Source organism: Thamnophis sirtalis, unplaced genomic scaffold (assembly GCF_051295495.1).
Source record: "Thamnophis sirtalis isolate CommonGarterSnake01/CBP01778 unplaced genomic scaffold, rThaSir2_p1.2 scaffold_2, whole genome shotgun sequence".
NCBI classification, from domain to species: Eukaryota; Metazoa; Chordata; class Lepidosauria; order Squamata; family Natricidae; genus Thamnophis; species Thamnophis sirtalis.
In genome coordinates this window covers 142,545,625-142,689,803 of record NW_028261382.1, presented here as the reverse complement: position 1 = coordinate 142,689,803, position 144,179 = coordinate 142,545,625, and the positions used below count along the sequence as shown (strand labels likewise).

The 144,179-nt window shown below is 41.1% G+C and overlaps 1 long non-coding RNA gene across 2 annotated transcripts; it reads left to right on the top strand.

Moving 5' to 3' along the window:
• The first annotated feature begins 57,397 nt into the window (after window positions 1-57,397).
• Window positions 57,398-121,487, top strand: LOC106545331 (uncharacterized). 2 transcript variants are annotated; one of them, XR_015695648.1, is made up of 6 exons: window positions 57,398-57,492; window positions 79,826-79,903; window positions 85,320-85,448; window positions 112,625-112,810; window positions 113,732-113,793; window positions 120,532-121,487. It is a non-coding gene; the product is annotated as an uncharacterized LOC106545331 (long non-coding RNA). The 2 variants fall into 2 exon arrangements; XR_015695649.1 differs by lacking the exon at window positions 79,826-79,903 and having other exon boundaries at window positions 57,409-57,492.
• Window positions 121,488-144,179: the final 22,692 nt, after the last annotated feature.

Below are 144,179 nucleotides of genomic sequence, written 5' to 3'. Positions count from 1 at the left end.
CAACGTGAATAGCTTAAAGCCATTACCCTCTCATGATTTTATATTATAGATGTAATAATTAGCTTAGTTTCCCCATCTACTTTGTATTATTCTCACTTTGATTACTAGTTGTCTGCCTCTACAGGGACCTATAGACAGTCCACATTTACAAGGGCCGCAGAGCATTCCTTTGACTTTTAATGAGTAAAACATTTTCAAGCAAGTTTGCAAATGTTATTAAGGAGCTCCATGCTCCTCAATTTTCTGTACCGCTTCTCCTGGCCCTCTTCCCCCCTCCCAGCCTCTGATTTTTCTCTTACTGGTTCTTTCCCATTCCCTCCTCCTTCACCAGTTAGCAGCACAAATTTCTGTTTGTGCCAGTGGGGTGGCCTGGCGAGACCGCAATTGCTCTACTTCACAGATTGACGAGCCCTCAGATGCCGATTTACTGTATATGGCAGCCACTCTGGAGCCGAGGCACATCTGGAGTGGAGTAAACTTACTGAGAAACAGGGGCCAGCTTTAACTGGAGCCAGTGGAACTGAGAGCAGTCGATGAAAAGCAGCTTTCCCGTCTTCTCCTTTCCCTTATCCCCGGGTAGATTTCCTAATGTAAACAGAACCGAAGGGGGGGGGGGGGGAGAGAACACAGTAACTCTTTGCAGAATGTTTGTTGTTTAATGTTTTTTATCTACTTGAGGTCAGAATAGAGCCTTAGAAAAACAGAAGAACTGCTTTTCATCTAAATAACTAAAACCCTGCATATTACGGTAGATTTTTCTTTTAAAATATCAAATAAAATGGAAAAGAGTGACACTTTAGTGTTTATTTGTTCTCTTTTGTTATTATTTAGTGGCTAATTTCATCATCTTCTGGAGCTAAATTAGAAACAAACCTTTTGTGTTTTTTTAAATATATAGGAGAATACTTTAAACCACAAACAGCATGCAATTTCTTTTTCCTTATAGCTCTATTGTGTTAATGGGGTGGTACATGCACGAATCCACCACAGAATATAAAACTGAGGGGGGGGGAAATAAATGCTTCATTTAACCAATTAACAAACAGCTTATATATTCTTGTGGCAAAAGAAGCTGATTGATTCTTTTTCCACGAATATGCTATTTACCAACAAATTGTGGTTTAAAAAAACAAAACAAAACAAAACAAGACTTAATGTAGAATGAGAAATTAAGTCTTGTTTTATATGTAAAGTTAGTTAAAATATGGGCGTTATGGACAGAAAAAAAGCAATTATAATATACTTTCATATTTCAGAATTACTATAATTACCTGGATGGAATTTTTGAAATACTGCATTTTTCAGTTTCAATGCTAATCCACCAAAGATAATATGAAAACATGCATAGTCAGAATATGCACTCCAGATTTTTGGATTTCAGCTCTTGTTAGTTTATGGCAGGTAATTATAGAATTGTAGTCTAAAACATCTGGAAGATGCATTACATTGACTGTATTAAGAAGGCTACAAAGTACATGAATATCCTCACCAGCATTTAAGAATTTATTTTCTCTGTGGGCCAGTTGTCTGTATTGTCCTGTAGGAAGTTAGCACCCTCCCCCTCTCCTAGAAGAATGAAATATTCTAGGAAATATTTAAAAAGCAGAATATTATGTTTCCCTGGATGAGAAAAAGAGAAACACGTTTTAAAGACAATGCAACTTCCTGCAGCTCCCTGCTCCCCACTTCAGCTCCAGGGTGATGGATTAAGACATGGCCCTCAGGACATGATAGGATTAGCCGCCTCCCCATCTCACCACATGGCACCTGGGAAGATTACATTATCCAGTAAGGCTCAACCAAGCCTGGGACTGAGGGCAGCCTACAGAGTTGCCCCTGCATGGCCCCATGGGAGTCTGACAACCAATCAGAACACAAGCTCAAATTCAAAAACCCAGAGAGGGCATAAAACCAGCACATTCTCAACATCTCTTCCCCCTTTCCCCCAGGACCTCAAACCATGTGGTCCTGTCCACCATTAAAAACTATCTTTCCAAGCAGTTTCCATGTTTCCAGTGTCTTTCTCCCCACTTGGAACTGAACCCAGAAGGACATTTCTTCCAACAGTCCTACATTGAAAAAGTGTATAGTTAATTCAAGGATGTGAAGGTAGATCAAACTCAGAGATGTTCACATGTTTGAAAGAAGAGCAAACTCTAAGAGTTTGTACACTTGCTAGATATACGGTAGGTACTGGCAACATCACCCCAGTTAATGTAGTTATATAGTTTTCTCTCTAAATCACATTTAAAACAAAGCAGCTAAATAAATAACATTTTAAATGATTTTTTACTTACTTTACTTTCTTCCCTGCTAAGCAAAATGCTAGAAAACAACCATTAATAGAAATAGTTATGAGTTGAAAAAATTAAGAAATCTCTGTGGGCTTGTTGTCATTCTCAAATTTATTTATTTAATTTATATTGCCACCCATCTCAATGAGTGACTCTAAATGGTGTACATGAAAGAAACTTGATACAATTAAACAATGAGAATATATATGGTTGCTAAGTAAAACTATTGTAAAACATGTTAGTATAGCCAAGAAACAGGGGCTTTAACATATCTGTGGCTCCAAGCATATTACCAAGTCTTTACAATCTTAGGAAAAACATTAGAATCGAGGACATTCTGATCCATGAAGGAAGAATGCGCCAGAGAACGGGAAGTAGTATGGCAGGGAAGGCATATTTCCTAGTCCCTACAGCCATGTTGGTGAACTTATGGCATGCATGCCATAAATGGCACGCAGCACCCTCTCTGGGCATGCAAGCTATCACCACAGTTCAGCTCTGCCACACATGCGTGTGCACCTCCTGTCAGCCAGCTGTCCTTTGGGTCTCTGCCATGCATACGCTGGGGCATGATGCATGGAGTGGGTGCGCATGTACAGGGGGGTGTACGTGCGAGGTGTGTGTGTGTGGGGGAAAGCCATGCAGCATGCCTGGGGCGGAGTGCATATGTGGGGGGCTGCACACACATTGCATTTTGGGGGTTCGGGCACATGTACATATGCTTTGGACACTCAGTTCAGAAAAGGTAAGCCATCAGTGCCCTACAGCCACCATTCCTTGGCAATAGGATCCATAACAAGCCTAACCTGTCTGACCGAATTGGAGCCCTAGAAACAGCTGGGAGAACACACTTATGTTTCTTATTTATATTTATATCATGTTATGTTGGGCTTATGCTTAGGTAAATTTAACATTTAATTTGGGAAAGTGTATATTAAATATTTATATGGCAAGATTCTTGGGAATGAAACATAGGATGCAGTTGTAAATAAATACAAACATTTATTAGACCAAATATTTCTCTAAGAACTCCTTTGTAATAATTTTATGTACTTGCTCCCTATAAATCCTTTTTTTTAGCTCTAAAAAGGAAATAACTGACATGTCTCCTGATTTAGAGGTTATGTGGAATTTGGCCAGATGAAGTATAGTACTGATTGATTAGTATCTAATGATCTAATTTTTTCTTCCTTTAGTTTATACTCTGAAAAAATCAGTTTAGGCTTCCCTCTAAAGCCCAGGCATTCCAGGGATTCTACATTGAGAAGAAATATTTTTGTTCATAAATTACAGTTCATTTATTTTATATATAATTAGATTAATTACCTACCTTCAAATCCAAACCATAGGTTTAGTCTGCTGCAGGCCTCCTTTTTTTATTTTGGCCAGAGGATTTCCTCCCTATGTGAATGATATTTCTGAACAATCTGGAGAATAGCCATTTTTACTCCTTTTCTTTGAGTAGGCAGTTCAGAAATGATATTTATGATCCATGTAACATAAAAAGTTGAACAGGAAAAATGTAAGACAAAAATAGTAGAGACAGGCAATCATGATTATTCCTCACAGATGAATATAGAACAGTTCTGAAAAGTTGTGTCAGCCATTCAGGAACAGATACTTAATTTCTCATCCAGACACATTATATGGAAGTCCTGTAACATCACAGACACTATGGAGCCATTGCTTTAGAAATGTATAAATCCGCTATCTGAATTTAGTGTAAAACTTCCAATCTGTGAAATGTTTTGAGTGTAGTTTTAACTCAGCAAAGGTACAATAGCAGAAGCAATAGCAATAGCAATAAAATAAAATAAAATAAAAATTACATTTGTATTCACATTAGTTTTAGGCTTAAAGCCAAGGAAATACTAAATTACTTTGTGAAACACATCTCCAATATTGCACTGAGCAGGTTTACTCTGGACTGAAAAGTTTTCAAAAAAAAAAATTTCAATGGCAAGGAATTATGTAAATGCAGATATCTATAAGAACAGATTATTTTTAAAAAGCACATATAAATATATCCAAAATTTAAGAGTAATACAAATAAAGTATTTGCTGTTCTATTGAAATATTGCATCAGGTTGGTGAGCCTCCTCAATTCATATTCACCAACTGGAGTGATAACTATTCATTGAAGATGGAACAGTGGGTCATCTATCATTCAGAATAGCAAGCTAGATCTAAAACAGGCCCAAAAGTGTAGAGAGTTTTTATCAATCAACACTCTATTTGAAATGAGTGCCCCACACTAATTCAGCTGTGTTTAATAAAAAGGATTCATGTTAGTAGCTATGATAAATTGTATCACAGGAAATCTTTCAAAGGGACATTCCCACAAGCATATCCCCAATTACAATGCATTCCTAAAACTCTTATGATGTGCATTTGTAACCATGGAGGGGCAACAGACTTCTTGGTGAGACCTATATAAGAAAACTATATAAGACTCATTTCTATCCTCTTAACAGTCATCTTGGTTATTATGGGGATTTTTCTTTCCCAGATATCCCTTTGCTTATGTGTAAGGGATTTGAGGACTTTTCTTCAGAAAAGTAGAAAACCCAGAGAACCTCAAAGGCATTGGTGGGATTCAAATAATTTAACAACCGGTTCTCTACCCTAATGACCAGCTGGGTAGGTGTGGCTTGGTGGCTATGTGACAGGGTGGGCGTGGCCAACTCAACATCACTCAGTCGATGGATGCTTCATCTTAGCTGTTACAATGTAATAAGGGTTAACTGGAGAGGCAGTTTCTGTAATCAGGGCAATAAAGATTAGGCTAGAAACAATACCAGAAGGTTTCCTTCCTGCCTTCCTTACAGGATTAGCCCTATAAAGTGGAAAAAACAAAATGAGATTTCTTCCAACAATCAGTTCTCCAAACTATTTAGAAAGTTAACAACCGGTTCTCCCGAATAGATGCGAACTGGCTGAATCCCACCACTGCTCAAAGGTCTCTATTTTTAAGTATAAATTTCAGTAATAGGCTGGGCAAGCAATTTTCTATAAAACTCTGCTAGTTTTACTGAACTTAGCTTCTGATTGACTCCAGCTAGAGTCAAAGATGTAAATATACTTCATGACAAGGATATTGGTCTCCATAAATATTCCCAGTCATTGATTTAATCCCATTTTGTCCTTAATGTTAATGAGCTGGCAGATTTAACCTCTAAATGACAAATATTTCCAATATAACTACGCTGTAATTTTATGTACACTTGTCAGTACATAAGTCAGAAAGACTTATTTCTGAGTAGACTTGCATAGGATTGATTTTTACAATTTAGTTTGTCAGCCTGTAAAATAAAATAAAAAATAGAATACATTTGTCAATTGTAAATAACATCTTAAAACAAAATAAACCAGACAAGTATTATTTTCCCAACAAAAATATATACTTATTGCATAAATTTTCAGAATATAATTCCATCTCAAGTATAAAATTATCCCAAAATAAACCACAGTACAGTTTAGGAATAAGCACAAACTAAACAAAATTGAGAGATCTACTAAAAAAAAGGCAGAAACATTAGGAAAGTAAACCACAAAAATGGGGAAAATGGCAAAGATTTAATAATCTGCTGAGTAAGCATAGTAGGCTGCAAAGTACAAAAAGATGAAAAGAAAGAATAAAAATACCACAAGTTAACTGTCCAATGTCAGATGTAATAATCCCTCTTATATGAGTCATACTCTATTTTCTTACGAACTAAATCAGACTTGGAATAATAAGAGTGAATCTGTGCTGGAATAAGACTATGATTCCTGGAAATTAATAGAGAAAAACTCCATAACTTTTATTGGGTGTGTTCTGTTTATAGTGCTGCATGTTTTTATCTATTTGGCCAGATTCTTCAACAAGAAATCTTTTCAATGGGTATGGCACACCTATATTAGATTTATATACATGTTTCATTAATTTGGGAAATAGTTACTTCTAAATAGAAAAGTATTTAATTAAAAGTATAAAGAATCATTCAAATAAGCAATGGAGATAATAATTCAAATTATAACATTCAAATGTTATGTTTATTTTAAACACAAACATATATTATGTTGGACAGTAATGATTCTGTGTTGTTCATGTAGATGTCTCCTGTATTCAATGTAATAACATTATTTTAGAGAAAGATAAAGAATGGGAATAAAACATTTTGCCAAATAGAAGTAAAAGGGGGTGTCACTGTGAAGCAACAGCTGTGCAAACTGGGAACGTTAAATGCCAAGCAAAAATAAGACCCAAAGGCAAAACTGATACATTTAGCAAGAAATAAAAATATATACGAGTAGATATGGTTCTGAGTGAACCATTGAGAACTATAAGAATAAACTTCAGGTATGTCCTCAGCTTTTGGATATAAATTTAAAGGAATCCAGTCACCTCAAATTTGTTTAGATCTAATCAATAATTTAGACTTTGTGGAGTAGACAAGGGCCAGAAAACAGCAGTGGCCGTAGATGTTGTGGTGCCAAATGTTGTGACAGCAACACAGTGGTGGGATTCAAATAATTTAACAATTGGTTCTCTGCCCTAATGACCAGCTGGGTAGGCGTGGCTCGGTGGTCATGTGACTGGGTGGGCTCATGTCTATGGGCACTTTGCCTTAGCTGTTACAATATAATAAGGGTTAACCAGAGAGCAGTTTCTGTAAGCAGGGCAATAAAGATTAGGCTAGAAACAACACCAGAATGTTTCCTTCCTGCCTTACTTATAAGTTTAGGCCTGTAAAGTGGGAAAAAACAAAATAAGATTTCTTCCAACAACCAGTTCTCCGAACTGCTTAGAAAGTTAATAACCGGTTCTCCCGAATAGGTGCAAACTGGCTGAATCCCCACCACTGCAGCAACATCAGGAAGAAGGAGTATGAGAAGCTGAAAACATACCCATTTAGAACCTAAAGGAGGAACTAGAAAAAATGTGGAAAGGGAAGCTGAAGTGGTCCCAATGGTGGTAGGAGCATTTGGGGTTATAAATGGCAATTTATTTTGCCAGGCAAAAATTGTGATACTTTCACAATAGCTTTTTCTTATCTTCTATTCATACCTCTTATATGAACTGAATAAATATAGTTGAATAAATTATGGAGGAATTTTGCTTTTTCTTCTATAACATTCTTTCTGATTCAAAAAAGAGTAAAAACTATGCTGTGAAACATGGAATGGATATTTACAAAGAAGATTATACCTAGAGTCCTATAAAATTCCAGAGGAGGTGTGCTTAATGTATGATAAAAGCTTTGTCTGGAAATCCTTAAAAATCCACAAATCTGTTGTAGTCTAACATTTTTCTGTTGTCTTCTTGTCTTATCTCAGATCTGATTTATGGCATAAATATATTCATATATATTTAAAATGTATTTCCATATAACAATGCCTCCAATGTGGCAAAAAAAACCCCAGACAATTTTTAAAGTTATTGTGTTCTTAATGGCTTTCTTTTGTGGCCTCATCTACTTAAAATTGTTTGTGCATCAATAATGGACCATTTATCAGAAAAAAGTACATTGTTTCCATCTGAACTGAAGCTGACTAGACTATAAGTTGCTTAACGATGTTCTCTGTTCTTATAAAAAGACGAGAATTGGAAAAATGGAGGGAATAGCTTCCTCATTTTACACAACTTTCCACTGGTTTTTACAATTTATAATATAATGCTGAATCAGGATGACAAAACTGTAAAAATGCTTTTTGTATCTCCTTCCTTCCCTCAATGCATGTCTGCTTGCAACTTCAAAGAACTACACAGATTCTGATTTCTCTTTGTATGGACCAACAACAAAATTCATGCGACCTGAAGACAGAAATTCACCTTAAGATCTATATTTTCCCTCTCAGTTTAAGACAAAGCGATACAACATTCTGACAGCACTTAGGGTCAGGTTTTCCAGACCCTAACAGAAAATCTTGAATTCTTAACTTCACACAGCTTAACTTGGCTGCTAGGCTTGGATTCAGTTGAAGTCTTACAGACTCAAGCATGATGCTACTAAAAATATTTACGGTGAACTAGAATGAAACCATATTAAAAGGAAGATTATCCTCTTTTAGTGTCAGTTTAAGGTAAAGGTAAAGGTTCCCCTTGCACAAGCGTGCTAGTCATTTCCGACTCTAGGGGGCAGTGCTCATCTCCATTTCAAAGCCGAAAAGCCACTGCTGTCCAAATATGTCTCCGTGGTCATGTGGCTGGCATGACTAAATGCCAAAGGCGCACAGAATGCTGTTACCTTCCCACCAAAGGTGGTTCTTATTTTTCTACTTGCATTTTTACGTGCTTTTGAACTGCTGGGTTGGCAGAAGCTGGGACAAGTAATAGGAGCTCACTCTGTTACGTGGCACTAGGGATTCAAACTGCCAAGCTGCCGACCTTTCTGATTGACAAGCTCAGCGCCTTAGCCATTGAGCCACCACATCAGAGTGTAGACACCAGTTGCTGGAGGAGGGGAGTATGAGTCTATTGTAAGAATGGACAAAGCACTAGACATCATCCACTCTAAGGGCTTTGGCCAGGAAACAGCAGTTTTGAATTTAAGCTGGAAAACATGGAGTGGAGTACATTTGTAATGGGTTGAGAGTAGGAGGATGATGTCATCCATTCTTGCACTCAGGAAGTGGTGAGGGGCCCATACTGGCAATGGGCCCAGCAAAAAGTGCAGATCATCTCCTGGAGCTGCTGCAGGTGTCTGATTGCCTGCTGGCTCCTCAGACTGATGGCCTGTCTGTTCTGCCTCCGACTCAACATTCAGGAGACCATTGGAGTATGCAAAAAAACCTCTATGCACATTACTTAAAGCTCCAACTTATCTACGTGGAAGAAATAACAGTGTTAATAAAATACTAGATTCCCATGCATAAAGATATTTCTGAGTAGAATATGTTAATGAATGGAAGGTGTTTGCTAAAGAAGCATCCAGGGATCTGAGTAAGTCATCAGATTTGTGTGCATGTGTGATGTGTTTCACATATTTGAAGTTAGGCTCACTCTTCACACATATAGCAAAACTGTTCTGTCAGCTTTAATAAAAAGCAGCAAGAAGTGATTTGTGGCAGTAAAATAAGTAAGACTTCATATCCATGTTCTTGTATTTTATTTTTTACATATGAAGTTGCTTGTTTTCCTTAAATGCTCCATTCCCTCTCCTCCCTAATATATATTTTAGCTTGTTGGTGAGGCTGGTAATCACTGCTGTGACTGTTGAATTGTGTCTGTGTGTAGGGGGGAGAGGAAGGAGACCCAAAAGAATAAAATAAGTGTTAAGGAATTCATTGTCTGTCCTCCACCTGTTGTTATTCTGGTCCCAATCAACCTGCTCGCCAGGCTGGAGCCAGTGGCCATCTGGAAACACTGCTCTGTTTATAAACTTGGCATGAAGCAGCACTCCCAGGCCCTGACCTCCCACACAAATCTGGAAACAATTACAGCAAGATGATAGGCAGGCAGGCAGGCAGGGAGAGCAGGAGCGGATTGAGAGGAGGCTGCAGGGGAGAGAAGAAGCATGAGAAGTTTCAGAGCATGAGAAGACGGTGGATGTTTCTGACAGAAATATTTATTCATAAACACGTTTGCCAAAAGGTTATCCCATGATTTCCAGATAATGATGGGCTGCAGGCCATTTTAATCTGGATTTTTCAGTAGGACGCTATTAGTTCTGAGATTTTTCACTCATACAAAAAAAAAAAAAAAAAAAAAGGGGGGGGGGAAGGAGGAACAGACCACCACAACCACAACTCAAAGTAATCTTACTGGGAGACAAACACCCCCCTCCCCCAGAACATATGATATTGTTCCTATTTATTTTTACCAGCAGTAAAATATGTCATCCGGGAAGCTCCTATTATTGTTCTTTCCATGGGGAAATGACTTCTCCAACCTAACTTCTGGGGTAGAGTGTCAGATCTTTTAGGGGATCTTATATCAAATTATATTTTATAGCAATACCTTGTCAAACTTTCACTCTGTATACTCTTTTAAAAAAAATAAGTCAATTAAACTGCCTGATGAAGAATCTTTAGCCATGTAAGCTGCTTGCTATGATTCTGATTCAGTAGAATCAAAACTTGAAAGACAGAAAGAGAAGGAGGGGAGAGGTCCTAAAAAACCAAATCAAACAATTCCTTTTCTAGAGTAAATTGTAAAATGGACCTTTGTTCTTCCTAAATCTGAGTAAGTTTGCCACAGCAAGTACAGATGCCAACATCTCTTCCTTCATTATTATTTTTTGCAACTTGTCAGTTTAGTAGAACCCAATTATTTTTTTAAAAAGATCTTAAGGTAGTTCTGATTTGCATGGTTAAAAGGAGGTTACCTTTAGCAATTGTCTGTCTATTGCATTATATTTAGAATTATTGCCTCTCTTTGAGTTTATTATACTATGCAGATAAGCAATCACAATGCCATTGAGACAAACTTCCTAGAAACAGTTGAAACTGAGCCATGGAGCCAGAGATATTTCCAGATGGCCCTGATGTGAGAAACAGGAAGAACTGTTTCACTTCTTAAATTAAGTACAAAAGAATGTAAAAAAGAGGTTTGCTGGATCAAACCAATTAGAATAGCACACTAAAAAAAAGGCTGCAGAAAACTATACATTACAAGGATTGAATATTAAATGACTATTCTACCCACCATGCCTGTGATATAGATACAGTGACGTGCATGCATATGCATGCAATGTTTCCAAAGTACATATTTAAATGAATTGAAAACTCTCAATACAGATGTTATTACTACTTTTTTTAAATCTAAGAGCATCTGGGAGAGGGGATCTAAACCCATCTTAGCCTCTTTGTGAAATGGTAGGTATCATTATTACAGAGAAAAGGAGGCTAAACATTTTAAATTTACAATTTGGTCAAATTATGAGAATGTTTCTAATCTCTCAAAGAAGCTCCTTTGTAGTACGAGTTTGGCTCAAAACATAGGTCATTCCAATTTGATAATATAGGAGGAAGCAAACTTGGCTGATTAATCTGGTTGTAGGAACTAATGTTGGGAACTTCCAAGCTGAATGGGTAAAATATTTGTTTTGAGGCTACATTGTCTGGATTATCTCAGGAGTTCATATTAGTTTACGTAGGGTTAACAAACTCTGTGGATCTTTTGTTTTAAATAACAAAGTGTTTAGGGATGATGTTGATGCAAGTGTCCTTGCTGTCAATCAAAAGGGCCACGTATGGCTGTGATTGATCAGTGGTTCCATTTCATTTCTGTAGAAATAGTCAACCTGCTAGGACGATTTGACTAAAAACAAATGTTTGTGTATGAGTCCTTGGAATGGTCTGTGCTTTGTTCCATCAATATTGGAAATTCAACTTCAAAATACTTCATTTTGAATTCCCCAGATACAACCATTCATTAAATGCTTTCCACCCAGACCAATGGTTTACCATGATTATTATTAGACTACACTTGTTCTTTTTTTTTCCAGCCTAACCCTAACATAATACAAGGCAAAGGCCAAGTGCTAATTCGTGGTCTGGCCAAAGGGCTCCTTGAATAGGTCTATGAGTTGATATTTTTGAAGCGATAGAAAGGAAGCACCAGGGCAGTGTCCTTCCTGACTTTGCCTGACTTCCTGTATGCTTTCTTGATGAAATATTAGTCAGAAAGCCTGTTACAATTCATACCTATTCGCTCATGTCATATTTGGATGACTCTGACATTCTGAATTTCTCTTTGAAGATGCATCCTCTCTACTTTCTGACTTCTACATAAAATTACAGTGGCAAAGAAAAAACTAAACCTTGATGTAAATTGTTAGCCAGAAATCAGGAGAATAACACACTTAATTCATCTACTTAATAATGCTGCAGTAAACACAGTTTAATTAATATTCAGCAATTTACAATCTACCAATAGTTATTTTTTATTTAATCCGTTTATTTAAAGCTCAGGAACCTATTATCTTGGTTGATTTGTTGCTAGAAATATTGCTCAATTTCTTAGGGAATCTTGACAAATTTGGAAAAATACATATTTTTAACACAATAAGAGAAAGCAACAAATACAAATAATGGTAAATTTCAAAATATAGTCACAAAGTTAGGCATCTGTACCTCATAGTAATTCTCACAACTCAGTGAGATTAAAGTAAGCATTTAAAAAAGCATTTCTTGTCTAACAGTTCATTTCCTGGTTCTCCATTTTAAAATATGCTTCTGCTAGAAACATTATTTAATGCAAACTTTGCAATATGTCAACCATATTGCAAATTTTGGTTTTTATTTTTTAAAAATAAGATACATGAAATGAGTCAGAATTGGGCCAAATACTAGAGATATTAGTAATTTTTTTGAATAAGCCCTTGTGACTGATGGTGACCGATATAGTGGGCTTAAATGCTTGATTCTAGATGATTACAGTTTCAGCATTGTCTACCAGTTTGACCAAAAGGATCACTACTGGACTATGACTTGTTCGGAACCAGGGCAACATGAGCAGTTGACTAACACATGAATGTGTGCCTGCAGCTCAACTTGCGTGAACAATGGGCTGACACATGCGCAGCTCAACTTGCAGGAGTATAGCCCAACGCATACGTGCATGTTGGCTCTCCACTTGCACAGGCTGGTTCTCCCCCACACACAATTGGGCCACCAAGCTGTAAATGTTGGGGACTGTTGCAGTAAGTAACTTCTGTAGGGTTATATCTTCTCCATCTTGTTTAGTTAGTATCATATATTTTAATATAGTCTATATAAGAAATTGGGTTGCTACTATACTTTTAATAGATTCTATATAACCACAAATATCTGTGGGCTATCAAATGTTGATATCTTAGTAGAGGGGTTAAGAGTAGAACATAAAATTTGTGATGAGATTTCTGAGAAGTGCAGTTATGCATCTAGTATATTCTTGATACATTCTATATCCTTGAAGTCACCAGGAATTGGATCATTTCCAAAACAAGCCTATTTGACTTGAACACAAATCATTCCTATTTTATTTTATTTATTTAAAGCAGAAATAATTGGCATGTTTGCTTTTTTTAATAGCTTATTCACTTTTGTTGATGGAGCGTCTCTCCAAAATTAAATCATATGTCCTGACTTTAATGACATACACCCTGCCTCCTGAACCCATATTTTGCGTTCCTGGAAATTGCTAAGAATATATACCATTTCCCCCCATTTCCATTACATAATGAAACATTTTAAGGAACTTTGTGTTGGGCTTCTTATATCGTTAAATGTGCTTTGTGTTATTTTCAAGACTATGTTGACCTGTTCTGTTTTAAAATGGTTTCAGATAATTGCTGAACTTCATAAATTTTGAAAGCTAAGTCAAATGTGTTCATTACTTATTAGTAAGTTATTAGTGTATGTTTTGCTCTAGTTTATGTAACAATTATCCAATTGTTTTTATTTTTTTATTTTTTTATTTTTTAAAGCCATGCCGCCTCGGCCCGCCATAGAGCAAAACATGTCCAATTGTTTGAATCATTACCCTTCTTATTATAGATTCACCTGCTGCAAAAAAAAAATTGACTCTTTTCTGCCATACCCCTTTCCAAACCAAAATAAACTTGTCCTAATGCAGCATATTATCCTGTCTTGAGTCTACACTTCAGGCTATTTGATTGCTAAGCTACTGCTATACTTTATTTTTAAAATGATTATTGTTTTGATTATTATTGAAGATGAGTTTAATTGTTCTGTTTTTATTGTATCCTGCTCAGAGTCATATTCATGAAATAGGGGGCTACATAAATTTAATGAAGAAATACATAGAACAGAATCATAGGCTGGAAAAGATCTTAACCCTAACCCTAGTCTAATTCCCCTATTGAAGTCAGGAGCTTTATATATCTCAGTCAAATGGTTGTTCAGTCTATTTTTGAAAATCTACAGTGATGAAGCACCCACAACTCTGGGAAGCAAACTATTACATTGATTAAATGTTCTCACTGTCAGAAAATTTACCCTTAATTCTAGGTTGGGTCTCTGTTTAACAAACTTTCACCCTTACTTCTTGTCCTGCCCTCTGGTGCCTTAGAGAATAAGTCAGTCTGTGATGGCCCGTCAAGCACTGAAAGACAGTTACCATGTTCCTCCAATCCTTCTCTTCATTAGGAGAATACCCATTTATAAAGATGTTGCTCAAAGGTTCATCTTGGCCAGAATGTTGCTTTACGTTTATGTCACTTTTTATGGCATCTCAGGATTCCTCCATTATACTGATCTTCACATGTCAAAGATACAATACAGAGGTGGTATTCAGCAGGTTCTTACCACTTCTGGAGAACTGATAGTGGAAATTTTGAGTAGTTCAGAGAACCAGTAAATACCACTTCTGACTGGCCCCACCCCCATCTATTCTCTGTTTCTTGAGTCCCAGCTGATCTGGAGGGAATGGGGATTTTGCAGTTATCTTCCCCTAGAGTGGGGTGGGAATGGAGATTTTACAGTATCGTTCCCCTGCCATGCCCACCAAGCCACGCCCACCATTACATGCCATACCATGCCACGCCACGGCCATTAAGCCATGCCTACAGAACCAGTAGTAAATTTTTTTGAATCCCACCACAGAAACAATAGACTTATCAACATCCTTGTTCTGATGGTGTACTCCCAATAGGACTGAGAAGATTGATAGGAAAATTTGGCACCGATTGTGCCTCTATTTCTTTGAACATTAAAAAACTCCTAAATTCAAAGTGTGTTTTTTGGAAAAAGATGGGCCAAATACATCTGGCAATTGGCTGGGGAGCCTAAAGAAGAAGCAGACTCATTCCCATATTTATGGGTATTTTTAATGAATACTTGAGCTGACCTCTTCAAAGTTCAATAAAGGCTACAACAAGCTCTAAAATGCTAACTAAATTACTCAGTTAAAACCACCCAAGCATGGTGAACTCAATTTTAAATGTCCACAAAGCAAAAATAGCACCGTATGGTGCAGAATTGTGAATCCTATCAGGTTGTTGAATTGGCTGACCAAGAATAAAATGTCTTTTCAAAGAAAAAAATACCAGCCAGTGGATCTGACTCAGTACCATGGGATAGCCTTTACGTTAGCAAGATTTCAGCTGCTGAATTCTATGCTTAAATATGGATAAATCCATCATATACCATATTATGGGAAAGTGTGTATTTTGTGAAGCACCAGAAATAGAAAACGTGCACATATTGCCCAGCAAGGGCTCAATATTTACAGTCACTACTTAACAGAATTACACTTTGGGACCGTAACAAAAAGATTACCTTATTTTCTTCAAGAGAGGCATGGTGGGTCAGATGCTGAAGAAGGTCTATATTTTGGGAGTTTGAGTCCTACCATCATGTCAGAGTGTGTCCCTATCACTTGCCTCAGGTCTTGCCAGTCTACCAGCTTGAAAGTATGCAAATGCAAGTAGATAAATAGGAACCACTTTGGTGGGAAGAAAACAGTGTTCCGTGTTTTGCTGTATGCTTTGTAGTGCAGCATGATGTCATGCTGACCACATGACCATGGAAAAATGCTGGCTCAATGACTTAAAGAAATTGAGATGAGCACCATCCCCTAAAATTGGCTATAATTAGCAGAGTAAAATCTGCAGGGACACCTTTATCTTTACCTTTTATTTCTTTCAAGACACAAACACCAGAGGTGGGTTTCTGCCAGTTCACCCTGGATTGGGTGAACCGGTAGTTGTGGCAGTGAGAGGCTCTGCCTACCTGCCCGGATGCTTCTGCGCATGCGCAGAAGCATTGCACATGCACGAGCGAACCAGTAGTAAAATAAATTGAAATCCACCACTGACAAACATATACTTTATATAATCATTAAAAGCTTAGACAGGATTATTCAAGCTGAGAACATATTTCATAGAACATGTCAGGGTTGCTTGTACTGCTTTGACCTGAACACATACTGTTTTGTATTGCATTGTTCCAGTATAGCAGCTTCTTTAATCTTCTTCTCCCAAAAAGCCCATTGATGAATGAGGGAAGTTTTGTAGTATCCCTTTATAATACATGGTTCATTAATATCATCAATCAATGTTGAGCTAGATGTAGTTTAGTTATAGTAATACTTTCTAGTTTCCATCAGCCCACCCTCAATGTGTATGTATTGTGAGGATGGGGAACAATATCATCATGTTCCATGGTTCTTTATCAAGAAAGAAGGGTCAACCAAGGAGGTTATTGGCATAAGTCAATATGTTCCTCCTTCATCTGGCTCATGAGATGTAGCTTCTGATTTTGGAGGTTTGGGAACTGAGGAAAAGCAAATAAGACATATTGCAGAACTTTTGCATTCTATAATTACTGTGGTTTTAATTTATTTTAATTATTTTGGCATAGGAAGCGAATGCTAAGAATCAGTTTTGTTCACCATAAGGTATAGACGTTATAAGGAGCTTGATTATTTTACTAATGAGTTATTTGTTCAAAGAAAATTGTATAGGTATATGCTGAATCTGACTCATCTTTTCTAAATAGATAAGGTAGAAATGTAGCAAAAATGTAACACAGATGATCTCATACCAGTTGGAAATTCATTACAGATCAATTACATCTATTAGAAACACTTATAAGAACATCAAAAACACTGGAAAAGGAGAACTATTTCAACTTTATGAATGAAATGTGTCTATGAATCCTAGTGTTTAGAACTCTGTGGCTTGCCTCTAGTCTGCTCTTTTATATCTGCTATTACTATAAAAATTGTAAGCTTCAATTACTTCCACATTGTTTGGATAAAGACCACTAATACTTTTCTTCCCTGGCCTCTTTCATTATTATCTTTTTCACATCTTATTGTCTCTAGAGTTTCAGATTTGGGAAGGAATATATGTTCTTCACCTCTCTCTTGATCAGGAGATGAACATTTGGATGTTCAAGAGGATTTTTAAAATTTGGAAACGTGTTGTAATTTGTTGCAACATATATTTGCTTTAGGGATTAAAATGTATAATCTTGTTTCCAAGAGCATATTTTCTTCAACTCTTTTATGGCATTATATGAATATTTGCCATGGGGAACTCAAAATATTATTTCAGTAAAAAAGATCATATGATCTCTCTTGTTGATCAATATTCCCTGATTAATTAGCTTGTATTTTTTTAAAAAAAAACATATGTATTAAAATTAGTATTTCCCAGAGATGTCAGTTTTAGATTCAAAATGAGGAGACCTTATTTGAAACTGTAGCTGAGTCTTGGATTAAATAATTCATGCCTCATTCAAATTTTGGAACAAGATAGTTCTGGTGAAATGTCCAAGACCAGTGTTGCTACATATATTGCAGAAAGGAAATAATAACTTTTTTAAGTGACTGAGATGAAGAGTATAAAGAACATTGCTAATAACTATATAGCAGTGATTAATAAAACATTGTTGATTACATTAAGATTAATAATTATTTTGGTTTTGTCAGATTGTTGTTATGGCTTCACATGATACAATTTCTGTTTTTTCAGCCTTGTACATACATATACATGTACATGTACATACACACACACACACAGACACACACACACACACACACACACACACACAAACATATATATAATGGAAGTTCACAGCTTCCATTCTCTGTCCATCGGCTCATCATAAGAGACCATCCAGACAGAAACCCAATATTTTTACTGTTGCCTTTGTTACATTTGTGTTGTATTTGTGCTGTCTCCCTTTATTTATTTATCAGCACAAATACAACATATATATATCAGGATCTTACTATTGGTGTAGCCATTGGATTTCTAGGGTTGAGAGTAGAAATCAGTGTTTGAAATTAGTAAAGGAAGACATGCTGAAGCTTAATTCATATGAGATAGAAGTATTGATAATAGGAGAAAGCAGTTCAGTATCTTCTGGATACTCCTACTAAAGAAAGAAATAGCAAGCTTTACTTCTGATAATGTCGAGGAAACAGAGCCAGCATTTCTAGTAGACTAATATGAACCATTTTGTTAAATATTGTTTGTCTTTTGATTATAAACTGATCACTTTACTGTGTTACTTTAATAAATAATACTTTATTGTTATACAAAGGTCTTTAATATTTATTTGGCATTGTAGTTACCTTAATCACAAAAGGCTTTGGTGCTTTAGTAATGCAGCATCATAACTTATTGATTGAAACTTAATTATCTAACCATATTTTCCAATAATTATATTAGTTGCAATACTACCAATCTGTTTCAGGGTCAAGACAGAATGTTGATTGATTGTTCTTATTTTTGGAATTGTTTCATCCTAAATGCTGCGGGCTTTATGATAATTGGAAGGGACCTCTTTACATACAGCTCCACTCTGTGAAGACAGTTTAAGATAACATGTTAAAATCAGTGGAGATTCATGGGTCATCAGATCTACATACCTCAGCTTGTTATATTTACATTTTGGACTGATGTTTCCAAATGCTGTGTTTTGTATTCCATGAAAATAGAAAATATCCACAAGAAGAAAATAATTGGGCTACAATCATTCTCTATCATTCTTTTTATCTTTGGACAAAACTTTTTTTAAAAAAACTGAGAAGCTATTCAAAAGGATCCTCCTTAACTTCTGGCTTGAAATGAAAATCCATTTTACTTCTGAGTCTGGTTTATATATATGTCATAGTAACATGACTTCTGGCATAAAAAAATGCTATTTTCTGTAAAGAATGCTATTTTCCCAGATGTGCTATTTAAAGTAATTCTTCTATGGGTATAGTTATGTAGATCAACAGGACAAACGACAGTAGTATAAATATATGATATATGTTACTATGATGAAGATAGAGTATTGTAACCACACAAAAAGGTAAATACTATCTGGGATCAATTATTCCCAAGGGAATTAATTTTGAAGAAGTTGTCACTGCATCAGTGCTACCAGCTGTTGCTGCACTGCTGCTGCATTCATGTGATCTTCATAGTCAATGTTATGTGACAGTTTCCAAGCCAGTATTGCAATCCCTTGTTCCATCCCCATCCAGCAGCAAGGAATTGACTCACCATGCATCTGTTAAAGAAGTAACAACTATAAGGTATATGAAGAAAGGCCTGGATATTTTAATTGTTTTGCAGTATGTAAAACTTATTTGTATCTTTAATAGTGAGAGATCTATGGTTTATATAAGGATGGTTGAGGGTGCTGAGTAGCAAAAGATTTAACAAAGATATAAGACATAACTGGGAAAACTGGGAGAAACAATGTGTTGTAAGCCTACACAGAAGGAGTTGTATTCTGGGATCTGTAGAAAAAAATAGAGATTTCATAGAAGAAATACAAAAGATCTACATTATTATGCATAAAAGAATACTTATATTTTTAGGTAGAAAATAATGAGTTAAAATGTCAAACAAAATGTTTTCTGCTTTTATAGTAAAGATACAACCTTTATTTAGGAAAACTGTAAATAGTATTCAGAACTATTTGACATGAAGAATGAAAGTTGTCTTAACGATTTCCAGTGACGTGCGGTCAGCTTTATGGCTGGTGAGGCACTTTTTAGACTTGTGGACTTCAACTCCCAGAACTCCACAGCCAGGCACGCTCAGTTCCGGGGAAGGAGGGTTCGCTACATTACAGAGATCCCTCCTTCCGGCCCTAGAAGTCCCACTCCAAGACCAGATGGCGCAAGTAGTCAGGACCCTGGTCTCAGGCTGTTGTCGCTAAATGCCAGGTCTGTTGTTCATAAAGCTCCTCTCGTCCGGGACTTAATTTTAGACGAGAGGGCAGACCTGGCATGTATTACTGAAACCTGGCTGGGCCCAGAGGGAGGAGTCCCCCTTGTAGAGCTGTGCCCAGAAGGATTTCAGGTGCTACATCAGCCGAGAGCCCAGGGAAGGGGTGGGGGTGTGGCCGCTGTTATCCGGGAGTCGTTAGTTCCTCGTAGGGTCCCTGCTCCGGAGATTGTCGGGTGTGAGTCTTTGCTGTTAAAGTTGGACCTCAAGGGTCAAGTGGGTTTGCTGCTAACGTACCTGCCTCCCAACAGCGTTGCAGCAGCCCTCCCCTCGCTCCTCGAGTCGGTAGCCGAGCTGGCAATTGAGTTCCCTAGGTTGATGGTCCTGGGGGACTTCAATTTGCCGTCGCTCGGTGAAAACTCTGATGGGGCGCAGGAGTTCATGGCCTCCATGACAGCCATGGGCTTGACCCAAGTAATTCGAGGCCCAACCCACTCAGCGGGACACATGCTTGACCTTGTATTTCTCTCGGAGCAGTGGATTTGTGATCTTGGTCTGAGGGGGAGCGACATCATACCCCTGTCGTGGTCAGACCACTGCCTACTGAGGCTCGACTTCCGGAGGCCAAACCCCCACTGTAGGGAGGAGGAACCGACCAGGTGGTTCCGCCCCAGGCGCCTTATGGAGCCGTCAAGGTTCCAGACAGAGCTTGGGGTTATTCCTGACACTCTCGCCCACAGTCCGGTGGAGACTCTGGCTGCTGCGTGGCACTCGGCGGCGTCGGAGGCCCTCGACCGGATTGCGCCACTGCGGCCCCTCCGAGGCAGCGGATCCCGGAGACCCCCTTGGTTTACCGAGGAACTCCGGGAGATGAAGCGCCGGAGGAGATGCCTAGAGCACCGTTGGAGGTCCGATAAGTCCGAATCGAACCGAGCAATGGTAACCACCTGCACCAGGGAATACACCAGAGCACTTAGGGCAGCAAAAAGATCGCACATAGCCACCCTGGTTGCATCCGCTGAGTCCCGTCCAGCCGCCCTGTTTAGGATAACCCGCTCCCTATTGAACAAAAGGGAGGCGGGGGAACCCTTGCAGGGCAGGGCTGAAGAGTATGCCCAATTCTTAGCGGACAAAATTGCTCGGTTTCGGTCGGACTTGGACTCCACCCCCGCAGTTCCAGCCGAGGCACAAGGGGACCAAGTAGAACAGCTCTGGGTTGAGTTTCAGGACGTTACCCCCGGGGATGTGGACAAGGCCATGAGAGCTGTAAGTACCTCCACCTGTGCTCTGGATCCGTGTCCCTCATGGCTGGTTACGAACTGCAGTGAGGTGACACGAGGCTGGATCCAGGCGGTTGTGACCGCCTCCCTTCGGGAGGGGAACTTCCCCGCTGCACTGAAAGCGGCGGTGGTGAGACCCCTCCTGAAGAAACCATCTTTGGATCCAGCTGTTCTTAATAGCTATCGTCCAGTCTCCAACCTTCCCTTCTTGGGGAAGGTTGTTGAGAAGGTGGTGGCCTTTCAGCTCCAACGGTCCTTGGAGGAAGCAAACTACCTAGACCCCTTCCAGTCAGGCTTCAGACCCGGTTACAGCACAGAAACCGCTTTGGTCGCATTGATTGATGATCTCTGGAGAGCCAGAGATGAAGGACATTCCTCCATCCTGGTCCTCCTTGACCTCTCAGCGGCTTTCGATACCATCGACCATGGTATCCTTCTGCGACGACTGCGGGGGGTGGGAGTGGGAGGCACCGTGCTACGGTGGTTCTCCTCCTACCTCTCGGACAGGTCGCAGTCGGTGTTAGTGGGGGGGCAGAGATCGTCCCCTAGGCCCCTAAATTATGGGGTGCCTCAGGGTTCGGTCTTATCCCCCCTGCTATTCAACATCTACATGAAACCGCTGGGAGAGATCATCCGCAGGCACGGGATTAGATACCATCAATATGCGGACGATACTCAATTGTATCTGTCCGCCCCGTGCCAACTCAATGAAGCGGCAGATGTGATGAGCCGGGGTCTTGAGGCCGTTATGGACTGGATGAGGGTTAACAAGCTTGTGCTCAACCCAGAAAAGACCGAGTGGCTGTTGTGTTTTCCTCCCAAAGATTTGATTAATATTCCAACACTCAGGCTGGGGGGTCAAATTTTGCACCCCTCAGAGAGGGTTCGCAACTTGGGAGTCCTCCTGGATCCACAGCTGTCATTTGACCACCATCTAGCGGCTGTGACCAGGGGGGCATTCGCCCAGGTTCGCCTGGTGCGCCAGTTGCGACCCTACCTGAATCGGGAGGCTCTCACAACAGTCACTCGGGCCCTTGTGATCTCTAGGCTGGAATACTGCAATGTGCTCTACATGGGGCTGCCCTTGAAGAGCATCCGGCGGCTTCAGCTAGTACAGAACGCGGCCGCGCGAGTGATTGCGGGTGCACCTCGATTCACCCGCATAACACCCATCCTCCGCGAGCTGCGCTGGCTGCCTGTCGATCTCCGGATGCGCTTCAAGGTGCTATTAATCACCCATAAAGCCCTACATGGCAGTGGATCTGGATACTTGAGAGACCGCCTTCTGCCAATTACCTCCCTGCGACCAATAAGATCCCATAGACTAGGCCTCCTCCGTATTCCATCAGCCAGCCAGTGTCGGCTGGCAACTACAAGGAGGAGGGCCTTCTCAGCAGCAGCCCCGGCCCTTTGGAACGAGCTCCCCGTGGAGATTCGTACCCTCTCCACCGTCCAAGCCTTCCGCATAGCCTTGAAGAACTGGCTCGCCCGTCAGGCCTGGGGATAAGGATAGTTACCCCCCCCGAATGATGAATGCATGTTGCCTACTATTTTATTATATGTCTTCTATCTTGTTGTTTATGTTCCCCCCTTCCCAGTTTTATGTGAGCCGCCCTGAGTCCCCTCAGGGAAAAGGGCGGCCTACAAATTCTAATAAAACTAGAAACTAAACTAAACTAGAAACTAGTTCCAATTTAAAGCGACAGCATTTTTCCCGCTTGCAAAATAAGTTTTCCCATTTTTTCTTCTCCCTCCCCCTCCTTCCTCCCTCTCTCCCTCCCTCCCCCCTCTCTCAAACAGACACACGCACACAGAGAAATTGGATCCCTCTCTCACTCACTCACTCTCAAACAAACACAAACACAGAAGTTGGATTGGATATATTTTCCAAAGGCTTGAAAGCAGCTCCTCTGCCATACCCCCCCTTCCCCTGCTGCCTTCTGATCAAACTTTTTGAATTCCTCCCCCCTCCCCACACACGGACCTTTTCCAGCTGTTTCAGAGACGATTTCTATTGAGTCCTGAGTAAGTCCTCGGACTTACGAATGAAAGCTCGGCAACAGCCAGGCGCACCTTAGCCAATCAGGCGCGACCTGCAAGTTGCCGGGCTGTCATACGCGCGGCTATTGGTTCTCCTGTCTGACAGCTCTATATAAAAAGCTGTCAGACAGAGGAAGGGTGCTGGTCTACTCCTGTTGTTTGTTCTTGCCTGTAATAAACGTGTTATACTTAGGGTTACCTCAGACGCCTCCCGCCTGGTTCTTTCCGAGAATCTAACACTGGCGACGAGCTGATGGGATTCCAGACTCTGAGTACGACCTACAGGGCAAGCAACAATTTTTTTAGGCGCCTTTTGACAGGACAATCTTCTGTGCCTCGCTTCACCTCAGCCGCTACTCGACATGGCCGGAATGCCCGCTTTCGCTCCTTTCGGAGCAGCCGGCGAATCGTGGGCCACATTTTTAGAGCGGTTCGAGTGTTTCTTAATTGCTAACAATCATCAGGGATACTCGCAAGCCAGAAAGTGCAGGTTCTTTTTGACCGCCTGCGGACCCGAAATGTTCGTGACGGCCCGCTCCTTCGCACCCCCTCAGGCTGTCTATGATCTGTCGTGGGACGAACTGATGGAGGGGCTCCAAGCCCATTACGCCCCAACGCCGTCCAAAATTACGCGCCAGTTTGCATACCGCCGGTGCGTTCAGAAGCCGACTGACTCAGTAAATCAGTTCCTCCAGGCTTTACGAGTCGCCGCCGCTCAGTGTGATTTCACTGACCTGGAGGACAATTTGACTGAGCAGTTCATCTGTGGTCTTAAGGACCTTTTTCTCAGACGGCGTCTTCTCGGCAAGACCAACAGCACGCTCACATATGCCATTGACAAGGCGAGGGCTGCAGAGCTTGCGGAGCTGTCCACCATGGAGATGGCCCGCTACCTGCCTCCCGCACCCACCTTGCCTGACGTGCCTGCCTTGCCTGCCCTACCGCTTCCTGCCTCTCTGCCTCCGCCGCCTTCTTCGCATATCACCAATCTCATCGATGAACTGGTTCCCCTGCTGGACCAGTTCTACGAGGCCCAGGTCGATCGACTGAGGGCCATCCCTCAGTGGCCTCAGCCACAACAGCCTTCCCTAGTTCGTGCTCCTACTGCTGCTGCCGCCTGTCTCGGCTGCGGAGGCTCTCATGCCCGGGCAGCCTGCCCTTTCAAGACGGTTGTCTGCCGCCGCTGTGGCAAGAAGGGCCACCTGGCGCAGGTCTGCCATGCCAACTTGCCACCTCTGCCTCAAGCCGACCAGCCTCCAGTCTACGGCCCCCCTGCACCGCCCAAGAACCGACCAGCCAGCCGTGATGACTGCTACGCCCTGGCGGATGATGTCCCTGCCACCCCTGCACTGTCGGTCAACCTCGCCTCGGCGGGTACGCAGAAGATCTCCATCAAAGTTTCTATTGAAGGTTCCCCCTGCCTAATGGAGGTCGACTCGGGCTCCTCCCGGTCACTCCTCTCCTGGGCCACCTTCACCCGACTGTGCCCGCGAGTCTCCAAGTCCCAGCTATCTCCCTCGGGCACTTTGTTAAAGGACTATCAGGGGACTAACATTCCGACCCTGGGCTGTTTTGGGGTGCAGGTTCAGTACGGGGGCAACTGTGCTGTTCTCCCTGTCCTAGTTGTTCAAAAGCCCCTCCCCTCTATTTTAGGCCTTGACTGGTTCACCCCTCTGGGCTTATCCCTGACTGGGGTGCATGCTGTGGCGGACACGCCCCCTGACATGGCGGCTGTCCTTCAGGACTACGCCGACGTTTTCAATGGGGAACTTTGGCAGTATAAGGGCACCCCTATCTCCCTTAAGTTGGACCCCCAGGTTGCCCCCATCCAGCTGAAGGCCCGCAGGGTGCCTTTTGCCTTGAGGCCTAAGGTTGACGCCGAACTCGATAAGCTGTTGGCGCAGGGCGTCCTGGAGCCCGTCGACCATTCATGCTGGGAGACCCCAATAGTGATCCCCATGAAGGCCGACGGGTCCATCAGGATCTGCGCCGACTACAAGTCGACGATCAACCTTGGCCTCCAGGCAAACCTCTATCCAGTCCCTGTCGTGCAGCACCTGCTCCACTCCTTGGGGCAGGGCTGCATTTTCTCCAAACTGGATATGGCGCAGGCCTACCAGCAGCTCCCGGTGGATGACAATGCGGCGGCTGCCCAGACCATCGTCACCCACCGCAGGGCCTTCCGCTGTCGCCGCCTCCAATTCGGTGTTTCCGTTGCCCTGGGGATCTTCCAGAGCCTCATGGAGCACTTGCTCCATGGGCTCCCCGGCATTGTCCCTTACTTCGATGATGTCCTGATTGCTGCAAACAGTCGCTCAGGACTCATCGAAGTTCTCCGGAAGGTCCTCGACTGTTTTAGGGGCGTGGGTCTCAAATTGAAGCGCAGCAAGTGCTCCTTTGCTGTGCCCCAAGTGGAGTTCCTGGGCTTCTTGATTGACGCCCAGGGAATCCACCCCACCCCCTCCAAAATTTCGGCCATCAGGAACGCTCCCACTCCTATTTCTAAGGCGCAGCTGCAAGCGTTCCTCGGCCTTTTAAAGTTTTACGCGGCATTTCTTCCTCCCAAGGCGTCACTAGCCGAGCTGCTGCATCGGTTGCTCGACCGATCCACGGCCTGGCAATGGGGCAGCTGCGAAGTGCATGCGTTCGCGGCTGTAAAATCCCTGCTGATGTCAGAGGCAGTCTTAGTCCAATATAGCGACAAGGTGCCCATGACTTTGGCGTGTGATGCCTCCCCCGTGGGTTTGGGGGCGGTTCTGAGCCATGTCCTGCCCAATGGCTCGGAGGCCTCCATAGCTTTTTACTCCTGGACACTTTCCTTGGCGAGAGGAACTACAGCCAGATCGACAAGGAGGCTCTGGCTGCGGTGTCCAGGGTTAAAAAGTTCCATGATTACCTGTACGGTCGGCACTTTACACTCTACACTGACCACAAGCCTCTCCTTGGGCTTCTGGCCGGTGATAGGCCAACCCCTCCCATCCTGTCACCCAGGATGACCCGCTGGACGGAGTTCCTAGCCGCATATTACTATGCGCTGTGCTACCGTCCGGGCAAGCACCTAGGGCACGCTGATGCCCTTAGCCGCTGCCCTCTCCCCTGCTCTGACCCCCAGCCGGTCCCCTGCCTTTCCATCCTCTCCATCGCAGAGCTGGACCTCCCCTTGACAGCCTCTGATGTGGCCGCCCACTCGCAAGCTGACCCTGTCCTATCCCAGATCATGGCATGGGTCCTGAGGGGCTGGCCTACAGGGGGCGTCCCTCCTGACTGCCGCCCTTTTAAAACGCATTCAGATGGAGCTGTCTCTCCACTGTGGTTGCCTTCTCTGGGGCGACTGCGTGGTCATCCCTTCGGGCCTCCGCTGCCTGGTCCTCCAGCGCTCCATGGCGATCACCCCGGGGTCGCGCGCATGAAGGCGCTGGCCCGGAGTTATGTATGGTGGCCCTGTCTTGACGCTGACATCGAGGCTTGGGTCGGCAGATGTGACCCATGCCAGGTGTCCCGCCCATCTCCCCCCTCCTCCTCCTCCTCCTCCCGGGAGTGGGAGATGCCCCGCGGGCCCTGGTCCCACCTTCACCTTGACTTCGTGGGTCCCTTCCACGGCCAGGTCTTCCTGGTAGCTGTGGATGCCTACTCACGCTGGATGGAGCTAGTCCTCATGCGCTCCACCACAGCGGAGAGTACGGTGTGGGCTCTGCGACGCTTGTTCGCTACCCATGGGTTGCCAGACACAGTGGTGTCCGACAACGGCCCGCAGTTCACATCCGCAGTCTTCCAGTCCTACCTGGCCGCCCAAGGAATCCGCCATGCCCAATCGCCCCTTACCATCCGGCCAGCAATGGCCGGGAGGAGAGGGCGGTCCGATTGGCCAAGGAGGCTTTGGGCCGCATGGACCGTGGCGACTGGCAGGCAAGGGTGGATGCTTACCTACTGGCACAGCACTCCACACCTTGCCCACTCATGCGGGAAAGCCCCGCGGTGCTGCTGATGGGTCGTCGCCTGCGGACCACCCTGGATAGACTACACCCCCTCTATTCAGGACTTCAGCCTACAACCAGCAGCGGCATCCCTCCCATTCCTTCTCTTCTGGGGACTTGGTCTGGGCTCATAATTACTCTGGGGACCCTCAGTGGGTGCCTGCCACCATCACTGATGTAACCAGACCTGTCTCCTACAGGGTCCACTATCCAATGGCAGCGAGTGGTGGTGCCACCTGGATCAACTAAGGCACCGCCACCCCCCCCCCGGAGGCTTCAGCTCAACCTGACACGCAGAGGCCGGCCACAGACGCCTCGCAGCCGGCCCTTGACCCACAACAGTTCCATCGCATCACGCCTCCACTGGCCTTCCCAGAGTCAGGTCATCCTGCCCGGGCTTCCGGGTCACATCCACCCCCGGAACAACCTCCTGCAGCCTCTCAATCCGACTTCGTTTCCCCCTCGTCAGCCCAGTTAGGCCTTCCGCTCTCAGGCCTTTCCCACCCCCTGGCCACCTACCGGCCTGTTCGAAACCCACCGCCACTTCCAGCTGCACCCCCTCCGCCCGGCCTACCTCCTCCTTGGGTACCGCCTCCTCCACTAGGCCACAGCGGTGACGTCACCCGGAGCTCCACTCCCCGCAGGGAGGAGCTCTCATGGGGACGTCCTTACCCTCCGGCACCACCTCTCCAACTGCGCCGTTCTGGGTGTGTCCGCCGTCCCCCCGCCTACCTGCACGACTACGCATGCGCCATTACTGACGCATGCGCCCTCGCTGGGGGGAAGGAGTGTTGAGTCCTGAGTAAGTCCTCGGACTTAAGAATGACAGCTCGGCAACAGCCAGGCGCGCCTTAGCCAATCAGGCACGACCTGCAAGTTGCTGGGCTGTCATACGCGCGGCTATTGGTTCTCCTGTCTGACAGCTCTATATAAAAAGCTGTCAGACAGAGGAAGGGTGCCGGTCTACTCCTGTTGTTTGTTCTTGCCTGTAATAAATGTGTTATACTTACGGTTACCTCAGACGCCTCCCGCCTGTTTTTTTCTGAGAATCTAACAATTTCAACTCTGCTTCTGCCTGCCCTGCCCTCATGAAAGGCCAGAGCTCTGAGTCAGACTGAGCTAGTTGCTCCCAGACAACTCTAAAAAGCCTCTAAAAATGCCCTCTACAGGAGGCGAGAGAACACGTGCCTCATTTGCATACAAATTTTTTTGCTTGTTAACCCTTGCTTAACTCTTAAAAGGCGAAAAATTGCTTATGCACAGGAGGCCCCTATTTCTCTGGCCTCCTCCTATAGTTAACACTAAGCACTGTTCCAAGTCACTGTGAATCTGGTAGCAACTACCTTGGCTTTAATTGTTTTTTAAAAATTCTTTAAAATTCTTTCCTTTTCCTCATGACTGGTGAGGCCACGCCTCCCCTGCCTCTAGTGACTGCACATCCCTGACAATTTCCCATTTGCAGATATAGAATAGTAAAGCTTGAGGGATTTGGGATTCTTCTGAGGCCTGCTAAATCCAATTTGACCACAGTTTTAGCAAAAACAAAATTTCTTTAATGTGTGGTTTAGTTTGAGCCTTCTTATAATTTTCAATCCTATATACACTAACTAGAAATAAAGCCTGTAGAGCTATCATTTGAGTACACATACATAGAACTGTTTCATTGTTAGCTCCTCTCTACCAAATTAGAAAGTGCTTGAAATGGATCAGATCTGGGAGGAACTCAGCCAGGATAAATTTTAACTGGAAATTTACCAAATACTAACAACTAGGAATGTATTTACTGAGAACCAGATGTAGTGTGAAATATTCTCAACTTGCAATTCACTCACTCCAGGTTCAGGTTCAGATTTAAAGGGTGGGGGGTGGGGATTTTGCTAGACAAACATTGTATACCATTTTTAGAAGTCCCTGGGGCAACAGTGTTAATAGAATTTAGTTGTGCTACTTCCAATTTTATTTGCTCTGCATTTTACTAACCTTCCTTTAATACTGAATCAATCTCCACTTATAAACAATAGACATTTATAACTGATATTCTTGAGGGCCTGGTGAAATGTGCATAGAACAATAAGTATAAGACAAAATTCAAGAGCAAGCATTTTTTCTAGATATAAATGCTTTAAAAGCACTATTAAAAATGTTGTCACACATTATTTTATCAGGGGAATATTGCTATCCCAAGATCGCATTAAATGTTCCAGTATGTCAATTTGAAATCTCAACATTATCTCTCAGACCTCCCAAATTGTTCAGATCAGCCAAGGAGACTAATAATACAAAACATCATCTTCCAACTTCCAAATTCTCTAAAAATCAATCCAATTCCCTGTTAATAAATAAAAATACATCTTACTTGTCCCCCATATTCTAAGACTGGAAGATAGTAATCCATTTTAGTTATAGTAGGTGTGATTTCTTCCTTTATGTATAAATTATTCTTGATTGCTGAATCTAAAGCCATGAATAAAGAAGCACATCACATTATTTCATCTTGTAGTTTTGATGCCAACTTCTAAAAGATGGGATTACATATACGCAGTCTTTTCTATTGTTATCAATGTTTTATATATGTATGTGAAATTTAAAAGAAGCAAGAGAAATCTTTATAAGAGAAATCTTGTAACATATGCCTAATCTAGCTTCCAGGTCTGACAGCTAATCAATCTCTCATAATTATGCACTTCCAAAGCTCTCCCCTTGCACAGTTGGGAAAATATTAGTTATTTCAACAAATTTGGTAAACTATGACTATTATCTATTATTCCTCTCTAACAAACCCATAGCTTCCCTGAGGTTTCTGATTATCAGGAAATAGCTGCACATGAGAACCTCATTTGAGAATAATCTATATTACTATTTTATCCAAATGGTGGGATATCTGTGTTGTTCATATGGCACAGAATATACTCCCCAATCCTTTCTCCCGTATATTTTCTCCTTTTCTATTGATTTTCCTGCTATAAATGACTTCTATCAGTCTTCTTCAGTAAATGTGATTTATTGTTCTACCACATTCTGAGGGCTTTCCCTTGCAATTCATGGAGAATGACCTTTCTTGTCTACAACTACCTCTCATCTTTTAATAGATATGTCACTGAGCTAAATAGTCATCCAATGTGCTGCTCCCAGGCATGATACAACTAGGTAACTTTAAACCCTAAATTTAATGGTGTGACAGAGGTCTTGATTTAATCAGTTAGTCTCATTGTAATTACCTCAAGAAATGTCACACATTTCCACAGTGATATCTGTTTTCCTTCACCTCCAACCCCCACTTCCATATTTGATAACTATTTCTTTGTTACTGGTATGAGCCAAGGTGGTGCAGTGGTTAAATGCAGCACTGCAGGCTACTGCTAGATCAGCAGGTCAGCGGTTCAAATCTCACCGGCTCAGGGTTGACTCAGCCTTCCATCCTTCCGAGGTGGGTAAAATGAGGACCCAGATTGTTGGGGGCAATATGCTGACTCTCTGTAAACCGCTTAGAGAGGCCTGAAAGGCCTATGAAGCGGTATATAAGTCCACTGCTATTGCTATTGCTATTGCTATTGCTATGAAGGATAACAAAAATTGCATACTGTTTTTATAATTATTGTATTATAATTGTACACTTATTAGAACCCCATTGAGGTAAAAGTTTACTATAAATTTTATATCTACCTAGGTCAAAGCAAGCAAAAAACTCTGTTTGTTAAGATTGATATTAAGGTTCTGAATATGTGCATTTTAAACTTTCATTAATTATTATTGTAATTTATAGTTAAAAGAAGGAAATGGAATTTTGTTTATCTTGAGAAGATTTTTTAGACACAGCATATAGAAAAAGACTACATGTTTAAGTTAAAAAAAGGCAAATGAATCTGGCTGCATTCCCCCATTTATCTATATATTGCTAAAACTTTTGCTCTGGTAATTTTTAACTAGTGAAATGCTGTATCATAGAGTAACAATTTTTGATTCTCATATGATGGGTTTATGGAATGTGTCCAAACTCCAGAACTCACAGCTCTCATAGAATTGAAATTTAGCAAATCTTATAAAACATTTTATGATATAAGAATAATCATAAAATTATTTATGACATAATACAAAATGTTGTAAAACATTTTCTCTGGTGATATTTGATTATTCTATATAGTTCAACATGAGCTATTTTTAAGGCAGATGCATCTCTGAATGAATCCCAGCTTTTCCAGAGAAGACAGTATATCAGAAGGTCTTATTTTTTAAAGAACATTTAAGAACTTTTCTATTACATTGTGTGAAGGCATTGAGGAATCTATAAGGAAATGTCTCTTAAATGGACCTGATAGATCATGGGTTTTTATAGTAACTTTAAAAAAAAATGATGCAATGGTGGTTATTACTATTGTTGCAATTATCAGTGATATTGGCATGTGCTGCTGGCCCTTGGAGTTGTTTGCCTTTGTCCCATTATATGCTTCTTCGGAATTTGGTGATTCTCTGGAAGTCTAAATTCAGAAGCGAGGCCAGCACAAGTTCTATAACTGAGTGTAAGGAAGTTAAACCTTGTGGAAACTGAAACACTGGAACAGTTTTAAAGATGCTGATTATGTATTTTATAATTATCTTGAGGCTGAATGGGAAAAGCACAGTTAATTTGTAAAGGTTAGAAAGTTAGGAACAATATGTTTCAGCTTTTGCTACATATAGGCAAATTATTTGAAACTGTGACTTTTACTATCAATTTTAGGAAGCAAGAAAATCTAAGATTCCCAAATATTACTTCGGTAATGCAACATATTAAGATGATATTTCTCTCAAAGTGAAAATGAGCACTGATTTGATTCAGCTGTCAATAGGGTTAGTTTTTAGCCTTTTTCTTTTTTAGCTTTTTTTCTTTGGGGGAGGGTGATGGGAGTAAGGGCTGATTTTTGATAAGAAAAATTCAAAGATTACTAGAATTTGATACTAATTTGTGCCATTGCAAAATCAGTGGTAACAGAATACCCAGATAGGCTTCCAGCAGTATTCACAACAAAATTCTATTACTACATGGTGTTAGCTTTTTGCACTTTCATTGAATTAGAACAAACCTGTAAATAACTGGGAATAGAAATTCATATCTTAAAATCATTATCAAAACATCGGCCTAAAATTATTGGAGTCTCTCTTGTTCTAAATGAAATATTTAACCAGTGTTATATATTCAGCACATTCTTTTTTTGTTTTAAAAAAGACATAGGCAAAAAACTAGAGCGCACAATGCCAGCTGCAGACCAAATCCCCCAAGGAATACCAAACAGGTGGTTTGAATTCTATTGACAGGTGTTGCTAGTTCCTGTGTCAAGGACAGCTGGTATGCTACCTCTTGCACTGATTCTAGAAGTGAAATTTCTTGTTTGGAAACATCATTCTAAAGCCAAAGAAGTGTATTTCTGACACTATGTGCTTCTTGGTCTCATCAGATGGTCATCATGGCCGTAATGACACTATTTCTTCTTTCTAAATAGTTAGCAACTCACATCCTACTTGTGGACTAATTAGATTTGTTTTGGCTTCCTTGCATTTGCTTGCTCAAAAGTCCAAATGTTTGTATTAAGTGTTTGAACTTTAAGTTCAAACATTTATCAGTTAGAGTCACAAGGTAAGGACATGTGGAAAATTTACATTTATGTGATATTTATGAGGCTGCAATTAAAGTATGTTGTTAAAATAACCTTGGCAGAAATAGAAAGAGCTTTGAAAAAAGAGGTATAATAAATTATAAAAGTATACTGTGCTTTCTGGAAAAAAATATGGGCCATTGAATGCAGTTTTTTTTATAAAGTTTATATAAAATGGATGGGTAACACTATTATACAAGAACATTTGTGAAAGCTGCTATCTTGTATTTTCTTGATCCATTCTTCTGCTGCTCTCTGTTGGCCACTAAACCTTTTCCTTATTGATTGTTACCAGGGAGATATCACTGCTATCTTAGTTGTCATCACCTTCCTTTCTTAGATAGAAATAAAGCAAAATTACATCTATCCATGCTATGGTATCCCTCTCTCTTCTTTGACCATAGATAAGGACAAGAAAAGGTTCAGGTAGTGATGCCACAAATGAAGGATATTTTTCTACATATTAGAGAAGAGAAAGAGGGAGAAGAGAAGAGCATCAGACCCTCTACAGATCCCTCAAATCCTGGACATAAATTCTTTCAACTTCTACCCTCAAAACAACGCTAGGGCACTGCACACCAGAACAACTGGAAACAAGGACAGCTTTTTCCCGAATGCCATCACTCTGCTAAACAACTAATCCTGCAACACTGTCAAATTATCTACTAAGACTGTACCACCGTGTCTTTCCAAAAATAAGACAGGGTCTTATTTTCTTTTGACCCCCGAAATAAGCATTTGGCCTTATTTTTGGGGAGGTCTTATTATTTTTGAGGTACAGGAGGCGGCGAGCGGGGTCACCTCATGGCTGATGCTGTGTAGCAATATTTTCAGGGCAGAGCTTATTTTGGGGGGAGGGCTTATTTAGCGCATGCGCTCAAAAGCCTGATTGGGCTTATTATCCGAGGAGATCTTATTTTCGGGGAAATGGTACTATTCTTCTCTTCCTTTCTAGTACCTATCTTTTTCCTAGTACCTATCTCTTTCCACTTATGACTATAACCATGTTGCTTGTATCCTTAAAATTTATATTGTTTCACTTGTTTCCTAGTATAATTTATTTGCTTATTAGTAACCTATGACTATCACTGTGTTGTATCTTATGATTCTTGATGAATGCATTCTATTTTATTTTTCTTTATGTACACTTAGAGTATATCCACCAAAGAAAAATTCCTTGTGTGTCCAATCACACTTGGCCAATACAGAATTGTATTCTATTCTATCTCTAAATTTCTCCTTGTGTATAACATGCTTTTAAGAAAATAACTAAGAATTAAAACAATGCACTTTTACTGATGATAGCTGTTATATATGCAAATGTTAGAGGAGTGTTGAGTATGCAAATAACTGGGGGGAAGGAGTGTTATATATGCCAATGTTCCCTGTTACCAGCTCTCTGATTGGCTGGTCATTTGACAGTTGCTTTGGGCTCGAGTATAAATACCCTGACAGTTGCAGGGACGTTTTGAATCGCAGTCATCTCGCAATAAACATCTTACTCTCTGATTCCATGGCTCCTGCGTCTTTCCCTCACAACATATTTCTTCGAGCCTCTGTCATTCCTTGTGACGATCTAATAATAGCCAACATAGAATTAGGAGCCAGAAGATGTATTAAAAGAACAACTGTGCTACAAAATTTTGTTATCATACAACCACATCAATAAATTATGGTATTACCCTATGGTTTACCACAGTGAATAACATTTGATGTGAACTGATATATATTTTTAGCATATTATTAAAGACACAAACATGAAAAAATTCAACACAAATCAATTCAGTACTTACTAGGCATAAACAAGTAAGACATTAATTAATTAATTGGAAAGATTTGAGAATGTGTTGCCCGATTTGCACAATAATGCATTTTTTAAATTTAGGACTACAAAGTAGTAGTAAAGTAGTAAAAATTGCTATATATTTTATGTAAATTAAATTTTGGACTAATTATGATTTTTGGTTCTGGAAATCAGCCACTGTGAAATAGGACCAATGGCTCGAACTATCTTCAATAGCTTCCAGCTGGATAATTGTTGAAGTTCACAAATAGAATATTACTTAGTGTTTTGAATTTACTTTCTCTATAAATGTGGGTCAAAGATTTCTTATATTTTTTTAAACATGGTTTCATTCATATAAAATTATATAAACAGAAAAGAATTTGCTGGTCTGTAGTTTGCCAAGCAAGTTGAAAATGTGCCATTTATGTTGATGTTTACATTGAGAAACATGTCATACTTTTCAATTATACAAATTAAATTGTGCTCTCCATTTCTTCCTCCACATTTAATATATTATGTAAGTAATTCCTAGTTGCGTTTGTCTTTTCAAATGGCTGGCAGATTCAAAGATATTATCTTGAACTTTCCTCAGGGGACAATTTCCCAATATTATTTAACAACGGTGGAAATATGTGAAAATAATAAAATATGCCCAATATAAAATAAAATATTCCAAAACACATATTGTAACACAATTATACTAAATATTAATTAGAGTTCAAGTAAATAATATATATCGTAATGTCATACTCAGATTGTTTGTGTAATAATGAAATATATGAACATATGATGGCAGCTAAGGATGATTGCAAACATAGAGTTGTTCCATCAAATAATTTAGACAACAGTCTATATACAATTTCTATCAATTTATTATTAAAGGACTTTGTATTTATCAGAAGTTTGAAGCAAAGTTTTTCTCTGCCAATCAGTGCCCCTTTGAATTTGGATGCTTAATATTTTTACTTGTTTAATACTATCTTGTCATATCATAAATTTAGGGTGATGTGTATTATTTCTTAATTGCCTTACTTGGATACATGAGATGATATTTTGAGTTGCTCAGCTTAGTATGAAATTTGCTTTTTTCATGTCTTGCAAACATAGAGTAATGTGAATAACCACAGTGTAGAAAAAGAAAACAGCAAATGCATTACTTTTGTTTTCTTTTGTTTTATATGTTAAAAATGTTTATAGCTCCTTTTAGCATTTTATATGGAAACAGGGGTTCTAAACTGATTATATTAAGCCTAAAATGTGCCAGGGAAATTCCTGCGTGCCAATTTCTTAAAAGACTCAGAAGCATGGGAAATTCTGTTAAAAGTTATATTGTTGTCACGAAAAAATCAGCATAGTCCTACATGAGTTTAACTTATCCTAAAATCTCATAGAGGGTTCTGTGTGGGTGGATTAAAAAATAAGGCTTTGTCCTCCATATATTTAGTTTATATGGAATATTTGAAACAAAAATGGAAAATAATCATTGAAATATTATTTGTTACCTGTACTTACTTCTTCATGTAACTACTGACAGGGGGTATGATAGCTCAGCAGTTAAAGATGCTGAGCTTGTCAGCTGGAAAGCTGACAGCTTGAATTTGAGACCTTAGCACCGCAAGACGGGATGAGATCCCATTACTTGCACCAGCTCCTGCCAATCTAGCAGTTTGAAAGTATGCAAATATGGGTAGATAAATAGGTACCACTTTGGTGGGAAGGTGATAGCATTCCATGCGCCCAGCATATAGTCTTGCTGGCCACAGGACCATGGAAGTATCTTTAGGCAATGCTGGCTCTCTTGACTAAGAATTGAGTATGGCTGAACAGGAAAAACCTTTCCCTTTCCCTATAATTACTGTCATTTGCTACACATTTCTGCTAATGATGGTCTAGCTTCTTTAAGCTGACATGAAAAACTCCAAACTTTCTCTCTTCAATTAGGTCTTGTCACCCCTTTCCACTTCTTTATTTAAGTCACCTGGATGCCCCAAAGGAATTTCTGCAATTTTGGGAAAAGGTGGAAGTTGCATGGTCCCAAGTCTAGATTGCATGGCAGATGGGGTAAAATTCAACTTCACAATTCTCTCTTGGGTAGTTTGTGAACTTTGAGATCTAGTGTTATCATACTGCAGCAATATTTCTTTTGTACTTCTGAACTCTTTTAAAATTATCATAGTTTTACATAAGTGTTGTGACATAGTGATCTGTTTTGATAGTAGTGCTTGGTTCAATGAAATCAATGTGAAGAACACTATCTATTTCCCAAAATTGTAACCATGAGCTTTCCAGTTGAAACACAAAATTTGAATTTATTAAATTTTTGAATGTGAAGCTTTGTGATGATATTTCATGGACTGACGCTTCATTTCTGGGTCAAAATGATGAATCCATGTTGTCAGCTGTCACAATTCTTTAAAGAAATTTCTTGCCTTGGTTTCTGTAGCACAATTGTTATCTAATGCAATTTTGAAGTTTTCATCTGTGCTGTCAGTTTGACAGTAACTGGTGTTGAATAACCCTCTGATGCTATATAAAGTTTAATGTGACCTGCATGTTTCCATGAAACATCTACTCTGATGGCAGCATTCCCTTGAGTAATCTATTGATTGTTCTTGATCAGTTTATCAACCTTTCTCATTGGAAACTTGTTGCTTGCGGTCACAATTGATTAATTAATGTTTGGTTCACACACACAAATCAACTCTTTCTTATCTTTGTCTCTTTTGGCCTACTGACACATAGAACTCATGTCTATGCTATAAACATCATCAACCTGCATTTGATGATGATTTTTAATTGGAAGGATTTCTGGCAGTCAAAATTCAATGCTATACGTATTGCTTAAAGTGCACTTACTTGCTGCAAGCTTCCATTTTACAAACAGCACCACATATCCCAACAGTGATTTCTTACCCAAGAGTTGCAAACATCAGGACAATCACTTGACACAGTAGCAAATAGAATTTTTTCACTGCCATCTAGTGGTGGTCTGACTTTTGCAACTCAGATATAGTAGGTTTATTCCACTAATCAAGTTTGTTGAAGGAGGGGGCAAGACCTTCATATATTTATTCATTCAATTTATATAGATCATCTCTGATGCATGACTCTGGGTGGCTTACAACAATTAAAAGCTACAAAAAGAATAAAGTACAATCTTAAAACATATAAAAAAGCACATAAAACCAAACACAAACTAAATAATAGAATGAGCAGCCAAATCTAAAAAACAAACTGGATTCATTGTTGCTCCCTGATGTTTGCTTCCAGATAATTCATAAAACATCTGCAAGTAACCAGCCAAGCCCAGAAAGCACCACAGACTCCATAGTTCAATCCTGACCTACATCTAATCTCTTCTAAAAAATAATCTACATTCAACATTCCATGAAAAATAATATACATTCAATATAGCAGCAGTTAGACTTATATACCGCTTCATAGGGCTTTCAGCCCTCTCTAAGCGGTTTACAGAGTCAGCATATCGCCCCCAACAACAATCCGGGTCCTCATTTTACCCACCTCGGAAGGATGGAAGGCTGAGTCAACCCTGAGCCGGTGAGATTTGAACAGCCGAACTGCAGAACTGCAGTCAGCTGAAGTAGCCTGCAGTGCTGCATTTAACCACTGCGCCACCTCGGCTCTTATAATGATCGGTCCACTAATTGGAGAAAATGGCAAGGAGGTGACAGGCACCTGGGAGAAAATGGAACTGCTTAATTTCTTCTTTGTATCTGTCTTAACACAAAAAGAAAAAAAATAGTGCAACTTATCAATTGATTGTAGGAGTGCAAGTCAAAATAGCAAAAAAAAAAAAAGGTAGAAAAATACCTACATAACCGCTAATGGATGGAAGATTATCAAAGAGAGATCTAACATAGAATTAAGGAGAAATTTCCTGACAGCAAGAACAATTAATCAATGGAATGGCTCCAGACGTTGTAGGTGCTCTATCACTGGAAGTTTTCAAAAAAGATTGGACAGCTATTTATCAATATTGGATTAGGGTCTTCTGCTTGAGCAAGAAGTTGGCTAGAAGACCTCTAAGATACCTTTCACCTCTTATTCTAATTCTAAGCTATTGTATTGGTTCTACTGCATATCTAGATTCCCATGCTTGATCATGTACCTAGAGGCAATTCTGCAATCAACAGGTTTGTTTAATCAGTAACTACTTCAGAACAACAGAACAAAACATCACAGTTTGACAGCTATTTATATGGTAGCTGTCAAACTGGCAATCAATTTGAACCTTGCTTTTCTCCCGCCAGATATGCCTGCGCGCCTTAGCCAATGGTGGGCACCTCTGGTCATGATTGACACCTCATGGTTGCCATGGCACGGACACAACAATGTACCCATATTCCTAAGGCTTTATACAATGCCGGTAAGATTGGGTCTAATCTGATCTCTGGGGAATGATGTTCTCAGGGTGGGTGCCATGATAGAAAAGGTACTCTTCCTGAGCCCTGCCAGATGACATTCTCTAGCTGATAGGATCCAGAACATCTTTTTCCTGCTACATCTAATGGGGTAGATATGTGTAACCAAGGAAAGGCAGTTCTACAAATAGTCTACTGCCATGAAATACTTTATAGATGCTTACCAGTATCTTGAATTGAACCTGGAAGCATACTGCCAAGCAATGCAGCTCATGGATCAGAGCTCTAACACATGCCCTATACAGAACACCCATAACTGCCCGTGCAACTATATTCTGCACCAGTTGTAGCTTTTGAATGTTCTTCAAACTAACTGGCAAAAAAGCATTGCAATAGGCCATTCAGAAGGTTACCTTTGAGTGACTTTGAGAAGACCCTCCTGAATGGAAAGGGGATATCAAGTTTGAGTTTGATGAATGCCCTCTAGGGCAGCTCCCTTCCCTGCCTTCACTATATTTCCTCTACTGGTAAGAAAAAAAAATCCCATTCTGAATATATTCACTGCTTATAAAGGAGGCAAGAGTTACATAAGTTATTGTGAAACTGCATTGACGAATGCTTTGGTTACTAAAAGCTAATTCCATAGAATTCACTTCAGAATGATCAGATTAAACAGAGACTTAAATTACACTTGTTAAAATATTATATACCAAATATGTCTTTTAAACCTGTGTATGTTGATCAGGTAGAAATATGGATCCAATAATGTGTCTTTTTCCATGATTTCCCATTCTCCTATTTTAGGTCAATACATGCATGTTTTACCCATGGATAAAAAAAGCCATATTTTTTTTACTGTTTCTCTTAAAATAGTCATATTAAAGACTAAACTCATAGACATAAAGCTCTCTGTAGATAATGGTAACATTGACAGAATCTGACACAGAGCCTGGAAATTCAGAGCTACAGTTGGCATCTTTTTCTGAATTCAAACCACTCAGCTTTTTATTTTCCACAGGAACATTTTTTCCAGCTTTAAGTATGGATTTTTTAGTTGTTATTATATAAGTTATTTAATTGGTGGGCTTTTATTTTTACATTATTCATACTGTGTTTCCCTCGCTGAATTAGAAAATTAGTGTTTCCCTCTTACTTTAGAAAAAAAAAATCCCAGGAACATCTAGACAATATATTTCAATATTAGCTCTGGTAAAGCAATTTGCCTTGATAAGGAAGAACAACTATATATGTTCAGTCTACCCACACTGGAGATGAAGCAATGCAGTTTTTTCGGTCTAACTAAAGAGAAATTGGAAGTTTTAAATAATAGTAGGTAAAGATGTCTCAAATTGAGTTAGAATCCCGATGATCATGTGGACACATCCTGTCATTTTCTTGACAGCAACACAAAACTCATTTGCCATAACCTCCTTTTGAAGTGACTTAACGGTAAAGGCTCCCCTGCACATACGTGCTAGTCGTTTCCAGCTCTAGTGGCGGTGCTCATCTCCATTTCAAAGCCAAAGAACTAGCGCTGGCAGAAGACATCTTCATGGTCATGTGGACGACATGACTAAATGCCAAAGGCGCATGGAACACTGTTACCTTCCCACCAAAGATGGTTCCTGTTTTTCTTCTTGCATTTTTACATGCTTTCGAACTGCTAGGTTGGCAGAAGCGGGGCAAGTAAGGGGAGCTTACTGTATTACGTGGCGCTAGGGATTCGAACCACCAAACTGCCAACCTTTCTGACCGACAAGCTCAGCATCTTAGCCACTGAGCCACTGCGTCTCCATTGTGAATTTACAATTCCCCAAGAGCCTATGGACCTGGGTTTCCCTGGAGATCTCCTCTTCAAGTACTACCAAGACCTAACTCTTCTTAGATATTTTTAAGCACAGTCAACCTACCTCTTCTAGCTCCGGTCAACATCAAATTACAATTCTTAGCAAACAGATAAGGGAAACTCAGGGGCCTGGTTATGCAAATATAGCCTGAAAGCTCAGTTAGATTGCCAAGCTATGAATTCTTTTCTAACACGTCCAAGTTTTTGTTCTGAATTCTTGTTTCTACAATGACTAAAAAACAACCCTAAACTTCATTCCCAATGTAAATACTGTTAATTTTTGTCTGAAAAGAGCTCCTTTTAGCAATTAGCAGACAAAATCAAATGCTATTCACAAATAAAAGATCCATAATAGAAGTCTAGGGCACAATTCTAAGTACACATATTTAAATACATGAAACAAAACATAGTCAGGATTGAATTTATATTATTCTTTCAACTGTACTATATGTGGAGTCAGGCTTTGAGCAAATCATTCCTGTCATCAAGCTGTAAAGAATCGATATTGCAGACATGAGATCTTTCTTGGTCACTTCTTGAAATACCTGAATCTACCAGTGAATTTCCCTTCTTTTTTATTTATTCATGGGAACTTTTCTAGCATAACTCCAGAATTTGCAGAAGATGCATGAAAAAGAGATACCACTTTGTCACCAATTCTTTCAAATCATAATTAAAAATAAGAATAATATTCCTATACTAAGTAATCTCCGAATCCTAAGAAATGTTTGGCTTTCAAATGTAACTTTCAGTTTTCCACCTGGAGACAGTTTTACCTTTGAAATGAAAAACAATTGTGACATTTTTTAAAAAGCACTAAGCAATAATCAATTATTTCCAGCATTTCTATTCCATGCTTAAGATTCAGGATACCTCCCTGCAAAATTGTGCACATTTAGGTTGCTACTATGTTACAGAGTTACAAGTTCCATTTTTGTGAAACAAGGTATTCTCCAAGTGATTTCTGTGAACTTCGTGAATATATCTTATTAGTTTTCTTGAGAGCAATTCAGAAGCAGTCTGCCATTGCCTTCTTCCAATATGATTAATACAGTTTTTAAAAAAAACTTTTCCTCTAGGTTAGATGGAGTCCTTGTAGTTCCTAGAAATTCAGCCAACCCCAGTTTTGCTGAACTTTCAAGGCCAGATAATCAGCAAGGTGTAGGCAGCTGCTGAGCTCCATGTAAGAAGGGAGATAAATATCTTGTGTCAGAAGGCAATATCTATGTGAGGCTTTCCATTAGTCATCCTTTTCTATGTTCGGATGTGTCCTCGTCAGTGCGTATTGTGTCAAGTTCAATAATGTCTTCAGGTATGGACTCTTTTAATCTTATCTGATGACAACAAAATGTACTTTTGAGTTGGGAGAGAATAATGCATCCGTCTGGTGAAACTTTCTTCCTGTCTGTAGGAAGGCATTGCCTATCTCATGGGACAAGTTTTTTTGCCAGACAATGCAAAATGCCCTCTCATCTTTCCTTAAAACTAAAGAAAGGAAATAGGACAGTTGCGAGCCAAAGATGAAGAGGACAAAAAAAAATGCCATATCATTTAGGGCTAATAATTACCAGAAATTCTTGATAATTGCAACTTATTCTTAGCATTTGCCATTTTAATAGAAAACATTATCATAACTATCCCATGACAAGTTTTTAAATTTTGAAAACTATTGCTCATTATCTCAGATCAATACAAGCCTTATATTAGCAAATATAATTCATAATGCAAAGTAATAAATAAGGCAGGATAGCTATATTGAATTAACAACAGCAGAGAAATACTGAAAAGCAATTCAACTTTCATACAATCAGAGGTGGTATTCAGCAGGTTCTGGAGAACCGGTAGTGGAAAATTTGAGTAGTTTGGAGAACAGGTAAATGCGACCTCTGACTGGCCTCACCCCCATCTATTCTCTGCCTCCCGAGTCCCCGCTGATTGGGAGGAAATGGGGATTTTGCAGTTACCTTCCTCTAGAGTGCAGTGGGAATGGAGATTTTACAGTATCCTTCCCCTGCCACGCCCACCAAACCACACCCACCAAGCCATGCCACGCCCACCAAGCCATGCCCACAGAACCAGTAGTAAAGCATTTTGAATCCCACCACTGCGTACAATGTATATTTATGTTTGTTTGATAAATCACTCAAATATTGATACTTCTTACCAGGAAGTACTGGTGTAGTTTCAGACAAGTGACATCCTTTTCAATTTGGTTGGTTAATTTGTTGTAAGTTTTTGTTACACATGACAAATTTCAGCAATATCCATGATAGGAAGCAGTAATAAGAAGAGGAACCAAGATTTAGGCTATTTAATCCTGCATCAGAGATCAAGTTTGAAATATATAGAAATGAAGTTCAAGGTTAGAGAGATTAAAAAAATGAAAACCTGGAGAACAAGGTGCCTAAGGGAGATAATTCTTCTGAATGAAGAACATCCATCTGCTGCTTCAAAATTGACAGTATTCTATTACACTCACATCAGGGGTATCCTGATTCCCACCTGGCATTTATGTGCATTATGTTTTATGCACAATACACATAAAAACAAGCACAGCTTTGATTGCATCATATTGGCCACCATGTTAACTTTTATTTTATCGTTCCCTGTGGGCACCCCAAGTTCCCATAATCTTGTTTTGCTTGGGCAGACAAACTAATTTTATTTTTGGATTCAACTTCACCATAGCTTAAATTACAACATTTCTCTTTTATCATTTGTAGTATTTGCATCCCATGGAGCTGGGGGTGGACAAATTTTCCATTTTTCTCACCTTGTCTCCAGCTGCTCGAAATCAGAGCTCTCTAGTAAGACTTCCCAGGGAACCTTATCAATGAGTCTGATTTTAATCTTTCTAGCTTATTTCTAGGCAATTCCATGATTCTATTAAAAAAGGAACTGTCGAGCTCAATATTTTCTGCTTTTTATAAATACCATATATCAAACTCTTTCCTCATCTAATTTCCAGACTATGTGCTAAGCATCATTAGTTTCCCCCCATCCCCAACATACATAGACATTCTTCACTGAGCCAACAACAATGATTGGAATGATTGTATTTGGCCACAAAGCTACAGTATTCAGCCACTACAATTTTCAACTCATAAGCAGGAGAAAAGACAGATTAATAACCACCCAAATTTCCATGCATAACAACAGCTCAAACTGTATCAAGAACTCATGGAGAAAACGAGTATTTGGTACATTAGGAACTACTAGAAGAAGGAGTAAAGGACTGGCCCCCAGTCTCCCACTCCCAAGACTTTTATCTGTATAAAAAAATCTACAGAACTAGGATTTGTTTGGGAAAGCTAAAGTTTTGCTGAAACTTTCTCATTGGTTATTCTTAGTGCCAATAAAGCCTGGTAAATCCATATATCTAACTGTTTTCATGATTATGCAGAAATTCCATTTCATGACAGAAATAATACATTCCAGACAGTGAATTTCAGGGTGATAATTATACTTCTTGGGTGGTTAAAGTTACTCCACCTTAGCTGAGTGAGTAGATTTGGCTGTTGGCAAAGATGGTAAACTTTTTTGAGTTTTAGCTGACTTTTAAAGGAGAAAGGGAAAGAAAATTCAGTGTTGATTGTACATCATCATTATTGAATTAGTTATAAAAATAACTTATCATAGTTCTGTGCATAAAATCTACATATTAATGATAAAAGCTGATGAAACCTCAGTCTGCTTTTTACTTTTAAGAATTATAACTCCATCCTTTCACAGCAGAAGCTGTGATGCAATCCAAATAATGAGGTTATTCTTTGGATGCAATGAGGACCATACCGTGCTGGCTCTTGGCCTTACTATCCATATTGCTTCAACAGAAATAAAATAACATACATTTATATGTTAGACTTCAAACCAGAACTCAGCAGTAAATCTCATACACCTAACCCCTTATTCAACAATTGCTTCACTTGGCAGGAAGCGTTAGAGAAAACACGACTAGATTTTTTCTGTAGTGCAAAATCAAATCCTTAATATAGGTCTATGACCTAGAGTTTAAACTCTAGGCTTTTTCCTCCTGCCGTTCTGAATTGGCTGTTTTCCTGATAGCCTTGGGAGCCAGCTGAATAACATAACTTTTGTAGATCTGCTGGTTGCATTGTCAGATTTGCCCCTTCCATTAAACATGTCAAGTCCATTTTCTATCCCATAAATGATCTATTTATACTTCAAGAAAATTCATGAGTTTATCTGCTTTTTTACTAGGAGGACCACTTATGTTGCACATGTCCTTTTGTTGTCAAACCGAGAAACCTTTTTCTAGAAACTTGGTCCTTGCTTTTTGGATCATGAAGGCAAATTAAAGGAAAGTGACTGTTTCAAAGCTAATTTTCAATACAAACATGAAGCTAACACAGCATCATTTAAAAATATTTTTTATTAAAAGTTATGACTAGTACAATAAAAGATAGCACAGATAAAAGAGGAAAAATACAATAAATAAAACATGGAAAAAGAGAAAAACAAGAGTATAAATCACCCACCCCCCCAAATCAACTTTCCATACTGATCATGGCAAGCATAAGACAATTCCATAATCTTTTCATCTCCTCTTAGCCAACAAACATAAAACTCTGCATCCCACAATCCACCCATTAATTATAGGCAAATCAAATACAAGTTATAATCTATCACATTGGCCCTCGAAAATGGCTTCCCTGTACATTAGAAGACCCAAACATCTAATGTGCAATTGCTTGATTACTCAGATAAACAACCAGTAACAGCTAATAAAACATACACTTTTCAATATGAATGAAAATTTAGTATTACTGTTCATATATTGAAAATGAAGACAATTCAAAATCAAGGAAACTATAAAAAAATATAAACACTTTCAGTGAGCAATTTCAACTATGAGAAATCTTGTTAAGAAATAGAAGTTACAGTACATGGAACTAACACCCCATAGTCTGTGAGGAAACCAGAAATGAAAGGAGTTTGAATATTTCAGTAAGTCAACAACTTGAAACATACATTTCAATCAACAAAAGTATTTACTAGAGAGATAGCTACAAATTTTGTAATGGGTTTTAAAGTACCCAAAGCTGAATATTATTTAAAGTATATCAGGAGATCTCAATAATTGCAGATTTTGATGAGACCTAAGAATATTTTTTTAGAAGTGTAGAGAAAAATACTAAAGCAAGTTTTCTTATTTTGAATTTGTGGAGAACTACATATAACTATTAAGCAGAAGGAAACTGTGCTTAACTTTACACTCCGCAGAGGTGATATGTTTACACCTGTTCATTTTTCATGATTAACTGAAATGTGCAATTTGACTAAAGTGCCTAAACTTTTCCATGCAGTTGTATAAATTGTCTGTGGAATGTCTCTTGATTTTGAAAAGATTGAGCACATGAAGGGGCACAGGGATGCATTATTCTATTTTTTGGCTTGATTCCTTGCTGAATATCTTCCATCCATTGGCCATAGATGTATGCCATTCACAGAGCCCCCAAGGTATTTTGTTTATGAAAAGTATATGGCCATGATGGCGAACCTTTGGCAGGCGTGCCTGAAGTGGCATGCAGAGCCATGTCGCTTGGCATGTGCGGTGTCACCGGTTCCTCTTCTGGGTTTCTGGAGCGCATGCATGCATGACAATCTGCTGGCCTTTGTGTGTGCAGCAATGCCAGAAACTGGAAGAGCTGGTCTTCCATTTTTTGGTGGGAGCATGCAGGCCAGCCAGCTGATCATTGCGTGCACATGCACACCAGTAACAGAAGTCTAGCTGGCCGGCATGCATGTGCCCCATGGAAACCAGACTGCATTTTCCAGTGTGTGCATGCCCCCTGGGCAGCTCCTCTTCTGGGTCGTGTTCCAGACAAGCGCGCATGCAGGCTGCCTTTTCGGCACTCGGTGGTGAAAAGGTTCATCATTACTGGTATATGGTCTCAATCCAATTTTGATTCATGGATAAACATGATTTTGCATGGTATAACTTTTTACTATTTTTAAAATCCTAGTAAGTATAGAAACTTTATTTTGAGACTTAAATTCTGTCAGATTTTTTTCTTGCCATACAATTTTACCCCAACCTTTCAGTAATTGACTATCAATTTTTCTATAAGGGCAGTAACAATAGAGATATGACCTTGGACCAGAGGGAAATTGTCACCTTCTTCTTTTCTAAATTCAGATTTCAAACTCGATGTGCAGAAAATTGTAGAATATAGTTCTCATAGGTTCAGTAGACAACAGCCTGTAACCAGACTACTACATTACATAACCAAAGGATAGATGGAAAAATCCTGTCTGTCGAAGAAGTCTTTTGTAGTTTCAAACCTATAACACTGCATGGAGAAACAGGCATAAGAATTAAATCTCAAGTGAATTGTATTTAATACAGAAGTTATTGACATTGATTCATAATGGATTGCCATTTCTACAATATAATTGGTTATCAAGAGTGTTTATATTCTTGAATGCCTGTTGTGCTCATTTCTAGTCCAGTCTTTTGAGAAATACCAAGTGATGGTAGCTGGTAGTTTGATATTAGAGAAAACTACCTTTATTACACAAAAAATGCTCCTTTTCATGCATTTGAATAGAAAAGTAAAAAACTAGTCCTTTGTAATTCTTTTAATCAAGAGCTCAAAATATTCTTTGTCTCTGTCTTTCTTCACATTGGTTGTCTGAGATTTCTAAACACTGAATCTGAATAATAAGGACAAAGATTAGAAGCCTGAAGTTCAAGAGCAGCACTGTTTATTTGTGTAATAGAATTATTTTCAGGATTTCTCTCTGCCATTTGATATACATACTCATCCTGAAATATAATGGTACCATCAGTATTGTTTTGATAAAAATGCTTATAAACAGTGGTATAAACTCATGAATGTCCATTGTTATAAATAATCTCACTATAAACTATTCGCATAATCTTGGATTTATTAAGAAATGTATTTTGATAGAGATTTGTCTGGGTTAGAAAAATTAGTTTGAAGCCCCAGAAGAACCAATACTTTAAGGTATTTTATAATAATGAAGGCGAGATCTTCCTTAGATTTTCCACATTTTTCATGTGAGGTATGACTATACTTTTTATTCCATAAACTTTATGAAGTAGATAAACATAGACAGATGAGGTCTAGAAGTAAGTGATGAAAAATATCTTTGCCCCAAAGAGGTTTTACACCTTCCATGTTTATTTATTTTGTTCCTTTCATTTGTATAGCCATCTATCTCACAGATGTGATGTTGGACACTGTACAGCTATAAGAGCCATAAAAGTCATTCAAACACAATATAATCAAGATTATTAAAATGACTATAAAATAGAGCATCTTCAATGTTGCAAATAATGTGGTCATCTTATCAATTCTCCAGTTGCAACTGGAACTCCTAGAATTCCTTTCCTGGTAAAAAAAAAAAATATCAGAAGATTTACACCAAAGCAAGTAGTTTTGTTATAAAGCAGTTGACAAAAAGCTGATTTTCTCCTAATAAGAGATAAGAATTATTCCCAGGTACAACAACAACCTTAACAAAATCAGTGTTTCTTCCTTTCTTTGAGGCAAAAATGGGTAGCCCTCATACTTGTAGAGAGACCAGTATTTTTTCTGACTAGTGATCCATTGAAAATAAAAAAGAGTGAAGTGGTTTGTTCTCCCAAAAATAAACTGTAAAATTTTTAGATAGTATGCCACAGGAATGCTGACAAATCTAATACTGGTTGCAGATCTCAGGACCATTATGAGGTAGAACTAGTTCTATTTGATCTGGGACTACTAAAAACAAGGCTTGAGATGGAGGAATTTGAGTTAGAGGTTTCCTGAGTCATTTATATTTATGAATTGAACTTTATATTAGAGTGGACTGCCATTAAGTCACCAGTTAGAAGATCTAATCTACTTTCCTTCACTGCAAAATAGTTATAAATGAAATAAATTGAATTTGTTCATACCGGTATTCTCCAGATAATAGACTGTTTCCTCCACTGCTTTATGCACTGGATTGTTTTAATTAGGTCCATCCCTCTTTCCAAAGTAATACAAATCACAGTCAAGCGTTAGCTGGAAAACCTTATTTGGATGCTTCCAAATATAATTTCTAGATTGTTTTGTTTTTAAAGCCTGAATCAGTTTTCTTTTAATGGATTGGTTGCCAGCGTTCTTCAAATTACAGCATTCAGTGACAGTCCATATTCATATATCTACCAGACTAACAAAATATGCCTATATTAGATCTGTTTTGTCATAATGCAGGTGCCATGATGATTACACACTGGCTCATATGTTGAACAAAACAAGAGGCAGTTAATTCATTTCAAATGGGGGCTTTTTGATAAGGATTCATGCATTTGTGAGTCAGCTATATAAAAAGAAGCATTGTTACCATAAGTATGATTTTATTTTGTTATCCTATCTATATAAGACCTATTCTGACCTCACAGAATATTTTCTGTGGCTTGGCAGGACTGTATTTAGGAGAAGATGGAGTCTTGGATAAATGCAATATGTATAGTAGCATGGCTTTTTTTTTTTGGTCTAGTGTCTATTTTCATTTGAATAAATGGGCTTTGACTGACCCAGTTTCTTTCCAATTACTGCTATCTTTTGTCCAATCAGCATAAACAAATTCCCAAACTAACTAAATTTATTTCATAGATTTGGGGGTTCATGTTTGCGGGGTAATTTATATTTCTTAAATACATATGTTTAGTGTCTAGTGTGAAATAGTTATTTAACTATAACTATACTTTCTTAAAACAGAAATACATCTCATTATATGGAAGGTTATGATTAGATGAATACATGATGTCAGCCTCTGCTTTGCTGCTGCTTCAGCTGCCATTGAAACGGGGAGGAGGGGCATGGTATTTGGGAGGGGAATCATTGATGTGCTGGAGGAAGTTTCTAGACGCTGAACTGACCACCTTACTGCGCATGTGGAGGAGGGGTGTTTCCCGCCAAGGCCAACGGTCCAGCATTCCATCCTGGTGATGCCTTTCGAAGTTATCTCACACCTGACATTTGGGGGAAATATGATTGGACTGTGCACGGGGATGCCAAGGAGAGGGGAATGAATTATACATTATATTGTTAGCTTTTGTGCCTAATTAATCAGACTCAGCTTAGCTTTGCAACTGTTCATTTATAATTAGTAAAAGTACACTTGATTTCAATACAAATGGAGTCCAGTGGTTTTCTTTCCTGATTACTGAATGAAGTGATGCTGACAATAAGCTGAGTCTCATTTTTCACCCATCCCGGAGCTAAAACCTACCGAGGGGGGTGCCTCACAAGAAGAAAAGAAATGTCTTTGCATGTAAGTGACCAGGAGGAAGAGGAGGGGGCCACGGCGGGACCATCTTTAACTGAAAGACTGGCCGGACTAAGAGTGGAAGAGCCTGCCGTTTGTCCCAGATGGACTTTGGGTGTGGGACAAAAAGAGGAGCCTGAGGAATTGGATGCTGGAGTCATGAGAAGGAGACCAAAGAAAAAAATCAGCCAATTGGGCTGACTCTGGGGAAGAGGACTACAAGCTTTCCTACACCATGAGACTCCTCAAAGAAGCTTGGACAGAATGCAGAAGCGGTGAGAAAGCAGTGGAAAAGGAGCCGGCTGAAGAATTTGAGCAAAGGTACTCGATGCATAGTTTAAGGGAGGGTGAAGAAGCCGAGGGGGGTTGGGTGCAAGAAAACCCAGAACCAGCCTCCCCCCCTCCAGCTAGATTTGCTCAAAGAGCAGGGGGGGGGCCCAGGCGACGCCGAATGGCAAAAGTCCCTCCCTTAACCGTAAAATATGATGGAGACCCTAAAAGTCTTGGGCTTTTTATAATTCAGGTCTGGAATTATATGGAAATCTATGGGCCTGATTTAGAGACAGATGAAATGAAAGTGAGGATGGTGTTGATGTCCTTAGAGAAGAAGGCAGCCGAATGGATGGTTGGCCTACACAAATGCAATTCCCCTCTCCTGAGGAATTTTAATAACTTTATGGCAGCCATGAAAAGGAGGTTTGATGACCCATTGACCGAGAGACGCGGACACCTGAAATTTATGGCTCTGAAGCAGGGAAACAAATCTGTGCCAGATTATGTCCAAGAATTTCAAGAGTTGTCAGCTTTTATGAGGGGTTGGTCAGAAGAGGCTTTGCTGGATCAGTTTGCTGAGGGATTGAATGAAAAAATATACCAACAGTGTATAAACAGACGCCTTCCCCACCATGTAACTGCTTGGTATGAACACGCGGCAGACATTGAGTTGGATTTAGCCAGGCTTCAATGCAGGAAAGAAGGAGAGGTGGAGAAATCCCCCCCAGCAGCCCCAAAAAAAACCTCCGCCCCAGGAGTGCGGGAAAAGGGGGTTTCACAGGCAAAGCCAAGCCTTTCACTTACTTCCACTGTGGGAAGGAAGGCCATCTTGCCGTGAATTGCCACGTAAAATTGGCTCAGACCGCCCCACCCCCTCCACGGAAAGAGGGAAAAGCAATGAAGGCCCCGGGCAAGAAGAGGGAAGCTGCGTTCGCCGCTGAAAATGTTCCCCAGCATTTCCAGCGGAGGAGGAGGGAGGCATCAGCCCCAGCTCATCTGACGAATCGGATGAGGAGGAATCTCATCGCTGGGTAAGTTCCAGAAAGGGCCCCATGCTTATCCCAATTGAACTAAGATTGCCATCTTCTGGCGCAACTGAGAAACTTTTAGCTCTCCTTGATTCTGGCTGTTCTCACTGTATGATGGAGAAACTTGGCTTAAAATTGAGGACTTTGAAAACCCCTATTGTCTTTTGCCAGATTGATGGTTCTATTGCAGGAGGTGGCCCTGCTCATTTTTCTACTGAGCCCATAGAGATGAAAATGGGAACCCATCAGGAGTTAATAACACTTATTGTGGCACCTGGCATGGACCGGCCCCTTATTTTGGGACTCCCCTGGCTTCGTAAATGGAACCCTCGCATTAACTGGAGAAAGGGTTGGTTACGTATTCGCACAAGCATACCTCCTGAATGGGAGGTTGAGACTCCAGATTCTGCTGCTACTAGCCCCGCATTGGCAGCCAGGGGGCAGGAGAGAATTGAAGGGGAGGAGAAAATACCAAAGGAGTACTGGGATCTTAGAGGAGTGTTTAGTGAAAAATCTTCTGATAAACTACCCCCCCCCCCACAGGCCCACTGATTGCACCATTGATATTTTGCCTGGGGTGAAACTTCCAAAACCCCAAATATATTCAATGTCCCCTAGGGAGATGGAGGAAATGAGAAGATTCATCGATAAGAATTTGGAGAGGGGATTTATTGAACCAGCGAGACCCAAGGTAGCGGCTCCTGTGTTATTCAGGGAGAAGAAAGATGGCTCCCTTAGATTGTGTGTTAATTTTAAAAACCTGAACGGGATATCATCTCTATCCGTTGCCACTGATGAAGGACATGCTGGCCCAATTGGGGAAGGGCCGCATCTTCACTAAATTGGACTTAAGGGAAGCGTATTATAGAGTCCGTATTAAGGAGGGAGACAAGTGGAAAACGGCTTTCAACTGCCCCCTTGGCTGTTTCCAATTTTGTGTGATGCTGTTTGGCCTACAGGGGGCGCCTGCGGTCTTCATGCAGCTAATTAATGAAGTTTTACATGACCATCTTTACAAGGGCATTATTGTATATTTAGATGATATCCTTATTTACATGGAAACACGTGAAGAGCACATAAAACTGGTTCGTACCATGCTGAAGAAACTTCGGGCAGCTGAGCTTTACGCCAAATTGTCCAAGTGTGAATTCCATCAGGAGAAGGTTGACTACCTGGGCTACCGTATCTCCCACGCAGGTGTTGAGATGGACCCCGCTAAAGTAAAAGCAGTCACTGAGTGGGAGGCCCCTCGTACACGCAGGCAATTGCAAAATTTTTTGGGTTTTGCCAATTTCTATCGTCAGTTCATCCCCTCTTTTGCTAAGATAGCTCTTCCCATAACTAACATTCTGAAGTCCAAAGGTGGGGCGAAACCCAAGCCTAGCAAGCCGTTGGATTGGACCATGGAATGTCAAGCTGCCTTCGAGAAGTTAAAGCAGCTTTTTACAGAGGAACCGGTCCTCAAATACATGGACATGGATGCGCCTTTTGTGGTTCAAGCTGACACCAGTGACGTGGCTGTGGGGGCCGTATTGCTTCAAGCCAATAGTGAAGGTAACTTACAACCCTGCGCATATACCTCTCGCAAACTAACTGACACAGAGAGACGTTGGTCCATTTGGGAGAAAGAAGCGTTTGCTGTTCGTTGGGCTTTGGTCACTTGGCGCCATTTTCTGGAAGGCGCCAAACACCTGTTCGAGATGTGGACTGACCATAAGAATTTGGAAGCTTTGAGGACTCCCAGAAAACTTTCTCCTAAACAGATGCTCTGGGCTCAGCATTTCAATCAGTATAATTTCACCCTGAAATACATTCCAGGAGGGAAAATTTTTATGGCTGATGCTTTATCCAGGCTTCCTCAGTACAACTGCTCTAAACTCAGTGTGGTCCAGCCTGTCATTCCCATGACAAGCCTCACTGCTCCAGTTGTTAGTAGGAATCAAGCACGTTCTAAAGTAGAGATGTCTCAGGACTTTCTTTCCAACCTGAAGAAAGCCCTCCCTGATGATGATTGGTTCTGGCAGCACGTGAATGAATGCACTATGAGAGATGAATTGCCCTGGATTGGGGCAAAACTTTACGTTTCTGCGTCTCTTTGACTCATTGTTCTTCAGCGGGCTCATGATTCCTGAATGGCTGGGCATTTTGGTTTCATTAAAACGCTCCATCTCGTCAAGAGACAGTTTTGGTGGCTATCTTTGAAAAAAGACATTGAACAATATGTTGCCAGTTGTCCCATTTGTGCTGCTGCTAAGCGCCCGCCAGGAAAACCGCAGTGATTGCTCCAGGCTGTAGCGCGCCCTGTCGCCTCTTGGAAGGAGATCTCTATGGATTTCATTGTGGAATTTCCTGAGAGTCAAGGACACACTGTTATTTGGGTTGTTACCAACTTGTTCTCCAAGCAGGTCCATTTCATTCCTTGCTCCAAGATTCCTTCTGCTAAGACTCTTGCTAAGATGTTCATCTCCCACATTTACCACTTACATGGGGTGCCCGACCGCATCATTTCGGACAGAGGTGTGCAATTCACCTCTGTTTTCTGGAAGGAGTTTCTGAAGCAGATTGGCTCCGCCCAGGGATTAAGCTCCGCCCACCACCCTCAGACTAATGGGGCTTGTGAGAGGACTAATTCTGTACTTGAACAATATTTACGTTGTTTCATCAACTACCAGCAAGATGATTGAGTGGATTTGTTGCTGCACGCGGAGGTGGCTTATAATAATTCTGTGCATAGCAGCACTGGGTTCACCCCTTTCCGTGTGGTGTTTGGCCAGGATTTTGTACCTATTCCTGAAGTTCCTCATGAGCAGCCCCAAGTGTCGTTACTGTCTGAGTGGAGTGACCGCCTTCGGTGCATTTGGCCTTTAGCTCTCCAACTTTGGATGCTGCACATCGCGCTCATAAGAAACACGCTGATAAGAAGCGGACTAAGCCGTGTGATTACAAAGTTGGTGATCAAGTTTATTTGTCCACCAGATTTCTTCAAACTCCACAAAAGTCGAAGAAGTTGGGGCCTAAGTATGTTGGCCCATTTCCCATTATCAAGATCATCTACCCTGTTTCTGTCAGGCTGCAGCTGCCTAAACACCTCAACCGGGTTTACCTTGTTTTTCATGTTAACCTCCTGAAACCTGTCTGCACTTCGTCGTTGCATCCGCCTATTCCTCCTCCACCTGCTCCGCTTTTGATTGAGGGTGAGCAACATTTCGAAGTTTGTGAGATTTTGGACTCTCGTAAATGCCGGAACCGTGTCCAGTACCTGGTGGCTTGGAAACATTTTTGCCCCTCTCACACCGAATGGGTTGACAGGTCCCATGTTCGGGCCTCTTGTCTACTCCGCAAGTTCTATTCTACTTATCCTGACAAGCCCTGATTTGGCCATTCTCCTAAAAAAAAATTCTCTTTCTTCCTCTCCGCTTTCCCCCTTTCATGTCTTGTTGTTTGTCTGTTTGTTTGTGTTTTCTCGTTTCTGCAGGTCTGACCACACTTTTCTGGAGAAGGGCCGGATGTCAGCCTCTGCTTTGCTGCTGCTTCGGCTGCCATTGAAACGGAGAGGGGGGGCATGGTATTTTGGAGGGAATTATTGATGTGCTGGAGGAAGTTTCTAGATGCTGAACTGACCACCTTACTGCGCATGTGGAGGAGGGGTGTTTCCCGCCAAGGCCAACGGTCCAGCATTCCATCCTGATGATGCCTTTCGAAGTTATCTGACACCTGACATTTGGGGGAAATATGATTGGACTGTGCACGGGGATGTCAAGGGGAGGGGAATGAATTATACATTATATTGTTAGCTTTTGCGCCTAATTAATCAGACTCAGCTTAGCTTTGCAACTGTTCATTTATAATTAGTAAAAGTACACTTGATTTCAATACAAATGGAGTCCAGTGGTTTTCTTTCTTGATTACTGAATGAAGTGATGCTGACACACAATCTCTTACACTGGTGCTAACAGTAGTTTGGGCAGGTTCAAACTTTTTCGGTTACGGTTAATATTTATTTTGTGTCTTTAAGGGTTGTTGGTAAGGGTGGTGATTGGTTCTTTCTCACAAACCCTTTTTCAGGGTAGAGAGAAAGTTATTCAATTTGAATATATCCACATTTTGTGAAAGATGAAAACTCAGCCTTATATGAGCTATCAAAGTGCATGCTAGCCACATCTTTGGACAGAGTTCATTCAGTCAATAATCAGTACAAATAGCCATACATTTAAAAATTATGATCACAAATGAAAACAAATATTTGAGTGGTAAATATTTCAATTATTTGCCTCTACCTAATCCCAGTTATCAGCTGTGGACTATTTGAAATAGTGAGCGTTCATCTCTTGATATGCCAGCAAATAATAATTCCTGCCTCTCAAGCTGCCTTGGTGGAATTGTATCTCCAGTGTTTTCTATACTTGATTGCTTTGACTTTCTGATTCTAATGCAGGTCTCAACAGTTTCATTCATTATGATTAATATTTTAACCAGCTACATCACTGTGAACAATGCATCATATCATACAAACAGATTTAACAGCATATGTATATGCCTTGGTGTGGCATACACAAAACAATTAGCATCCTCTCCAATAGACAATAATAGTGCTGTCAGGAATATTTGTGACCATACATATCCTTATTTTAAGACTTCCGTGGAAGACTAGGAAATCCCTGTCATTACTCATCACAATTAAGCAATCACTTTCCTTGGGAACCTTCATTAGCAGGTTGACACAACTGTTCTTTTTAAGCATGCAATTCTTCTTTCTTTTGTTTATGGAGAATAATTTGTCATATCCTGTATAAGGCAGTTCTTAAGGAAGCCCTTAAGCTAAGGGCTGTCAAATTTGCTCTTTATAAAAAGTTATTTATTTTTCTAAAAGCTAGGGGCTACTTTTACAGGTAGTAAAAGTAAGTAGAAAAGATTTGCTAACATAAGAAAACAGCTCTTTGTGAATACAGAATGTCCGTTGAAAAGAAAAGAAGCAAAACTACCTAATATTCATGATAGTTTGGAATGAATAGCATATATTTAAAAGGGCATCATTTGCGTTCTGAATTTTGTCAACATTTCACTGGGAATTTTTACAGTCTTTATTTAATCTAATTTTAAATTGCAAAAAAAGAACTATTGCTGCAATTTGGCATGCATAAGAACACTGATTTTAGGTAAAGCTGTTCCCCTAACTTACAACACCATAACCATAGTATAGTTTGGTCAGAAACAGTACCAGCATCTCTGGTATTTTTATTAAAATCAAGGTATATTCAAAATATTTACTGAGCTGGCATGGTCATCTGTGAATGAAGGCAAGACAAGAAACAATGGATGGAAATTAAACAAGGAGAGAGGCAACCTAGAACTAAGGAGAAATGCCCGAACAGTGACAATTAACCAGTAGAGTGGTTTGGGTGGGTATGCCATCACTTAAGAAGAGACTGGACAGCCATTTGAGCAGAGCTGTCAAACTCCTGGCCCTGGGCCAGATGCATCACATGCTGGCCATGTCCAGGCCCAATTTAGCGAAGGGGAAAAAAGTCCTGATATGTCATATGATGCCGCAATGATGATGTGAGTTTGATACCCCTAGTATAGATAAGGTGACCAGATGGCCCACTTTTGGCAGGATAGTCACGCTTTTTCACAATTTTTCCTGCGTCCCGTTTTTTTAAAAAAAAACTCCCGATTTTTTTTAAAGTTACAAAAAAGCCTCCAGCCGCTGAGGCTCTCCTAGCAACTGGGAGCGTATATTCTTCTTCAAGACAAGCGCATTCCTGCCCGTGCGTCCCTGGGAGCTGTTGCCAATGGCTGAGGGAGGAGAAGACTTACTCCATGTGGAGACCGCAGACTTCCCTCGTGGATTTTTTCTTTTTCTGTTGCTTTGAGCAGCCCCTCCCTCCCCCTCTCTCTTCCTCTCTCACTCAGAGCTAGCTAGCAGCTGCCTCTGAGGCTGTCCAAGCTCAGCCCCTCCCCCTCCCCCTCCCCAGACTGCTGCTTCTCCGTGTTGTTGTTTGAGGAGGGGATTACTGATAGAACCATAGCTTGCGTCTCACGTGGCTGATAACCTGGTCTCTACAGAAGAGGTAATTTTAAAAACTTCGGAGCAAATCCAGAAAGAGGAGAGAAAGAGGCTGAAGGACTATGTGAGGAGGGGGGATTTCCTAAACCCCATTGAATCCAGAGGAGGGAAGAGAGAGAGAGAGAGGGAGAGAAAGAGGGAGTGTGTGAGGAGGGGGGATTTCCTAAACCCCATTGAATCCAGAGGAGGGAAGAGAGAGAGAGAGAGAGAGAGAGAGAGAGAAAGAGGGAGTGTGTGAGGAGGGGGGATTTCCTAAACCCCATTGAATCCAGAGGAGGGAAGAGAGAGAGAGAGAGAGAGAGAGAAAGAGGGAGTGTGTGAGGAGGGGGGATTTCCTAAACCCCATTGAATCCAGAGGAGGAAAGAGAGAGAGAGAGAGGGAGTTTGTGAGGAGGGGGGATTTCCTAAACCCCATTGAATCCAGAGGAGGGAAGAGAGAGAGAGAGAGAGAGGGAGTGTGTGAGGAGGGGGGATTTCCTAAACCCCATTGAATCCAGAAGAGGGAAGAGAGAGAGAGAGAGAGGGAGTGTGTGAGGAGGGGGAATTTCCTAAACCCCATTGAATCCAGAAGAGGGAAGAGAGAGAAAGAGGGAGTGTGTGAGGAGGGGGGAATTTCCTAAACCCCATTGAATCCAGAGGAGGGAAGAGAGAGAGAGAGAGAGAGGAAGTGTGCAAGGAGGGGGGATTTCCTAAACCCCATTGAATCCAGAGGAGGGAAGAGAGAGAGAGAAAGAGGGAGTGTGTGAGGAGGGGGCATTTCCTAAACCCCATTGAATCCAGAGGAGGGAAGAGAGAGAGAAAGAGGGAGTGTGTGAGGAGGGGGCATTTCCTAAACCCCATTGAATCCAGAGGAGGGAAGAGAGAGAGAAAGAGGGAGTGTGTGAGGAGGGGGCATTTCCTAAACCCCATTGAATCCAGAGGAGGGAAGAGAGAGAGAGAAAGAGGGAGTGTGTGGGGAGGGGGGATTTCCTAAACCCCATTGAATCCAGAGGAGGGAAGAGAGAGAGAAAGAGGGAGTGTGTGGGGAGAGGGGATTTCCTAAACCCTATTTTATCCAGAGGGGGGAAGAGAGAGAGGGAGTGTATGAGGAGGGGGGATTTCCTAAACCCCATTGAATCCAGAGGAGGGAAGAGAGAGAGAAAGAGGGAGTGTGTGAGGAGGGGGGATTTCCTAAACCCCATTGAATCCAGAGGAGGGAAGAGAGAGAGAGAAAGAGGGAGTGTGTGAGGAGGGGGCATTTCCTAAACCCCATTGAATCCAGAGGAGGGAAGAGAGAGAGAAAGAGGGAGTGTGTGAGGAGGGGGCATTTCCTAAACCCCATTGAATCCAGAGGAGGGAAGAGAGAGAGAAAGAGGGAGTGTGTGAGGAGGGGGCATTTCCTAAACCCCATTGAATCCAGAGGAGGGAAGAGAGAGAGAGAAAGAGGGAGTGTGTGGGGAGGGGGGATTTCCTAAACCCCATTGAATCCAGAGGAGGGAAGAGAGAGAGAAAGAGGGAGTGTGTGGGGAGAGGGGATTTCCTAAACCCTATTTTATCCAGAGGGGGGAAGAGAGAGAGGGAGTGTATGAGGAGGGGGGATTTCCTAAACCCCATTGAATCCAGAGGAGGGAAGAGAGAGAGAAAGAGGGAGTGTGTGAGGAGGGGGGATTTCCTAAACCCCATTGAATCCAGAGGAGGGAAGAGAGAGAGAAAGAGGGAGTGTGTGAGGAAGGGCGATTTCCTAAACCCCATTGAATCCAGAGGTGGGAAGAGAGAGAGAGAGAAAGAGGGAGTATGTGAGGAGGGGGGATTTCCTAAACCCCATTGAATCCAGGGGAGGGAAGAGAGAGAGAAAGAGGGAGTGTGTGATGAAGGGGGATTTCCTAAACCCCATTGAATCCAGAGGAGGGAAGAGAGAGAGAGAGAGAGAAAGAGGGAGTGTGTGAGGAGGGGGGATTTCCTAAACCCCATTGAATCCAGAGGAGGGAAGAGAGAGAGAGAAAGAGGGAGTGTGTGAGGAGAGGGGATTTCCTAAACCTCATTGAATCCAGAGGTGGGAAGAGAGAGAGAAAGAGGGAGTGTGTGAAGAGGATGGATCTCCTAAACCCCATTGAATCCAAAGGAGGGAAGAGAGAGAGAGAGAAAGAGGGAGTGTGTGAGGAAGGGGGATTTCCTAAACCCCATTGAATCCAGAGGTGGGAAGAGAGAGAGAAAGAGGGAGTGTGTGAGGAGGGGGGATTTCCTAAACCCCATTGAATCCAAAGGAGGGAAGAGAGAGAGAGAGAAAGAGGGAGTGTGTGAGGAGAGGGGATTTCCTAAACCTCATTGAATCCAGAGGTGGGAAGAGAGAGAGAAAGAGGGAGTGTGTGAGGAGGGGGGATTTCCTAAACCCCATTGAATCCAAAGGAGGGAAGAGAGAGAGAGAGAAAGAGGGAGTGTATGAGGAGGGGGGATTTCCTAAACCCCATTGAATCCAGAGGAGGGAAGAGAGAGAGAAAGAGGGAGTGTGTGAGGAGGGGGGATTTCCTAAACCCCATTGAATCCAGAGGAGGGAAGAGAGAGAGAAAGAGGGAGTGTGTGAGGAAGGGCGATTTCCTAAACCCCATTGAATCCAGAGGTGGGAAGAGAGAGAGAGAGAAAGAGGGAGTATGTGAGGAGGGGGGATTTCCTAAACCCCATTGAATCCAGGGGAGGGAAGAGAGAGAGAAAGAGGGAGTGTGTGATGAAGGGGGATTTCCTAAACCCCATTGAATCCAGAGGAGGGAAGAGAGAGAGAGAGAGAGAAAGAGGGAGTGTGTGAGGAGGGGGGATTTCCTAAACCCCATTGAATCCAGAGGAGGGAAGAGAGAGAGAAAGAGGGAGTGTGTGAGGAGAGGGGATTTCCTAAACCTCATTGAATCCAGAGGTGGGAAGAGAGAGAGAAAGAGGGAGTGTGTGAAGAGGATGGATCTCCTAAACCCCATTGAATCCAAAGGAGGGAAGAGAGAGAGAGAGAAAGAGGGAGTGTGTGAGGAAGGGGGATTTCCTAAACCCCATTGAATCCAGAGGTGGGAAGAGAGAGAGAAAGAGGGAGTGTGTGAGGAGGGGGGATTTCCTAAACCCCATTGAATCCAAAGGAGGGAAGAGAGAGAGAGAGAAAGAGGGAGTGTGTGAGGAGAGGGGATTTCCTAAACCTCATTGAATCCAGAGGTGGGAAGAGAGAGAGAAAGAGGGAGTGTGTGAGGAGGGGGGATTTCCTAAACCCCATTGAATCCAAAGGAGGGAAGAGAGAGAGAGAGAGAAAGAGGGAGTGTGTGAGGAGAGGGGATTTCCTAAACCCCATTGAATCCAGAAGAGGGAAGAGAGAGAGAAAGTGGGAGTGTGTGAGGAGGGGGGATTTCCTAAACCCCATTGAATCCAGAGGAGGAAAGAGAGAGAGAGAAAGAGGGAGTGTGTGAGGAGGGGGGATTTCCTAAACCCCATTGAATCCAGAGGAGGGAAAAGAGAGAGAGAAAGAGGGAGTGTGTGCACAGGAGGGGGGATTTTCTAAGAGTCCCATTGAATCTAGAGGAATGTGTGCGTGTGTGTGTTTGTGTGTGTGTGTGTGAGAGAGAGAGAGAGAGAGAGAGAGACTATCACTAAGTGCTGTAGCTTATGATTCTTGATGACTGTATTCCATTTTATTTTTTTTATGTACACCGAAGACAAATTGGCTAATAAACTACTCCTACTCCTACTCCTACTCCTACTCCTACTCTACTCTACTCTACTCTACTCTACTCTACTCTACTCTACTCTACTCATTTCTATTTCAATTATAATAAGTTTAGCTTCTCTCTCTTGAAAATGTAAGCTAGCATAATGCAAGCTAGCTTTAGCTTTCAAACAGTTCATTTAGTGACCAAAGTTACAATGGCATTGAAAAAAGTGACTGATGACCATTTTTCACACTTAGCGACCATTTTTCACACTTAACGACTGTTGAAGCATCCTCATGGTCAATTGATCAAAATTTTGATGTTTGCCAACAGATTCATATTTATGAATCTTTCAGTGTCCTGGGGTCATATAATTGCCTTTTGTTACTTTTTGACAAAATATAAAAATTTTAATCAAGTCCCCTCCCGCCCCCGGTCAATGGTGTCCCTCTTTACCAATCTGAAAATCTGGTCACCTTAAGCAGAGCACCTTAAGCACCTTGAGCAGGAGGTTGGACTAGAAGACCTCCAAGATTCCTTCCTGCTCCATTATTCCATGTTCTAAGGATTATTTTCCTTCCCACTATCACAGAGCTAAAAATATCTGGCAAACTAGAAGAGAAGTACTGAGAAAACAAATAATTTTTTAGAGAAGCAAAATTGGTGGATCGGTCTGAGAGCATATGGTTCCAATTCAATCTGTACCCAGTTTATTTAAGTATTTATTTAATTTATTTAACGAAGGCCCTTTTTGGAGCCCTATGCAGTCCAACACCCAGTTTCTCTATCAATCCTTCTTAATACCTGTCTTGTAAAACCTTTTTATCAGCATTTGCCTAAGTTTAAAGTTTGAGGAAGAAGATAGGTGATAACCTCTGACTTGGAATGGGTGTTGCTATTATGGAGATAAAAGATTTCTAGTCCTCACATCAGGTTAGAGGTTGAAGATCCAAAAAGGCTGGATTCTGTCTCAATCCTATAAGTAAAGGATGTCATTTGCTCATGTTAAGGGCAACACCCTACCATCTTTAGAACATTCCAGATATACAGGTAGTCCTCAACTTATGACCACAATTGGAACCAGTATCTACCAGATCCCCACGTAGATTGCCTCTATCCCTATGTAGGACAGACAGGGATGAACTAATTACCAGATTGCAAGAACATAAGCAAACAGTCAATCAAGGAGACCTGAACTCATTGATAGCCTCATATTACAGTAAACAAGGACAAACATTTAATTTTGCATTGCTAAGATTTTGGCTGAGCCAGGGTATTGATTGAAACCTGGGAAATGGGCCCCTTGTCAGTCAACAGAAATGTTGATTTACCAGTTTCTAAGGTACTTAGGAGTTGAGAACTTGGCAGCACAAGGAAACAACAGCCAACAACTGAATAATTGGCCATCAACACCTGTCAGGTGCTGCTTCATTTAATAATCAGGAAAGAAACCACTCAACTCCATTTGTTTGAAATTAAGTGTACTTTTACTAATTACAAACGAATAGTAGCAAAGCTAAGCTGAGTCTGGTTAATTAGGCGCGAAAGCAAAGAATATCATGTATAGGTCAATCCCCTCCCCTTGGCACCCCAGTCCATAGTCCAATTATAATTCACCCAACTGTCAGGTGGGAGATATCTTCAAAAAACATTATCAGGGTGGAATGCTGGACAGTTAACCTTGGCGGGAAACTCCCTTCCTCCACATGCGCAATGAGATGGTCAGGACAGCATCTAGAATATTCCTCCAGCACATAATTATTTCCCCTCCCAAATACCATGCCCCCCTCCCTGTTTCAATGGCAGCCGAAGCAGCAGCAAGGCAGAGTTATTGTGTCTTGGTGGGCACCCATCCACATCTCGATGGGTTCAGTAGAAAAATTAGCAGGACCGCCCCCCGTAATAGAGCCATCTATTTGGCAAACAGCAATAGGGATTTTTAAAGCTTTTAGTTTCAAGCCCAGCTTTTCAACCATTTCAGGGCTTATCATGCAACGGGAGTAACCAGAATCTAAAAGAGCCATAAGTTTTTCTTTTGTACCAGAAGAGGGCACTCTAAGCTCAACAGGAATAAGCATGGGGCCAGAGCGGGAACTTACCCAGCGATCACCATCTTCATAGTCACTATCGTCAGATGAACTGGGACTTCCTTTCCCCCCTCCTCCGGCTCAAAGCGTCGAGAAGTTTCTTCCCCAGCCAAGGCGGTTTCCTTTCTCTTGCTTGTAGTCTTCTCAGGTTTCCTCTCCCTCTGGGGGGGTGGAGCAGAGTGAGTCAGCTTGACCGGCAATTCACAGCACAATGCCCCTCCTTTCCACAGCGGAAACAAGCGGAGGGCTTGGGCTTGCCTGCAAAACCTCCCCTACCCCCTTTTTCACCTTTTTGGGAGGTGTTTTTTAGGGGTGGATTTCCCAACTTCTCCCTCTTCCATGCAACGAAGCCTGGTTAAATCAAGCTTGATATCTGCAGCATTCTCATACCAAGGATCCAAGCAGCGGGGAATGCGTCTGTTTATGCATTGCTGGTAAACATCTTTATTCAAGCCATCTGAGAATCGATCCATCTGCTTCTTCAGACCATCCCCTCATATAGGCCAACAACTCCTGGAATTCCTGCACATATTCAGACACAATTTTTTTTCCCTGTCTGAGATCGTAAATTTGAGCCTAGCTCGACACTCGGTGCGGGGGTTGTCAAACCTTCTCCTCATTGCTGCCATAAAGTCATCAAAATTCCTCAGGAGAGGGGAGTTACTATTATGTAATCCGACCATCCAGTCAGCTGCTTTCTTCTCTAGGGCCATTAACACTATTCTCACTTTAGATTCATCAGAGTCCAAATCAGGCCCATATATTTGCATATAATTCCAGACCTGAATAATAAACAACCCCAGACTGCTGGGTTCTCCATCATACTTTACGCTTAAGGGTGGGACCTTAGCCATCCAGCGTCGTCTGCCCCCCTGCTCTTGGAATGTCTCTAGCCGCAGGGGGAGAGGTCGGTGCTGGGTTTTCTTGTGCACACCCCCCTTCGGCCCCTCCAGTCTCCCTTAAGCTATGCAACGGGTACCTTTTTTCCAGTTCCTCTGCTGGTTCCCTTTCCACAGCACTCTCTCAAACCCGGCGTTCACTCCATGCCTCTTCGAGGAGTCTCATGGCTTGGGACATTTTGTAGTCTTCCTCCCTAGAGCCACTCCAGTCAGCAGCTGGTTTTCTTGGTCTCCTTCTCATGACTCCAGTTAGTAATTCCTCAGGTTCCTCTTTCTGTCCCACACCCCAAGTCCACCTGGGTCGAACAGCAGGTTCCTCCACTCTGAGGTCGGCCAGCATTTCTGTTAAAGATGGTGCTGCCGTTGCACCCATTTCTTCTTCCTGGTCGCTTTCATATAAAGACATTTTTCTTTTCCTTCTGTGAGGGCACCCCCCTCAGAAGTTGTTCGCTCCAGGTTGGGTGCAAGGTCAGACTCAGCTTATTCTCAGATGCTGCTTCATTTAATAATCAGGAAAGAAACCACTCAACTCCATTTGTTTGAAATTAAGTGTACTTTTACTAATTACAAACGAATAGTAGCAAAGCTAAGCTGAGTCTGGTTAATTAGGCGCGAAAGCAAAGAATATCATGTATAGGTCAATCCCCTCTCCTTGGCACCCAGTCTATAGTCCAATTATAATTCACCCAACTGTCAGGTGGGAGATATCTTCAAAAAACATCATCAGGATGGAATGCTGGACAGTTAACCTTGGCGGGAAACTCCCTTCCTCCATATGCACAATGAGATGGTCAGGACAGCGTCTAGAATATTCCTCCAGCACATAATGATTCCTTTCCCAAATACCATGCCCCCCTCCCCATTTCAATGGCAGCCGAAGCAGCAGCAAGGCAGAGGCTGACAACACCCCAATGAACAATTAAAAAGCCACACAAGCCCACATAAATACCATGCATAGACACATTCTGGTGAGAGAGAAGTGGATGGGCTCCAAAACAGTCCCAGGTCCCAGGTTGGAGCCTGCAGCATTATCCTGGGATACATATATTTGCCTTCATTCATGAGTATTATGTATGTTCATTACCATGAGTTATTTATAAAAGTAATAAAGATAGGACTAAAAACTATAAAAATATGCCAGATTAACAATAAATTACAAATCTAACTAGAACATATTTAGACATACAGTATATTACCTTTTCTAGATTATACTTGCATGATTTATCATTTGGAAGAAGGGCATATAAAAACTTTAATCTGCATAAATTAAGCTAACTTCTTTGTTAACAGACACAGGAAAAAGCTGTTCCTAATGTACTATATTTAGAATTGCAGCCTGCCTCTCAAAGGGAAGTGTTGAAATTTAGTTTTGATCTATAAGTGATTTTGTGCCATTGCATTTGGTTCCAAGTTTTTTGACTTAAATGGATTGTGAGTCAGTTGGTAAATCTAAGAGACATATGAACTAAAACATAGCTGGAAAGCTTTCAGCATGAATTGTGAAAAATCCTAAACCAGTTCTCCAGCCTGGAGCCTTCCTGATGTGCTGGATTATTCTGAAAAATTTATGTATTGGGAACTTTTTGTCTTTGTGCACACATATATGCACACAAAGATATCTCCATTTATATTTTAGGAAAAAAAATAGATGCATGGAATGCACAGTGCTACTTTGCCATCTTTTCTGATACATCATAGATAGTTTTGTACATTTAAGCTGTAGCAGATTCTGAGATATCTTTATCTTGGCCATTCTGGGAATGGAAAGCATCTGCAGGCTCACATATTCCCTGAAATATTGTTTGGCATAGTTCCTGCACCTTCCAAAGCAGGCAAAGTAGGCAAGAGGCATTAGAACAATCAGATAAAATCTGTGCCTCTTAGATTGCGTCTTAGATGACAGCAACAGTTTGGTTTCATGAGTTGGTTTTCTTTGTGTTTATGGTTTGTATCTTAGCATGTTTCTGACACACAAGTATTTCCAGATGAATGGTTGGTGTCCAAATATTTGCTTTATGGCAATTACCAATGAAAACAGAAAAGATATTCTCTCACAGTCAGTCTCCCTTAATCCATTGCACCAGAAAGTTGCAATGGTATTTGCCATCCAATACATTTAAAAGAACCAGAGAGCCAATGTGAGACAAAGAGAAATTCAAAATGTTACCTCTTCTGAAAATTTCTCAGGATAAGCTTTAGAACCCTTTTCATACAGTCGTTTCATGTATAGCTTTATTTGAAAAACTAAATATTTAAACTAAAAAGTCTCAGGTTAGAATTAAATTAAGTAAATATCATGTGGCTTAGAATATCACTTGATTATGAGCTAGTAGTGTGCTGAAGCTGCCAAAAAAAGCTAGTGCAGTTCTAGATTGCATCAGCAAAGAGATACTTTGAGGTCACATGAAATGATAATACCACTTTATACTGCACTGGTGAGACCACGCTTGGAGTACTATATCAAGTGCTTGTCACCATGACACACACATACATACAAAGATGTTGAGACCCTAGAAAAAGTGCAGAGAAGAGGAACAAAGATAATAAGGGGTCTGGAGGCTAAACCATATGATGACTGGTTGAGGGAATGATGGCAGTTTTGTCTAATTTAACAAAGAGGACTAGGGCTGTCAGTGGCTGTCACAGGGAAGAGGTTTTGACCTAGCCTGCAAAGCACCTGAAGGCAGGATAAGAAGTAAGGGGTGGAAGGTTATTAAAGAGATATCTAGCCTACAATTAAGAAGACATTTCCTGATAGTGAGAACAATTAATCAGTGGAATGGCTTACCTCTAAAAGTTGTGGGTGGAAGTTTTCAAGAAGACATTGGCAGCTATTTGTCTAAAATGGTATAGAGGCTCTTGCCTGAGTAGGGCATTGGACTAGAAGATCTCCAAGGTCCCTTCCAACTCTATTATTCTATGTTTTAATAGTAATGCCAAGTAAAGCAAAAGAATCAGTAATTAATAACCAACAGAAAAATTCACCAAAAGAATGTCTAAGAAATAACGCACAAAACCTACACCTGTTCAAAACAAAAGGATCTTCACCTTAAAGCTATTACAAGGGTTCATGTTACAAGATAACACTAGGAACATATTTATGGCCCTGTAACCATAAGACATGAATAAGTATCTCAGGGTAAAAAGGGAGAAACTTGATTCTTTGCTCCAGACCTCAAAATTCCATATATCCCCTACTGCTAATTAATAGGATATAAAGCAAAGATAATTCAAAGCTCGTGTTCTTCTGCAGGCACTACAAATCCACAAAATGGATCTGATATATAAAAAAATTTTCATTGCCTGCCAGTAAATGGTTATAAAAGATGGGGATGTGGGCTTGTTTATATCCCCTATTTGTTTGTACTTCTAAATCATATTTGAAGAAATTTGTACTTTCAAAAGTAGAGAAAAGATGAATGATTAATACCAACAGCACTGCATAATCTCAGTACCTGTATGTTTATTTTTAAGAGAAGGGCAGGACACAAATTACAAGATGCCAAGCTGTTGAAGTGATCTCTACTTGCTGTTTTTATGATGCAATACTGCAAGTTTCTCTGTTCTTGCTTTTGTTGATTAGTAATTCCTATTTGTGGAATAACAGAATAGAAGACTTGGAAGGGACCTTGGAGGTCTTCTAGTCCAAGCCCCTGCACAGGCATTGGACATATTTTTGCAAGATCTTAATCTCAGAAGCATGTATCTCTATATATCATTTTTATTGCAGTTTGAGCTGAAATATGGAATATTTTTTTCAAAGAGTGCTAAGACATTAATATTTTCTAATGTTTTCTAATCAAGCCTCTGTCTGAATGCTGTTTTTACCGAGTGAATATAAAGAGAGGATGTTGCAACATATTTAGTATGTAACACACACATATTAAAGTAATCAAAACAGATGGCCAAAAGTTGCAATAAAAATAAAATAAAATAAAATAGCTGCCTAAACAAATGGACCTTTCTGGGCAAGCATAAAAGAGGTCAGTTTATACAGACAAGCAATACTTCTTAATAATAACTATAAGATGAGCATCTAAAGGCTACTTGATGATGTTATTCCAAGTTTGGAAATTGCCCTTTGCTGTTTTCTATATTTAGTTTAATCTTTCTTTTTTTGTGTTGTGTAATGCCTGTGTCCAAATATATAATATTTGGATCAGTGGTCCTAATAAAGAATTTAATACAATTTGATTTGATCAAGTTGGAGTATAAAACCTTTGAGTCTGCTTGCTTGCTAGCTAGCAATTAACTAACTAACTAACTAACTAACTAACTAACTAACTAACTATTTACTTCATAGCATTGATGGTTGGGATATGCAATTGTTCTTCATAGCTGCTTCATAAAGCAATATAGCCTTTTTCCTTTTGAGGACCATGAAATGACCATGTATTTTTACTTCATGTTACTTGACTAGCACTTGAAATAGCTGGAGGAAACATGTTTTCAGTGTTGTTCTAGGTTGAGGAGTCAGGTTTTAAGGCACTACAGAAGACCAAAATGATGGGCGCAGATCTCACATCAAGGAGCACAATGTTCCTTCAAATTTCCATTTTGCTGAAGCAAAGCCATATTATTTTCAGAGATCTATGAAACACCTTTTATAAGCCACTAAGACACTTCAAAAAGGTAGCAATCTAGTAAATTAATAAATAAATAAACTGATAAAAAGCACCATGGGTCATGGCAAAAATTTCATCGAGTGCAAAATGGATTCTTCCATTGGCTATTAAACAACAGCTGTATATTCTTTAAGGATGAAAGTCTGCAATGTAGCAAAATTGAAATTTAAAGGAATGGTTTCCTTTTTTCTGAAATGACAGGAGAAGGAAAACGTATATTGTTTTATAGATAGGGTGGTATTAGACTGTGAGAACTGACACAATAAATGGCAAATTCAGTTATTTGATTAATACCTTGAAGTGCTGTATAAGATAAATGTTTGAAAGGAGCATAGTTGGGTCTCAAAATATAAAATTGAATTGGAAAATGATCATTTGAACAGTTTGAACTTCATTAACTAACAATATTGCAGCTGTTGAAAAGGGAAACAATAAAAGAAAGCTTCTATCAGCATATTTGGGTCTGGAAATAAGCATATAAAACCAAGCTGCATTTCTTCTTAAAGTATGGAATGCTGTTAAACAAAATCAATCCCACAACTCTACAAGTTAAGGAACAGTTTGTCCTCTATGCAATGTGTGTATTTTGCTTTTAGACCTTTGTGAATATCTTTGTGGAAATGCCAAATATTTAGGAAGTGGAGGAGTTGATTATATCCTGGAGTTGAAGATGAGTTTATCTCTGAAATATTGTGGAGAAATCGGGGTTGGGGGAGATGCTGGCTCAAATGAACATATGAAAACACCATTTTTGTGGCAGGTCATTATAGTTCTCATTGACCTTGGCATAGTTGCCAAGAGTCATATTTTAGATATATGAACTGTCCTTGAACAATTTCTCTACTGTCTTAGGTACAAGCCTTCTTTCTTCTACATGAGCTATGCTAAACTATTTTTTTAACCTCTCCATCCTTGCCAAGATAATCCAGATAATTATTCATGTCCTAGTCACTTGATCTTCATTCCTGATGATTTAGGAGAATGCAGAGATTAATTTTTTTTAAAAAAATCTTACTAAAGGGAAAAGCAAAACAAAAACAATTGTTTTATTTTGATATCTTCTGTCTGCATCCTTGATGAAGAAATTCAAAAAGGCATAAAAGACTTAATCTTTTTTTCAAACCACAACCACGTGATCCAATTTGAGTGAAGGAAGATGTCCAAGTCAAACAGTAAACTCTTCAAGGAAGTCAGAGTACATAAGGGTCTCTCCTAATTTTAAACATTCAGAACAACCCTATGGGAACAGGGGTGGGCTGCTGGGGGTTTGCAGCGGTTTGGGAGAACCTCTAACTAAGATTATGTGCAGTTTGGAGAACCCCCAAATCCCACTCCTGGTTGGCCCCTCCCACCCCTCCCCTCCCAGGAGTTCCCATGCACCCATTTTGGATGCAGGTATTTGCTAAAAGCTTTGAAGTCCACTCTTGGCATAGGGACTAGCCCCAAACCAACCTTGAAATGCTTGGTCAAATGGGTCTCCATGGTTTACATCTAATATTTTAAACCATCACACAATACTTCATGTGGATCTTTGAACATAGTACTAGCAGCACATTAAACCTCCCTTAGCATTATTGTAATATAACACAATATCTTTAATAGTTCAGCTGCTGCACTACTGATTTTGCTATCTGAAAGCCAGGAGAATTCCAATGCAATCTGAGGACTATTGATGTCTGATATTTCTGCATTCCCTATATGTTCAGACAGAGTGAGTATCCCCTAAGCTTCATATATTAAAAAAATCACCTATTAGGAAGTGTCACAGTGTTGCTCTCTGAAACAACATCACTAGAGATCCACAAAGCCCAGGCCTTGACAGTATTTTATAGTCTCTGTTTTGGTTATGTTGGTGGTGAGCTCTTTATAGGATTCTGCATGTTAGTTTGAATGCTTTTCTTTTGCAGGTGTATCATCATTATTCTTTTATTATTTTTATTATTGTTGATGTTAATGCTGTGTGTCACCCAATGTCTTTATGGAAGCTTTCTACATCTGATAAATAAAGCAAAGGCAAAGTTGGAAACTGATTTCTCTTAAGGTGTTTTCTTTAATGACTTTGCTGCTAACAGTATTGTTGATGCATATAGTATTACTAACATTATGCCTCTGAGGTGAATGTAGCAACTTAATGAATTTGGCAGAAGCCAGGAACTAGACTTTCATATTATTAGATACACAATCATTACAGCTAGCTGAACTTTGTCTGCAGCTATGGTTCTTAAAGGAGGCAATCGCTTTCAAAAGGGTTGGCAACCGTAAATATCAATGCATTTCTTGAACATAGAGCTTTGCATAAGATGCAACCTCAGCTGAATTTGAATTAAGAAGGAAAAGCCAATTAATTCAGGCATTGTTATTTTATACACGAACTCACACACCTCAAAGCTTCTTGAAAAACAATACTAACAGTAAATAAACCATCATGAATTCATCGCAGACCCTAAATCCATCCTTATAATAGCATTGTTAACTTTTTAGTCACAGTCACTGTGAAGAGCTTTGCTGCTTCGTTCCCATGCCTTTAGTAGGATTTCCAGCTTTACTTTAGAGTGATTCCAACAGCTTACTTTAATGATTTTGCATATATTGTACACTGAAGCTACCTTGCTGTGAAACCTGATACCTTTTGCAGATTCATGCACTTTTTGCCAGAAAAAAATGAGCAGAGCCACAGTGGGACACTCATATTAACAGATACTGCCAATAGCATATCTTTTCCAGGTATGTTGTTGATGGCACAGTCAATCATATGGCTCTCTAGGAAATTTAATCAATCAAAATTATTTGTCATTTTTTAAAATATTTTGATCAGAAGATGAAGCAGTACTTAGTTAAAAAGAAAGTCATCAGAAGATGGCTTTATCATTTGGTAAATCTATAGTAAATTTCTTTCTGGAATGTCCATCCTGCAGAGAATTGCTTTTTCAACCACTCATCTCAAACAGCAATGGCTGAATTGTTCTATGTGCCTGGCTATTGTGAAAATCTGATAAGTGCATAAAGTCTCAGTGACAATATTTTGCAAAAGCTTATCTGATTTGTGATTCCAAAGAAGTCTCTATTTGTAAGGGGTCATGGAAAAAATGTGTGATATGGAAATGAGATACAAACCATTGAATTTTCAAGTAATCAAAGATTTAGACAGATATTTATTCTTCAGTGATTCTCTCCTTTGTATTATATCTATATAAGTAAATGAAATAAGTAGGTAATACCATAAATGCATAAAGATATATCCTTCTGTCACAGTTTAAATGGTGCACAAGTCAAATCAGGTATTCTTTGGATTAAAAAACTTCATTCGAAGCAAGAGATTAATCTCACCAGATTATTTCTCCCATCTTAATATATCTTTTTAGCTTCACTCAATGTCTTAACACAGTTATTTTGAAATAACATACAATTCGTATTTGCATAGTGATACCTATATATACCTCAATGTTAAAACACATTTTTTCATCAATTCTGTTTGATCTTCTATTTCCATATTTTTGTTAACATCTTTTTCTTCTGTTTATTAATTTTTGGACCTGCTAATGCAACACATTTTTAATTTGTTCATTAATATTTCAATTCAACACCAAGCCATTTGCAAAAAGTCCTTAATTTATAAATTTCTTTTCCACCCATCTTGTCTTATACATTTATTCAATTTTCAAGAAACAAAATAAACAACAATGGGATAGTGGGCATCCCTGTCTTATTCCTTTTTGTATTTCACATAGTTTTGTTAGATCTCCACTAACAATTATTTGTGCTGACTGTGAACTGTACATTACTTCTGTACATCAATCATCTATTTGATAAAATTCTCATGAAAATTCTTATCTTCCAAACCTTGAACAAAAATGTCCAGTTCAACTTGTCAAAAACCTTCTCTGCATCTAAAAAGATTAATGTGGCTTGTTTTTCCATTATTTGCTCCAATTGTTCTAAAATATTCAACACTTTTTTAGTGCGTCCTTTGATTGTCTTTTAAGTAACAGCCCACATACCAAGAATAAATTCTTGAAAAATTATTTTCAGTCTATCAGCTAGAATAATTCTGAACAAGTTATTTAGTAATAATATCAGCCTACAATTTCTTGTTGAAGTCAAAATGTGATCCTCTTTGGGTATTAATGTTATATTGATCTCTTTCCAATTCTGGCATCTTACCTCTCTGTAGGATAGACTTCAGCATGTGTGGCAAATTTGTAAAAGTTTATTATTAAAACATTTATAATAAGAATCTTATAATCCATCCATGCATCTTTTCTAGTTTAAACTTTTTTTATGGCTTCAGAAAGTTTCCTTATTGTTATAGGTCTGTTCATAAAATGTCTCTGTTCCTCCTGTAATCCTCAGTACATTTTGTTTCTTTAGATATTCCTCTCTTTTTCTAAAGTGATGTCACTGCTTTTATACAAATAATTTATTTATTCACTCTTATAATGTGGGTGATACATAAACAATATCTTTCAATGACTAGTCGTCAGCCCTGATGCCACGCTGAAGCCAGGATCTTCTTAGGAACTGACAACTGAACACTACATAAAGATAATTTCAATTTTTAAAAAATGAAACTTCACCCGTCTTTGTTAGCATAGCCTAATGGAGGGCATCTGCTTTGTTTGTGCTAAGTTCTGGGTGTGGCAAGACTTGTGCCTGAGACCATGAGGTCAATATTGGGTTAGATAGATAAAGGCAATAACTAATGCAGATGTTAGCTTTTGAATTATATCTTATTGATGCAAACCCATGAGATGTTTTGGACCCATTAGCAAATAGTAATGGGCCAAACACAAATGCCTAACTTAGTCAAAGGGGTGGTTTTTCATTCAACTAGGAGCTGCCCTTAGCTTTTGAATGCTGTGCGGCTGGCTACACTCCAAAAAATAAAATAAAATGAGCTAGATAGAATAAAGTAGTATTGAGGCTGGCTCAAAACTAAGTTAAATGAAATCAAACTAATTGTGTACAGCTAATATTGTTAATCCCTAGGTATTGTATATTTTCTTCTTGCTGATTTTTTTTTTTTTAAAGGATAGAACTATCCTTTTAGGAGCAAATTTTACGGAGGCTCATGGGCCATTTCTAAAAGCTTTTGGGAGGGTTATTCTATCCTAGGGCTTCAGATTGTGATAGCAATGTAATCGTTGGAGGGTGTTTCTTGAGTAATTGTAAATACTGTATCTTGAATAATTGTAAGTACTATAATAGGCCTTCTAGAAAATTGTTCTGTTTTGTAATCTGGGCAATTCCTTGTTTGTCACGACCAAACTTGATACTTGTGGCCTATACCAAAAAGGAGTGCGGGCAATTTTTTAAAAAAATGATTTAATTTACATTTGATTTGAATAATTACATAATTTAAAAGTTGGAAGATTTTAACATTAAACATAGATAAATGAAATGTTTTCAATTACAAAACTAAATTGGCTGGAAGTCTTTTGTAGAATGTTGAAAGGAATTCAGGAGAGGATACATGGAATATCATATAACTTATGTACAGATTGGCTATGTCTTTTTTAGATTTAGTCAAAAATTGCTTATAGAGACCAGCTCAGTCATGTATAGCAGCTTTTGTCAACATCAGCCACTTTAAAATAGATGGACCTCAGCTCCTGGAATTCTCCCACCAGCATACTTAATGGGAATGTGGTTGAGAAACACTGAGGTATAGGATGGTCACACCAATGCTAGGAAATCTTAGGAAATAGGACAATCTTATATGTCCTATTGTATATATTTCAACTTTAGTAAAGGAATCTTAAGGTTGAGTGATGCTGTTGGAGAGCCCATTATTAATCTAATACGTAAATTAGATCTAGAAAGCAATCATACCTTCTCTTCCTCTTTTTATTAAAAAGGAAGATTTAGCTCCTCTGCTTTATAGAAGATGCAGATTTTTTATAAATCATCTGGGGTTATATTTGACATGTTGTGGTGTGCTGAACAATATCTTAGACTCTCTGGCAGTGCTGAAATGAATGAAATGAAAAAGAGTTACAAAAAAATTCTAACATATGCCTTATTTAAAATAATATAAATCCATAATTCATTGTTCCATAATTCTTGATGATCAATGATTGTATATATTCAATAATGAACTTAAACATTAGTTAGTGATAGATATTAATAATAGATGTCAAGGACCTCTTCGAACACGATGGATGAACATCATAAATATTAGTTATCATATTGATTTTTTTCTGATTACATTTAGAGTTCTTTTGCTTATATCATTGTTTCTCAATCTTGACAACCTTAAGATGTTTGGACTTCAGTTCTGATTGAGGAATTCTGGGAGTTGAAGTCCACACATTTTTTTTAAATATGATTTTTGTTAGATCCGCGGAAGAACCAGTCTGAGGCGTCTGAGGTAACCGTAAGTTAACAGCTTTATTACAGGCAAGAACGAAGAACATAAGTAGACCGGCACCCTTCCTCCATCTGACAGCTTTTTATATGGCGCTGTCAGACGGAAGAACCAATAGCCGCGTGTATGACAGCCCGGCAACTTGCAGGACGTGCCTAATTGGTTAAGGTGTGCCTGGCTGCTGCCAAGCTGTCATTCGTAAGTCCGAGGACTTACTCGGCTATAACACTCCTTCCCCCCCAGCGAGGCGCATGCGTCGGAGACGGCGCAGGCGTAGTCGCGCAAGTAGGAGGGGGGACAGTGGACACGGCCAGAACGCCGCAGTTGGAGAGGCGGCGCTGAAGAGTAAGGATGTCCCCGTGAGAGCTCCTCCCTGCAGGGAGTGGAGCTCTGGGTGACGTCACCGCAGCGGCCTAGCGGAGGAGGCGGCACCCCAGGAGGAGGTAGGCTGGGCGGAGGGGACGCGGTCGAGGATGGCGGCGAAGTAGGTGGCCTGGGGGTGGGCAAGGCCTGTGCGTAAGAGGCCTAACTGGGCGGAGAAGGGTAACGCGGGCTCGGGTTGAGAGGTGGAGAGAGGGCAGTCCGGGGGCGGAATCGACCCGGCAGCCCTGGCAGGTTGGCCTGGATCTGGGAAGGCCAGTGGAGGCGCAATGTGCAGCAACTGTTGCGGATCCGGGGCCAGTTGCGAGGCGTCGTTGGCCGGCCTCTGCGTGTCGCGTTGAGCTGGAACATCCGGGGGGTGGCGGCGCCTTAATTGATCCAGGTGGCGCCGCCACTCGCTGCCATCGGATAGGTGGACCCTGTAGGAGACGGGTCCGGTTACCTCAGTGATGGTGGCTGGCAGCCACCGAGGGTCCCCAGAGTAATTTCGAGCCCAGACCAAATCCCCGGGGAAGAAGGAACGGCATGGAGGCCCCAGGTTGCCAGGCTGAATTCCTGAATAGAGGGGGTGTAGTCTATCCAGGGTGGTCCGCAGGCGACGACCCATCAGCAGCTCCGTGGGGCTTTGCCATGTGAGTGGGCAAGGTGTGGAGTGCTGAGCCATTAGGTAAGCGTCCACCCTTGCCTGCCAGTTGCCGCGGTCCATGCGGCCCAAAGCCTCCTTGCCCGATCGGACCGCCCTCTCCGCCCGGCCATTGCTGGCCAGATGGTAAGGGGCGACTGGTGCGTGGCGGATGCCTTGGGTGGCCAGGTATGACTGGAAGACTGCGGATGCGAATTGCGGGCCATTGTTGGACACCACTGTGTCCGGCAACCCATGGGTAGCGAACAAATGTCACAGAGCCCGCACCATACTCTCAGCTGTTGTGGAGTGCATGAGGACAAGCTCCACCCAGCGGGAGTAGGCATCCACAGCCACCAGGAATACCTGGCCATGGAAGGGACCCGCAAAGTCAAGGTGAAGGCGGGACCAGGGCCCGCGGGGCATCTCCCACTCCCGGGAGGAGGAGGAGGGGGGAGATGGGTGGGACTCCTGGCATGGAACGCAATGGCCGACCCAAGCCTCGATCTCGGCGTCTAGGCAGGGCCACCAAACATAGCTCCGGGCCAGCGCCTTCATGCGCACGACCCCGGGGTGATCGGCATGGAGCCGCTGGAGGACCTGGTGGCGTAGGGCCGATGGGATGACCACGCGGTCGCCCCAGAGAAGGCAGCCGCAGTGGAGTGACAGCTCCAACTGAATGCGTTTTAAAAGGGCGGCAGTCTGGAGGGACGCCCCCTGTAGGCCAACAACTCAGGACCCATGCCATTATTTGGGAAAGGACAGGGTCAGCTTGAGAGTGGGAGGCCACATCAGTGGATGTCAAGGGAAGGTCCAGCTCAGCTATGGAGAGGAAAGAAAGGAAGGGGACTGGCTGGGGGTCAGAGCAGGGAAGAGGGCAGCGGCTAAGGGCATCAGCATGCCCTAGGTGCTTGCCCGGATGGTAGCACAGCGCGTAGGAATACGCGGCTAAGAACTCCGTCCAGCGGGTCATCCTGGGGGACAGGATGGGGGGGAGGGCCTATCACCGGCCAGAAGAACAAGGAGAGGCTTGTGGTCAGTGTAGAGTGTAAAGTGCCGACCGTATAGGTAGTCGTGGAACTTTTTAACCCCAGACACCGCAGCCAGAGCCTCCTTGTCTATCTGGCTGTAGTTCTTCTCGGCCGAGGAAAGTGTCCGGGAGTAAAAAGCTATGGGGGCTTCTGAGCCGTTGGGCAGGACATGCCTCAGGACCGCCCCCAAACCCACGGGTGAGGCATCACATGCCAAAGTCAGGGGCAGCTTGTCACTATACTGGACTAAGACTGCCTCTGACGTCAGCAGGGATTTGACAGCCGCAAACGCATGCGCTTCGCGGCTGCCCCATTGCCAGGCCATGGATCGGTCGAGCAACCGATGCAGTGGCTTGGCTAGTGACGCCTTGTGCGGGAGAAATAGCATGTAAAAATTTAAAAGGCTGAGGAACGCTTGTAGCTGCGCCTTTGAGGTAGGGGGGGGGAGCGTTCCTAATGGCTGCGATTTTGGAGGGGGTGGGGTGGATGCCCTGGGCATCAATCAAGAAGCCCAGGAATTCCACTTGGGGCACAGCAAAAGAGCACTTGCTGCGCTTCAATTTGAGATCCGCGCCCCTAAAACGGTCGAGGACCTTCCGGAGAACTTCGATGAGTCCTGAGCGGCTGTTTGCAGCGATCAGGACATCATCAAAGTAAGAGACAGCGCCAGGGAGCCCATGGAGCAAGCGCTCCATGAGGCTCTGGAAGATCCCCGGGGCAACGGAAACACCGAATTGGAGGCGGTGACAGCAGAAAGCCCCCCGGTGGGTGACGATGGTCTGGGCAGCCGCCGCATCGTCATCCACAGGGAGCTGCTGGTAGGCCTGTGCCATATCCAGTTTGGAGAAAATGCAGCCCTGCCCCAAGGAGTGGAGCAGGTGCTGCACGACAGGGACTGGATAGGGGTTTGCCTGGAGGCCAAGGTTGATCGTTGACTTGTAGTCGGCGCAGATCCTGATGGACCCGTCGGCCTTCACGGGGATCACTATGGGGGTCTCCCAGCGTGAATGGTCAACGGGCTCCAGGACGCCTTGTGCCAACAGTTTAGCGAGTTCGGCGTCAACCTTAGGACTCAAGACAAAAGGCACCCTGCGGGCCTTCAGCCAGATGGGGGCAACCTGGAGGTCCAAGTTAAGGGAGATAAGGGTGACCTTGTATTGGCCCAGTTCACCATTGAAAATGTCAGCATAGTCCCGAAGGGCAGCCGCCACATCAGGGGGCGTGTCCACCACGGAATGCACTCCTATCAGGGATAAACCCAGGGGAGTGAACCAATCCAGGCCTAAAATAGAAGGGAGGGGTTTCTGGACTACCAGGGCCTGGAAAACTGCACAGTGGCTCCCATAGCAAACCCGCACCCCATAGCATCCCAGGGTGGGAATGTTAGTCCCCTGGTAGTCTTTCAATAAGGTCTCTGAGGGAGAAAGCTGGGACTTCGAGACCCGGGGGCACAGTTTGGTGAAGGTTGCTCAGGAGAGGAGTGACCGGGAGGAGCCCGAGTCAACCTCCATTAGGCAGGGGGAACCTTCAATGGTCACTGTGATGGAGATCTTCTGCATACCCGCCGAGGCGAGGTTGACCGACACTGCAGGGGTGGCAGGGACATCATCCGTCAGAGCGTAGCAATCGTCGCATCTGGCTGGTTGGCTCTTGGCTGGTGTAGCAGGGCCATAGACTGGAGGCTGGTCAGCTTGTGACAGAGGTGGCAGGGTTGCCCGGCAGACCTGCGCCAAGTGGCCTTTCTTGCCGCAGCGGCGGCAGATGGCAGCCTTGAAGGGGCAGGCTGACCGGGCATGTGAGCCTCCGCAGCCGAGGTAGGCAACTGCAGCAGTAGGAGCGCGGAGCAGGGAAGGCTGCTGTGGCTGAGGCCGGCATGGGGTGGCCCTCAGTCGATCGACCTGGGCCTCATAGAACTGGTCCGGCAGGGGAACCAGTTCATCGATGAGGTTGGTGATGTATGATGATGGCAGCGGCGGTGTGGAGGCAGGACCCGGTAGAGCAGGCAAGGCAGGCATAGTGGCTGAGGCGGTTGCTTGAGGCAGGTAGCGGTCTATCTCTACTGAGAAGAGATCAGCAAGCTCAGTGGCCCTAGCTTCGTCGATGGCATACGTGAGGGTGACCTTGGACTTGCCGAGGAGCCACCGCCTGAGGAAGAGGTCCTTAAGACCACATACGAATTGGTCAGCTAAATTGTCCTCTAGGTCAGGGAAGTCACATTGAGCTGCGGCGGCTCGCAACGCCTGGAGGAACTGGTTAACTGACTCAGATGGCTTCTGAACTCGCCGGCGGTAGGCAAATCGGCGTGCAATTTGGGACGGAGTTGGGGGCATAATATGCTTGGAGCCCCTCCGTTAGTTCCTCCCAAGAGAGGTCGTAGACAGCCCGCGGGGCTGCGAAGGCGTGGGCCATCGCGAACATTTCGGGTCCGCAGGAAGTTAAAAAAAAACCACACTTCCTGGCTTGGGAGTAGCCCTGCCGGTTGTTGGCAATTAGGAAGCACTCGAACTGCTCTAAAAATGCGGCCCAGGACTCCCCGGCAGCCCCAAAAGGAGAGAAAGCGGGCATGCCGGCCATGTCGGTTCGCGGCTGAGGTGAAGCGGCTGAGGTGATTAGAGGCACGGAAAATTGTCCGGTCTAAAGCGCCTAAAATAAAATCGTTGCTTGCCCTGTAGGTCGTGCTCAGAGCCCATGGTCCCACCAGCTCGTCGCCAGTGTTAGATCCGCGGAAGAACCAGTCTGAGGTGTCTGAGGTAACCGTAAGTTAACAGCTTTATTACAGGTAAGAATGAAGAACATAAGTAGACCGGCACCCTTCCTCCGTCTGACAGCTTTTTATATGGAGCTGTCAGACGGAAGAACCAATAGCCGCGCGTATGACAGCCCGGCAACTTGCAGGACGCACCTGATTGGTTAAGGCGCACCTGGTTGCTGCCGAGCTGTTATTCGTAAGTCCGAGGACTTACTCGGCTATAACAATTTTATTGTTTTTTTAATATACAATGTTAACAGATAAAAAAGAGAAAATAACTAAAATTTAAAAAAAGAAAGATTAAAAGGGGAAAATAAAAGAACAAAAGAGAAAAAAGGAAAAATAGGAAAAATGACTTCTAACTTTCTTTAGTACAGATATAAGTAAAAAAACATTCCTCAACTCCTACTGTAGGGTTAATATTTGTCAAGATCATTTCCATAATCCTATATAATTTTAATCATCAAATCTCAAAATTAAATTTTCATTTTTTTTTCATTTGCTTGTAAAAAGTCCAGAAATGGTTTCCACATAGAAATAAAATGTCTTAAATTCTTTCATAAACACTGACAATTTCACTATCTCCACCCATTCTATTAACTTCACCAACCATTTGTCCATGATAAGTGTTTGTAAGTCTTTCTATGTTTGAGCATGTAAAAATCTTGCTACGCATCTTAAAGTTTCCAAGGCTGAGAAACATTGGCTTATAGAAGATTTGTAGTGGCTTACGTCAGTAACAATGATAGAATTAAAAGCCAGTATTCATAAAAGAGGCTTATCCAAAATTTTAGAATTATACTGTATTAAAAGAGTACTGAAAGGACATTATTAAAAACTTGTTAAGATTAAAAAAAAACATGGTTTGAATGAAGGTTTACAATATGTAATGGAAGTGCCAGCTGAATCTCAACCAGATTGATTTGCCTTCATCATCAAATGGCCTTATTTGTCATGCCCAATCAGCATGGCCTACAAGACTTGCGTAGGCATTTTTCTTTCTATATTAGCAGCACATTAAACCTCATTCCTGACATCTCAGCACTATTGTGATAAACACAATATCCTTAAAATAAATGGTAGCAATATTTTTTTAGCTCTTCAAAATCTTTTTTTATGGCCAAAGACTTCAGAGAATAGTGATGCCATGACATCAATGACTTTTTGCCATTCCTCTTTTGTTTTTTTTGTTTTTTGTTTTTTTGCTTTTGAGTACTTTAAAAAGTGCCAACTCTCTAATGGAGGCTTACCAAACCTATACAATTTGATTTTTTTCATCAACAAGATAGATGATGTGCTGCCTATATTTGGTAATTTGTTGTTTAATGGCAGCGCCTCCTATGGGTCTGAATAAAATAAAAAGTATTTGCTATACCACGTATGATTTTAAATCATAATTAGCTGTACCTGCTTTTCCTATTGCATTTTATTTATCCATCTGTTTTCATCCCAGAAAGGTAGAAGAAAATATAGTAAGAGACGTTCTGAAGCATCTTCATAATGTTATACTGCATACTAGTGCAATATTCTTTTGATAGGCAGATGTGGAGTAGCTTCCTACCCAGGAAGCATCAGTGCAGTGTGGCAAAGTCAGCTTCTCACCAACATCCATTCTGTTACATGCACATTTGAAAAAGCCTATCGTGTTTTGCTGTGATGCTTTAATTCCGAATCAAGACAATTTTGAAAAGAACACCTTCATATTGTCATTGTTAAATAACAAGATAGGCTGAAGTTTAAGATTCTCTTCAAGTTTTTTTTAAAAAAATGTTTTTTCAGCTTTATTACCACCACCACCACCCGCAAATGCATGTACATATTCCTGACTTCCTCAGAAATCACTTTGTCTGTGTCTGATTAGTGCAGGCAACCAGCAACACGACAGGACTTGCTTGTTTACATAGCTCTGAGGGTTATGACAACATATCAGAATATACAGGTGCCATGAACTGATGTAGGATCCAAGTATGATCACCAAAATGGACAGTTTAATAAAGAATTCCTGAGTGTTCAAATGTTCATAGCTTTCAATATGCTTCGAAAAATAATCTGCTTAGCTTCTTTTGTCTCTTTCAGTTGAAGTGTTTTAAAGTATTTTAAAAACAAATGCAAAACAGTTGTGTTAATTGAAAAAAAATCTTATAAAACATGTGGTTAAGTGCAATTTCCTCATAATTGCAGCAGATGTGCTGCCAAGTCCAAGACTATTGCAAAATACTTTTGTTATGCTTTGGCCCGTTCAAGGGTATTTCAGCCCATCCTTGTAATATCAGGAGATGGTCTGGAAGGTATTGTTCACAGTTAGAATAGATTGGAAGCCTGTGTTCTAAAGCTGTTTACAAAAACAATGCAGATTCCAAATGTATTGTCAATGGGACCAAATGTTTGGAAAACTAATCATTAAAAAAAGAGAAAGAAATAGTGGAAGAAAAGTAGAAAAATAGAAAACCAAAAGGGAACTTCTAGTTATAGCAAGAGCACTTAGACTTATATACATTTCACAGTGCTTTACAACCCTTTCTAAGCAGTTTACACAGTCAGCATATTGGCCCTTACAATCTGGCTTCTCATTTTACTGACCTCAGAAGGATGGAAGGCTAGTCAATCTTGAACCACTTAAAATTGAACTTCCAGAGTGAGCAGTGAGTTAGCCTGCAGTACTGCATTATACCCGATGGGACCAGTCTTTCCTCTTTTAGATATCAGGTGACAATAGCAAAAATAGCCGATTGAACATTTGTAGGAACAAAAGTAATGGTATGACACTGCTTTAGTTAAATAATCATGAACACTCAGACTTATTTGTGCTAAACACACAGAGAGAATCAGAAAAACACAGATTTCGTTGTCAGATTTCATTTCATTGACTAGCACTGATGATATTATCCACAGAAGTTTGGGTAATGAAAATCTGCAAGAAAACAACTGAGCTGAGGAGTCATAGTGACACAGTGGTTAGAGTGCAGTACTGCAGGCTACTTCTGCTGACTGCCAGCTGCCTGCAATCTGGCAGTTCAAATCTCACCAAGCTCAAGGTTGACTCCATTCTTCCTTAAGGGTAATTGGGTAAAATGAGGACCCAAATTTCATTTTATGTTCAGTCTTCTTCAGGCACTAAAAAGCACTCATTGAAAAGCCACACAAGCTGAAAAATTCAGGAAACAGGAACCATTAAGATTTCTAGAAATACCTTTATTGATTGAAATAGAATCTTGAAAACCTACCAAAGTCATTCTCTTACTTTGTATGATTAAGCCAGAGTTAAGCCTGAATCTCTTTCTCATACTTCCATAGCTTAATGGACTCAATAATATCTTTTCTAATGGTCATACTTTTGCTTTATAATAGGGAATAGGGAATATTTGATGGCAGCATATCCATTTCTGTCATTTTTGTCAAATGTTCAATCGGCTATTTGATGCCTGCATTTTTGCAGTCCATAACTGGAAGCTTAGAGGAGAAAGGTAGGGAAAGATCATTTCAGAAGCTAGAATGACCCAGATATCCAGTATGCAATAGTGGTTAAGCTGCTGGACTAGGCCCAGGGGGACCCACGTTCAAGATTCAAGATTACCAGCAATGGAGAGTCACTGAAGGTCAATCTTTATTCCTAATCCAACCTCACAAAAGGCTTGCATAGAAATCTTGAAGGAGGAAGTTGTACACTCACTGACTTAAACTTCTGAAAAGAAAAAATATACATTATATAAATAAAAGTTGCAGGTAAACTTTTCCCTCCTTTTGTCACATGACCATGCTGTTCAGTTACAGCAATTCTAGTAATCCTAGTTGCCTCCATTAAGCAAGGACTGCATGGATCATTAAGCAAGAACCTCACATGACTGTGACTTCTGATTCCCAACTTCCTATCAGCTTCCACATTGACTATGTTTGTAGTAAGTGGGCAGGGAAGGTTGCAAATTGCAATAATGTGACTGTGACGTTGCAATGTTGTAATTGTGACCAAAGCACCAAGATTGTAATTAAATGACCATTGGGATTTTGCAATGGCTGGAATTCCAGGGAACAGTCATAACTCCTCCTTGTTCAACACATTCACAAGTTTGAACAGTTGTTAAATGCATGGATATAAACCACGGACCACTTGTATATGTAAGAGCTGAAAAAACTTTAATAAATAATAAAGTATTTTCCTACCTTCTCGCTTCAGTTCAGTTATGGTTCCATTGCTTGATATTATATTTTTCATGAATTAGATGGGATCTCAGAAATAGTCACGTCAAACTACTATTGAGGCAAGAAATTAACTGTTCCAGCATCCCTGTTGGGTAGCAATCTAGCCTCTATTCAGAAGCCTCTAACAAAGATGTGTTTGTTTCTGAGGCATACTCTTCCTGGATGAAAATCATATCCCACCAGGGAAGATATGTATGTGAATATGTGGTTTCAATCAATTGTGAACAGCTGCTGGAATGATCTAAAATTATTCTAGAAAATGATGAGTGAATGTAGACATGAAATATGTTTTAGGCAGAACCAGTATTTTACTAAAGACTCTCTGCTCAGTGCTTGCATCACAGGCTCAGTGTTTGTGTCTCTCTCTCTGTGTATGTGTGTGTGAGAGAGAGAGAGACAGAGAAACAAAGAGAAGAAAAGACAGGTGCATTAATAAGAATGTCTAAAACTGCTAGCAAAAAAAATGCTAACACCTTGAGGGCACTTTATTACAGAGGAATATTGTAAGATGCTGTAATTAAGTTTTCCAATTTGCTTAGAGTTTTTGTGGGGCAATAGCATTCTAAACATTTATCAGTTTTCAGACAATAATGATTCAGCCACATTTTGAACCTTCAACTTTTTGCTTTACTGAAAAGATCTGTTTTCCTGTCTGTTGCTTCTGCTGGCAAGTGACTGAAAATATGTGTGCAGGTCAGTGCCTGCCTCAAGGTGCTCCTGAGCTTGAGCAATAATACATATCTCAAATTTAGTTACATGTTTTTTTCTTTTCTTTTTGTGAGATCGTAGAAAACATGTTTCTGGGTACATTTCATTGTTAAGTAAAAATAATTTGAGGATCCCCCCCCCTCTTTTCTATGCATCCCCTACGTCATAGAAATGCTGCATTATATAATCATTAGATAACTAACTTCTAATTTGTAAGGCACAAATTAACCAACATATTCATTGCAGTTATATTTTTAAAACTGCAAATAAAAAACTAAAAAAGCTGATAATTATTAGAGTTAAAGCTGATATGGAAAAGTTCTTTTTTCCTTGTTAATGAATTGATGCAAACTCGTCTGTTGAAGTCATTTTATTCTGAAACAAAAGCCCCATTGATGTCATAGGGAAAAGCCCTACCACTAACAATGATTTCAGCAGAACAATTTCCACAGTATTTCAGTGAGGGTAGGAGGAGGCATATTACAGTATCTAGCTAACTTATCTCTGTGTAGGCAAACTGGCAAATCTTCTTGAGAGGCACCACAGTGAGACCTGGCACTAATCCCTCATGCCTACTCCAGACAACACAAGCCCTATAACTCTTCAGTTTCTTGGAGGAAAGACAACGCTTATCCTGGGAGGTCAGTATGTGGCACCACCATTATGAGTAAACAAATTTACCTCATAGATCAGTATGGAAATGAAAGTGGGGAAAGACTGTAGCGAGTGCTCGGAAATGGGCAAAACAGAACAGTGAATGGATTGTTACCTAATATTTCAGAATAAAAGTGTATTGAGTGATTTAGGTCAGGAGTCTCCAATCTTGGAAACTTTAAGACTTGTGGACTTCAACTCCCTGATTTCCTCAGCCAGCCATTTTGGCTAGAGAATTCTGGGAGTTGAAGTCCATAAGTCTTAAAGTTGCCAGGGTTGGAGACCCCTGATTTAGGCAACATCTCTGGGTGGAAAGAAAAATATCTGTCTTCATACCAGTGGAGCCCTGGTACTTAACAACCTCTTACTCAATGTTTCTTGTATTCTAAAAAAGCAAAATGATTATTAAATACAAATGTGTAGAGGATTTTTTTTTTGTTTTTGTTAGAATGGTGACTATTTTAATATGATTCAGAAGAAGTGCTTTTGGCCTGGGCAAACAAAGCATCTCTTTGCTATTCATTGAAGCAGCAGCAGTATCTTTTTTCAAACTTGTTTAAAAGGGTGTGGCTGTTTTTAAGGAATAGTATAAAGGTACTGTGTTTGCAAAAGGGGTTCCACCACAAAACCGCGAAGCCCTTATCCGCGCTGACATAAGTGTGGAGGCAAATCCGCGGCATCCGAAGCGCTAAGAAAAACACGACCCTACCACCGCGACAACAGCGCGGTGACAGAAGGGCATTCTACATGCTTCGTTCTTTGCCAAGAAGAACGAAGGTAGCCCTCCTCCTCCAGCTGACAGCGGCAGCGGGCACAGGGCAAAGCGGGCTGCCCAGCAGCAGCAGCCCGCGGGAAAGGTCCAGCTCAGCCGCGGGGGGCAGCAGGAATCCCACAGGGGCCCAAGCGGGGCCACCGACGCCACCTGCCCTGCCTCTTCCTCCGGGGGAGGCGCCGACGGCAGAGGAGGACGCAGCAGAGGAGGACGCGGCAGAGGAGGACGTGGCAGCGGCGGCGGCTGAGGCTCTCCTGGGGCCGGCGAAGTGGGCGGGCGGCCGCCTCCCCCGGAGGAAGAGGCAGGGCGGGTGGCGTCAGCAGCCCCGCTTGGGCCCCCCGCAGGCTTCCTGCTGCCCCCCACGGCTGAGCTGGACCCTTCCCGCGGGCTGCTGCTGCTGGGCAGCCCGCTTTGCCCCGTGCCCGCTGCCACTGTCAGCTGGAGGAGGAGGGCTACCTTCGTTCTTCTTGGCAAAGAATGAAGCATGTAGAATGCCCTTCTGTCACCGCGCTGTTGTCGCGGCGGTGATGACGCGCGGTGATGATGTCGCGGCTTTAGCAACACGGTTTAATCACCGCTATTTTTGCAAGCGTGGATTTGTCGTGCCACGTGCGAAAGGCCCAAGGCACTTATTCTAGATCTACAGTTGTCCTTCTTGTGTGCTCTGAAGAATTAATATGATGCGCAACCAGTGCTGTCTCTTTTCCTGCTTTTGCTTCATTACTTCTTTATTATGAGACAAAGTTGGAACTACTGATCAGATATAGGACTTACCATATATATACTGCTTGGTTGTTTAATCACTAGATTGAGCAAGCAACTAAACAAAACAAAAAACAAGAGCCACCCCAAAACAGATATTTCCTTCAATGAATCTCCCACTCACTATCAAAGCTACTTGCAAGGCACATTTTTCTGCTATATTTCAGATATGGACATTTGTATATTATGTTCCCTAAGTGTTCCATTCCATTTGGGATAGCACAATCCTTCCATTCTCCAATTGAAGAAGCTTCTTGAATGGGAAGCTTAAACATCTTCAAGGAAAAAAAAGTCTAGTTGCCTTTTGAAAAAGCACCTTTGGAACAACCATGAACAAGATGACTGAAAATCTCCATAAGCACACTTTAGTTTGTCGCAAGTTAACCTAGAAGTGCACTGACTATTTCACAAAGACCATTTTACAAGAATTCCCCTTCAACTGAGTCAACACTTAACATGAACCCTTACTCCTTTTAGAGTTTACTTTACCATGATAACAATAACACTTTCTTTCTAAAGAGAAGGTTGCTGTTGCACACAGCAATAATGCCCCTTATTGACTATTTTTCTTTTAATTTTCCTTCCCCCGCCCCCCAGTTCTGTTCTTTTTAATGTCCAGTTATTTTATTTTTCCAGTTATCTGAGGAAGAAGGGTTTCATACTTCACCCAACTCCCTGTCTATTTGGGAGATGATACTGAATTGCTTCTTATATGACAAGGAAAAAAAATAGTAACAATGCGCTGTTCAGCTTATTATACCAACATCACCCCCCTCCAAGTAGACTAGATAGTGTAACTAAGTACACACACACACACACACACACACACACACACACACACACACACGAACACAAATTCTCATAAATACTCAAATATAAAGTTACATGTATAGGAAGAGCCTCCAAGGAATAAGAGAGATTGGTAATTGCTTTTCGAGAACAGAATGATAGAAGGGCAAAGCAGCTGGGGGAACTATTCAGTAGGAAGACATGGGAGTCTTCTGTCTTGCTAGCTATTGCCACTGTGCTTCAGTCTGGACAGGATTTTCTTAAACCAGCTTAGAGTAAGCTGATATGAGTACTGGAGAGGAGCAGCTTAAACAGTAAGTGTTGCTACATCTTAGATGACAGAAAAGGATTGGTAAGAGGAAGAATTGGCCCTATTGTTAGGATGAGGCAGATGTGTCAAGTGGCAGGTGCTGGAGGGCAAAGCCATGAAGGCTCCTCAGCCTCTGTGACTCATTCTCCTTTTTGATGGATGTGGATACTATCCCTTACTCAGAGTTGATACAAGATTCAAATATTAGCCCAATCAGATAGCATATAAAGAACAGGAGAGCCAGCCATTTCATTATTTATCTCAGGCAGAAGAATTTCAGACAGTCTTTTGTGGCAGGCATGAAGGGAGAGGTGGACAAAAGCAGCAGCCCAAGTACATGGGCACAAAAGAAATATGACAAAGTCTGTTGAAGAACTGAAAGCAGACTCAGCCCAAACATAAGAAGCATAACCAGCACAGAGGCTGGCTAAAATTAGACCTGCTTTTCTTCATTTGGATGATTTTCAGATATATTGACTCCCAGTTTTCTCCAGGAAGCAGCATGGCCATTGTTAGAATCCTGCAATCCCCCTACATTAGCTTGGATGTTGTTCACTACAGCATAAATTAGTATGGCAAGATTGGTCCAGGATAATTAGTGGCATCTCTGGATATGATGCTTCTAAAGAAACAAAATCCATGTCTGATATCTAAGAGTTCTTTGGAAGGGCATATTTATATACCACCAGTGCAAACCACGTATTGTTCACCATTGAATGTCATTGATTTAATACCTCAAGAAAAGGATTGCCCCCCCTTATTAGTTGTCCCTTTAGATTGGACATTTTCTCATTCCCTTACCAGGACTGAACAAGAGATTACTCCGAAATATCCAAGTAACTGTAAGATTAACCTTTAGAGCAAAGACAAACAACAGTTTGATGACATGGAACCCAAATGCTTATTAGATTTCTCTATGAATTTCTAGCATATTAGTGTGCTAACCAGTGGTGGGCCCAGCATCACCTACATGGATATGCGTGGTGTACGCGCACCCACACGTGGTGTGCGCATATGTCGTACCTGCCTGCAACACCTCTGCAAGCATCCACAACGCTCCAGCTGCTGAGCAGGGCATCACGTAGGCGCCATACATACCATGCTCATGCAGGGAAGCGCCAAAGGCTTAAAGGACAGGTAAGGACCTTGGGCGGCCGGGTAGGCCCTCTGGAGCACCATACCGCCTGCAACCCACCACTGGTGCTAACTGAAATTGCACTTGGAAGTGGTTATTAAGGAAAGGCTGAGCTGTGCCTATTCTCTTCCCTACCTTTATAGTATGCTGTGCAATTGCACAATGCCATTTTTCTAGGAAATCATGCCCACTTATGGAATGTGTAGACCAACCTTTAAGAAGTTAAGAGAAAACAATACTTGGGATATCAGAAGTGCTTAAGAAAATACGGATATTAAATTGTGAAGGTTTCCTGCCCTCCTCTAAACATCTTGCCTAAAGTTAACAGATGCAAGTATAGCTCCAAAGTTATAGAAGCTACTTTATGAAAACAGAACATGGACTAACATTTAAGATTTTCTAAAATTCTAACTTCACTTTGTTCTTTACCATTACCACCACTACTCAGATCCTTGTAAACCACAACTGTGCTTCCAGGCCAAAAAAAATAAGGCAAACCTGAAAGCATTTCTGGGAGAGGTAGGTGCAGGGAGAAGAGAGGCAAAGCAATGCATAATTGTTGAGAAGCTTAGAACGTGTCCCAACATCCATTGCAGGTTTTTTCTTTTCTTGAGGCAATCAGAGCACTGCCTGAATTTTGCACCTGCCATAGGCAAGTGTCTCTGACTGTCAGTGAAATCACTGGGTGAATGTGTTTCACGGCAGGCCCTGACCTGCTCCATATCCTGCTTTACCCAAATGATTATATCTTCTTTACTTCTGAATAGCCTTCTAAAAGAGAAACCGTCATTCCAATTTCTGCTATTCAATATTTGGCAATCCTATTAGGTAAAGCTGAAAAGAAAGCCCATCACCTTACTCCAATAACCCTTATTCTTAAACCCCGATCAGATTCAGTCAATCTTTATTTCAGTCAATGAGCAGCCTAAAACAGAGGCAGTTACACAAGCAACAAATAAAAGGAAACAACATGTTAGGCAACACCATCTCAGGTGACATCTCAGATTTAGTATTAATATGAAAGGTGCAATTCTAATGCTAAGATTATATTAGCATTTAAAATGAAAACATTGACCCTAGTCAATCTGAATGCTTTATATTATGGCTATTTAGTAGTATGATACTTCATTGATAACTTTATTTAGTTCCCTTATGGATAAAAATTTAATAAATATGATCACAATGTTAAGACTCACACTCACGTTGTAGCTTTAAAAAAAAATGAACAAACACCTGTGCATAGAAATATTGTTGCAATTGGAGCAGATTTTCAATGTAATATTACATCTTCAGATTCAGGATTTGAGATTTGAAAATTTACCTGGATGAAAATAGTTCAAAGCAAAGAGACATATATGTTGTGCTCTAAGAAGGAATCCAAATCAATCCGGTATATTTCCAAAATCAAAGACATGGGGGTGGATGGAAGGGCTATTTATGTTTTTTCTCCTTTTTCTTTGATGCTGCATTTTCGTAAAACCTAATGATTTTGGCTTGGAAAGCTCTTATTTCCACAATGGCTATATAAGCTTATTTTTGTAGCAAGTCATACAGTACATATATAATCTTAAGAATAGTTGAAAAGTTTGACTTAAGTAGCATTTATCAGAACTTTCAGAATCTCTAAGGAAGATATAAGCTTGTCTGTGCGGTCTGAAGCCACTTGTCAAAAACTTTAGAGTCATGGATGCACAAAAATGTAATAAATGTAATAAAATGTAATAAAAATACATTTCATTTAGTATTTCTTTTGCAGATAAAAAGAGTATCTTTAATGGACTTAGCAAGGACTGAACTAATTCCAACTTTCAAAATGATCTGGATAAATTATATATATCATTTCTAATTTAGTTCTGCTTCTTTTTATGTATTCGATTTATATAGTTGCCCATTTTACTACTACTTCACTCTAGGTAGCTAATTCTCCAAATCAATGACAAATCTCAAGTTTATGTTTGGGAATGAAATCAGATTTCACAATTCTGTTTTTGAACATGTTAATATATTGAATGTTTTGCATTTAGCACCATAATTAGAAAATATACCTACAGTAATGTCTACTCACAATAAGTAAAGATTACTGGTCCGCATTGTAGAACCATATTAAATTATTCTTCTACTTCCAGTGGTCCATATTTCCCAACAAGTATGGATAGAACTGCTCTTCTGTGTAGCTGCAGGCTTCCTTTAAAAAAAAAAAACATCCAAAAACTTGGCAGAAGCCCTTTAAGGACATATGGAGCATTTTTTTTTCATAGTTCACTGTCAGAACCTGTTTAGAGTTGGTGGTAAAAGTTTCATTTGGCCTCCCAAATAGTGGCCCAACCTACAATATAAAAACACTCCTAGTTCTATAATCTTGGCATTAATTATCCTAATCTTTTTTCTTTCTTTTTGGTAATGTTCAAGCTGTTAATTTAACCATGTTGTCTAAACTTGAATTGGAAGCAAAGCTGGATTTGTTTATTTTCAAGAGTAGGCAAAAATGAGCTGAAGGTTACTTATCAAAGGAGTATAAGATAAGAGGGGCATGACTGTAGAAAATTAGAAGCTATTTATGATGTATTTTCCCAAATTGTCAAAGGTCTGCTTTAAACTTAATTTTCAGGCAGGTGTAATTATTGCCCTGTTTTGTCTATCTTCACAACTAGAAGCACATTAAGTATTTTGATGTATGTCTACCTATATTTAAATACTGTTGTATAATGAAATTTAATAAAGATGCTCCAAACCAACTATGTCTCTATATTTTAATATGATTTTAAATAATATATCTAGAAAGAGTGAAATTATTATTTTTTAAATCTCCAAAAATCTAGCTGTTATTATGGATGTTTAAAAACAATTGTTTTAAAGCAAACATTGCTAGACAGAATTATCTTATTCCTATTTCTTGGTAGAAGAAAAAACCTTGCGGGATAGAAGCTTACTTAAACCAGAGCACACATATCTTCTGGTGTGGTTTTTCTTTAATACCAAAGGGTAAAACATATCATACCACACTTTTCAATGGCATTGCGGTTTATGATGACAGTCTTTCCATTTCTCCTCATTCTACTTTTACCAACTTGCACCAAAGTACTGGATTAATTGTGAAATGACACAAAATTACACAAACCTTTTAAGTAAGTGGAACTTATCTATACACTAAATAGATATTGCTTTATAACACATTCTAGTTCAATAAAGAACTCTGGAGAACTTGTTAAAAAGAGAGAGAAAGATGCAGGAACGTGAGGCAAGAATTCAGAAGTGGTGATAAAAAAAATTCCTGTCAGCATTTCCAAATGACTTAGTAGGTTTTACTAAATATCATCCATTTCTTTAGACAACTCTGTAGCTTGCATTTTTGTACCTGAGTGTTAACATGCTTTAGCAACATGGTGTCATATTAATTCCTATTGATTTTCAACTAGCATGTATCATTTTGCAGCACCAGATATGGGACCATTACAATCATATGATGTTTTGTGCCAAGGAATAAAGAAAAGTAAATAAAGAAAAGACCCAGGAAAATAAAAAAACCATTAAAACAAGACTGCTTGGTCAGGAAGACTGGCTATATAAATTCAAAAGTAATCCCTGGACTTCTGACCATATGCCTCTAGAACAGTTGAATGTATAGTTTAAATAGCTCAAACAAAAATGAATAATTTTAAGCATTTCTACAGATGCATCTGCAACAAGATGACTTTAGATATCTGGTCTGATGTCTACTGTACTTAGCTGTAAATTATTAGGAAAATAGTCCTGGAGTTATACTGTATTGTTAAACCGTATGAGTTGGATGAGTTAACCTATCAGACAAATAATTAGGAATACCTCTACCAACTGTAATGAAATTCTAGTGATCAGGAGTTAAATTGTTTTAAGGATTCATGCATGTTCTTATCCCTGTGCATAAATTGCAAGACATGTATTTGATTCAGCTTGAGCAATGCATTTAAATACTACAGAGAAAGGACTCTAGCATTCACCACTGGATCTGACTGGGTTATATTTAAAACTAGCAAATAAAGTAAATCAGATTCATCTATTCCCAAAACTGACTGTGTACACGAGGTTAGTCTTTTTCTTCTGAAGAATGCCCTTGGGCTAATTGGGACCTCGACTGACCACCTGTCAAGAAACTGTCAGCTTAGGAGCTATACAGAGCTATACTCTGATTTTGGGCAATGATTTTAAGCCATCATATCCTTTCACACATAAGGCTGTGTTTCTGCTCAAAGTGTTGCTGTTGGCTTCCTTTCCATCCGCCTGGAAAAGGAGGGAGTACAAATTAAAAAAGAATGCAGCTCTTAACGCCTACACCCAGAAGCTTTCAAAACAGGAGGCTGCTACACCTGTGGGGATAGAACAAGTGTATCAGTGTCTTGGGCTTTGCCTCAGCTCGTCTGCTTTTGTTAGCTGGAATGTGCCGATGAGACAATCAGGTGCAGCAGGCGCGTGGCATCCTGCTTCAAGACGGCTTCTTTGGAGACAGGGAGAGGTCTCTGACTCATGCACTGTATAAGCTCATGATAACCATTTTCAAATGCAGCAATTAGAGAATAATGAAAGTACAGTACCATTGCAAATACTTGTACGGTTCATTAGTTAGAGAAGCAGTCTGCATATGCTAAGGTATAAAAAAAATACTGGAAAAGCTAATTCCTATACAAAAGAGAAAAATGTACAAATAATTTGGCATATCACTTTGGTTACCCAACAACTGGACAACTTTGTTTTCAAATGTTCTGCTTCCTGAAAAACATTTGGTGATTATGGTAGACCCCTTCAAACTGAACATAGGTAAAATTTCAGAATAACTGCCTGCTGTAGGAGTCTGAGAAATATGAAATTAAATTTTAATGACTATGTATTTAATCACATAATGTTTCTGACAGGCTGTGTGAGTTCAACAGGGAGAAAAGTTTTGCTTGTACTCAGTATCTTATGTATCTCACTGCAGTGAAATTTCTTTGAAGAATTGGATTGAATAAAGATCCCCTGGGTAAAAAGATTCAGAAATTTGGACACATTACAGACGTTGGGACTTCAGCCTGACAGGGAGTTTGCGCATGTGCAGAATGGGAAATGGCTGCCCAAGCTAAACGCTTGGGCTTGCGAAGAACGAAAGGACGAACAAACTTGTGGATTAAGACCCCGGATACAGATGAAAAGGAGTCCTGGCAGGAGATTAATTGTTGGGCAAGCTGGAGAGGTGTCTACCTGAGGGGGGGGTCGCTTTCGGATGGCCTCTGGATGGTGTTCTGTGTTCCCATGCTTCCATACTGGCCTCGGCGGCATTGGCGACAGCGTGCGAGCGGTGAGCATTTTTCCGGCTGCGTGGCGCTGCGGGTGAGAGCCTGGGACCTGGACTTGTGCTAGACTTGTATTGGGTGGTGTGCTACACGTGGCGGTCTGCGCCTCGCCCTGAGGAAGGGGCGGCTGAGTTTCAACATCAATGTTGCTGGGACTTGGCGGCTGGTTTCTTGCCGCCGCCGCTGCAGTTCTCTCAGGCCTCCCCCCCTTTTCTCTGGTGCAGCCTCTTCTCTGTTCGCTGTTGCCGCTGCGGGCGGCGTGCAGATGACGGCGTTCTTTACTATCTTTTGGTGCCTGCAACATTCTTTGACTGTGCCTGCCCGGCTTGTTGAACCCCTGGGGACCTTTTTGGACTGCCACCACTCCAGAGGGGGAGAGAACGACCTGGGCGCCCATAGAGGTTGGGCGAATTGGGCAGCTGGCTACAATTGCTGCCGCTATGGCCCTTCCGGATGCCCCTTTCCCCCCTCTCTTTTTGGCTCAGCCTTAACGCTTAACGTTATATTAACGCTGCCTTCTTTCTCTCCTGCTTTTTGTTTGTTTGGACTTCTTCCCTTGGTGGATTTGGTGAGTTTCTCCCATAGCCCATCATCGCTATTGTGGAGCCTTTTTCTACTTCCCCTGCTTGTCATCTGGCCCTTTTCCATCTGGGCTTTTGAATATCAAGTTTTTCCTAACCATAATCCCAGGGCCTCTGGACGTGCTGCCTCAGCCCCAGTTGCTTTGATTACTACTAGCCGCAACTGCCCTGGGAATACCAATACCATCTTGGACAGCACTAGTTTAATTCCACCCATTACAGTGCCTTGGATTTTGGACAAGCGGGGATGTTCACTGTGTGTAGGAAGGCCTTCTGCTCCCCTCAACCACCTCAGACTCTTGGGACCTTCTCAGGCTTACCAGAGAGGGGGTAATGTGACTCTCCCCTGTATACCTTCTGTGGACTGTTGCTGGGTTTTTAACCACTTTAACCATCTTAATTGTTATAGGAAGGGAGAGGAGCGGAGTAGCTCTCCCTCCTTCTCCTCACTGTTGTTCCATCTTAAGACTGCGCAAACTTAGTTCTCCACAATTTTATGGATGAGGTGTGTATGGTGTGATTGTTGATGCTTGTACCCACTTTTATTATTTTTATTACCATTGTATTTTGTATTTTTAATTGACTTATGTGGGGACTGTATGGGTGAGTGGCTGTGTATGTATGAGGGGACTGGGATTACAGCCTGGTGCCTCCTTCACTGAATGCTATTGCAGAAGTGGTAGGGGGCCCAGGCCTACCTCTCGTCCTAGAATGAATGATATAAATGGCCTGCTGGAGAGAATGGAGGCTACGGGAGGGGAAATGGGGTCTACGGGTGCGGGGGTGGGCTGGAGCATTATGGTCATGACGGGGAGGGGCAGGTACGACAGGAATTTAGGGTGAGCCATTACCGGGGAAGGAGGGTCTGCTACTTCACAGCGATCCCTCCTTCCAGCCCTGCTAGCTCTACTCCAGGACCAGAAGGCGAGAGTTGTCAGGGCCCTGGTCTCAGGCTGTTGTTGCTAAATGCCTGGTCTGTGGTTTACAAAGCTCCCCTCATCTGGGACCTAATATTAGACATGGGGGCAGACCTGGCATGTATTACTGAAACCTGGCTGGGCCAGGAGGGAGGAGTCCACCTCACTGAAATGTGCCCAGAAGGGTTTCAGGTGCTCCATCAGCCGCAACTCCAAAGAAGGGGTGGGGGAGTGGCTGTCATCATCCAAAGGTCATTAGTTCCTCGTAGGATCCCTGCTCCGGAGCTTGTCGGGTGTGAGTCCCTGTTGGTGAAGTTGGACCTTGAGGGTCAAGTGGGCTTGTTGTTAATGTACCTACCTCCCAACAGTGTTACAACAGCCCTCCCTGTGCTCCTCGAGTCAGTAGCCGAACTGGCGGTAGAGTTCCCCAGGCTTATGGTGCTGGGGGATTTCAACCTGCCTTCGCTCGGCGAACGCTCTGATGGGGCGCAGGAGTTCATGGCTTCCATGACAGCCATGGACTTGACCCAAGTAATCCGGGGTCCGACTCACTCAACGGGTCACACGCTTGACCTCGTATTTTTCTTGGAGCAGTGGAGACGTGATCTAGATTTGAAGGACATTAAGACCTTGCCCTTGTCATGGTCTGATCACTTCCTACTGAGGCTTGACTTTCAGAAACCAATCCCCCACTGTAGGGAGGTGGAACCAATTAGGTGGTTCTGCCCCAGGCACCTGATGGACCCTATGGGATTTCAGACGGCACTTGGTGAAATACCTGATGCTCTCATCCACAGTCTGGCAGAGTCCTTAGTCGCTGCTTGGAATACAGTGGCAGCGGGGGCTCTAAACCGGATTGCGCCTTTACGGCCTCTCCGAGATAGTGGATCCAGGAGGGCTCCTTGGTTCACCTAGGAACTCCAGGAGATGAAGCACCAAAAGAGATGCCTAGAGCGCCGCTGGAGGGCTAGTAACTCTGAATCTGACCGAGCACTGATGAGAGCCTATATTAGGACCTATCTCGTGGCAATATGGGTGGCAAAATGTGCACATTTTTCCGCTCTTATCGCATCCGCAGAATCGCGCCCAGCCGCCTTGTTTAGAATAGCCCACTCCCTCTTGAAAGGGAGGGATGCGGACGACCCTTTACAGGGTAGAGCTGAGGAATTTGTCCAGTTTCTGTCGGATAAAGTCGCTCGGATTCGGACGGATCTGGACTCCAATTGCACGGTACCAGCCAAGGTACCGGGGGAAGATCTTGAGCGGATTTTATGGAGCGAGTTTCAACTTGTCGCTCCTGAGGAAGTGGACAAGGCCATGGGAGCGGTGAGTGCCTCCACCTGTATACTGGACCTGTGCCCCTCCTGGCTGGTCTCGACCAGTAGGGAGGTGACATGCGGCTGGCTCCAGACGATTATGAACTCTCCGGGAGGGATCCTTCCCGCACCTCCTAAAGGATGCGGTGGTGAGACCCCTCCTGAAGAAACCTTCTCTGGACCCAGCCGTTTTGAACAACTATCGTCCAGTCTCCAACCTCCCCTTCATAGGGAAGGTTGTTGAGAAGGTGGTGGCCTTTCAACTCTGACAGACCTTGGATGAAACTGATTATCTGGATCCCTTTCAGTCGGGTTTCAGGCCTGGTTACAGCACGGAAACTGCTTTGGTCGCGCTGATCGATGATCTCTGGCAAGCCAGGGATAGGGGTCATTCCTCTATCCTAGTGCTTCTTGACCTCTCAGCGGCCTTCGATACCATCGACCATGGTATCCTTCTGCGACGGTTGTGAGAGGTGGGAGTGGGAGGCACCATCTTACGGTGGTTCTCCTCTTACCTCTCGGACAGGTCGCAGTCAGTGTTGGTTGGAGGGCAGAGATTGACCCCTAGGGCCATCAATTATGGGGTGCCGCAGGGCTCGGTCCTGTCCCCCCTCCTATTTAACATCTACATGAAGCCGCTGGGTGAGATCATGCGTCGGCATGGGATTAAATACCACCAATACGCGGATGATACTCAATTGTATCTGTCCATCCCGTGCCAACTCAGCGAAGCGGTAGAAGTGATGTGCCAGTGCCTGGAGGCTGTCGGTCTGGATGGGAGCGAACAAGCTTGCACTCAATCCCAACAAGACTGAGTGGCTATTGATGCTCCCTCCCAAGGATGGTCCAGCTATTCCATCTCTTAGCCTGGGGGGTGAAACTATACGCCCCTCAGACAGGGTTCGCAATTTGGGAGTCCTCCTGGATCCGGAGCTGATGTTAGAACATTATTTGTCGGCTGTGGCCAGGGGGGCCTTTGCCCAGGTTCGCCTGGTGCACCAGTTGCGACCCTATCTGGAGCGGGAGGCCCTTCGGATGGTCACTCACGCCCTCGTCACCTCAAGACTGGATTACTGTAACGCGCTCTACATGGGGCTGCCCTTGAAGAGTGTTCGAAGACTTCAGTTAGTCCAGAATGCAGCCGCGCAAGCGATTGTGGGGGTAGCTAGGTACACCCACTTTACACCTATCCTCCATGAGCTGCACTGGGTTCCCATTGTCTCCAGACATGTTTCAAGGTGCTAGTTGTTACTTTTTTTTAAATAATAAATGTTTTTTTAATTTTAATTGAAACAAGTACAGCATCTTTCTTTACATCTGTAGAAAATGTATCAATCGATTACAGATCCTCCACGGTCAACAAACATAACTCATATTAACTTAAGCATTATTATATATCCATTTTCATTTGACTGTAATTATTATTTAAAAATATTAATACAAGTAATAATCTTGAACAATACCTGCCCACACCAGTGGGAAAAGAAAAAATCAAAAAGAAAAGGCCAAAAAAAAAAATAGAACAAAAAAAAAAAAAGACAAAAACGACAAAGGACAAGGCAGGAAAAAAGAACAAAACACAGGTATCTATTACAAAAAAGAAGAAGTATATCAACTGGTTACAACATGCTTTGGTGCTTCTCTTCCATTAACTCATATTAATTCAAATATCTTAACTCAAATGTTTACCATATTAGCATCATTATACCTCCAGTTTTAATTACCTATAGTTATTTGCACATCCTTCATCCTTAGCTATGCCAAAGAATTAATCCATAACACATGCTGACATTTCATTTACTTACTTATAAAGTCCTCTATTTACATCAAATCCTCATATCCTATTTTAGCTGAACATCCATAATATTTAGTTATATCATATATCATAACATTTTCCCAGTATTGATTAACATTTGATTGTATGTATTTTATTTAGTTTTTATAATAGTGATAATTATTGTAATTAATACTCTTTATGTATAATCCAAAAATGTTTTCTCATATCCAATTGTTATTTATCATGTCGACTCCACATTATATACATTACTATCAATATCAATTATTATTCAGCTATATCTGTTACAAAGAGAGCAATTAGGTTAGCTAGATTTCAATTGTATTCTTCAATCTATCAGCCAATTCCACATTATATACATTACCATCAATATCAATTATTATTCAGCTTTATCTTTTACAAATTAAAGTAATCAGATTTAGCTAATTTTAAGTTATATTCTTCCATCTGTCAGCCTGTGTCCCTCCAACAGCAAAATTTTCTCAATCCAATTGCCATTCGTTGAATAAATTTACCAAATGTTTTTATAAGCAAGTCCAGACAAAAATATCTTCGCACCTTTTGGCTCTGGATGTCAGTGATGAAATAATAATGTTGTCCCGGGCTTGTAAAGCTTTTCAAATTGACTTTAATTCTCCAGGGTGGAGTTTCCATTTCTCCTGCACTCTGTCTCTTTAAATGAATCTTCTTTATAGCTCCCCCCCTCCTTTCTTCCTCTGAGATAGACCAGATGCCATTTCTCACATTTTCCATTTGTATTTCAGGAACATTCAAACATTCAACGATCTCAGTTTTTCTTTCATATTTTAAAATCAGATGATCCAATTTTCTTTCCAATCTCTGAAAAGAGTCAAAAAGCTCTCGACATGCGGAAAAAAGAATCTGGAATGAGACCTTAGAAGTATTTTCAGACGCCATGATGTGTCGCAGTTAAAAATTGCAAATAAAGACACGCTGGAAACTGTGCAATCTTATCTGATCGTAAACACAGCCAAGTAATAAAAATGTCAGATCGTGAAGGGCTAATTAGTAGAAAGTTGACTTTACGATCCACTTAAAAAGAGTCAGTGAGGAGGGCTGCCGAAGTGTTCCTTGAAGCGTTTAAGAAATAAAGTAGCCACCAGCCATAAATCCATTAAAAAAAAGACCAATTCGCCGCTAGATTCTTCTATTTTTTGGTTTCAATTAGCTTAATCTTTTAGTGCGGACAGTCTCTCTTGAATAATAAAATCAGCTTACCAGATGACATCACTTCTGCCATTCTTAGGGGCAACCTGCAGTTTCAGTTAGCACGCAGCTAATCCAGAAAGAAATTGGCACGAGGAGTTAATACCCCCCCCCCCCGAGACTTTGCGAATGTCTCTGAGGTCCTGCCGTCTCCGGGACAGCTAGGGTCCAAAAAACCCGTCCAAAAATCCTTCGGAATAGAGGAATTTCAGGAATAGCCTGAAACTCCGTCTTCTCACTGCTAAGCCCCGCCTTCTCTCCTAGTTGTTACTTTTAAAGCCCTACATGGTTTAGGTCCTGGCTACCTGGGAGACTGCCTCCTGCCATTTACCTCCCAGAGACCTATGAGATCTCACAAATTAGGCCTCCTCTGGATTCCATCTGCTGGTCAATGTCGGCTGGCGACTCCCCAGGGGAGGGCCTTCTCTGTAGCAGCTCCGGCCCTATTAAACGATCTCCCTGTGGAGATCCGGACCGTTACTACTCTTCTGGCCTTCCGCAAAGCGATTAAGACCTGGCTGTTCCAGCAGGCCTGGGGCTGTTGACTTCATCCAGCCCCATCCTAAGCTACATGAATGTTGTGCAATTTTAATGTTTGTTCTTTTTTAATTTTTATATGTTCCCCCTCCCTGTTTATCTGTAAGCCGCCCTGAGTCTCTTGAGAGTGGGCAGCATACAAATCCTAATAAACACTAAACAGTAAACAGTGTCCAAAAATTGTCAGCAAGTTTATAGTTTATAGTTTATAGTTTATTTATTTGTATGCCGCCCTTTTCCCTGAGGGGACTCAGGGCGGCTCACAAGTTAGGGGAAGGGAAGGACAAAACAAGTTATGAACATAAAACAATACATTGTTAAAAGAGAACACAACAATCATACCATTCAGGTGGGGTTAGGGTCTTTAGCCCCAGGCCTGCTGGGACAGCCAGATTTTAAGGGCAGTGCGGAAGGTTTGGAGGGTGGTGAGGGTACGAATCTCCACGGGGAGTTCGTTCCAGAGGGTCGGAGCAGCCACCGAGAAGGCTCTCCTCCGGGTAGTTGCCAGATGACATTGGCTCGTTGATGGAATTCGGAGGAGGCCTAATCTATGCGATCTAATTTAGAGTGAAGGTAATTGGCAGTAAGCGGTCTCTCAAGTACCCAGACCCAATACCATGAAGGGCTTTGTAGGTGACAAGTAGCACCTTGAAGCGCACCTGGAGAGCAACAGGTAGCCAGTGCAGCTCGTGGAGGATAGGTGTTACGTGGGTGAAGCGAGGTGCACCCACGATCACTCACGTGGCCGCATTCTGGACCAGCTGAAGTCGCCGGATACTCTTCAAGGGCAGCCCCATGTAGAGCACATTGCAGTACTCCAGCCTAGAGGTCACAAGGGCACGAGTGACTGTTGTGAGGGCCTCCCGGTTCAGGTAGGGGCGCAACTGGCGCACCAGACGAATCTGGGCAAATGCCCCCCTGGTCACAGCTGACAAGTGATGCTCAAAAGTCAGCTGTGGATCCAGGAGGACTCCCAAGTTGCGGACCCTATCTGAGGAGCGTATAATTTGACCCCCCAGCCTGAGAGATGGAACACTGGGCCAATTAGTGGGAGGGAAGCACAAAAGCCACTCGGTCTTATCTGGATTGAGTACAAGCTTGTTAACCCCCATCCAGTCTCTAATGGCCTCAAGACCCTGGCACATCACGTCCATCGCTTCATTGAGTTGGCACGGGGTGGACAGATACAACTGCGTATCGTCCGCATATTGGTGGTATTTTATCCCGTGCCGTCGGATGATCTCGCCCAGTGGTTTCATGTAGATATTAAAAAGAAGAGGGGACAGGACCGAACCCTGCGGCACCCCATACGTTAGGGGCCTAGGGGTCGATCTCTGCCCTCCGACTAACACCGACTGCGACCTGTCCGAGAGGTAAGAGGAGAACCACCGTAAAACAGTGCCTCCCACCCCCACCTCCCGCAGTCGTCGCAGAAGGATACCATGGTGGATGGTATCGAAAGCTGCCGAGAGGTCAAGGAGTACCAGGATGGAGGCATGGCCTCCATCCCTGGCTCTCCAGAGATCATCGGTCAATGCGACCAAAGCGGTTTCTGTGCTGTAGCCAGGTCTGAAGCCTGACTGGAATGGATCCAGATAACTGGCTTCCTCCAAGGACTGCTGGAGCTGAAAGGCCACCACCTTCTCAACAACCTTCCCCACAAAGGGGAGGTTGGAGACTGGATGATAGTTGTTTAGGACGCAAGCATTGATAGATGCTAGTTTCACTGATATTGTTTTTCCATTGTGGCAATATTCTGGTAAAAGCTTTCAACATGTTCATCACTGATAGCACCTAGGTTTTCAGGAAAGAAGTTCAAGTGTCAATGCAGAAATGAACCTTCAGTAACATGTTGCACTTCATGGTCTTGTATGCTGTAAGACAGAGGTGTCAAACTCACATTGTCACAGCGGCATCACATGATGTATCATGATGTTAAACCGGGTGGGGGCAGAGCCGGCATGTGACATGGGCCGCGAGTTTGGCACCCCTGCTGTAAGTAGTTTGTCCACCAGCTAAATTCAGTTTGGTGATCTGGAGAAGCCAAGAAAATTCTCAATGATATTCCTTGAATGCTTCAAACTTCTCATCAATGATGTATCTGGTCTGTGGAAAAACAAAAATGCCTTCTTTAATCTTGGCATCAGTTATTCTTGAAAACACTCATCTAAAATAATGAAAAACCCCATCTTTCTTGTTCAACATTTTCACACAAAAAATCATCAGTCCCAAGTTCTTATGTAAAGCGGACACTCCTACTATAATTCTGCAAGCATTAAAAAACATTGTATTCCAAAACAATGAGATAACAAACAGCAAGTTTATTTATACATTTTTGAATCTTCAACATAATGAGAAACAACATAGCACTGTAATGATGGTATTAGGATTGATACCAAAGAGAGCCAGTTCTATCATCAGCCATGGAAGGTCACGGGTGACTTTAGGCCATTCACTTTCTTTCAGCAAAATCTATGACACAGGATTTTTGTTATGGAGAAAAATAGGAAGACAGTGTACTGGGTATACTTGAACTTTTTGGGAAAGAGTCAGCTATAAAGCAAGCAAGCAAACAAATCAAGAGACACTAATTTATCTTATGAATAGAAGATATTTCATAGGACAAAAGTAGAGATCATATTTACTTAAAGAATACTTCACATATTAGGCATACATTGGGTTCACATATGCTGCTAATGTAGCTGGATTAGAAGAGACATTTGGCTTTACTGTATATGGCAGCTTCATATTTTCTTGCTCTGACACTGTAAAATATTGAGTTATATATTTATATGGCTTAATAAATAATTATTCTTACTTATACACAACAATAGAAAATATCCACATTTCAAGGGCAGATCTTCCTTTAAATAAAAAAGCATAGACTGGAGACAAAATTATGATTTTTTAAAAGAAATTTTAATTACAATTTAAGTTATTTTCTACACATTAGCTAGGTCAGATGAGTTCCTAAAATTACAAAACAAACAAACAAAAATCAGCAGATGGTAAATGTTTATAGACTACACCTGCCTTGGTTCTGCCAATTTTTTAAAAGTACCATCCTTTTACATGCTGAGTGCACATTATGTTCAAGCCCCAGTATTAGGAAGAAAGATTTGCAAGCCTGCACTAGCAATTAGCAGCAGATTTATAGAAAGACTCTAGAGCTTTAAACAAAGATGCTGCATAGGCCTCTTTAAGTTTTCATGCATATGGGCCTTGAGTTTGACACCCCTGGATTACTGGGTAAAAGCAGTCCAAATCAGTGGTGGGTTGCCATTTTTTTTACTACTGGTTTGGGTGTGCTCGCGCTCATGGGTGTGCATGCATAGAAGCGTCCGGATGGGTGGGCGGCGCCTCCCACCACTGCTACTACCGGTTCACCTGATCCAGGCTAAACTGGGAGCAACCCACCTCTGGTATGTATGTATGTATATTAGAAGAGTTAATTAAAAATAATAAAGTCATTTATTCTGCAACAAGCAAGGTTCTACTTTGATAGCAGCATTTAATTATTTTCCCTTTCAAAATGGGAAGTACTGGTTTTCTCTTTTTTATTTTTAATTACTGTTTATGATTTTAATTGAAATTCATGGTCCAATTAGAATTTAGCTTCATTCTAGCAATTCAATGTCAGTTGTTCTATTGTATGAACTCCAGCACTTCCCCCTCCCTTTGATGTTTAAATACTAATTGCAAATGTGACGCTTTTGATGCTGCCATTCACATTTTATTGCACCAAAGAACATTATTAGCTATCTTAATCTAAGCAAAAGTAAACAAATGGGGATGGCATGGCAGGAATTATGCATCATAACTTTTAAATCTAGAAGAAAGTTTGGGGTACAGAATTACATTGCATCTTAGGAACCACTTGATTATTCACTTCCCCGCTACACGGAGCACACTACACCATGAAGGGGAATCTGACCTCCCACTTTCTGCCTCTCTGCTAACCTCCAAGTCTTTAACATAAGAAATCTCCAAATAAAATGGCCACAGTGAGTTGAGAGTTGATAAGGGTTACTTATTACAAAAAATATTTTATGAAAATTTCCTTACATTTATAATATATAGTACATAATGAATATAGGAGGGTGCATTACACACAAAGTACAGGTTTCATTCTTGGCATGCTGACACTTTTTTCCTGGTAAGAAATGGCTATAGTTATCTGAATCTCCTAAAGTTACATATTTGTGTAACAGCAGGTACTTTATAAGAGTGTTTTAGTATCATGCAAAATTGAGATGACTTTTTTTTTTGCAAGAATTCAGCTTAATACTCTAAAGAGTCTCCTTTCTCCCTCCTCCCCAAATGTTCCAGTGAAAGTGCATTTGAATTTTTCTCCCATTCATCAATTTGGGATTTATTCACTGAAATGCAGTCTCTATTAGTACACTATTCAAATCTTTTAAAACATTTATCTGCAGGATAGCACGAATTGTTTAACTTGGTTATAGAATTACATGGAGGTAATAACAGAGATTTTCTATTGAGTCACCCTTGATTTGGATACTAAATCCCCTCATTTAGGATGCAGTACAATTATTCCTGAATCATGTTAACAGGTGGGTCCAATTAGTTTTGGCAAAATAAAATAGAAAGGTAGAATGAGTTTCAAGGGTTTCAGCTTTGTACAAGAGGCAAGTAAGGGCAAGGAGGTTCACTGTAGAAGGGCAGGCAAGGAATCCTAAACCTTTCTCTGTTGCAGTGACACTGTGGATAGCTTTGCATTAGTAGCATGAATAGTTCATACTGTGAAGTTCCAGAACTCACAAGGCACTTCTACAGCAGGGTGTATGCTCATTTAGACATTGCACATTTCTGCATGTGTAATAATTTTTGCAACCCCAGGGCTAATGTCCCCTGAATTTACTTCTTTGTTGTTTCTTGCACTGTATGAAAAGATTCGTAGATAGCATGTGGTTTTGCTGCTTGAGTCACATTTACAGCTTTTCATTGGGCATGGAATGCTATTTCAGAATAGGTTTAAAACGATGCATTTAATCCAGGGAATCCCAAATTTGACAGCTGTGCTTATGTGAAACCCTTATGTTTTATAGGAGATTGTAGGCATGTTGTAGGCTATATGTACTCTTGATTGGACTTATTATATTCCCAAATTGCCCCAGTTAACTTATACTCGTGTTATGGAATACATGCATCCTCTTTTCTGGTGGCAACAGAATTCATCTGATAGCTGTTCATATGCCAGTGAAGCCTAGAAAAAAAGCTGAAGCTTAATGAACTCCTGCCATCTAACCATCACACTATTGGACACGATTGAAAGGACAGAGCCCACCACCATGAATTGTCTCTGTTCCTGGGATGAAATAGAGATAATAATTCCTGGTAATAAAAAAGCTGGTTCTTTGGTAAAGAGGTTAAGCTCTAGGCACATGGATTCTGGATATTTTGACTTTGGGATCGGGTGCTTGATTACAGTTGGCATAATGATTTGAACTTCTCTTACCCAGTAGCCCTGGGGTGTCAAATTCTAGGCCCGGTGGTCGGATCTGGCCTGCAGGGTGCTTAGATCTGGCTTGCAGGGCTGCCCTGGAAATAGCAAAGGACTGGCCCATGGTGCCTCTGCCAGTAAAAACAGGATCCTGAGCTCCATTTTTGGCTGCGAAGGCCTCCTGCAATCCTCTGCCAGTGAAAACAGAGCTCGGCCCTCCCTGTCTGAGGGAGGAAGAGTACTCAGGCAGAGTACTTGGGCCTCCACAGGTGCCCCTGATATGAGTGATGTAGAACTGGCCATGCCCACTCTGGCCCCCAAGGTAAAACACAACCCTGATGTAACCCTCAATGAAATCGAGTTTGACACCCATGCAGTGGTCAGTTGTTTCAAGTGGAGGCCCTAAAATCATCTCCAGTGTTATTTGTATGTTGCATCTGGTTGACTGCATTTGAAATATGAGCCCATGCTCTTCATACCAGGGTCCTAGCACCGCCTCTTGAGAGGATGATATGCTCAATTGCCAATCCGTCAATATTTGTTTGCCTTTGTATTCAATTAGAAATTACTTTAGGCTTCTTCATAGTAAATCAATAGCATTTCCATTTGTTCACTATTTTTTGTTCTAGAACAAACTATTACTAAAGAGCCAAAAGGTGAACTGCATACATTATTTTTATATTTTTGATATAAATTTTGATAATAAATATTCTGTTTATATACCAAGCACATGTATATACAAACATGTACCATTTTTTAAACATTATGCTTCATCTCATTATCAGATCAACTTAGTTTTGGTTAGAATTTATTTTCAATTTTGTTGTAGAAAAATATATTTACATGGATACATTTTGCTATTAATTAGAAGTTGCATGTGACCAAGGAAGCCACAACCAATAGAATTTTTTTGTTGGATTTGCGTGATCCGTCTGGTTGTGGTTATTAAAAGTCACCCATGTTAATTTCCATTCTTTATCTAGATTGTAAAACTGTGGAATGTTATCCCAAATTGGTTTCCTAGACTTAAGTCTGGTAAGAGGTAGGGAGTCTAATATTTTATATATTGGAAGATCTCTAGGAACTGATGACATGTTTATCTTATTCCACTTCTCAGATGTTGTCATCTGAGATAAGGAGGGGCCGTGTTAGAAAAAACATGGAGCCATGAGACTGATATAGATTTAAGCCTTCCAGTTATCATTCTTATTATGTCATTAAGGTGAACATCAATTTTGTTTGTATGGCAGCATCTTCCCCATACAGATGCAGAGTATTCGGCAACAACATATACGTACAATGTACTAATGCAATGTTTTGGTTTGTGCTCCTCAGCCTATTCCTGTGATTTTCCTAATCAAGTTGTTCTTGGTTTTCAGTTTTTGTCCAATTACTTCAAGATGTTTCCAAGTGTAAAGGATCAGTCAAATATTATTTGGATGGTAGTTGTGTTTTATCCTCTTCCCACAAAAAGCTACATTTAACTCTTTCTTTGTTATATGATTGCTGAGATGGAAGGTGAATACTTTGGTTTTACTTGATTAGGGCATACATAGCCTTCCACTTTTCATAACATTGACTTAGTGACCTCAGATCTTAAGTAAGAATGTATTCCATTTCCTCAAAATCTTTGGTTAGGTTAGCTATTCTATAACATTAGCAAAGCAAAAATTTTCAGAATTGATTTATGGTAGGCCACTAGTATATAGATTAAATAGGAGTGAGGCTAGAACCAATCATTATGGCAAGTCACTATTAATGGAAAAGAATGGCTTTTATAATGAGCTTTATAATTATGTTTATTTTATGTAAAGCTATGTGCTTTTCTGATAATCAAGCAGAAAGCTTAAAATCTATTATCTATTTTATTTCTAAAAAAAAATTACAGAAATTATTGGGTGCCCATTTCAACTTTTACATATCCAGTAATTTGGAGACCCAAATGTACATCACCAATGGATTTCAAGCACGTAAGTATTGGCAACAGATTTGTAGCGGGTCATTATACTTAGGAGGGTGTTGACTTTTCAAGCCCGCTTCAACTAAGTAATCTGGAAAAATGCCATTGGGGTGCAAATACTTAGGGTTAGCATTAGGGCTCCATTAGTTTAAAGAGCAAAATGGACATAGTTAATGCATTCATAGTATGTCGTTATACTTAGGAGGGTGTTGATTTTAGAATTCAAAGAGCAAGCACCTGTCACATAACACCCTCGTCTTAACAACTGTCGATAAGAAAAACAAAAAAGTCTAGATAGTGGATGTGGCAGTGTCTGTAGACAGCAGAACAGAATATAAAGAAGTGGGGAAGTTAATAAAATACAAAGACCTGCAAATAGAAATAGAATGACTGTTGCAAAGCCAAGCAAAGGGAGTATCATTAGTAATAGGTGCATTGAATGCAATCCCAAAACAACTGAGCACCACCAAATACCATTGGTATTGACAAATTTACCATCAGTCAATTGCAAAAGGTGGCTTTACTTGGAACAACTTCCATCCTGCAATGGTATCTGTAACAAACATCTAGATCTACCTATCCCAGGTCCTTGGTAAGGACTCAATTAGTAGGAAAAAAATGGCAAACTGAGTCTGAACATCTGACTGATTGTGCAATGATCATCATCATCAACAACAACAGGAGCAGCAGCAGCAACAACAACAATAAGCTTTGAATCTTACTGGGAATCAAATTGAAGATTAATAATAATGATAATGATGATATTTCATCATGTGCTTTAAGATCTAGCTTATTTGTATTGCACACATATCCCATTTCTCCATTTAAAACAAATTAAGTCCTTGTGTAGACCAAGAAAAAGAGAGAGAGTGTTTTAGAAAATGTTGCTTTTCCATGGTGTTGAGTGTTCATGTGTGTCTGTTGTGTAAATTCTCCTTGGTGGTTGGGAACAAAGTCCTCTTCTGTAGCTGTTGCTCTCCTGTCTCCTTCAGCAGACTCAGTGTCTGTGCAGGGAATTCCTGTTTCTGGACCAAACCCACAGGCCTTCAGCACTGAAGGATGAGGTCAGGCATCTCACATACCCAAAGTTTCCTTGTGTTGATAGCTGATCTAAGCTCTGGAGAAGCACAGTAGTGGAGCACATATACAAACATATGACTATGTGCACATAGTAAGCACATACTTTCAGTTACACTTGACTGAAAAAAGGAAGTTGTTGCTTTTATTCAGTAAATTAAAAAATACATAGATTTGAGTCTGATCACCTTAGCCTTATGAGTCAAAACTAGGTTTCAATCATAAAACCTATAATCCAATCCTGTATTAATAAGGGAACACAAATGTTTTCATCAAAGTTAAATGTGTTCTTAATGTATACTTTGACAAAACATGCAAAAAAGACTTTCAAGATTGTAAGATTTCTGCATAATTTCAAAAGAACTACAACTGCATTTTGTTATATAATTTACTTTAATCTAAAATACATTTTCCAAGAAGAATAAATGAAGTGATATTAATATCCAGAAAGAACAGAATAGCACTGTGATGGCGAACTTATGGCAAGCGTGCCACAGGTGGAATGCAGAACCCTCTCTACGGACACGTGAGCCTTCGTCCCAGCTCGGCTCCACTGCACATGCATGCATGTGCACATGCCTTTTGCTGGCTAGCTGATTTTCAGCTCTCTGCTGCACATGTGCAGGGGCCAGCAGGAGGGGTGGTGGCGGCGGCAGCGGCTGCTTTAAGTGCTGCCTTGTCTCGCAGCCGGGGCCGCTCCGGGCCGCCGGCCGCTGGCACACGCTCCTGCGAGAGCCTCTGCGCAGCGCCAGGAGGCCGCGGAGAAGCTTCGCTCCACTTCTCACCCAGCCTTCCCCCAGAGGCGATCCGGTACTTCCAGTGGCGGAGCCTGGAGAAGCAGGCCGGGGCAGCGGGCGGGCGGCAGCATCGGGGGCGGCGGGGCACTTTGCATCGCGGGAGCCACCAAGTGCCCAGGTCTGCAGCAAAGAGCAAGCCTCCTCCTTCTCCCCCACTCCTCTCTCCTCTGAAGCACGCCCTCCGAAATAACCCGCCCAACGTAAGCGTGCTCAAGAAGACATGATTCGCTGCTTCCAGATCAGGAGGTGGGATAATTAGTGCCTCTTTTGCATCTGAACTTTTTTGCCTTTTAACTCTTTCTTAACTTTTAGAAGGCGAAAAATTCCTTATGGAAAAGAGGCCCTGAGTTCTCTCGCCTCCTGGTTTGGTTAACACTAAGCAGACACCAAGCCACTGTGACTTGGAATCTGGTAGCAACTATCTTGGCTTTAATTATTTTTTAAAAAATATTTAAATTTCTTTCTTTTTCCTGAGGAGATTGGTGAGGCTCCGCCTCCCTTGCCTCTAGTGACTGCATGTCCCTGAATACAATACAATACAATACAATAGCAGAGTTGGAAGGGACCTTGCAGTCTTCTAGTCCAACCCCCTGCCTATGCAGGAAACCCTATACCATTCCAGACAAATAGCTATCCAACATCTTCTTAAAGACTTCCAGTGTTGGGGCATTCACAACTTCTGGAGGCAAGCTATTCCACTGATTAATTACAGTTGTCTTAGTAATAAGAAAATAAGAAGAGTTCGGCGGCACCAGACTAATTTTATTTTCCAGCATTCCAGTTCCATGATGGTTAACTAAATGCCTGTAGAAAACCCCACAATCAAAGTATGAATGCATATTCCCCAGATATAGACACCCCATACACTTATATGCACATAAACTCTCTTATGGAGTTGGAGTTGGTGAAGACATAGCTTCTTTTTCTCTCTTAACACTTCTCTAAATATATAAAAAGACTTCTGGCATTTTGGTATTAAACATATTTGTTGATTGCCCTTCCTAGCTAGATTACATCCCCCAAAGCAAAAGAGGTAATACAATTACTATGAAATTAAATGAGCAAAGGAAAAGGAAGAGAAAACCAAGAGATCTGAACAAAGCTTTGAAATTTATCTCTTCCTTTCTCCATCAGCAGTTTTAAAACAATAGGAATTAATTATAACCTGGCAAAAATACATATAACATTCTGTATATCAATGAGCATTGGAAGAGATTTAGCAGAAAAAGAATGTAGCATTTGTTGGAATATTTAAAACAATGTCAATAAACAACATATATTAACTAAATTGTTAATTCAGCTGCTTTCAAGGACAAACTATAACTAAAGTATGGACAAGATATTTGGGGATGAGCAAGACGTTTTGACCACAAAACATCCCAATCTTGAAATGTTCTGAGTTGAAAGAAAACATGCATTTTTCAAGAGGTTTTTTTTTTTAAAGTTGGAGCAAAACTTCCCATATTGAACGTATTTTTGAATGTTCTGAATGTTTTATGTGCTGTGACTGAGATGCTATTTTGACCTTTGAGACATTGCTTTTCTTCAAGCTTTTGCTAGTTTAGGAAAGACTAGTCATGTTTCTGCTTCTATTGGAGTGATGTGGTAGTGGAACATTGAGGGAAAGTTATAGTTAAACAATAAGTTAAAAGAAGACTGGTTATAGAAGCATGCTTCCTGATATATTTAAACCATTCTTTGCTGTGGGAAAGTTATTATGTGGGTAATAGGTAAGCTCAACAAGCATTATGCTATGTTGTGTTTTCTGAGCAGGTAATGTAAAGGTTACTGCATGTATCTGAGTGCTTTAAGACAAGTGTTGCTAATGCTTTGTAGGTATATAAATGCAAAAGCTGTTAGAAGTGTGTTAATCTGTTGGGGTTCAGGATGTGGTCTTTCCGCATATTTCCTGTAATTTGATCATATTGAGAGCACTTAAAAATGCAAAGATATTTTTAATAGGCACACATGCGTGCATTCTGTGCATGCACTTGTATGTCTTTTTTGGAGCTAGCAGCAACCATTGTATAAAAGAAACAGCACCGACAATGAGCAAACTAGCTTTCCAGTACCTGCAATAATAAAGAAAAGTTCTAGGTGTACTTGTACAATCTGTTTCCTGACTTGACCTCTCTTGAAGGAATGACATCAATGCTGAAAGCTTCACAGAGGATTTCCCCCTTTTATACCAAAGAGTATCAAGGGAGAACAATCTTGCATTTCTTTTTCACTTCCAGCTTCATTCAAGGCTAAGTTGGTGTTTCTATATAATGATTGTGGAATACTTTCTTCAAATGATCTTCATGTTGCTTTACATATTATCTTCCTGTGCCTGCTTTAGAAGATTTTGTCTCCCTTTTGTGCTAGAGTGCTATGACATTCTCCTACAGTGAACATGGTTTTTGTTTTGTCTCCATGCAGAATTGCTCCAAATGAACTGTATTTCCTAGTTAGAAGAGATCAAACACTGTACTTCAACTTACAAAGAATCTGTGATAATACCTGAATGTTTATCATCTGACCTTTTTCACTCTTTTATGCTGTTGAAAATGATGGCGGAAAGGGCACATATGTGATCCAAGAAGAATTTGGAAGATGCAGTCAGAGGTGAGAATTGTTGGGAAAATTAGCCCATATGTTAATTTTACTTCATGAAATGTCGGATGTCCCTTTGAGCAGCGGGTGGAATTGTTTTATATTTTATGTGCTTTTCTAATGTGACTTTAGGAGTACCTTCTGCTGTAAGAGAGTGTTGAAAAGCTATCATTCTTCAAAATATTGATTTCAGTCAAGTTTGCTGAAGGCCTTGGTTCTGTATTTCTGCTTTCATATTTAGGATAGCAAGTACCTGAATGCAGTACTTTAGCATTCATCACATAATAATGTATGCAACTCCACCTGAACATCTGTTTCTCCTAGACCAGTGATCTCCAACCTTGGCAACTTTAAGACTTGTGGACTTCAACTCCCAGAGTTCCTCAGCCAGCAAAGCTGGCTGAGGAACTCTGGGAGTTGAAGTCCACAAGTCTTAAAGTTGCCAAGGTTGGAGAACACTGTCCTAGACAATACAGTCTGCATGAGATATGAGTTGGAGTAATGATTAGTGAGGTGACCAAGTGAATGGAAGATAAGCAGATATTTGGGAGGGATTTTAGATGTGATTCTCCCCTCTGTAAATTGAAATATTTCAGCTGTTAGTTTCAATAGAACCAAAGTTTTATTCGTGATCATTTTATTACATCGACATATGCTCACTGTACTTGCTCGTAAAGTGATTAGGGATTAGGCCTGCACTAGGCAAAGAACAGTATTGCATGATGAACATTGGGAATTGCCTTTCACCAAGTCAGACAGCTGGTCTAACTCATTATGCAACTAGCAATAGCAATTTAGAATGTTCAGTTCTTTCCTAATCTTGCTCTCTGAAGTTTGTAAATTATCTTGCAGTATTTGTAGACCGGTGGAACTAATCCAGATCCAATACTGGACTAATTCCCTAAAACATTTTATCTTTTTCATACTTCCTAGAAGCTTGTCCAACCTGGGTGCCCTCCAGATGCTGTGGATGTCAGTTTCCAAAATTCTCAACAGTAAGCATGCTGCCTAGAGAATTCTATAAGCTGAAGTTAACACCATATGAGGAAACTCAAACTGGGGAAGGCTGGCATAAAAAATTCCAGGAATGTTGGATCAGAAGAGCCATCATTATGGTTAACTTATGTCCCTTTTATCTAAGCTTCTGAGTTAGCATCTTTAATATCCCAGTTGTACTATTTTCTAAAGGGATTTCTAAAATATGGGCTTAGATTTATTAGTGTAGAGAGTGCAACAAAGGCCCTTGCTCCAATTAATACGATATAAGCACATCTTATCTTTTCCTTGCATTGCATATGGTATTCATCATAGACTTATTTTCCAGGAAAACATATAAATGTATTTACTTATTTTAGCTATTACAATTTTTAAAATATTTGAGTATTTGAAAATTTATTTATAGGCCGCCCTTTTCCCTGGGGGGACTCAGGGCGGCTTACAACTCAAAGGGAGGGGGATACAAACAATAACACATAAGGACAATACATAATTAAAAATAGAACGCAACATTCATACCATTCGGGTGGGGGTGAGTTACATTCTTTAACCCCAGGCCTGACGGGATAGCCAGATTTTAAGGGCTGTGCAGAAGGTCTGGAGGGTGGTGAGGGTGCGAATCTTCACGGGGAAATAATTCTTCTCATTGGAAATAACCCTGAAACATACACATACAATGGCTATACATACATACACAAATAATTTATTATATTCTTTGTTCCAATTAACCCTGGAACAAGTTGATCTTGCTGAAGTTTCATGGTTTTGACTGCATCTTGGAATGGTGCAGGATTCAAGGGAGCTGATATTTGCATTTCCTGACCTTGAGCTCAGATTATCTCTAATGTTGTTTTGTGAGCATTCATTTTGTCAAGATTTCTGTCTGCATTCAACCTGGAGTACTTTGATCTTAGTTATCTAATGTTCATAGAGATATTTCATGAAGTACGCAAGACACATTTTAAATTCTTTTTTTTTTTTACTTTCCATTGCTTCCTTTCTTTAGAAGTGTGTCTTGTATGAACATGAACTTTAGCTTGTAAAGAGATTCAAGGGCACAACAGTGATGAGTGGTGAATTTAATGAATGTCACCCACTAGTAGGAGTTGACTCAGAAATCACTGTGAGTCAGACACATACCTCTAAGGAATCACAATTTCTCATCTATATTTTCATTGCTCTAAAAAGGGCTGTAATACTATGTCAAGTAATCACTATGCCTCATCCACTTTCAAACTGATGGTAGTATGAATGAGACATAGCACAATAACCAGTCTTCAACAATCCTGATTGGCCACAGGATCTTGATCTGTAGATAAGGTAACTATTCCATTTGTATGCTTCATACAAATCTCAATCAAATATTTAAAACATATGCCATTATGAATCACTCTAGGTAGTCCTTCCTGAGATTACTTTTCATGCAGAGAGATCACACATGGGAATGATGCACATATATCGAATTTGTCAAATGGTTGTAATAAAATGTCTAATTTTTCAGAAACATAGTGCTCATATGGTTTCTTAGCTCAAAAGTCATCAAGGATGAAGGAACAGAATGTGTACATTTCTCATTGTAGAATGTTGGGATTATATCCATAGATGTACAGTGCTGGGAAATGACCTCTTGATCTATGCTCCTTCTTTGCTGGAATGGGCAGTTCCTCTGAGATAGGCACCTAGAGTTTGTTCCATGTATGTGGAAGACATGGTGATGTTTCTGAAAAGTGTGGAATTTGGGGTATTGAGGGGCTTTGGAGGATTCAAGGGTAGCAATGTAAGAATATGAGTTACCAGACTTGAGTTGCCCATTTTTTAAATAAATAAATTGCAGCACTGCAGTTTTTAGCCATCTTTTGACCAGATTTTAATAGTGTAATTGAAATGCAGTGCAGCAACTTCTGGTTTAGATGTGGTTCTCCAAACCTATGCACCTTTGGCATTTAGTCATGCCAGCCACATGACCATGGAGACATCTTCAGACAGCGCTGGTTCTTTGGCTCTGAAACTGAGATGACCACCATCCCCTAGAGTTGGGAATGACTAGCACATACATACAAGGGGAACCTTTACCTTTATCTTTTAAACCTATGTTCTAAATCTAAACAAACCAAGCAAGCTAAACTACATGTATTATGGTCATAATAAGATAAGTTCAAAATGAGAATATAACAAGCAAAAGAAACATCAATATGAGAAGCATGGTAGTAAGTTCCAGATAGAGCTCATGATCAAAATAATGTGTCATTCTGTTGGACTCTACTTTCTAATAATCCGCAACATTATTAACCATGCTGATTTACTTGGTTTGGTTATCCTGGAGTAGAATCACCATGCAGGGAGAAGCTTAAAGATAAATGGAGATTGCAAATGTATCAGCTGACATTGTTAAGAGATGGGGTATTAAATGCTATATAATTGTTTTATCTGCATTGTTATTACATGGCTATGACTGAGAATTGCAAATTTGACCTTGCCGGTTAATGCTACAGTATGGTCTTGTTGAGGTTAAGGTTGAGATTTATTGGATTTATATGCCGCCCTTCTCCCAAGGACTCAGGGCAGTGTACAACATAAAAGAAAACACATGTTACAAAAATTAAAAAGGACATTAAATAAAGTATCCAAAAAAACCCAACTGATATTTAGAATAAAATTTTAAAAATTAAATTAAAATTAACAACCAAATTAATCCTATATTTTATTCTATTCAGGCTTCAGGTTACTTATAAGAATAGTTGAACAATAATTCTGAGAAATTAGAGAAGTATTTAAACTAGATTGCAAGGATGAAATGGGTTAGTCTGGAGTACTATTTTAACATTATGTTTTCTATGGTTCTAAGAAAAGAAAACTATTAAAATCCAGTCTTTGCAAATTGGCTCCAAGTGAAATCAGACAGAAATTACAATGACTTTATAGTAATGATGCTCCTGTAGCAGTAATGGAACCCTAAACAAAGTTGGTTGACCACTGAGCCGAGGTGGCGCAGTGGTTAAATGCAGCACTGCAGGCTACTTCAGCTGACTGCAGTTCTGCAGTTCGGCTGTTCAAATCTCACCGGCTCAGGGTTGACTCAGCCTTCCATCCTTCCGAGGTGGGTAAAATGAGGACCCGGATTGTTGTTGGGGGCAATATGTTGACTCTGTAAACCGCTTAGAGAGGGCTGAAAGCCCTATGAAGCGGTATATAAGTCTAACTGCTATTGCTATAGTTTTGATTTTTCGGAACTCAGTCATTTCCTTTTATCAGTTGATCTGATTCATTCTGTAAGAGATATGATAGAATGATTAATTTGATATGCATACAAGGAAGTCTTGGCTAAGTAAAGCAGAGGTGGTTTTACTTATATTTTCTTTCCCTCATCTGTATTCTGGATATCAGTCTAAATTTTCTGGTCTGGTTTCTAATGTCATCCACTATTTCTCTGCCACTTAAAGCTAAGCAAATAGTAGAAAAAAAGTTGTCATAAACATTTACTCAAATAAACAACATAATTTGCTTATATGGCACCCACAGTTTCTTTTATTCCCTTTTGGCAAATACTGGGACAAGAAAATGCTTGTTCATGAAAATATCTATCTGAAGAGAAATACCTTAAAGCATTAGCTGTGTCAAAGTGTCTGCCTGGCCATCTTGAAAGTGCCTTTAATGTTTTGAAGTAAAATACTTGCAGCTTAGGTCATTACTGCTCTATGGTGATATTTTAATTTTATTTATCACTTTATTTAAGTAATATTTTAATGGGAAATTTTAAAAAAATCAGTGAGAATGAAATGTACAACTGAATAATTGAGCTGTCGCATATGAATATTTATACTTGTTAAATATAAAAATGAGAAAAATGAGATTATCACAAAGGTGTCATGCATATTTGTGGACATATACAGTATACAAAGTCTAAGATGGTTTCTAAGGAATCTTAATTTATGAACTGACAACATGGCATTCATTTCAAACACAAGTATCTAATTATGGTGTTAGACATACTAATTCCTCTCAATGCAAGCCTACTCCAGCTGCAGTCTTAACACATCTGGAGGGAACCAGATTTGGAAAGCCTGGTATTATAAGTCAGGGAAATGCAAATATACTGAACAAAAACTCTGACATGCAGTTAAGAAAGATTTGGAAGGTGCTAGGATAGAGAAAATCGGTCTATGCTCTTCCCTTCCTGGATGCTTCATGTTCTCCTCCCCCTCCTTAGGGTGTTTAATGGGTCCTTTTCTGATCCATTTAAACTCTTCATGTGTACATCATAAATAAATTCTGACTTTTCTGAATTAATTCCCCAATAAAAATATTGGAACAAAAGGTATATTTGAATACTTAATTAAATATATGCTTCTAATATACAAAGTACAATTCTACAAGAATTTTCCTTCAAATTTTGTAATTGCTCTTTTTTTATAATTCTCATACATTTAGTAGCTGGAGCAGCAACATTCTTCTTTAGCTCAGGGGGAGTAAATTATTTAAACCCAGGCACAAATGTAGAACCTACAGATTAATCAAATAACCTTGGAAGTAAACTGTCAAAGGTAATCCCAATTGCAGCCCACTGCTGCAATTAAGCAAAGATATTTCATTTTGGTTCATTTTTTTCTGCTGACATTAATTAGTTGTATAATCCCTAAATTTATCCTCTAGCAAGTTCTGTAAAGAATTTCTCTTCACTTTATAAATATGCAATATGTTTCCTACTATAAATCAATGAATTCTATGTTCTAATGGATATATTAGAAAAATGTCAAGTCATTGAAGATGTTGGCAGATCATATAAATGCAAAGTATAGTATACAATTAAGTGTGAGTTTTATGATAGGGATGAAAGATTTACTTACATCTTTTATACTCGGTATATTGCTTTGATCAAAGTAGGAAGAAATGCTTGTGGAATTTTCTATGTCATGTACCAGGGTAAATTGTCTGTTATATATCTTGTATTGTTAAGTAGGACACAATCTCCTGCAAAATTTCTCGAAGAAGCCCTTTAGATGAATTCCAGTGTCTTCCTCAAAAATGTTACATAAATATAAAATATGTATATAAATAGTATTAATAACATTCAAATGGTTTGGTCAGCTTGCATCTCTTCCCATTATTTTGTTTAGGATTTTGCATTTATTATAATGATATACAAAATAAAAAAGGAATTGCAATCCTGTATCCCAGAAAGCCATTTTAATTCCAGGGATTTATTTAACAGTGAGAAATGTTTTGGGTTTTTCTTGTGCGTTTTATGCTGCAAAAGTGAAGTGGTGTTTCTTATTTAAACCAGAAGGCAATCTAATGTACTTCAATGAGATGCTTTGTGGTGTTCTGCTGCCTTCACTGGTGCTTGCATTTCTGTGCATCTTTGTGATTGGGTAATAGCAGTAGACTTATATACCGCTTCATAGGCCTTTCAGGCCTCTCTAAGCGGTTTACAGAGAGTCAGCATATTGCCCCCAACAATCTGGGTCCTCATTTTACCCACCTCGGAAGGATGGAAGGCTGAGTCAACCCTGAGCCGGTGAGATTTGAACCGCTGACCTGCTGATCTAGCAGTAGCCTGCAGTGCTGCATTTAACCACTGCGCCACCTTGGCTCTTGGTAAGAGCATCAAGTGCAGTTTTTGCATATTAAATACCTCTTTCAGTTATTGAATCTCCCAGAGGAGATTGAAAAATGCAATAGTTCTTTGCACTTCTTGTGGCTTTACAAAGCAGTTCCAAAGCTGCACCAAAGAAGCGCTTCACTCAGGCATTTATCAAAGGAAAGTACCCTTTGAATAATCTGTCCAGCTGTATTATTTAAGATATGGTTAAATGTTATCGTTATATTATTATAAAATAAAAATGTAGAAATTAGAAATTTTTAGTAACAGTATTTTGAAAGAACGATGTTTTGGGGAAGTTTTTGAAATTAGATCCACTTGTTACAGTGATCTACAATTACATGTTCACCAGATACAGACGCTCAGTCTAAGAGCACATATGCTATTAGTCTTGTTAAAAAAGAGTAGAAGTCTTATCCAGAAGGCATCAGAGAGTAACTTTACCAGCAGAAGATTGTTTTCACATTATAAAGGCTGCTTAGGTATCCCAGGATGAAATTGAATCAATCAGTACCTCAACTGTAAATCTGATAATTTAGTCAAGTATACATTTATTCCAAATAGAAAGAATAATAAGATGATCAACTGGAAATGCTTCTATCTTGTCCTTTTCAAAATTTACCTCTTGTCTGTGACAAATCTAAGTACTAGTTTAACATTTCCACAAAAACAAGAAGCAAAAATAGCACAAATGTTAAGGTTCATGGAGGAAAATATGAAACCTTATGTGACTTTAGAAAATGAAAAACCATGATGTTGGGTAATAATCCTTCAGCAAACATCTATAAGAATTAACCTTTTAAGAGGGCAGTTCAGAGTTGCAATTGTAGGTCATATGAGCTATCTACCCAGTAATTTTCTTTATCACAATCTATTTGGCTAAATCCAGAAAAAAAGTTGCATGCTAAAAAGGTTGGTTTATCTATACTTAATCTATATAAATAGATTAAACACAAAAATATCTAAGTTAAATAGTACAAGAGATTGCTCTCAATCAAGAAAATCTGCAGCTGTACAGCCATCAATCAGGTGAACTCTTTACCTGAGAAAGGACATTTTGTGATTGTCTGAGACTTATTGAAATCCTTGGTGGATAGGTGAATCTTCTCTTAATTTTCTTGCAAATGGTTTCTTACAGAAATCCAAGCAGACATTGGGTTAGATACAGATGGATGATCTGTGATTGGCTTCTCTACTGGATTTTTGCCAAAGACTTTTTCTTCTGCATCTTACACCATGAAAAAGCCATAAAATCAAGGGAAAGTGTCTGTTTCGTTACATAAAATTATTAGACATCTTACATATGTGAACCTACGAATAGTTCGAAACAGATGTAACTAAGAGAATGAGAAATTATTTATGATTTGCTGGTGTATCCATTCAAAGTAAAATTCCAAGATATTTTCAAGAGCTGACATTTATGGTAAACTAATAATAATGCCTGGCAGAAATGAGTTATTCCGAAAGATCAAATTTTATTAATTCAAAAGCATTATAGTTCTAGACAACATGAGAAACAACTGGACTGATGAACTGCATTGAAAACACTACTTCTTCAAATGTTATTCCCATCTGAAATGTATGTATTTATAAAATGGGTAATTGATTAATAAAGAAATCAAGTGCTGGTTCAGTATATTTTAATATGTAATGTGTGATAGAGATTACATTACAGATTATATTTTATAGAGTTCCACCATCTCAACAGTACAACATGCAGATATTGTACTTAGGCTAATTAGATGTCACATTTGTAATTAGAATATTGATTGATAAGCTGGTTTACTTTTTTCATATATATGTTTTATTTCAATATCTGTTTACCTGCTTTGTCATTGTTGAGCTAATAACTATTTATTTATACATAATTAATAATTAAGTTTTTTTAAAAAAACACTAACATTAAAGTTGTAAATGGAATGTCTACCCACAATTATTTAAAAAAAATACTCCACCCAAAAGGCAAATATATTATTAAATGGGGAAAGTACAGAGACCTTTAAAATAATGAAAGGAGTAAGGCAGGGATGCCCACTATCACCTCTGCTCTTCATCCTGATGCTTGAAAGTCTTTTAATAAAAATTAGACAAAATTAAAAAAGAGGAATATAAAATCCAGGCCTTTGCAGACGATTTGGTATTCATTATAGAAGACCCACTAGAAACAGGAAATAGCTTAATGCGAGAACTAGGAAAATATGGAGATGTAGCCGGGTTAAAGATTAATAGAGGAAAGACTAAAATGATAACTAAAAATTTGAAGGAAGAACAAAATAAAGAATTAGAAAGAATAATAGGACTGTAAGTGACAAAGAAAGTTAAATATCTTGGAATATGGCTAACTGCAAATGCTCAACTATAAAAGAAAATAATGATATAAAATTAGTGCAACAAATAAAAAAAGATCTAGAACTATGGGGGAAACTAACATTATTAGGGAAAATAGCAGCGATAAAAATGAATGTACTACCCAGACTATTATCCCTATTTCAAACAATCCCCATAAAATTAGGATTTTTTTTTTTACTGAATTGAATAAGATTATATTAAAATTTATATGGCAAGGGAAGAAAGCCAGGATAAAGTTGAAAGCTCTACAGGATGACAGAAGCAGAGGTGGTATGGGACTCCCGGACTGGGAGATTTATTACAAAGCAGCAGCACTAACATGGATCAGGGATTGGATAAATTTAAAAAATAAAAGAATACTAACATTAGAGGGCCACGATTTGCAAATGGGATGGCATTTTTTCCTATGGGAAGAGAGTAAAAAGAAACAAAAATACTTTCACAGACACTATATTAGAGATGCACTGATACAGGTCTGGAATAAAATTAGAGAAAAACATTACATGAAAATACTGACATGGCTTTCCACTATGGAAGCCATGACACATCCCAATACACTAGATCTATCGAAAATGGTTAGATATAGTGAAATTTTAGACAGCCAAGGGAATTTGAAAACAAACCCAGAATTAAAGGAGCAAAATATAAATATAAATTGGTGGCCATATCTCAAAATACAATCGAGATACAAAAAAGACATAAAAGAATATGGAATATACACAGAATTACAACAAATAGATTATTGGCCCGGAAAATAAATTCATAGCAAAAATTTACAAATATTTATTAAAAGTAACATTAGAAGAAGAAAAAGTTAAAGGTTGCATGATAGCGTGGGCCAAAAACTTTGGTTACAACATAGATCTAGTGGATTGGGAAAGAATTTGGAACACAAATTATAAACTAACACGATCAGCAGCATTTAACGAAAATATATACAAAATGTTTTATTGTTGGCATTTATCACCTGCTGGAAGTGTAAAAAAGTACAAGGGACTTATTATCACATATGGTGGACCTGCCCGGAAACACAAAAATATTGGACAAAAATTTGGAAATGGGTGCAAGAAATTACAGGGGAACAGATAAAATACAAACCCGAAATCTTTCTACTGGGAATAATCAAAGGGAAATATACAAAGAAAATTAAGTACATATTAACACATCTGCTAACTACAGCTAGAATAGCATTTGCCCAATGCTGGAAACAAAATAATACCCCCTTGGCCAAATTAGTGATAAAAAAAACTTTGGATTGTGCAGAGATGGACAAATTAACACTGAAATTAAAAGATAAAGAAGAGTCGGAATATTATGAAATTTGGAACAATTGGTACAAATGGCTGCAAAACAAGAATAAAATTAATTAAGCCAAAAAACAATATATATAAATATATATAGAATTGTGTATAAAGTGTGTAAATATAGAAGCGAAATATTATATACATGTACAGGTATGATGACATAACAATGTTGATGTAATGACTGTAAGGTGTTGTTGTAGAAGGAAAAAAATAATTAAAAAAATCTGCTAAAAAAATAAATAAAATAAAAAATAGTTCCAATGAAAACAATGTTTCCTGCTCTATACCCCTCCAGTACTGCCAAGGAACTATGTTGTAGAATATAAATCAACCATATTTGGGAAGATACTTTGTTACAGAGCTCAACATGCATTACATGACCTGTTTACAGACAAAGAGACCTTGTAACTCTGATAATGTAAAAAACACATTATAAGATATCCAAGATTTTTTACATTAACTCTCTCATGTTCATAAAAATCTATATGACTGTTGCATTCATTATTAGGAAACTTTAGGGTTAAATCAAGAATACCTACGTTAGTACATTCTGCTGTGTATAGAACATTTCTCCTTGCTATTAATTTACTGTGGCATGGCATGAAGAAGATTGCATCACAATTGCAGGATACAATTACAGGAATATTTTGCCTGTACTTTGGTCTGGAATAACATTTGGCTAGGTCTTTAAATCATTTTTTGCTTCATACTTTGTCGGATTGTAGCCACAAATATAAAGCAGTCTAGTGATTAGAAAAAACTATTACATTTTGTGGATGTAGTGTTTGTTTGAGTCTCTCTCTGTGAATCTGTAAGAGAATGAGGAAAGAGAAAAAAACAGTGGGGTGAATGGGGAGGGAGATGAAGGGAGAGCATTGGCAATTTGTTCAGATATAACAAAGCAACTTCAGCAGCCTTTCTGAATGGAAATCTTCATGGTTTCACCTTGTTATGACCAAGGTAGGCCTAGGCACCATACTAAACCAGTAATAACTGAGTGTGACTTTAGCCCAAAGTTGTTGTATCAACAAAGGTAAGGGGCTTGAATGCAGCCCTGAAAATCTTCACGTTCTTGCCACATTGTGGTCTGTAATATAATGAAAGTAAATGATTAAAGTTTAATAACATTTATATGCCGCCCAATCCCGTAGGACTCCGGGCGACTTACAATACAAAATAAATCAAAAAGAATAGAAGAAAAGAAAAGATAGATTTAAAAGACACACCATACACTCCGTTCTAAGTGGGGCTGGACCGTATTTTGGGGTCAACACCCCAGGCCTGCCGGAACAGCCAGGTTTTAGTGTCTTTACGGAAGGCCGAGAAAGTGGGAAGGGTCCGGATCTCTGCGGATAGATTGTTCCACAGGGCCGGGGCAGCTACAGAGAAAGACCTCCCCCGAGTAGTCGCCAACCGGCATTGCCCGGTCGATGGTACCCGAAGGAGGCCCAGCCTGTGGGATCTTATAGGTCGTTGGGAGGTATGTGGCAGGAGGCGGTCCTATAGATATCCAGGTCCCAAGCCATGTAGGGCTTTAAAGGTAACGACCAGCACCTTGAAGCGCATTCGGAGACCGATGGGAAGCCAGTGCAGCTTGCGGAGGATAGGTGTAACATGGGTGTACCTAGGTACACCCGATATCGCTCGCGTGGCCGCATTCTGGACCAATTGTAGTCTCCGAACACTCTTCAGGGGCAGCCCCAAGTAAAGCGCATTACAGTAATCAAGCCTAGAGGTGACGAGAGCATGAGTGACCATTTGAAGTACCTCCTGGTCCAGGTAGGGCCACAACAGGTGCACCAGGCAAACCTGGGCAAAAGCCCCCCTGGTCACAGCCGACAGGTGGTGTTCTAATGTCAGCTGAGAATCCAGGAGGACACCCAAGTTGCGGACCCTCTCTGAGGGGTGAAGAGTTTCGCCCCCCCCCCCAGGCTAAGAGATGGAATATCTGGTCCGTTCTTGGGGGGCAACATCAATAGCCACTCGGTCTTTTCTGGATTGAGTGCCAGCTTGTTTACTCCCATCCAGACCCTGACAGCCTCCAGGCACTGGCACATCACTTCTACCGCTTCACTGAGTTGGCACGGGGTGGACAGATACAACTGGGTATCGTCCGCGTATTGATGATATTTGATCCCATGCCGGCAAATGATCTCACCCAGCGGCTTCATGTAGATGTTAAATAGGAGGGGGGACAGGGCCGAGCCCTGAGGCACCCCATATTTTAGGGGCCTAGGGGTCGACCTCTGTCCTCCAACCAACACCGACTGAGACCTATCCGAGAGGTAAGAGGAGAACCACCGTAGCACGGTGCCTCCCACTCCCACCTCTCCCAATCGTCACAGAAGGATACCATGGTCGATGGTATCGAAGGCCGCTGAGAGGTCAAGAAGCACCAGGGATATCCTCTATCCCTGGCCCGCCAGAGATCATTGATCAGCGCGACCAAAGCAGTTTCTGTGTAGTAACCAGGCCTGAAACTCGACTGAAAGGGATCTAGATAATCAGCTTCATCCAAGGTCCGTCGGAGCTGAAAGGCCACCACCTTCTCAACAACCTTCCCTACAAAAGGGAGGTTGGAGACTGGACGGTAATTTTTAAGAATAGCTGGATCCAGAGAAGGCTTCTTAAGGAGGGGTCTTACCACCGCGTCCTTTAAGGGCAGTGGGAAAGATCCCTCCTGTAGAGAGGTATTAACAATCGTCTGGAGCCAGCCTCGTGTAACTTCCCTGCTGGTCGAAACCAGCCAGGAGGGACATGGGTCCAGTAAACAAGTGGAGGTACTCACAGCTCCCATGACCTTGTCCACTTCCTCAGGAGTGACAAGCTGGAACTCGCTCCAAGAAATCCGATCAAGGCCCACTCTCGGCATCTCTGCAGGTACTGTCCAAGTGGAGTCCAGGTCCGTCCGAATCTGAGTGACTTTGTCTGACAGAAACTGAACAAATTCCTCGGCTCTTTCCTGCAAGGGTTCATCCGCATCCCTCCCTTTCAGGAGGGAGCGGGTTATCCTAAACAGGGCGACCGGGCGTGATTCTGAGGATGCAATGAGAGCGGAGAAATGCGTACATTTTGCCGCCCAAATCGCCACTAGATAAGTCTTAATAAAGGCTCTTAATTGTGTTCGGTCAGATTAGGATTTACTGGCCCTCCAGCGTCGCTCTAGGCATCTCTTTTGGCGCTTCATCTCCCGGAGTTCCTCGGTAAACCAAGGGGCCTCCTGGATCCACTGCTGCGGAGAGGCCGCAAAGGCGCAATCCGATCAAGAGCCCCAGCTGCCACTCTGTTCCAAGCAGCGACCAGGGACTCCGTCAGACTGTGGGCAAGGGAGTCAGGTATCTCCCCAAGCTCCGTCTGAAATCTCAAAGGATCCATCAGGCACCTGGGGCGGAACCATTTAATCGGTTCCACCTCCCTGCAGTGGGGGAGTAGTTTCAGAAAATCAAGCCTCAGTAGGAAGTGATCTGACCATGTCAAGGGCAAGGTCTTTATGCCCTTCAGTTCCAGATCACATCTGCCCCGAGAGAAACACAAGGTCAAGAGTGTGTCCCGCTGTATGAGTCGGACCTTGAATTACCTGGGTCAAGTCCATGGCTGTCATGGAAGCCATGAACTCCTGCGCCCCGTCGAAGCGTTCGCCGAGAGATGGCAGGTTAAAGTCCCCCAGTACTATAAGTCTGGGGAACTCAACCGCCAGTCTGGCTACTGACTCCAGGAGCGAAGGCAGGGCTGTTGTAACGCAGTTGGGAGGTAGGTACGTTAACAACAAGGCCACTTGACCCCCAAGGTCCAGCTTCACCAGAAGGGACTCACACCCAACAGTCTCCGGAGGAGGGATCCGATGAGGTGCTAATGATTTCCGGATTACAACTGCGACCCCCCCCTTCACTGGTGTCGTGGTTGGTGCAGCACCTGAAACCCTTCTGGGCACATTTCTGAGAGGGGGACTCCTCCCTCATGGCCCAGCCAGGTCTCAGTAATACATGCCAGATCTGTCCCCTCGTCTAATATTAGGTCCCGGATGAGGGGAGCTTTCTGAATCACAGACCTGGCATTTAGCAGCAGCAAACTGAGACCAGGGCCCTGACATCTCTTGCCACCTGGTCCTTGGGTTGAGTTTTCAGGGCCGGAACGAGGGATCGCTGTAACATAGCGAGCCCTCCTTCCCCGGTAATGGCCAGCCCTGAAACTCCCATTGTACCTGCCTCTCCCAAACATGACCAGGATGCTCCGGCCCGTCCCTATTGCCGTAGACCCCCCCCCTCCCCTCCCATGGCCCCCGTTCTCTCCAGCAGGCCATTCGTATCATACACTCTGGGATGAGAGGCGGGCCCGGGCCCCCATCCACTTCTGCTTCTGCACTCAGTGGAGGGGGCTCCAGGTCTCACTCTCAATCCCCTCATACATACCGGCCAGACATTCTCTGCATATATACCCCACTAATAATAAAATATTAAAATATACAATAATACAGGATAATTTTTTTTTAAAAAAATTAAGTTTAAAACACGTGGGAACATTCTCACAAGCATCCATACCTACATTCACTCCTTCACTCAGCAAACAAGATGGACACCGTTCTTGAACCGCCAAGCAGTTGGCACAGCTTTGAAATAAATAAAGTTAGTAATAATGTAAGAGAGGAAAGTCTTTGCGCTCAGAAACTTCTCCTCTGCGGAGTCCAGTAGAAAGAGCAAAGCTCTAAACTTTGAAGTGGATGGGGGGTTGACACCGGTCGGAGGGGAGGGGGACAGGCTCCCTACCCACGTCTTCTTCGTCCTCCGCTTTCCCTTTCTGTGGAGATCATAAACACAGAGTGGCATGCAGGACTCTCGGTGAAGGCAGAGGTCTGAGGACTCCATGGCCGAACAGCAGCAGCCAGAATGGCGAGGGGGGGAGGCCCTTGTGTCCACATTGTTGATTAAGGATCAGACCAGAAAGCAGAGGGGAAGTAGGCGAGGGAGGGAGGGGTCATGTCAGAAACCAATTAATGGCGATGAAAAAGGCGACAGACAGTTGATCTCACGCGTCCCAATTCTCTCCGAAATGGTGGTCCTAGGAGCGAAGGCGAGGGTGGGAACGGTCGAGAGGTGAAAACAGTCGGGGCGGCAGCGTCATCTGGAAAAGGCATGCCTGAGAATAATTGCGGATGGCAGCAGCAATAGCAGTGAGAGCCGGAAGGCCGGCCACGGTGACCGAAAAGCCAGAATTTCGCAGTAATGATGGTAAGAGTCAGAAGGGCCGTGATGGAAAGGGGGGTGCGCTTGGGTCAGCAGCAGTGACGGCAAGGAGACCAGTCGCACAGACCCATAGCACAACAATGTTAAACTCACCAACCCCCCTGGGTGGCAGTACAGCTCAACGGTGTCTCGCCAACGAAAGCAGGGCCATAGCGATCCGAATTCGGGCTGAGCTTGCCATCAGCTGGAGAATTGCTGTCCGCAGGGAAAAGGGGGGCACCGCCCAAAGGTCACTCGCCACCACTCGGCATCGCCAGAAACTGTATAGAAACTGTCCAGAGCTGCCAGAGCAGTGCCCCTCCAGGCAAAGCGTTGCTCCGTAATGAAAAGCTGACCCGAACTCAAGCCAAAATTGCTGCCAGCTGGAGGACCACCATCCACGGGGGGGAGGGGGGGCGCCGCCCAAAGGCCACCTGACACCGTCCGACACCGCCGAAGACTGCCCAGAGCTCCCTGAGCAGCGTCTCTCAGATAATCAACCCTCCGAGATTGTGTTAGTTTCTTCTCACCCAGGTTCCACTTTTTAACAGGTCTGGCATTTGGCAGAGGCTCAATCTAAGCGAATTCGTCTCTCTTCTAGCCTGAGCAACAAGCTCAGGCAGCCATCTTCCCTGCGCAGGCGCATCACCAGTTGTACAAGTTTAATTTGTTAAATTTAATTATAAATGAAATCAAGTTAGATTTTGTTCTGGAGTTCAGGCTCATCATGCTTTCTGAAGGCTGAGATCATTTTGCCCATTAAACATTTTCCCCACCCCCATCACATATTAGGCCACAATCCATAGTTTATGAAATACAATGGATGCATTCATACAACATGCACTTTATAATGAACAGTTACCTTCAATATTTTTGAAAAGTTAGACCCTATTTATTCTACCTGTTCATAATGTCAGGGCCCATTTTAATTTACAGCTTCATTACAAACAGTTACTAAGTTACTGTTTTCCCATATGGTGCTTGTAGCTGAAGTAGGAAGTATATTATTGGTATATGCAGTTACATTTGAAAAATAAAATATGTGTTCAAATAAAATTGAAATTCTTTACAATTGAGTAAAAGTCCCAGACTAGATTGGGCTTAAACTAATTTTTCATAAAGTACAGATTTTCAATTTAAAAATGACTTTTACAGGAGATTGGATTATTTATTTATTAGCTACTTCAGCAGCCTTTCTGAATGGAAATCTTATTTATACATATAGCTTATGTGTTTTTAATTTAATTTATATGATTGTCTTTGAGTGGCTCATATCAATAGAGAAAAAAATCATAAAAAATAAAATATAGCAGTATAAAATATACTGGGCCTAAGAACAAATACACACTTTATGCTATTTCATAATATAAAATCCTAGGCGTACGGTAGGAAAATTGGTGTTTAGGACCTTCTTAAAGGCTGACAGGATGGGTCCATTTGAACTTGGGTCCACAGAGCAAATGCTTCAATAGCAGGTACTGCATACTACCTGAACAACATAAAATGCTACTATTTCATTAATGAGTAATGGAATATGTCTCTCCTATTTAATCTTATAAGATAGCCAGAGATCCACAAGTAGCGAGGCCTTGTGTCATGAAGAACTTTACAATTATCTTCTTGAATTGTACCCAGAAACCTGTTCTGTGGAGCTCACAAAATAGTGCAATAGCAATAGCAATAGCAGTAGACTTATATACCGCTTCATAGGCCTTTCAGGCCTCTCTAAGCGGTTTACAGAGAGTCAGCATATTGCCCCCAACAATCTGGGTCCTCATTTTACCCACCTCGGAAGGATGGAAGGCTGAGTCAACCCTGAGCCGGTGAGATTTGAACCGCTGACTTGCTGATCTAGCAGTAGCCTGCAGTGCTGCTTTTAACCACTGCGCCACCTTAGTGCTATTTATGGGAATACAGAGATCATAGCTAGTCATGATACCACAACCTAGACAAGCTGTAACTTCCCAGTGGTCTTGTAAGGGAAGTACTAGGACAGAGGTGAATGTGAGTATGGCCTCTCAATAGGTGTAATTGACAGGATGGATTTATGTGAAGGTCTTTTTAGCTATGGCTACAACTTATTTCCCAACAGGAAGTTCAAAATTTCACACTAGTTTTACATGGAGTTGTGTAGCCTCATACAGAGCTAATAATGAAAGCTCACCAGGAATACGTGCCCTCAAAATCCATAGCCACAAGCCACCTATGGTTGCTAGGTTGAGTCTTAGCTTGTTTGTCTCTACCCAGATTTCCAAAGTCTCCACTATCTTGATCACTTGGCCAGCCAGAGTTGAGAGATGTAGTAGGCATTTGCAGTCTGAGTTCCCAGATTTAACTATTAGCTTCATGTAGATGTCAAACAGAAGCAAGGAGAGTATTCAGCGTTAAGACCTGCATAAAGTAGGAGTCTCTCTACCCCCTATCAACACTATTTGGAACGGGCCTCAGCGGAAGCAGGAGAACCACCACTGAAAAAATGTGTTTTCCATTTCCAACCTGCCTAAGCTGATCCAGAAGGATTGATAGTATCCAAAAGGTCTTGAAGCATCAAGGAGGGCCAGGATAATAATAATAATAATAATAATAATAATAATAATAATAATAACAACAACAACAACAACAACAACAACAACAACAACAACAGAGTTAGGAAAATTTTGAAATCTAAATTGAATGGTGGAAATACAATCAAGGCCATAAATACCTGGGCAATACCAGTTATAAGATACACAGCTGGTATAGTTAACTGGACACAAGCTGATTTGGACCTTTTGGACCGAAAAACCAGGAAACTAATGACAATGCACTACAGTTTACATCCACGTGGTGATACTGATAGACTATATCTGCCCCGAAAATCAGGTGGCAGAGGATTATTACAAGTGAAGCAAACAGTTGAAGAAGAAAAACATGCACTGGCTGATTATTTAAAAGAAAGTCAAGAACATTTATTAATCGAAGTAAAGAACAAAAATCTACTGAAGGCCCAACAGACGAAACAAGAATACAGAAAAGATGTGATAAAATCAAGAATGGAGAGTTGGCAGAACAAAGCACTGCATGGCCAATTTCTGGAAAAAATAAAAGATAAAGTGGACAGGGAACAAACTTGGTTATGGTTAACAACAGGTACATTAAAGAAAGAAACAGAGTCACTAATCCTGGCTGCACAAGAACAAGCTATCCGCACAAATGCCATTAAGGCCAAAATAGAAAAATCCTCTGATGATGCCAAATGCAGACTTTGCAAAGAAGCTGATGAAACTGTTGATCACATACTCAGCTGCTGTAAAAAAAATTGCGCAGACTGATTATAAATTGCGGCACAATTCAGTAGCACAAATGATCCATTGGAATTTGTGCAAAAATTATAATATCAAAACAGCAAAAAACTGGTGGGAACATCAGCCTGAAAAAGTCACCGAAAATCAGATGGTCAAGATCTTGTGGGATTTCCGTATACAAACCGACAAAATACTGGCGCATAATACACCAGACATCACACTGGTTGAGAAAAATAAGGTCACAATCATAGACATCGCAATACCAGGTGATAGCAGGGTCGCCGAGAAGGAACATGAAAAAATCGCAAGATACCAGGACTTAAAAATCGAAATTCAACGACTATGGCACAAACCAGCAGTGGTAATTCCAGTGGTAATTGGCACACTGGGTGCTATTCCAAAAGCACTGGAATTACATTTAAAACAGTTAAAAATTGACAAAATCACCATCAGTCAAATGCAAAAAGCCGCACTGCTTGGATCTGCACGCATATTACGAAAATACGTTACGACGTCCTAGGCCCCTGGGTGGGGCCCGACTAGTAACCAATGCCAAATCCGGCGAAACAACTGGCCGCTGTGATACAATTGTATAATAATAATAATAATAATAATAATAATAATAATAATAATAATAATAATAATAATAACAACAACAACAACAACAACAACAACAACAATAACAACTCCGCCATTGCCGGTCCCAAGCCCGGATTAGAAAGGAGGAAGGTTGGGATCAGGTTGGCATCTGGTCCCGTAAAAAACCCCCCGCCAACCCATACAATATGGTGAAAAAAACAAATAAGAATTCCATACCGCATCGGTCGTCGCGCGGGTTAACAAGGGCCGCGGCGGATGTTGGGGTCCCTGGACATCCGTCGACAAGTGGGCTACAAGTGGACCAGCCAACAAAACGACAAAAATATAGTGCAGATGAAAACCGTGCCATAATGGCCTGTTACTACAACTCAGAGCCAGAAAAAAGAGGCTATTTAAAGCGAATGTATGAATTATGGAAACAACAATATCCAGATTCAAATGTTAGTGAACAACGACTAGCAGATCAAAGGCGATTTATTATACGGAATAAAGTGTTTAGTGAAGTTGAACATGAGGAAATTCAGGCAAATTGCAAAACCCAAAAAACAATATCACAAGCGGAAATAACTGATATTCAAGACACAACTAAAGACATTATAGTAGAACTCCCAGAAGAAGCTCTTGGGGAGGAAATAACATCACCACCACTAGAACCAGTTATCACTGAACCAACTGATGAACTAACTCAAAAACAAAAAGAATTGAAGGATAAGATCATGGAGCATTTTCTGCTTAATGAGGAAAGGCAACGTTTACCATCACTAAAAACTGTGCCGAAGAAAATTTTGGCCCCTATCATGAAAATGGTTAATGCAGTGTTTTCAACAATTGAACCGGGATCCATCTTGGAAACAAACCAGTTAATGTACAGCGCAGCTGTAATAGTCACTAATGAACTAGGCATTAAAATTAAAGTACCTAGTCATACAACAGAAAAAGCATCAAAGCCAAAGTGGAAAATCCGTTTAGAACAAAAAATAAAAAAATTAAGGGCAGATGCTAGCAACTTAAAGAACATGCATGAGCAACGGCTTAAAAACAACAAAATCATAGATCGGCTAATCAGGAGATATAGATTGGATACAAGAAACATCAATGAAGCTGTAGAGATTGTAAAACAGCAGATAACAGCAACAGCTAGAAAAATTGAAAGATATGAGGCACGAATCATCCAATATAAACAAAATCAGCAATTTCGATCAGACCAACGGCGTTTTTATCAAAGTCTTAATGTAAATGGTGACACCAAAAGTGAAAAACCAGAAAAACAGGCCACAGTTGAATTCTGGAAAGAATTGTGGGAAAATGCAAAGGACTACAACAAGGAAGCAAAGTGGATACATGACTTTGAGAAAAGCATTGGCAACAAACAAATGCAAGTATTAGAAATAACAACTGAGATGATCAAAAATCGAGTTAAAAAGGTAAAGAATTGGACATCACCTGGAAAGGACCAATTACATGGTTTCTGGCTCAAATATCTGACCAGTTTACATGCAATATTGGCCAGGCAACTGAATGAAATTTTACAAAAGGGCCAAATTGATGAATGGTTGACAACTGGAAAAACATACTTGATTCAGAAAGATCCAACTAAAGGAACAACACCTGAAAACTATAGACCAATAACATGCTTGCCAACAACCTTCAAATTACTCACAGGCATTATTGCAGATAACATGATGGATTATTTGGAAACAAACAACATCTTGCCAGTAGAGCAAAAAGGCAACAAAAGAAGGAGCAGGGGCACAAAAGATCAGCTTCTAATTGATAAAATGATATTAGAAAATTGTAAGAACAGAAAAACGAACTTGAATATGGTCTGGATTGATTACAAAAAGGCATTTGACTCACTGCCACATAGTTGGATCATAAAATGCTTAGAAACAACTGGCATTAGCAAAAATATTACATCCTTTACTGAAAAGGCAATGAAACAATGGAGAACTGAGTTGGCGGTAGGGAATGAGAGCTACGGAATGGTTAACATCAAGCGAGGAATTTTCCAGGGTGATTCACTTTCACCTCTTCTCTTCATCATCGCAATGATCCCACTATCAGTAATCTTAAAAAAAATGAAATTAGGCTACCAAACAGCCAAAGAAGCTGAAAAAATTTCGAATTTACTATATATGGATGATTTGAAACTCTATGGAAAGTCAGAAATAGAAATCCAATCATTGACAAATACAGTCCGAGTATTCAGCACCGATATTTCAATGCAGTTTGGCATGGAAAAATGTGCCACTGTATCCATAAAAAGGGGCAAAATCACTGCATCTGAGGGAATTGAAATGCCCAATGGCCAACTAATTAAATGCAAAGAAAATGAAGCCTACAAATACTTAGGCATTCTGCAGTTGGATAACATCAAGCATAGAGAAGTAAAAACTATTGTCAGACGAGAGTACACCAACACAGTTAGGAAAATTTTGAAATCTAAATTGAATGGTGGAAATACAATCAAGGCCATAAATACCTGGGCAATACCAGTTATAAGATACACAGCTGGCATAGTTAACTGGACACAAACTGATTTGGACCTTTTGGACCGAAAAACCAGAAAACTAATGACAATGCACTACAGTTTACATCCACGTGGTGATACTGATAGACTATATCTGCCCCGAAAATCAGGTGGCAGAGGATTATTACAAGTGAAGCAAACAGTTGAAGAAGAAAAACATGCACTGGCTGATTATTTAAAAGAAAGTCAAGAACATCTATTAATCGAAGTAAAGAACAAAAATCTACTGAAGGCCCAACAGACAAAACAAGAATACAGAAAAGATGTGATAAAATCAAGAATGGAGAGTTGGCAGAACAAACCACTGCATGGTCAATTTCTGGAAAAAATAAAAGATAAAGTGGACAGGGAACAAACTTGGTTATGGTTAAAAACAGGTACATTAAAGAAAGAAACAGAGTCACTAATCCTGGCTGCACAAGAACAAGCTATCCACACAAATGCCATTAAGGCCAAAATCGAAAAATCCTCTGATGATGCCAAATGCAGACTTTGCAAAGAAGCTGACGAAACTGTTGATCACATACTCAGCTGCTGTAAAAAAATCGCGCAGACTGATTATAAATTGCGGCACAATTCAGTAGCACAAATGATCCATTGGAATTTGTGCAAAAATTATAATATTAAAACAGCAACAAACTGGTGGGAACATCAGCCTGAAAAAGTCACAGAAAATCAGATGGTCAAGATCTTGTGGGATTTCCGTATTCAAACCGACAAAATACTGGCGCATAATACACCAGACATCACACTGGTTGAGAAAAATAAGGTCACAATCATAGACATCGCAATACCAGGTGATAGCAGGGTCGCCGAGAAGGAACATGAAAAAATTGCAAGATACCAGGACTTAAAAATCGAAATTCAACGACTATGGCACAAACCAGCAGTGGTAATTCCAGTGGTAATTGGCACACTGGGTGCTATTCCAAAAGCACTGGAATTACATTTAAAACAGTTAAATATTGACAAAATCACCATCAGTCAAATGCAAAAAGCCGCACTGCTTGGATCTGCACGCATATTACGAGAATACGTTATGACGTCCTAGGCCCCTGGGTGGGGCCCGACTAGTAACCAATGCCAAATCTGGCGAAACAACTGGCCACTGTGATACAATTGTATAATAATAATATCAGGAGTACTGAAAAAAGAAACAGAAGGCTTTATTTTGGCAGCTCAAGAACAAGCCTTAGCCACAAACTGCATGAAGGCAAAAATTCAACAAGTTACCACCAACAGCAAATGTCGCCTCTGTAATGAGAAAGATGAGATAGTCGACCATTTGATCAGTGGCTGCTGCAAAATTTCACAAACTGACTACCTACAACTCCATGACTGCGTTGCTAAGATTATTCACTAGAAATTGTGCCAAAAGTTTGGATTTGAGTACAGCAAAAACCACTGGGATCATCAGGTTGAGAAGGTTTTGGGGAATGAGAAAGACAAGATCTTGTGGGACTTCAGAATCCAGACTGACAGGCACTTGACCTACAACACACTTGACGTAATAATTGAAAAGAAAAAAGTATGGTTCATTGACATTGTAATACCTGGTGATGCACGAATTGAAGATAAACAGCAAGAAAAAAATCACAAAATACTGGGACTTGCAAATTGAGGTTGAGCGACTGTGGAAGAAGAAATCGTGTGCTGTCCCAATTGTAATTGGAGTCCTTGGAGCAATACCTAAAGGGCTACCTCACTATTTGAAAATTCTAAATTTACCTGACTTGAACATTCTGATTCTGCAAAAAACCACCCTACTTGGAACAACTTATATCCTCCAATGTTACCTTAACAGTTCCTAAGTCCTTGGTTAGGACTCAAGCTTTTAGACTACCAACCAGCCCCAAAGGCTGTGAATCTCACCAAAGATTAACCAAATAACAACAACAACAACAACAACAATAGAAGATTAAGAACAAATACATTTAAAGTCAGAATTGAGAAGACAACAACAGACAGCAAGTGCTGTCTCTGCAAAGAAGCTGAAGAAATAGTAGGCCACCTGTTTAGCTGCTGCAAGAAGATCTCACAGACTACAAGCAACAGCATGACAATGTAGCAAAAATGTTGATTAGAAAGATCTGCAAAAAACATTATTTGCCTGCAAGCAATAATTGGGGGATTGTAAAATAAGGAAAGTTATAGAAAATGAAGAAAGGGGCTTTGGGACTTTACAATTCCAACAGACAGGCACCTGCCTCATGACTTAGCAACTGTCAATAAGAAAGACAAAAAATTCTGGATAGTGGATGTGGCAGTATCTGGAGACAGAAGAGCAGAAGAGAAAGAATGGGAAAAGATAATAAAATGTAAAGTCAAAACATTTGGAGCATCACTTGAACACCATCAACATTGACAAAATAACTTTCAGTTAATTGCAAAACTCAGCTTTACTTGGAACAACTTACATTCTGCAGTGATACAATCAATACCACAAACAACAACATCTGCCTATCCCAGCTCCTAGGGGAAGACTCGATAGGAGGATAAAAAATGCCAAATCCAGTCTACACATCTGTGCAATGAACCATAATAATAGTAATTGAAATTGAAAGATTACAGGAAAAAATGGTCGTGGTGGTCCCAGTGGTTATCTGCACACCGGGTGCTATATCAAAAATCTTAGATGATTTTTAGAAAATCTGTACATTGACAAAATTTGTCTCTGCCAATTACAAGGTTACACTGCTTGTATCCAAATACATACCGATACATTACAACATCCTAGGTTCTTGGAAAAAACTTGATGCATAACTAAAGACCTGTAAGCTATAATTTAATATTGCTGTATTGTGTACTAATAATTTATTTCATTTATATACTGACTAACTCTCAATATCTTAGAATATATTACATTTATCCCAAACCTGCCAGAGATTATCAACATGTGCAACCAAGGTAGTTTCATTACTATATCCAGGCCAGTTATAAAAACATCCCAACTTTCACATATGTATGTTTTCAACAATTATTTTCATTTACTGCTGCTGTTTTCTAAAACAGGAAGGCTATGATATCAGCCAGGCAAGAGTCACAGCATAACTCATTGGCACTATGCAACCAATCATTGTAACGTTGATGCATTTATTTAGTTTACTTCAGTCTGTCACTAAAGAACAAAAGTACCTATTGCCCACATAAATAACTCAAACCATAATTTGTCTTGCTATGCTACACTGCTTCTTTTTTTCATGCATAGAATTGTGTGGCATTACTTTTCAACTTAGAATTCAATCACAACAGATGAGCTGTATTTATTTTCAGATGTGCTTACAGATTGACATCAAGATAATGCTGGCCTTCTGCTTTGCATTACTTTAAACAGGATGTGCATTCAAGATATGTATCAGAATATATTTCTTCCTCAACAATGGACCTATCTTTTGTGAAAAAAAATCCAGAGTGGTTTCTATATAAAACTGAACTGTGCATTAATCCATAGTGTTAAGCTACATTTTTCTCTTTTTCCTGAATTAATTATTGGTGTGAGGGTAACATGATCAATACTACTGACATTTCTAGAAAGGAAATGATAGCTAAACAATCTTGGTTGACTTATGCAGATTTACTGGTTTTGTGAAAGGGGAATTCAGACCAAAAGCAAGAAATAAACTGGAAAGAAGGAGTTGCATTTGACATTGGTTTACCTATGTACAAATATCTGAAATATTTAAATTAGACAAAATGAATTTTGTTTTTACAGAAGAAAAGCTGGAGAGAGAGGGGGGAGGGAGGGAGGGAGGGAGGGAGGGAGGGAGAGATAGATGTACTAGTAACAAGCATTTTATTGCTAAAATTACAAATTGTTATTGAGAGGCAGTCATGAAGATGAATATGTGAAGATTGATTAAATGGGTAAAATGAGAAATGCCTATTCCAAAGCTTCTACAAGCTTTGGGAACTATTTGTAATTGTTAATGTGACAGAAGGAGAAAATGTTCAAGAAATGAGGAATAATCTCGATTCCATGGTGCTGAGACAAGTTCCTCTCTTTTGAGCGGGAATAGGAAATAATCATGTTTATTGGGGTTCTATCTACAATTAAAATTAGGAGAAAGAGAGAAAAAAGGAGAATGGAATTAAGCATAAAGCTTCAGTACTTTTGTTATGATTTCTGTTACTTGTTGCTTTAAAGCCCCAAGGAACACTTTGTGAATTTGTGATGCCAAATAAAAGGTCATCTGTTTTCATGTCATATTTCCACCATTGGAAAACTGAAATCCCATAAGAAAACCAAATGTCATATTATGTGAGTTTTATATACATTGAAATGCAGCATTCTATGAAGAACTCAACTCATGGGATAGGCTAACCTTTTTATGTTCATAATTCAAGAATTTTGTAAATTGTTTCCCAAAATTTGTCCAGAAGTCATGCAAGACCTTGCTATCATAAGCTTTCCATGTGTAAGTATTGTGAACAGGAAGACACACTTTTCTTTCCTAGAAATTCATATATGCTTTGGTGGCAAATTTTAATCAGTCCATGACACTTTATACAAAATATTCAGAAACATTATATATGAAACTGGATTTAAATGCTCAACATTTGAAGCTAGATCCTATTGATTCTTGCAGAGGACAGTGAGATATCCACTCAGCAATTATAAATTGCACTCTAAAACACACAATAGAGACAAAACCCAAAACGACAAATTGGATCAGGATTGGACATGCCCAAGATGGTATCCTGTCACATTTGAGAAGAGCTTTGGGGAGATGATTGTCCTTCTCAGGGTTTGCAGGGGGTACCCTATCCCATTGATGGTTCCAGGTCCAGCTATGAGAACTTTCTGGGACCTTGGGGGGACCTTGAGCTGCGATTTCCTGCCTTGTAGCTGGAATGTCGTGAGTGAAAGGAGAATGAAGACCGTCGGCGGCTGCTGGCATGGGTGTGGTCAGCGGCGGCAGCGAGATGCCCGGCCTGGGGTCTCTGCAGCTGGTGTGGGTGTGGTTAGCAGCAACGGCGGCGGGACACCCAGCCTGGGGTCTCTGCAGCTGCCGCTTCCCACACCGTGGTGTTATCACGATTGCTCCCCCACTCCACCTTGCTTATGGACGTGATAAATTGGATCACTGGGGAGTGACTGAGGCAGCTGGCATGGTTATTGATGCCAGTGGAAGATGGCTTCGGTAGTTGGCGTGGGCGTGGTTGGAATGTGGGGGGGGGGTCCTTCATTGTGGCCCCCTCCGGTATTACCGCCATTGCCTGGGCCACCATACTGTGTCATTTGGCCATTTGGCCCCTCCTCTTGTGACACTATGGACTGGGTCAACGGAGTGAGGCCCTGGCAACGGATATTAGTGCAGCTGGCGTGGATGGAGCTTAGCTGTTGGAGTCATTGAAGTTGGAGCAGCCGCCGCTGCCGCCATTGTCCTCACCGCCGCCATCACTGGCTGCTTCACCACCTCACAATTTATCATCTGCTGCGATTTTGACATCTGGCCGTTACTCTTACATATTGTCCTTAAAAACGACCATTGCTATGATGGACATAAGCTTCCCGCTACCCCCTTGAACACTGTTGGCTGCCCCCCCATGGACATTTCATCTCCTCGTTCCCTCTCCCTGTGATGTCACCCCGTTTGGTTGATGCCACACTCTCCTCTATGTTATACTGCGACAGAACTTTACTCCCTTTGGGAACTCCCCCTTTCCTGGGGATGGCTTTCTTGCCTATCAAAATGCTTCCTTAATGATGGATCTTGGGATCCTGAGAGGTGGCATGTGAAGAAGAGACTTATTAAGGGTTTCTTACAGGGTTTTTTAAATCAAATTTTAAGGTGGGGGCGGGGGGTTGATTTGGATGGCTCAGACAGGCTTGGGGGGGGAGTCTGCCAGGGTACAGGCCAAAGCTAACTAATGGGTACGGGTGGGGAGTGCTGGGAAGGGTTGGGATTCCGGGGGAGACATTAAGCCATTCCATTGGGGGGGGGGCGGTTCACCATCTCTACTGTTTGTGGGAGAGGCAGATATGGTGGGGGCCCAGGGCCAAATTATGTTTGGGGAACGCAGGTTCGCTGTTTAAGAGCAATCGTGCATTCCGACCCTCATCGCCCTTCTCGCACCCCCGGGTGTTCGGGATTACAGGACCCTGGTCTCCAGCTGGTATTGCTTAATGCCAGGTCCGTGGTACATAAGGCTCCCCTCATTTACGACCTCATACAAGAGGTAGAGCGGACCTAGTGTGCATTACAGAGACCTGGTTGGGCCATGAGGGGGATGTTCCCCTTAGTGAATTATGCCCACCAGGCTTCCTGGCGTTTCACCAGCCGAGAGCCCAGGGCAGGGGTGGGTGGTGGTAGTGGTTATTAGGGAAAGTTTCAGACCTCAGGAGGTCACTGTGCCTCAGATACGTGGGTGTGAGTCCCTTTTTGTGAAATGGGGCCTTGGAGTTCAGGTGGGCCTTTTTGTTATATACCTATCTCCCTGCTACGTTTCATCGGCCCTGCCAGAGCTGCTGGATGTGTTAGCTGGATTGGCGGTTGATTTCCCCAGGCTTATGATCCTGGGGGATTTCAATCTGCCTTCCATTGGTGAGACATCCAAGTCAGCTTGGGAGTTCATGGCTTCCATGACGGCTATGGACCTAACTCAGTTAATTCAAGACCCCACCCATAATAGGGGACACATGCTCGACCTGATTTTTGTCTCTGGGCAGTGGATGAATGATCTAGATTTAGGGGATATTTCTATCCAACCCTTGTCATGGTCTGATCATTTCCTCATCAGGCTTGACTTTCATACTGCTACCCCTTGCCGCAGGGAGGCGGAATCGACTAGATATTTCCGCTCCAGGTGCCTGATGGACCCTGAAAGGTTCCTGATGGAGCTTGGGACTTTTCCTGAATCCCTTGCTCACAACTCAACCAAAGCCCTAGTATAAGCCTGGGATAGGGCGGCCACTGGGGCCTTGGATCGCATTGTGCCTTTGTGGCCTCTGACCTGGTGTTGATCCCGGGTAGTTCCCTGGTTTACCAAGGAGCTCAAGGAGATGAAACGCCAGAAAAGACACCTAGAGAGTGGTTGGAAGGCCAGCCGGTCTGAATCTGATCGAACACTAGTAAGAATTCATATTAAATCCTACGGCAAAATGGCAACATTTTTCCGCTCTTATCGCGTCCGCAGATAACTGTCCAGCCGCCCTGTTTATGGTGATCCACTCCTTACTTAAGCAAGGAACTGGGAAAGACCCCTTGCAGGGTAGGGCTAAAGAATTTGTTCAGTATCTGCAGGATAAAATCACTCAGATCTGGACAGGCTTGGACTCTGGGTAGATTCGGGCGAGTCAACAGGGATGAATCTTGTGGAGATTATCTGGGATGAGTTTGACCCTGTGACCCCCGAGGGCATGGACAGAATTATGGGGAGACTCAGTGTTGCCACTTGTGTGCTGGACCTGTGTCCCTCTTGGTTAGTTTCGGCTTCCCGGGAGGTGACATGAGGCTGGCTCCAGGTGATTACCAATGCTTCATTGAGAGAGGGGTTCTTTCCCACCACCTTGAAGGAGGCAGTGGTGAGGCCCCTCCTTAAGAAGCCTTCCCTGGACCCAGCTTCTTTAGCCAACTATCGTCCGGTCTCCAACCTTCGCTTTGTAGCGAAGGTTGTCGAGAGTGTGGTAGCACGTCAGCTTCTCCAGTACCTGGATGAAGCTGTCTACCTGGATCCATTTCAGTCAGGTTTCAGGCCCAGGTACAGCACATAGATGGCATTGGTCGTGTTGGTCGATGATCTCTGGTGGGCCCAGGACAGGGGCTGCTCCTCTGTCCTGGTCCTATTAGACCTCTCGGCGGCTTTCGATACCATTGACCATGGTATCCTACTGCGACGACTTGGGGGATTGGGAGTGGGGGACACCATTTTTTATGGTGGTTCTTCTCCTACCTGTCGGATCGGTCACAGTTCGTGTTGACTGGAGGGCAGGGATTGACTCTGAGGCGCGTCACTTGTGGGGTGCCACAGGGGTCAGTTCTCTCACCCCTCCTGTTCAACATATATATGAAACCGCTGCGCAAGATTATCCGTGGTTTTGGGGTATGGTATCATCAATATGCTGATGATACCCATCTCTACCCCAAACCACCCAAACGATGCCCTGGACGTGATGTCCCAATGCCTGGAGGCTGTGCGGATCTGGATGGGGGAGGAACAGGCTCAATCCCTCCAAGACTGAGTGGCTGTGGTTTCTGTCATCCCGATTTGTGCATCTTGTTCCATCTTTGATGGGGGAGAAATTTTAGCCCCCTCAGAGAGGGCCCGCAATCTGGGAGTCCTCCTGGGTATGCAGCTTAGTTTAGAACAGTGGTTCTCAAACTTGGCAACTTAAAATTCTGGGAGTTGAAGTCCACAAGTCTTAAAGCTGCCAAGTTTGGGAACCACTGATTTAGAAGAACACCTGATGGCCGTGACCAGGTTTTTTTTTTACCAGGTTCGCCTGGTACATCAGTTGCGCCCCTTCCTGGATCAGGATGCTCTGTACACAGTCATTCATGCCCTCATCCTTTCTCACCTGGACTACTGCAACGCTCTCTATATGGGGCTGCCCTTGAAGAGCACCCAGAGACTTCAGCTGGTCCAAAATGCGGCCGCGCGGGTTATCATGGGGATACCTAGGTGTTCCCATGTTACACCCCTTTTAGGCCGCCTGCACTGGTTGCCGGTTGTTTTCCGGGTGCGATTCAAGGTACTATTTATGACCTTTAAAGCTCCATGGCTTAGGCCCAGGGTACCTGCGACATCACCTACTGCCACCAGTAGCCTCCCACCATCCAGTGCGATTCCACAGAGTTGGCCTTCTCAGGGTGCCGTCGGCCAGACAGTGTCGACTAGTGACCCCAGGGGGAGAGCCTTCTCTGTGGGAGCGCCTTCCCTCTGGAATGAGCTGCCCCTGCAGCTTCGCATAATCCCCGACCTCCGGTCCTTCCGACGCGCCCTAAAAAGTTGGCTTTTCCAGCAAGCCAGCCTGGCCTGAACAAAATAAAATAAATGATTGATTTAATTGTTAATTTTAATCTAATTTTTAAAATGTTATTGTTAATATTAATTGGGTTTGTTTTTGGATATTCTATCTAATTTCCTTTTTAACTTTTGTAATATGTTTTTTTTTTACTGTTGTACGCTGCCCTGAGTACTTTGGGAGAAGGGCGGCATATAAATCCAATAAACAAACAAACAAACAACCTGGCCTTCTTACATTTAATTTTTGAAAACTTGGATTTCAATATTATTTTCAAACTCACAAATAGCTGGACTCTTTAATGAGAGAAAAAGCATTCTGCCTTTTCCAATGCTATCTAGTAGAACTTGGGGGCAAAAAGTTTCACAAAGGGACACGAAGGTCCATTTGTGTTCCTTCAAACACAAGCTATTTGCTTTGGCCTTAACCAAGAACAGAAAATAAAAAGAAATGTCTACATAATGTCTAGAATTCCTCAAACTCATATTAAGACTTTCCTGAATTAATGTCTGCACTAAAAGGCTGAGAATAGAGC